General features: G+C 42.1%; 1 protein-coding gene and 1 long non-coding RNA gene across 7 annotated transcripts; one reads left to right on the top strand and one right to left on the bottom strand.

Moving 5' to 3' along the window:
- Positions 1-56051: 56051 nt before the first annotated feature.
- LOC139264408 (uncharacterized) lies at positions 56052-91860 on the top strand. 4 transcript variants are annotated; one of them, XR_011593341.1, is made up of 4 exons: positions 59825-59988; positions 69815-70000; positions 80695-80968; positions 89250-91860. It is a non-coding gene; the product is annotated as an uncharacterized lncRNA (long non-coding RNA). The 4 variants fall into 4 exon arrangements; XR_011593338.1 differs by lacking the exons at positions 59825-59988; positions 80695-80968; positions 89250-91860 and adding exons at positions 56052-56102; positions 57093-57204 and having other exon boundaries at positions 69815-70150; XR_011593340.1 differs by lacking the exons at positions 59825-59988; positions 80695-80968; positions 89250-91860 and adding exons at positions 56510-56578; positions 57093-57204 and having other exon boundaries at positions 69815-70150.
- snx10b (sorting nexin 10b) lies at positions 65892-134313 on the bottom strand. Of its 3 annotated transcripts, XM_070880813.1 has the most exons (8): positions 134173-134313; positions 124195-124327; positions 92636-92713; positions 86488-86574; positions 85215-85315; positions 83285-83383; positions 69763-69972; positions 65892-69381 (listed from the first exon to the last, which is right to left on the bottom strand). In XM_070880813.1, the coding sequence occupies exons 2-7, from the start codon at positions 124213-124215 to the stop codon at positions 69798-69800; spliced, it is 561 nt and encodes a 186-aa protein (XP_070736914.1). In that variant the 5' UTR covers positions 124216-124327; positions 134173-134313; the 3' UTR covers positions 65892-69381; positions 69763-69797. The 3 variants fall into 3 exon arrangements, with proteins under 3 accessions (XP_070736914.1, XP_070736912.1, XP_070736913.1); XM_070880811.1 differs by lacking the exon at positions 124195-124327 and having other exon boundaries at positions 134173-134310; XM_070880812.1 differs by lacking the exons at positions 124195-124327; positions 134173-134313 and adding an exon at positions 104396-104475.
- Positions 134314-144179: the final 9866 nt, after the last annotated feature.

Genomic DNA, 144179 nt, shown 5'->3' with positions numbered 1-144179 from the left:
GAAACTATTCTAACTCACTAGAACTGGAGCAAACTAAATGCCGAGAATTGCAATTTCTAAGATGCCTCCATTCTAAGCTAGTTGCTCCAAAAAATAGGAGCAACTCAGGCCGAAACCTGAGCCCTAAATGTGTAACCTCCTCCAGCAGTATTCCCTTCCCCATTCCTCAGAATATGGCCTCTTGTGCATCCACCTCTTCATGACACCATTGGCAGCCATGTATTCAGCCACTTAGGTCTTACTCTCTGGAATTCCTTCCCTAAACCACTTCACCTCCTTCTTTGCTCCACAAAACCTACCTCTTTGGCCAAGCTTTTGGTTACTGCTCCAAATCTCTCCTTCTTTAGCTCAGCCTAACCTTAACCCCAACACCCAATCTACTTCTGCCTCTGAAGTGCCTTAGGATGTTTTCTGTGTTAAATGCGCTATATAAATGCAAATTGTTGTTTGCTCTTGAATGCTTAAGTTGTGTAGCATGCAGCATTCCACAAAGAATTCACAAATTTTGGATGGCAATATTACATGGCATCCCAATATCAAACAAGGTACTGAAATCATAGTTTGAGCAAATCAGATGTTCATGTATGACAGTACCTGGTTGGACCTGTACTAGGCAGGCATTTGACAGGCCTTAAACCATGAACCATAAACAAGGTTGTCCAAAAGGTCACATTTACAGTTGGTTATCCTATTGAAATAAATCAGGTACGAGAGACTGGATAAGGAGGAAGTCATGTGTTGACTCCAGGAATTTGAAAATGATCACGTGGATCACTATCTGGGTATCACAAGTCATCTTACATGGAGAAACTCACATGATTGGTACACTATCAGATTGCCTGATGGAAATCTCTACATAGATAAAATCAACTGACCTAGCAGGCTGAGAAAACCAACAATTAATAGAATTGTTGCTGTATATTCAACCCTCTGGAGAGTTGAAACATAGAAACATAGAAAATAGGTGCAGGAGTAGGCCATTCGGCCCTTCGAGCCTGCACCGCCATTCAATAAGATCATGGCTGATCATTCCCTCAGTACCCCTTTCCTGGCTTTCTCTCCATACACCTTGATCTCTTTAGCCGTAAGGTCCATATCTAACTCCCTCTTGAATATATCCAATGAACTGGCATCAACAATTCTCTGCAACAAGGAATTCCACAGGTTAACAACTCTCTGAGTGAAGAAGTTTCTCCTCATCTCAGTCCTAAATGGCCTACCCCTTATCCTAAGACTATGTCCCCTGGTTCTGGACTTCCCCAACATCGGGAACATTCTTCCCACATCTAACCTGTCCAGTCCCGTCAGAATCTTATATGTTTCAATGAGATCCCCTCTCATCCTTCTAAACTCCAGTGAATAAAGGCCCAGTTGATCCAGTCTCTCCTCATATGTCAGTCCAGCCATCCCTGGAATCAGTCTGGTGAACCTTCGCTGCACTCCCTCAATAGCAAGAATCTACCAGCTGTCTGGAAAAAGCATCAGTCACTTCCAGGATACTGGTGGACTTGGTACCATGCACCAACATTAAAGCCAAATAGTTAACTTGAACCCTGTGGATAATCCCGTTTGTTTTCCTCCTTCTTTGTATCCTCATCTGTCATTTTTCTTGGTCTACTTCAGGTAACCTCTTGCTGAATTTGGTGTCAATGGCATTCTGCACCTTTTTCACACTATTTTAGTTTGCCAATTTTGTCCAAATCAGGTCCTGCGTTGGTATAACACACAGAGCTGTCAACACTAAGATCCTAAGTGCAAACCAGTTTCATACACAAGGTGTTAATAAGCTTTTATAATTAAAACAAACAGCTTGCTTAATTACAGTTCACATTTTACTAATTGAAAAGAACTGATCAGTTATTAACAAATTAAAAATCACAATGATGGTGGGAGGCCTGAAAGTGGTGTATTGTGTGTCTGCATTTGGAAAACTTCTGTTCACCAGCTTCACAGTGATGTGGCCAAGTAATAAAAATATGGCTCCCACTTGCATTACTCTGACAGTAGAGCCCAGCAATACTTCATGCAGTATCAATTTGGGATTAACAAACTTTTAAGAGGAAGTAGTACTTGTCTTTATATATCACAACCTCAGGACATCCCAAAGAGTTTTACAACCAATGAAGTATTTTTTTTAAATGTAGTCACTACTGTAATGTAGGAAACACAACAGTCAATTGCGCATAGCAAGATCCCACAAACAGCAATGAAATAAATGATCAGATAATCTGTTTTAGGTATTGGTTGAGGGATAATTGTTGGCCAGGCCACCAGTCTTCTTCGAATAGTGACATGGGATCATTTACATCCACCAGAGAGCGGACGAGGCCTCAGTTTCATCTGAAATACGGCATCTCCCGCAGTACTGCGCTAAAGTACAAGCCTAGATTATTTGCTCATGTCCCTGGAGTGGGACTTGAACCCATGACCTTCTGATTTAGAGGCGAGTGCTGATATCTTCTTTCACTCTTGGCTCACCATATCTTTTTATTTTTACAGTATTTTTCTCATCACATTTTTACTTTTTTCTCAAATTTAGTTCCTTTCATTTAATTATTCCCATCTGCAGCCATGTTGCTTGTTGATGAGCAGAGAAAGCAAAAGCATGCTATAGAACCAGACTGTCAGTGACATTTCATCGGTACCAATGACATAGGTAGGAAGAGGGATGAGGTCCTGCAGGCAGAGTTTAGGGAGCTAGGAGAGAGATTAAAAAGCAGGACCTCAAAGGTAGTAATCTCCGGATTACTCCCAGTGCCACAAGCTAATGAGTACAGAAATAGGAGGATAGAGTAGATGAGGGTGTTGAGCCAATATCATTTCTTAATGTTGCAGTGATTCCATCCTTTATCAATAGAGCTACCCCACCTCCTTTTCCTTTCTGTCTGTCCTTCCGGATTGTCAAGTTGAAACAGTTTGAGTGGAGATAAGGATCAATAAGGGGAAAATGTCACTGGTGGGTGTAGTCTATAGGCCCCCAAACAGTAGCAACTCTGTTGGTTGGAGCATAAACCAGGAAATAGTGGGGGCTTATAAAAAGGGATGGGGGATTTTAACCTCCATATTGATTGGACAAATCAAATTGGTCAGGGTAGCTTTGAGGAGTTCATAGAGTGCGTAAGGGACGAGTTCCTTGAGCAGTATGTAACAGAACCAACTCGGGGGCAGATTATCTTAGATCTGGTCCTGTGTAATGAGACAGGATTAATAAACAATCTCCGAATAAAGGATCCCCGCGAATGAGTGATCAGAGCATGATTGAATTTCAAATTCAGCTGGAAGGTGAGAAAGTTGGATCGCTAACCAGTGTACTAAGCTTAAATAAAGGAGACTATGAAGGTATGAGGGCAGAGTTGAGTAAAGCGGACTGGGAAAATAGATTAAAGGGCAGAACGGTTGATGAACAGTGGTGTACATTTAAGGAGATATTTCACAACTTTCAGGAAAAATATATCCCAGTGAGGAGGAAAGGGTGTAATTAAAGAAATAAAGGACGATATCCAATTAAAAACACGGGCATACAAAGTGGCCAAAACTAGTAGGAGGACAGAAGACTGGGAAGCTTTTAAAAGCCAGCAAAGAACGACTAAAAAATGATTAAGAAAGGGAAGATAGACTATGAAAGTAAACTAGCGCAAAATATAAAAACAGATAGCAAGAGTTTCTATAGGTATATAAAAAGGAAAAGGGTGGCTAAAGTAAATGTTGGTCCCTTAGAGGACGAGACCGGGAAATTAGTAATGGGGAGCATGGAGATGGCAGAAACTCTGAACAAATATTTTGTATCAGTCTTTACGGTAGAGGACACTAACAACATTCCAACAGTGGATAGTCAAGGGGCTATAGGGTAGGGGGAAGAAGTAAACACAATCACAATCACTAAGGAGGTGGTACTCAGTAAGATAATGAGACTAAAGGCAAATAAATCCCCTGGACCTGATGGCATGCATCCTAGGGTCTTAAGAGAAGTAGCGGCACCGATTGTGGATGTATTGGTTATAATTTAACAAAATTCCCTGGATTCTGGGGAGGTCCCAGCAGATTGGAAAACTGCAAATGTAACGCCCCTATTTAAAAAAGGAGGCAGACAAAAAGTCGGAAACTATAGACCAGTTAGCCTAACATCTGTGGTTGGGAAAATGCTGGAGTTCATTATTAAAGAAGCAGTAGCAGGACATTTGGAAAAGTAAAATTCAGTCAGGCAGAGTCAGCATGGATTTATGAAGGGGAAGTCATGTTTGACAAATTTGCTGGAGTTTTTTGAGGATGTAATGAACAGGGTGGATAAAGGGGAACCAGTGGATGTGGTGTATTTGGACTTCCAGAAGGCATTTGACAAGGTGCCACATAAAAGGTTACTGCACAAGATAAAAATTCAATGGGTTGGGAGTAATATATTAGCATGGATAAGGATTGGCTAACTAACAGAGAACAGAGAGTTGAGATAAATGGTTCATTCTTTGTTTGGTAACCAGTAACTAGTGGGGTGCCGCATGGATCAGTGCTGGGACCCCAACTATTTACAATCTATATTAACGACTTGGAAGAAGGAACTGAGTGTAATGTAGCCAAGTTTGCTGAAGATACAAAGATGGGAGGAAAAGCAATGAATGAGGAGGACACAAAAAAAATCTGCAAAAGGACATAGAAAGGCTAACTGAGTGGGCAAAAATTTGGCAGATGGAGTATAATGTTGGAAAGTGTGAGGTCATGCACTTTGGCAGAAAAAAATCAAACAGCAAGTTATTATTTAAATGGAGAAAGACTGAAAAGTGCCGCAGTACAGCGGGACCAGGAGGTACTTGTACATGAAACACAAAAGAATAGTGTTGTGTATAGAGAAAGAGTCAGACTGAACACTAGGAGCTCAAAGTAAAGTGTGACCTTAGTCTTTGATTGCAGATCTCCAGAGTACCTCTCCAACCTGTGAAGCGTTCTTAAATACCTGTGCTCGACGGGATTATGGGATCCCTTGGGACTCCGGGGAATGAGCCCTCTGGTGGCTGTACAGAGTAAATGCAAGTCCACATATATAACAGATAGTATGCAAGTACAGCAAGTGATCAGGACGGCCAATGGAATCTTGGCCTTGATTGCAAAGGGGATGGAGTATAAAAGCAGGGAAGTCTTACTACAGCTATATAAGGTATTGGTGAGGCCACACCTAGAATACTGTGTGCAGTTTTGGTTTCCATATTTCCGAAAGGATATACTTGCTTTGGAGGCAGTTCAGAGAAGGTTCACTAGATTGATTCCGAGGATGAGGGGGTTGACTTATGAGGAAAAGTTGAGTAGGTTTGGCCTCTACTCATTGGAATTCAGAAGAATGAGAGGTGATCTTATCGAGATGTATAAGATTATGAGAGGGCTGGACAGGGTGGATGCAGAGAGGACATTTCCATTGATGGGGGAGACTCAAACTAGAGGGCATGATCTTAGAATAAGCGGTCACCCATTTAAAATAGAGATGAGGAGAAATTTCTTCTCGCAGAGGGTTGTGAATCTGTGGAATTCGCTGCCTCAGAGAGCTGTGGAAGCTGGGACATTGAATAAATTTAAGACAGAAATAGACGGTTTCTTAATCGGTAAGGGGATAAGGGGTTATGGGGAGCAGACAGGGAAGTGGAGCTGAGCCCATCATCAGATCAGCCATGATCTTATTGAATGGCGGAGCAGGCTCAAGGGGCCGTATGACCTACTCCTGTTCTTATGTTATGCTCTTATGAAGGCCATCTATTAAAAATATAAGCTAGCCCATGATTGTCTGTCCATTAAAATGAATAGTTGAATTATCACAGGCGGAGAGCACAGAGGCAGAAACTCGGTCATGGGGTCCACTGTTATGGATATTAATAGTCCCACTTCCACAACATTATTTTGCTTTTTCTCACTTTTTGGCAATTGAGTACAGAAAGTGTGAAGCTGGGATTTATCAGCACAGTGGACACATGCAGTGACGCAGAGGGAAGTAGAATGAGGGCAGAAGCAAAAGATAGAAAGATGAAAAGAAAAAGTGGAGGGCAGAGAAACCCAAGGCAAAAATCAAAAAGGGCCACATTACAGCAAAATTCTAAAGGGGCAGTGTTTTAAAAAGACAAGCCTGAAGGCTCTATGCCTCAATGCGAAGAGTATTCGTAATAAGATGAACGAATTAACTGCGCAGGCAGCTATTAACGAATATGATATCATTGGCATTACGGAGACATGGCTCCAGGGTGACCAAGGCTGGGAACTCAACATCCAGGGGTATTCAACATTCAGGAAGGATAGACAGAAAGGAAAAGCAGGTGCGGTAGTGCTGGTTAAAGAGGAAATTAACGCAATAGTAAGGAAGGACATTGGCTTGGATGATGTGGAATCTGCATGGGTAGAGCTGCGGAATACTAAAGGGCAGAAAATGCTAATGGGAGTTGTATACAGACCACCAAACAGTAGTAGTGAGGTTGGGGACAGCATCAAACAAGAAATTAGGGTGCATGCAATAAGGGTGCAGCAGTTATCATGGGTGTCTTTAATCTACATATAGATTGGACTAACCAAACTGGTAGCAATACGGTGGAGGAGGATTTCCTGGAGTGTATTAGGGATGGTTTTCTAGACCAATATGTCGAGGAACCAACTAGAGGGCTGGCCATCCTAGACTGGGTGATGTGTAATGAGAAAGGACTAATTAGCAATCTTGTTGTATGAGGCCCCTTGGGGAAGAGTGACCATAATATGGTAGAATTCTTTATTAAGATGGAGAGTGACACATTTAATTCAGAGACTAGGGTCCTGAACTTAGGAAAAGGTAACTTAGATGGTATGAGACGTGAATTGGCTAGAATAGACTGGCGAATGATATTTAAAGGGTTGACGGTGGATAGACAATGGCAAACACTTAAAAATCACATTGATGAACTTCAACAATTGTACATCCCGGTCTGGAGTAAAAATAAAAAGGGGAAGGTGGCTCAATCGTGGCTATCAAGGGAAATTAAGGATAGTGTTAAATCCAAGGAAGAGGCATATAAATTGGCATATAAAAAGCAGCAAACCTGAGGACTGGGAAAAATTTAGAATTCAGCAGAGGAGGACTAAGGGTTTAATTAGTAGGGGAAAAAGAGAGTATGAGAGGAAGCTTGCTGGGAACATAAAAACTGATTGCAAAAGCTTCTATAGATATGTGAAGAGAAAAAGATTAGTGAAGACAAACGTAGGTCCCTTGCAGTCAGAATCAGGTGAATTTATAATGGAGAACAAAGAAATGGCAGACCAATTGAACAAATACTTTGGTTCTGTCTTCACGAAGAAAGACACAAATAACCTTCCGGAAATACTAGGGAAACGAGGGTCTAATGAGAAGGAGGAACTGAAGGAAATCCTTATTAGTCAGGAAATTGATGGGATTGAAGGCTGATAAATCCCCAGGCCTGATAGTCTGCATCCCTGAGTACTTAAGGAAGTGGCCCTAGAAATAGTGGATGCATTGGTGATCATTTTTCAGCAGTCTATCGACTTTGGATCAGTTCTTATGGACTGGAGGGTAGCTAATGTAACACAACTTTTTAAGAAAGAAGGGAGAGAGAAAACGGGGAATTAGCCTGACATCAGTAGTGGGGAAAATGTTGGAATCAATTATTAAAGATGAAATAGCAGCGCATTTGGAAAGCAGTGACAGGATTGGTCCAATTCAGCATGGATTTATGAAAGAGAAATCATGCTTGACAAATCTTCGAGAATTTTTTGAGGATGTAACTAGTAGAGTGGACAAGGGAGAACCAGTGGATGTGGTGTATTTGGACTTTCAAAAGGCTTTTGACAAGGTCCCACACAAGAGATTGGTGTGCAAAATTAAAGCACATGGTATTGGGGGTAATGTATTGACGTGGATAGAGAACTCGTTGGCAGACAGGAAGCAGAGAGTCGGGATAAACGGGTCCTTTTCAGAATGGCAGGCAGTGACTAGTGGGGTGCCACAGGGCTCAGTGCTGGGACCCCAGCTATTTACAATATACATCAATGATTTAGATGAAGGAATTGAGTGTAATATCTCCAAGTTTGCAGATGACACTAAGCTTGGTGGCAGTGTGAGCTGTGAGGAGGATGCTAAGAGGCTGCAGGGTGACTTGGACAGGTTAAGTGAGTGGGCAAATGCATGGCAGATGCAGTATAATGTGGATAAATGTGAGGTTAACTACTTTGGTGGCAAAAACACGAAGGCAGAATATTATCTGAATGGCGGCAGATTAGGAAAAGGGGAGGTGCAACGAGACCTGGGTGTCATGGTACATCAGTCATTGAAAGTTGGCATGCAGGTACAGTAGGCGGTGAAGGCGGAAATGGCATGTTGGCCTTCATAGCTAGGGTATTTGAGTATTGGAGCAGGGAGGTCTTACTGCAGTTGTACAGGGCCTTGGTGAGGCCTCACCTGGAATATTGTGTTCAGTTTTGGTCTCCTAATCTGAGGAAGGACATTTTTGCTATTGAGGGAGTGCAGCGAAGGTTCACCAGACTGATTCCCGGAATGGCAGGACTGATATATGAGGAGAGACTGGATCGACTGGGCCTGTATTCACTGGAGTTTAGAAGGATGAGAGGGATCTCATAGAAACACATAAAATTCTGATGGGACTGGACAGGTTAGATGCAGGAAGAATGTTCCCGATGTTGGGGAAGTCCAGAACCAGGGGACACAGCCTAAGGATAAGGGGTAAGCCATTTAGGACCGAGATGAGGAGAAACCTCTTCACTCAGAGTTGTTAACCTGTGGAATTCTCTACCGCAGCGAGTTGTTGATGCCAGTTCGTTGGATATATTCAAGAGGGAGTTAGATATGGCCCGTACGGCTAAAGGGATCAAGCAGTATGGAGAGAAAGCAGGAAAGGGATACTGAGGTGATGATCAGCCATGATCTTATTGAATGGTAGTGCTGGCTCCAAGGGCTGAATGGCCTACTCCTGCACCTATTTTCTATGTTTCTGTGAAATTGTCAATCTCAGACAGGAGATTGGGAGATCAGAGTCTTATGTGCAAGGCTCCCACCAAATGCAGATGAATTGGGAGGCTTCCATCCATCATCTCCTGAAACCCTCTCTCCTGCCCCTCCACTCTCACCACCAACAAGTGCAAGGACTTTATCATTAAGATTGAGACCATCCATTCAGCTGCCTCTGATGCTTCCACCCTTCCCAGCAAGCCAAAGCTTCCCCCCCTGCCCTAGAAATGAAGCCATGTCTTTCTCCAGTTTTGTTCCAATCTCCCCTCAAGTTTTTTCCAAACTCACCTTGTCCACGAGACCCACCTCCTGCTCTATTGACTCCATTCTCATTAAACTGCTGAGCACCCAACTTTCCATCCTAAACACTTGCTAGTTGAAAATGTAAATGGCTCCCTCTCCTCAGCTCACGCTCCCTTTCAAAATCTTTGTCATTATGACCCTTCTGTTTTTGCAAACTACCACCCCATCTTCAACCTCCCTTTCCTCTCCAAATTCTTGAACATGTCATTGCCTCCCAAATCCGTGCCGATCTTTCCAGCAATTCCATGTTTAAATCCCTCTAATCAGGTTTCCATCCCGACCATAGCAATGAAATGGCCCTAACCAAAGTCACAAATTACATTCTCAGTGACTGTGACCATGCTACATAATTCCTCCTCATTCTCCTTGACCTCTCTGCAGACTTTGGCATGGTTGATCACACCATCCTCCTGTTGTCCAGGTCAGTGGAATTGCCGTCAGTTGGTTCCACTCTTTTCTATCTGATTGTAGTCAAAGCATCTTCAGCAATGACTTCTCGTCCCGGCACCACACTGCTGCTTCCAACATCTCAGAAAGATTTATCCATGGTTCCCTCCTCTTCCCCATCTACGTGCTGCCCCTTCCATATGTACGCTGACAACACCTAGGTCTACTTCTCCACCACCTCCCCCAATCCTGTTTTGTCAGACTGCTTGGCCGATATTCACTCATAGAGGCACTTTAATTTCCTCCAGCTAAACATTGGAAAGACTGAAGCCATTTTCTTCAGACCCACCACAAATTCCATGCACTCGGCTTCGATTCCAAACCCCTCCCTAGCCATTGTCTCAGGCTGAACCAGACTGTTTGCAATGTTGGCATCTTATTCGACACTGAACTTCCGATCCCAATCACAAAGACCACCTGCTTACACTTCTGTAACATCGCACACCTCAGCTCCTGTCTCAGCCCATCTGCTGCTGAAACACTCATCCATCCTTTGTCACCTCCAATGCCTTGCTGACCGGCCTCCCATCCTCCACCCGATTACTCTTGTGTTCACTGACCTACATTGGCTCCCAATTTCCCAACAACTCTAATTTGAAATTTGTGTCCTTGTGTTTAAAGCCTCTGGGCTCTGCCTTTTCCTATCTCTGTAACCTCCTCCAGGACTACAATTCCACCCCCCAAACTCCCTATTCCTCAGATTGCTTTTTATACATTCCCCCTCCTTTCACTCCACCATTGACATATGCTTTCAGCTGCCCAGTCCCGATGCCTCAACACCTCCCTCTCTTTCTTTAAGACGCCCCTTAAAACCCAATCTAGCTGGCTTAAGTTTGAACTCAGGTTTCAGAAGTAAGAGGACATTCTTTGATCCTCTTTTGGCAGTAATAATTCTGGTACTATTTCAAAAATCTCACCGAGACAAACCTCAAAATAAAACTCTTTGGCCAAGCTTTTGATCACACCACCTAATATTTTCTTCTTTGGTTTGGCATCCAATTTTCTCTGATTACACCTCAGTGAAGCACCTGAGGAAATTTTTCTACGTTGAAGATACTTTGTAAATGCAAGTAATGGTTGTCATTAGGCTGGTAATATCACATCTAAAAGCTCTGAATATGTAGTATTACTTCAGGGAACTGGATCCAACTCTGCACCTCCCCAATTAATGAGATCAGTTGATGTTTTTAGTTCACCAGCTGTAATCATTTACCATTATTAAACCTATATCAAAATGTTTTAATACTGCTCAAAGTACCCTTTACTTCTACACTATCATATTCCACCTGCTGACAAATGATAAATTTATGAATATTGAATATCTTCCTGTATACCCACAAGAGTACTGAGGGATAGGATGCCACAGTATGTTCAAAGAAAAAGTGGGTAACATAAAAGGGAACGCAAAAGTCTTTTATAAACACATAAAAAGTAAAAGGATAGTCAAAGGAAGTGAAATTAGGGATCTTCTTGTGGAAGCAGAGGGCATGGCTGAGGAACTGAAAGAGTATTTTGCATGTCTTCACAAAAGAAGAGGATGCTGCCAATGTTATAGTAAAGGAGGAAGTAGTAGAGCAATTGGACAGGATGAACATAGATAGATAAAGAGGAGATGCTTAAAAGGTTGGCAACAATCAAAGTGAAAAAGTCACCTGGTCCAGATGGGATGCATTCTAATGGCTGAGGGATGTAAGGTGGAAATAATGGAGGCTCTGGCCACAATCTTCCAATCCTCCTTAGATATGGGGATGGTGCAAAAGGACTGGAGGATTGCTAATGTTACACCCCTGTTCAAAAAAAGGGGGAAGAGCGATAAACCTGACAATTACAGACCAACCAGTCTAATGTCAGTGGTGGTTAAACTTTCAGACAAAATAATTCAGGACAAAATTAATTGGAGCGGATAATTCGAATTAGATGGATAATTACCGCCGGGATCCATAGGCCAGGGAATAGAGGGAAATTGAATGCTTATCCGGGAAAAAAATAATCGAGGCAGTGTTGGGGCGGAAGAGGGATGGAGGCAAGTCAGGAGCAGGACGGAAGGCAGACGGTGTCATCAGCACCACTCTAAGCATGTCAGCGTAATGCTTATGACGTCACCGGGATGTGGACGTGCCACGTCACGCTGACGCTTAGCAACGTTCCTCCCATTCTATTAAAAAGGGGAGGGATGCTGTGAGGCCTATTTGGTGGCCACTGGGCCAACAGGAAGGGTTTAGGTCGGTCCAGTGGTCCGGTATCCAAGAGGCCGAACCCGTGACCACCATTGTCGGGTCGACTGCAGAGTCGACCGACAATTAAAATAAAATGGCGGCAGCAGTGCGCCCTCCCTTTTAAGGGCGGACACGCTGCCCAGCCACTGGCAGCTTCCCGCTACGTGAAGCTATCAGTGGCACCGACTGGCAGCGGCTGTGCTTCCGCGGGGGTTACCTCCTGGGGCAGAAAGGGGTCACCGCCGGGCGATAAGGGGTTGGTGCGTGTCCAACAAAGGGTCGGAGTGTCAGGCGGGGCAGAAACACAGGGCGAGCCGGAAGCCTGTTACCACCGCCGCCCCCCCGGCCTGGGGGAAATTCCGCATGGGTCAGACTATCTGCCTTCCTCTTTAAGGCCTGGCACCACCTCAAAGAAGGGGGCAATTTCCCGCCGATTGTCTCTTGGAAAAACATGGCGTAACCAATGAAAGCCAGCATAAATTTGTTAAAAGCAAATTATGTTTGACTAACTTGATTGAGTTCTTTGATGAAGTAATGGAGCGGGTTGATGAGTGTAATGTGGTTGATGTTATGTATATGGACTTTCAAAAGACATTTTCTAAAGTATCACATAATAGACTTGTTAATTGAAGCCCATGGGATTGAAGGGGCAGAGGGAGCATGGATATGAAATTGGCTAAGGGTCAGAAAGCAGAGACTAGCGGTAATGAGTGATTTTTTAGACTGGAGGGAAGTATACAGTAGTGTGTGATATATTCACAGAGCACAAGCACACACAGCTTCCTACATGGCAGGCAGCTCTCTTGGAAGCTTCCGGAAATCTGCCTGGTTCGGTTTAATTATTAACTGTGCAATTGCAGTACACAATATGTCCACATCCACAGTGTGGCGCTACAAACATTATAAGCTTACAGGCATTACACTTCTCCCTCCTTAATGAAGAAGTTATTATAACAAATATCATACATAACTTTCATGTTTATACATAACACAGGATATAATTTTTTTTTTCCCATATTTACAAAATTAACTTTACCACTTGTTTTCTGTTTCGTAGAGAATACCTTCGCTCTCGAACAGAACCTTCCAAACATGGTGTCGAATCTAAACACATTCGAGGCTCATCCTGAGGAACGTTTTCCTCCACGGAATTTCCTTGATTTTCATTTGAACTCACTCTAACTTCAGGCTCTTTGTTTTCCTGACTCGGACTCAGACTTTCATTCTGATTCTCTCCTGGATTTGTTTCCAGTACATTGGATTTAGGATTTGCTACAGGTGTATCAAAGCTATCTGATGAGTCAGAAATAATTGAATCAATCCCACCTTCAACTCCTTCCATGTCTGTAGGTAAAATATCAATATGAACAAATCTAACCTGTCCATTATCAAACATCTTTACCAAATATGTGCAATGACCACATATCTTCACCACTCTTCCTGGTAACCACTTTAACCATTTATGGTGATGGTTCTTCACTCTCACCTTCTGGTTTAATTTTACACTTCTCTCTTTTACTCTACCTCTATCATGATTCTCTTTCTATCTTAATTGTGTCAAATTTGGTTTTAACAACGAGAATCTGGTTCATGGCTGTCATTTAAGAAACAACTCTGCTGGTGTTCTACCAGTAGTTGTATGAGGAATATTCCGATATATAATCAGAAAATTAGCCAATTTGTGATCCAATGACAACTGTCGTTTCCTTGGATTTGGATCTAACATTTGTTTTATGAGGGCACGTTTTACAATTTGTACAGTGCACTCTGCTACACTATTCGAAGCAGGATGGTATGGTGGAACCTTGGTATGTTTCATATCATTTTTGCTCGTGAATTGTGCAAATTCTTCTGAATGAAATTGTGGTCCATTATCCGAAACAATTTCTTCAGGGAGACCAAATGAAGAAAATAATTTTTGCAAAATGTCTAATGTTTTACTTGTTATTTTCCACATTGGAAACACCTCAACCCACTTTGAATGGCTATCAATCACAATGAACAATTATTGTCCTTCTAACTCAGCAAAATCAATATGCAGCCTTTGCCACACCCTGGGAGGCCATTTCCATGGCTGTAATGGTACTGGTGGTGGTTGCTTGCTTACCGATTAACATGTCGTACACTGACTCACGATGTACTCTATATCTTTATCAAGACCTGGCCACCATAAATAACTGCGTGCAACACTCTTGGTCAAACACATTCCCAGGTGCTGGTCATGGAGGTCTCCTAATAATTTGGACCTGAATTTATTTGGTATAACCACTCTTGCACCCCACATGATACAATCTTTATCGACTGATAATTCATTCCTACGAAAGAAGAATGGATGTGTACCTTTGTCTGTTACCTGGTTTGGCCATCCATTTGCAATATAATCATACACCTTTGACATCACTGGGTCATGTTTGGTTGCTCCTACCAATCTCTTCAGCTGTAACTGGCAGTTCATCAACGTATGAAAAATAAAACACTTCTTCCCTATCGGATGTAACTTGTGATGGGGAAGGCAATCTAGACATTGCATCAGCATTACTGTGATCAGCTGATCGTCTGTATTCAATATCATATGTATATGTTGACAAAATCAAAGCCCATCTCTGCATTCGGGCTGCAGCTAATGTTGGAACGGGGGACTTTGGATGGAGGATTGTTGTTAGGGGCTTATGGTCCGTAACGATGGTAAACTTACGACCATACAAGTATTTGTGAAACTTCTTGACCCCAAAAATGAATGCCAAAGCTTCCCTTTCAATTTGCACATAATTACTCTCACTGGCACTGAGAGTGCATGAAGCAAAAGCAATTGGTCTCTCCTCCTCACTATTTAATACATGAGAGATTACTGCCCCAACTCCATACGGAGAGGCATCACATGCTAGCTTAATCTCCTTAGATATGTCAGTGAACTAACATGGTGCTCTCTACCAATTTGCTTTTACACTCCTTGAATGCTGTATCGCATTCTTTTGGCCACTTCCAATGGACCTGTTTTTTCAAAAGTTCATTCAGTGGATGTAATACCGTAGCCAAATTTGGTAGGAACTCCCCATAATAGTTCAAAAGACCCAAGAATGAACCAAGTTCAGTGACATTCCTGGGAGTGAGTACATTTCTGATTGCATCCTATTTTTCCATGGTTGGATGTAAACCATCTTTGTCTACTCTGTACCCTAAGTACTCCACTGAGTTTTTAAATAACTCACACTTACGAGCAGACACTCATACTCTGTGCTTCTCTAGCCGTTTGAGGACTTCATTCAATATGTTATTATCAATTTGCCTATTTGGTGCTGAAATTAGTATGTCATCCAAATAACATACTACCCCTTCAATACCTTGCAAAATCTGGTTCATTACCCCTTGGAATATGGCAGGGGTGGAAGACACTCCAAACGGTAGCCGATTAAATTGATATAGGCCTAGATGAGTATTTATAGTCAAACATGACTTGGACTCCTCATCTCGTTCAAGCTGTAAGTAGGCATTCGTAAGATCCAGTTTTGAGAAGATCTGACCACCTGTCAGTGTTGTGAACAAATCTTCTATATTCGGCAATGTATTGGGGACATTACCCTCTAGAACCTGGTTTACGGTTACTTTATAATCACCACACAATCTTACCTTACTATCGGACTTAGGGACAACAACAATGGATGTAGCCCAATTCCATCGATTTATTTTACAAATAATGTTCTCAGTCTCTAGTCTTTTGAGTTCTTGCTCAACTTTCTCCTTGAGTGCATATGGTACGGAACGTGGCTTGTAGTAAAACGATCTAGCGTCCTTCTGTACCCTGGCACTCGCCTTGAAGCTTTGGATCGGACTGCCCGTTTCACAGAACACCTTCAGATACTTCTTGATAACCTCACCCATTGATGAAAATCTCACGTCCACACAGAAAATCTTACTCCAATCCAGCTTCAGTGAGCTCAACCAATTTCTTCCTCGTAAGGCAGGCTTGTCTCCTTTCACTACTATTAGAGGCAAGTTCTGAAATTGATCTTTATATTTCACCGGTACTGTGATACGACCTACCACAGGAATTTTCTCTTCCGAGTAGCCTCGCAGCTCTATCTTGGATTTCTCCAGTTGAAAATCACGCAATTTGTCGCGGTACAGTGACTCTGGTAGTACACTCATGGATGCACCCGTGTCAATTTCCATTGGTATCTTGAATCCCGCAACATCTATGTGGATTTTGATGCTTTCCGAATCGCTGTCCGTTAACCTCATGCTCCTGATGACGTGTAACTCTAACATCTCCTCGTCCTATTGTTGTTTTTCCATGCTATATAGTCTCTTGGGATTTCGACTCATAGTTTTAAAAGCTGGTTTACCCTTCAGTCGACATGCCTTCGCAAGATGCCCGGTCTTTCTGCAGAAAAAACACTCTGCTTTCACGTATGGACAACTTTGAGCAATGTGTTGTCCCAGGCATCTATAGCACAACTTCGACGCTCTGTTAGAATTTCCAGTTTCTGAGACTTTGGGCCCCCACCATCTTTTACTTTGAAACCGCAGGTGATTTACCTCAGTTGACTGACCTCAGTTGACTGACGACCGTAATCATTATTTAATTCTCGGGAATATTGTTCGGCCATGCCTATCAACCTCGCTGTCTGACAAGCAATCTCAAAAGTCAAGTCATCCGTCGTCAATAACTTCCTTCTGATCACATCATTTTTCACCCACAAACAAAATGATCCCGTAATGCTCGGTTTTGAAAGTTTCCAAAATTACAGTGCATCGACAGCATTTTTAATGCTACGATGTAATCACTGATACTTACATCAGTCTTTTGATTCCGAATCCCAAAATGATAGCTTTCAGCAATTTCTAATGGTTTGGGGTTATAGTGCTGCTCCAGCTTCATTAAAATCTCTTTAAGCGTCGTGTACTTTGGCTCGTCAGGCACAAGCAGATTTACAAGGGTTTTGTACAATGCTGGACCCGCCCCCGATAAGAAGATCGCTTTCTTACGTTCCAACACAATCCGGTTCTGGACTGCATTGTCTGAAACTTCGATTATGTTATTTGCAGTGAAATACATTTCTAGCCGATCCACATACGCTTTAAAATGTTCCCGGTCATTTCTATATTCCCCCAAATGTCCGATTACACCTACCATTTTAATCTCTAGCTGTTCACACTGTGTGCTGTATTTTACCTCGGATTTTTGTAGCTTTTTCGAAAGACAGAAACTTCCAAAGTCTCTCTGTCGGCTGGCTGAATCCTTCCCCAACAAAATTTAAGCTTTAAATCATCCAAAAAATCCCATCTCAATCGCCAAATGTGATATATTCACAGAGCACAGCACACACAGCTTCCTACATGGCAGGCAACTCTCTCGGAAGCCTCCGGAAATCTGCCTGTGCAATTGCAGTACACAATATGTCCACGTCCACAGTGTGGAGCTACAAACATCACAAGCTTACAGACATTACGTGGTATTAGCATCTCTGCTCTTTTTGATATATTTTATTGACCTGGACTTGAGTATACAGGGAAGAATTTCAAAGTTTGCTGATGACATAATAACCTCTACCTCTGAAAACTGAGTTCAAACCTGAGCCAAATAGATTGCTTTGCAGTCTGATTTCTCCGACAGCTGTTAAAAGTCCGAAGGAAAGGTTAGCTTGGGAATCTCATTTTGGTTCCTGGAGCCCCGATTTTAACATAACTTCAACGGGGCGTAAAATCGGACAGGGGTGTAAAAATGGGCATCCGACCCAAATCTGCCTTGTCCCTCTGGGCGCATTAGATTAAAATCAGGGCTCACAAGTCCATAATTGCACAGCACAAACATAGACGAACATAGAAAATAGGTGCAGGAGTAGGCCATTCAGCCCTTCGAGCCTGCACCATCATTCAATAAGATCATGGCTGATCATTCACCTCAGTACCCCTTTCCTGCCTTCTCTCCATATCCCTTGATCCCTTTAGCCGTAAGGGCCACATCTAACTCCTTCTTGAATATATCCAATGAACATGCATCAACAACTCTCTGCAGTAGGGAATTCCACACGTTAACAACTCTGAGTGAAGAAGTGTTTCCTCATCTCAGTCCTAAATGGCTTACCCCTTATCCTTAGACTATGTCCCCTGGTTCTGGACTTCCCCTACATCGGGAACATTCTTCCTGGATCTAACCTGTCCAGTCCCATCAGAATTTTATATGTTTCTATGAGATCCCTTCCCATCCTTCTAAACTCCAGTGACAACCTAACAACAAGCTCAGTAGAGAAAAAACACGAAGAGTTTTGGGACAAATTCTAGTTACCTCACTTCCAAAAAGGACATCAATACTCTTCAATGAGTACAAACAAGAACAAAAATTATAACTGTTGAAGTCAAATTACAGTTTCGAGGGGGAAAAATTGGGGTCATTTGCGCCTCTCGTTAGCACCCCCAGGCGTCGCAAACAACTTTGTGACCGGGCGCGCTGCCACTAATGACTCCCGCTAAATTCGACGGAAGTTTGGCAGCGGCGGCGCTACTGCGTTGCGCCCCAATCTCTTGCACCCGGAGATCGTGACATCATCGCCATGCGCAGCACCCCGGACCCGAAATTGGGTATCACCCCCTGAAGCTGAGCTGGGCGATGTCTGACAACTTCAGGCATTGCGTACCGGGCGGCCAGCCACTTGCGGGCCGAAAGTTAAAGGGGAGGTGGCTGGCTGCTTGTCAAAAAAATGATCGCTTTTATTTTCCACGGGGAACACTGGGCGAGGACCATCACTGAAAACCCTGAATCTGCAGGAAGAGATGACACTAGAATAGGTCAATGTACAGGAGAGCCTATAGGTGAGGCGAGTGGGCATTGACAAGAGAAGGTTGGTCAAGGCTTGGCAAACTTCAGCTTCATCTGCTTTCTCAAAGTATTGCAATGCCCTTATACTACTCACCCATTAGTTCTTTAGTATGTTCAGAGCTAAACAAGTTCTTCTGCCTTTCACATCATCGTGGGTGTCTTGGAGGATGAGGCCAGCCACTTCAACAAGCGCCAGATCCAGAGCTGCTGCCATGCCCCTACTAACTCACACCACACATCGTAGCTGTCCAAGCACTAGCACAGACACCCACTCACAGGGAATTAGACAGTCATATGAGTCGTTACCAGGTAAGACACTGAGCACTAGTGAGAATAAGGATATGGAAATGGAAGAGAGGGGGAGTGTTGTTCCTACACAGAGGAGAGAAATGGCCCCGGCACAGGATGCTAAGTGCCCAGGGCTCTGGGGCCAATGATTCGGAAGCATCAATCTTGTGTGCAGGCAACAGAGATGGCGTAGATCTTAACTTTATGCGATAGTGTAAACCGGTTGATAGCAATGAGCTGGATTTTCGGCTTTGCGTTTTCGCTCATTTCCGGGTGCAATTCGTGGCGGAGCCAAAAATTTAGCACCGGGTTAATATTAACGCCAGAGCCAGGAACTTTCGGCAAATGAAAGTTCACGAGGACATTAGCGTCAACTCCGGCGTTGCACCACACACTGTACGCCGGAGCTGAAAGTTACGTTGCTTTAAAAAAAAAAAATCGGTGTTCTGCGCATGCGGAAATTTTTTTTTCTTCCCCTGCTTCTGGTCTGGTCTCTAGTCGCTAATGCTATTGCAGGGTGTGGCCACACGCATGCGCAGTACAATTGGGGCTGAATCAATCATTTTACATTTGGATTTTGATCATGGAGGACAACAATTCCAGACAGCATGCCAGGCGTTTCAGCCACGAGGGTAATGATGCTGTAATGGGGGCTGTGGAAAGAAGATGGCAGGAGTTGCTTCTCCGGGGTGGATTTAGACCACTGCCATCCATATTTAAAAGGATTTGGAGGGAAAACGTCAAGGAGGTCTCTGCCTCAGACACTGTGGTCAGGACTGGCACACAGTGCAGAAAGAAGTTTAATGATCTGACAAGGGTCATCACAGTGAGTACAATTTTAATTCATGCACTCCTTCATTTCTTCAATTATAAATCTGACACTATTTATTTTCATGCTGTTGGTGCCTCTCAGTTCTCTGTGGGTTGCCTCCTAAAATGCATAATACCTAGGTAGGCTTAGTTCGGCACTCTATTTCCCATGAATGATTATTAAGATTGCTTTCTGAGATCTCACAAGATTGCTCCCCGCTTTGATGTCGTCCTGATGAACCACGTGCAACTTCCAAGGCCATTAAACAGAGGACTGTATTACATTCAGACAGTATGGTATAAGTGCTTTGCTGGCTAACTGTGCCACAAGAGCAGATGGACCCTCTTGTAACCATTCCCATTTTTATCTTTGCAGGCAAAGAAGTCATACAATTGGTGTGAGCAGGAGTGGACAGGCAGCGGTCCACTTCAGATCCTGCCACTCATTGACATTGAGAACAGATTGGCAGGCCTCATCGGCGTCACAGGTCGGGCAGCTGGAGTTGGGACAATGTCAAGCACTGCCTCTGGACTAGGGTTGGGCCAATGTCCTGCACACTCCCTGGGTAGGTTGGGCCAATGTCCTGCAGTGTCTCTGGACTAGATATAATGGGGTAGCGGTGGTCCTTCAAATGAGCCGGTGCTATGCGACCTTCCTCAGGTCACCCTGCCCCCTCCCCTGCTGCTAACCACTTGTCTGTTGCTTTCTACTTCCAGATGACCAGCCACAGTCGCAGCATCCCACAAGGGACCACTTCTCGTCAGCCCATCGTCTGGAGGAGGAGGAAGAGGAGGATACAGATGAACCGACTCCAACACAGCATTAATCGACCCCTATTCCACCACCAGCACTCAGCTCCTCTGAGGACAATGTGACGCTCTCGGAGTTCGACAAAATAGAGGCTCCTGGGACAACCCCGCAGTGCTGGGGTTGAATCCCGCAGGCCATTTCTCCGGAGGTTGAGTCGGCAACGTCGGTCTGCTGACAGACAGACAGACGTGGAACTGGACATAGTGGGAATGTCCAGGGAGAGCATCCACTTCAGCCCCTTGATGTCTTGGGTAGGATTCCCACGAGCATCGACAGTCTCAAAGCGACGATTTTGGAGGGAGGCTCGCAGATTGTCAGTACGAGCCGTGATACTAGCGAGGCCATCAATGCCCACACGAGGCAGTGGAGTCCCGGAGAGTTTGGCGCGAACCCTTGCAGAATATGGCGCATCACAGGCATAAGCTCTGCGTTCCCCACCGTCACACCCAAACCACCTGTGGCTGGCAACGCCGATGAAGAGGCTAGCCAGTCAGAAGCCGGGCCTTCCACGCCACGAGCTGTTCCAGTGCGCCCCCAGTGTCTCCATGGTCTCTCCCCCCAACACAGCAGCGCTCTGGCAGCCATGCTGCACGCCATCTTGGTGCCACTTTGCGTAGGAGCATCAGACAAGGGAGGGTGATAAGGGAAAAGGGGACAAAAGACAGTGGGAAAAAAGTGGGGCAAAATATTATGTTGTTGCATTGTTGTTGATGCTAGATGTTTTGTGTTACAATATTATGTTTCAGACTATGTTAAAGTATCACACTAGATTATGTTGTTTTGTTGATAATGTTGAATTATCACACTGCTGGGTGCAGCTAATTTTATTTTAAGTATCACAAAGGTTACAAAGTTTAGCATGTTACAATGTTTAATACATTTTTTTGTTCATCTTAACCATTCCTGTGTAGTGTCTCATTTGCAGAATAAGAGGGGGAATAGTCAACATGGTGAGATAGAATGGCCAGGCAACGCTCAAACCTGCCGTTCACTCTTCAAGCAAAGCATTCAATTATGAACAGCTGACGTAAGGCTTTTGCAGCGATGAAATCTGTGGTTGTGGTGGTGGCGTGGGTTTCTCGCCAGGCTCCTCTTCCTAGTCTTCCTCCTCCCCACCCCCACCCCCAAACCCCCCCATTTTCTCCTGAGGTGGTTCTGGAATCCCCGTTGGCAATTCCTGTCCCCTCATGATGGCTAAGTTGTGTAGCATGCAGCACAACACAATGAACTCAGAGACCTTCTGAGGGGAGTATTGCAGGCAGCCTCCAGAGTGGTCCAGGCATCGGAAGCGCTGCTTGAGCACTCCAATTGTTTGTTTGACGATGTTGCGTGTAGCTGCATGGCTCTCATTATAGCGATGCTCGGCTTCTGTTTGAGGGTCCTGGAGCGGGGGGGTCATGAGCCAGGTGGTGAGGTCGTAACCTTTGGCCCAGAGCATTCAGCTCTGGCCTTGTGGTTGACGCTGAAACATGCATGAGACACTGCTCTCATACAAGATGAAAGCATCATGGATGCTCCCTGGATATTGGGCATTGACTGCCATAATGTGCTAAGTATGGTTGCAGACGATCTGTACGTTTATGGAGTGGAATCCCTTTCAGTTTCAGAAAATCTCTGCATTCTGTAAAGGTGTTTGCAGGGCGACATGCATACAGTCAAGGGCACCCTGAACCTTGGGGAAGCCAGCAAATCGCCCAAAACCTAGAGCCCTCTCATATTGGGTCTCCCTGGTCATTGGGAAGTTTAAGAAGTACATTCTGCATTAGTCACCTGGCGAATGCAGCAATGTATAGCATGCTGCGAGATGGAGCAGACCTACAACCTACCAGTGGCAACAGGGCTGCACTGCCCCTCGAGGTGATGGTGACTGTGGCACTTACCTGCTAATGCCTGAAAGGAACCAGATCATAGCAGGTAAGTGCCACAGTCACCATCACCTCGAGGGGCAGTGCAGCCCTGTTGCCACTGGTAGGTTGTAGGTCTGCCTGTATGAGCTGGCATATCTCTGTGACCACCTCTTTTGGGAAGCGCAGCCTTCTAATGCAGTGCCTCAGAGAGCTGGAGGTATGAGCAGTGTTTCCTGTAAACTCGTGGGGAGGAGGCTGGGGGTGGAGGTGTGGGCGGGGGAGGCCTCCTCACCATACGTCTGTGACCTCTTCGATTACATTGCAAATGATCAGCAATAAGCCTTCTTCCAGCTTGAAGTCATATGAATATAGCAGCCAGCATTATTGGCTCCCAACCTAGCATGCCCCCCCATCTTTTAAAATGTCGTTAAATGTCCTTTATAAAACAAACTAGAAACTCACAAATTTCACAATCAAAAATATGCAGTAATGCAGCGTTCTTCTCCCAATCCTTTTATTCACTCGCAACTGGTGCACCCTGGGTCCATCAGGATTTTCTGGGTGGGTTCTCAGGTGGACGCTAAATCGGGCAGAATGATCGAAAGTTCTGCCCGGGGCGCTAACGCAGTGATGCACGACAATTTACATCATGTAAATGCTCAAAAGAGCGGTGGGGTGGTGAGTTTTAGCACTGCCACAAAACCATTGGCGAAAGTTCGGCCTGGGCGCAACATCTTGTGCGCCTCATTTCACGTCCAAAAAAATAATTTCTGCGCCACGCCGAGGCACTAAATGGGGCGCAAATCAGCCAAAATGAAAATTTCAACAAAATAATCCCAAATCTGAAAACGCAACTAACCCTTTGTAACTAACTTTAAAGTATTTTTTTTTTCCCCCTAGGATTTCTTACCACTGTGGGAGCCTTATTAACCCAAACGGTTTCTTGGAAATGTAATTATTTCCCCCTCTTTCAGGAGTTTCATACTGATCAGTTTCTTTTGAGATTTGCCATACAGCTCACTATTATAAAACCAGAAGAGTTACCAGGACCTCCTTCCATCATTCAAATTTAAAAAGGAATCATTGGTTATATAAAACTGAACTAATCATACAGCTTGAATTACTCCTCTGAACATCCTGTAACAGATATTTTGGTGGACATTTCCAATGACTGCTGTTATGGCCAGTGGAAAATCCCAGAAGTAGTGCCAAGAGGTGGGAAGCCAGCAAATTAGCTCCCCAGCACAATCAGCTCTTAATTTGAGCAGAGGATAGTCTGTCGAATATCTCGGCTCATCCATAAACTTTAGCATTTTGGGTGAGCTACCAGATGACTGTTTATCCCAACATAAGCCTCCATTAATAGGAAAAAATAAAAGGAAGGTTTAAAAAAAAAAAAGTGAAAATAATAATTTTTCTATGTTTTTAAATCTACTTTTCAGGACTTCAAATTAACGATTATATTAATAGAGGGTTCCATCAGTGTTTCTGAACAATCTCACAGCCAGAGGTCTGCACATTTACCAACAGTGGCTGTCGTCTACAATATACTGACACAAGAAACTGTGAGGCCCATTCATCAAATAAATTGTCATTTTATCAAGTTCTAAATGTTTTATATTTGTTTTATTTTCCTAACAGTCATCCAATTTTAATTTAAATAATCAAATTTAGCATCACGTCTAAAGTACTAAATCCCAAGTAGCAGCAGAAACTATCTCAGAGGGAATTGTAGAAAACCTGTGTGTGGACTATTGGATTTGGATGAGCATAATTAAATTGAACGGACATTATTAAATGGACTTGTTGTATGAAACAATTTTTGTCAAAGCTTGTTAATGCATTAGAGATCAGTGGCACAAATAAGAGAATGCAAGCATTTCAGCATTTTCTATCTGATAATATAATAGCTATTTCTTTATTGTATCTTAAAATGACATGAATAATTACCCCTCATTGAATTTGTAATATTTTTAAATAACTCATCTGTTAAGAAAATAATTCGCTTGAAAATGGCTTTCAATGCAGGTAGCATTAATGGTGTCGTTATACTTGTTTGAGATTTGTGCCAGTTTAAAGCACTCAAGTTATAGCACAGACTAAGTGTCAAACTATGGCCAGGAAAATTGTCAACTGACATTCAGATGTCAGTTAAATTTTACATGGGCCTTTGATACAGCTAACTCTATGGCAGAGGCATTCTGGTGGTGGGGGGAGCAGAAATGGTGCAGGGTGCAGTAAACTCCACCCACCCATCATTATTTATATGCAGTGTGGTGAGGGCAACCAAGCAAGCCTGAGGAAAATGGTTCGGTAATTATTTTGGGGCAGGGATCAGGCTTTAAGTCTGATTTTCCTCCATTGGTCACCCTGGATATATCTAAAAAAAAATGGTCAACAAAATGGAGGAAAATCTAGTTTGTCAAAACAAGTAATTACATTCAAAGTGTAGAGGGAACATAGGCTTCTAGTTCTACCAATATTTTTTTGTATTGGAAAGGGGAAAAAAAACACATAAGTACATGAAAACTTGAAGGCACAATACTTATTTTTAGGTGTGTATAGAACAATTAAACACAAAATTGTCACTTTACTCACCAAGATCAAAGATAGTTTTGTGCGAATTGGAAAAAGACACACATGCTTTCGAGTGTGCTCCTCTGCTATTGGGTTAAGGTGCAGGTTGAGACAAAGTAGAAGGAGCTTTATTCTATATTTGACTGTACTCTATCAGTCCCAGGAGTGCTTGATTTTATGTTTGGAAGGATTGGAAAAGTATTCCATTTGTTTGCTCCGACAACAAGCATAATGAATACAAAATTGCATCCAAAAACAAAGTAAAAAAATAACAAAAATGAAATGGTCTATTTATGTACATTGAAATATCTAAGTGGTCTCAGATGGCTTGGCAGCTAGGAATGAGGGGGGGGGGGGCATGGTTCCTGATCGTTGTTCTGTTTGTGGATATTGGAAGAGAATAGAATCAGAATTTGCTGTGGTGCCTCATATGGTCAGATAGCCAGCCAATATTCAATGTTTCTAATTATTTAGGCTCACGTAATGAATGGCAACTTGACATGATACTGGAGGACTAATGGCACTCATGGAACTAGTCGGATATGATACATTCAAGAGGGGGGGAAAAAATGGCAAAAATAATGGGGGGGATTTTAACACTACTTGCTCAGCAGAAACTGAGCAGGTGAGCACTTAAAATCACCCTGACTCTTTCCTGACCAAAAACCGCCATGATCACAACATCTGCAATTTTAATTTATAATGGGGAAGGGAGAATTTATAATGGGGAACAAGGAAATGGCAGAACAATCAAATAAATATTTTGGTTCTGTCTTCATGGAAGAGGACAAAAATAACGTCCCAGAAATGCTAGGGAACCAAGGGTCCAGCGAGCAAGAGGAATTCACGGAAATGATTATTAGTAAGAAAATAGTGCTGGAGAAACTAATGGGACTGAAAGCAGATAAATCCCCAGGCCCTGATAATCTGCATCCCAGAGTACTAAAAGAGGTAGCCATGGAAATAATGGATCCATTGATTAGAATTTTGGAAGATGACATAGATTATGGAACAGTTCCTGCAGATTGGAGGATGGCAAATGTAACCCCGCTATTTAAAAAAAGGAGAGAGAAAACAGGGAACTGTAGACCAGTTAGCAGTAGTAGGGAAAATGCTAGCGTCTATTATAAAGGATGTGATAACGGAACACTTAGAAATTCTCAATGGGATTAGACAGTCAACATGGATTTATGAAAGGAAAATCATGTTTGACAAACCTATTGGAGTTTTTTTTTTTGAGGATGTAACTGATAGAATAGATAAAGGAGAACCAGTGGATGTAGTGCATTTGGATTTTCAGAAGACTTTTGATAAAGTCCCACATAAGAGGTTAGTGTGCAAAATTAAAGCACATAGGATTTGGGGTAATATACTGGCATGGATTGAAAATCGGTTAATTGGCAGGAAATAGAGAGTAGGTCTTTTTCGGGGTGGCAGGCAGTGACTAGTGGGGTACCACAGGGATGAGTGCTTGGGCACCAGCTATTCACATGAGGGAACCAAATGTAATGTTTCCAAGTTTGCTGACGACACAAAACTAGGTGGGATTGTGAGTTGTGAGGAGGATGCAAAGACGCTGCAAGGCGATTTAGATAGGTTGAGTGAGTGGGCAAACACATGGCAGATGCAGTAGAACGTGGATAAATCTGAAGTTATCCACTTTGGTAGGAAAAACAAAGACAAAGTATTATTTAAATGGTGATAGCTTGGGAAATGTTGATGTACAAAGGGACCTGGGTGTCCTTGTAAAGCAGTCATTGAAAGCAAACATGCAGGTGCAGCAAGCAGTTAGGAAAGCAAATGGTATGTTGGCCTTCATTGCAAGAGAATTTGAGTACAGGAGAAAGGATATAGAGGGAGTGCAACAAAGTTTCACCAGACTAATTCCTGGGATGGCAGGACTGTCATATGAGGAGAGATTGGGTCAACTAGGCCTGTATTCACTAGAGTATAGAAGAATAAGAGGGGATCTCATTGAAACGTATAAAGTTCTGACGGGGTTGGATAGACTGGATGTGGGGAGGATGTTTCCCCTGGCTGGGAAGTCTAGAACAAGGGGTCACAGTCTCAGGATACGGAGTAGGAAATTTAGGACTGAGATGAGGAGAAATTTCTTCACTCAGAGGGTGGTGAACCTGTGGAATTCTCTACCACAGAAGACTGTGGAGGCCAAATCACTGAATATATTTAAGAAGGAGATAGATTTCTAGACACAAAAGGCATCAAGGGGTATGGGTAAAAAGCGGGAATATGGTGTTGAGATAGAGGAGCAGCCATGATAATATTGAATGGCAGTGCAGGCTCAAAGGGCCGATTGGCCTACTACTGCCCCTATTTTCTATGTTTATGTATCTATGTATCTAACCTGCTCTCCTGAGCAGGCAGCAAGGACACACGCCCAGAGAGAACAGGGTTGTTCTTTACAGATGCATGTTGTGGCCCGATGACATCATTGAGACCCGACTGTAATTTTAACTTGGGTCTGAGCGGGGAATTTGTTTCAGTTTATGCTTAGCAAAATTATAAACAGATTTTTTTCTGCAATATTTTACATATAGTTATTAATGGGCTGGATTTTCGGCTTTCTCCGTTTCGGGGCGAAAACGGAGGCGGTGCAGGAAAATTGCCGTTTTTGCTCCATTACCGATTTAAGGCCTAACTTTTGGCATTTGGGGTCTGCGCCAGGTGGCACAGCTCGAAAGGGAGGCATTGCACTATTTTTGTGGAATGCAATCCTCGCCAACTTTAGTGCAAAGCCGGGAGTGCTCGAGAAAGACCTTGGGGGGGGGGGGGGGGGGGGAAAGAGGGGGAGAAAAAAAAATTCAAACAAACATTACCAAGACCCTTACCTAACAAATCACTGCAAAAAGAATAAAAAAATAAAAAAACTTTAATTTACCTTTTTTTCAAGTTTTCCAACTTACTGCTGCACCGCTACGTTTTACCTGGCAGTCTTTGGGGCGCGCCATACAGGTCAGGTGAGTCTCAAATCTCTGACGGCAACGCAATCCGAGTCGTTCCACCCCCGGCGCAGCTCTCCCCGATAGTGCTTCCAAGCACTGCCGCAAAAAAGGAATCGAGGATCGCGACCGAGCTTTCGCCATGGAGGGTCAAAACACGGCGAAAACCCGGTCACAAACCACCTGAAAATCCAGCTGCAAGTCTTTTGTATTGTCACAAAATATTTACTACTACAATTTATATACCTCTTAAGTTATCATCTATGAAAATGTATTTTGAAGTGTTCAAACATCTAATAAATGAAATAGTAGCTGTACATTTGATTAACAAATGGGTTAATTAGTTCTACCAATACAAATCCAGTCACTGCAGCCTAAATAAAGTCAATAATACATTTTCTAACTCATTACATCTACTTTCAGCATATTATTACTGCATAAGAATGTGAGCAGCACAAAGTAAATCACAGAGGATTTGTAAGTAATGAGAAGATTAGCTTTACAAAGTTACTCTGGTGGCCAGTTCAAAAACACCTTATGTCACAGTGAAGAAATACCCAGAACAACAGCAATAAGCCACCTACCTTGCTTTTCTTCCACTCCCTTCTACAGCTATTTAAAAAGCGACAATCTGAGTCTCATTTCCAATGCTAATTAGCACTGGGATTACTTAACTACATTTTCTCTCCAGCAGTTTTTTGTGAACACAGCAACATAAATATATTTTCCATCTACCATTCTGTACCAATCTTTTTGTTGAAAATTACAATGTAAAGTGAAGTTAGTGACGAGATTTTTTCTAATTAACCGTATTTTCAAATTAATTGATAAAAATCAACTCTATTGTATTTTTAAAATGGTGCACCAGGGGAGTCCAAGGTTGCATGCAATATTTATTTTTATGTATCCACAGTGTAGAAACAGAAACAAAACATTAATTACAAATAATAACCATGTTTTACAGCGAGAATTTCCAGTATACTTTAATGATATGTTGAATGCATAATCATAGCACTGCAACCTTTAGATGAAGATATTCTACATAGAAGATGACTTTAAACCAGCACCTCATGAAACAGCAAAGTTTATCCTGTCAGAAGTAATACTGTATTTTATTGACACCTAGACAATGAAATCAGAAGACACAGGATTCTCAGTGGGTGTATATTCTACAGTTTCCTCCTGGGACTTTTGCTGCACTTCCTTACAGGAAAGCTCTTCGCAGGAAGTGGCAGTTGGTCCCTCGGAGGTCTTTTGCCATTTTAACCAAAGGGTGTCAGGCAGACAACTTTACCAACAGTCTTTTCTTTGTAATACTGAAAAGAATTGGTAGAAGTAGTTATAACAGCAAGGTGACAATGTTTCTGTCAACAGCTGTCAAAACTACATGGTAAGCAGTTTAGGAGAGACAAAGAGCAGGACACAGTGAGCAAAAGAGATGGAGAGAAAGAGACAGTGAGAAGGGCAGATAATGGCAGAGGCCGAGGGACAGAATTAATTAAATATACAGACAGAAGAGAACAGTAAAACGGGCAATTCTTAGAGAAAGAGAGAGGCCATAACTTCATTCTCCCGCGTTTGATAATTTTATTAAATATGTTGATGTGCAGAAGCAGCATTATCCATCCAGTAGAACTACTTGTGTTTATTGCTATTCTAGAATTGTCTCCTTTTGGCATACGAAACATGATGAAAAGTGAGCACAAAAGCAGATTAATACATGTTAAGATTTTGCAGAATTATATGATGGGAGAGAACTGAAAAAGTAGTATTTTACTCCAAGTTAGACCTGGAGTTATTGAGCTTAAAAAGGCTAATATTTTGAATCATCATGATAGATGTGAATAGTACCTTTCTACCCCAGAGTTTGGATGGAGGTGCCAATGTCAGGTATCTTGAAATGCAGCAGTAGGAGAAAATGGCAGACTAGAAGCAGAGAGGACAGAGGTGGTGCTCTCATGGAAGGCTACAGACCAAGAGCTGGAAAGTGGGATTAGGCATGAACATGATGGGCCAAAGTGGATTTGTCACAACAGAGTCAGCTACTCAAGCGTGATGGAGGAGCAGTACATAAATAGTCTCAGGCTCAGTAAGGAATCAGTGAAAAAGTCCTGAAAGGACAGCATACCATACATATTATAATACGAGGGGCAGTGGAGATTGTGGCGCTCAACTTTAAAGCCACAGGATCCTTCCAGGCACCCACAGACTTATTGTTTTTTACAACTCCACAAAGGAATTAATCAAAGTTCTAACACTAGCATGCAGCCAGCTACATATATTTCAGAATTATCCAGCACCTGATGAGCCACTGCAGGTCAAGAAAAAGGTAAAAGGAACTTGCTGCCCAGTTCTTCTAATGAGCTCTGCAACTGAACGCGATTACTTTCTATTTGATGTTTTTACAATATGCTGTCGAGAAAGGCACGTTCCGTTCAGCTTACTTTTGACAGAAGGATTTTATATTTGTATAGAGTCCAGAGTATAGAGGATGATGGATGATGTTGAATCTGTATGGGTAGAGCTGCGGAACACCAAAGAGCAGAAAACACAAGTGGGGGTTGGGTACAGACCACCAAACACTGGTAGTGAGGTTGGGGATGGCATCAAACAGGAAATTAGGGATGTGTGCAATAAAGGTACAGCAATTATCATGGGTGACTTTAATGTACATATAGATTGGGCTAACCAAACTGGTAGCAACACGGTGGAGGAGGATTTCCTGGAGTGTATAAGGGATGGTTTTCTAGACCAATATGTTGAGGAACTAACTAGAGAGCAGGCCATCCTAGACTGGGTCTTGTGTAATGACAAAGGACTAATTAGCAATCTTGTTGTGCAAGGCCCCTTTGGGAAGTGTGACCATAATATGGTAGAATTTTCATTAAGATGGAGAGTAACACAGTTAATTCAGAGACTAAGGTCCTGAACTTAAAAATAACTTCGATGGTATGAGATGTGAATTGGCTAGGATAGACTGGCGAATGATACTTAAAGGGTTGATGGTGGATAGGCAATGGCAGACATTTAAAGATCACATGGATGAACTTCAACAATTGTACATCCCTGTCTGACGTAAAAATAAAACCGGGAAGGTGGCTCAACTGTGGCTAACAAGGGAAATTAGGGATAATGTTAAATCCAAGGAAGAGGCATATAAATTGGCCAGAAAAAGCAGCAAACCTGAGGACTGGGAGAAATTTAGAATTTAGCAGAGGAGGACGAAGGGTTTAATCAGGAGGGAGAAAAGAGAGTATGAGAGTAAGCTTGCAGGGAACGTAAAAACTGACTTCACATATCAATAGAAACTTTTGCTGAGAAAACAATTGGCGAAGACAAATGTAGGTCTCTTGCAGTCAGAATCAGGTGAATTTATAATGGGGAACAAAGAAATGGCAGACCAATTGAACAAATACTTTGGTTCTGTCTTCACTAGGGAAGACACAAATAACCTTCCAGAAATATTGGGGATAGAGGGTCTAGCAAGAAGGAGAAAATGAAGGAAATCCTTATCAGTCAGGAAATTTTGTTAGGGAAATTGATGGGATTGAAGGCCAATAAATCCCCAGGACCTGATTGGGATGCATCCCAGAGTACTTAAGGAAGTGGCCCTAGAAATAGTAGATGCATTGGTAGTCATTTTACAACATTCTATAGACTCTGGATCAGTTCCTATGGATTGGAGGGTAGCTCATGTAACCCCACTTTTTAAAAAAGGGAGAAAGAGAAAACAGGAAATTATAGACTGGTTAGCCTGACATCGGTAGTGGAGAAAATGTTGGAATCAATTATTAAAGACGTAATAGCAGCGCATTTGGAAAGCAGTGACAGGATCAGTCCAAGTCAGCATGGATTTATGAAGGGGAAATCATGCTAGACAAATCTATAATTTTTTGAGGATGTAACTATTGTGTTCCTAACACAGATGAGACTGCACAAAGGGAGGTTAAAGTAACAGCGATCTCAGTCTTTATTAAGACACTCCAGAGTGAGGAACAGGCCTTAGGGGCCGGCTTATATACAGTGTTCCCAAGAGATGCTGGGATCCCTTGGGACTTCAGGGGATGCACTCCCTGGTGGCGGAATATGGGAGTGCATGCTTTACAGATACACACCATCACTCCCCCACAAAGTCAAAGTGAAAACTATTTACAAGATGAGGCGGTCGGGAGCCTTTCTTTCCCTGGTCGACCACCTCGGTACAAATGTCTGTTCGTGTGTTGGCTGTGTCCTCGCTGGCCTGGCGTGTTGTTGGCCCTGCAGGGCTGCTGGGTGAGCCTGGGCTTGCTGGGCTGTTGGGCATGATGGGTTCGATGGGTTCGATTTCCTGGTCCGGGGTGGTGTCGTTAATCCTTTGGGTGTGTGTTGTGGGCTCGAAAAAGGTGGTGTCTGCTGTGGGTTGTTCAGGGCAGTCTGTGAACCGCAGCCTCGTTTGGTCCAGGTGCTTTCTGCAAATTTGTCCATTGTCTAGTTTGACTACAAACACCGTACTCCCTTCTTTAGCTGTCACCGTGCCCACGATCCACTTGGGACCATGTCCATAGTTTAGCACAGACACAGGGTCATTCAGATCAATTTCCCGTGACACAGTGGGGCGACCATCGTTTACATTTTGTTGCTGCCGCCTGCTCTCTACCTGATCATGCAGGTTGGGGTGAACCAGCGAGAGTCTGGTTTTAGAAACATAGAAAATAGATGCAGGAGTAGGCCATTCAGCTCTTCTAGCCTGCACCGCCATTCAATGAGTTCATGGCTGAACATGCAACTTCAGTACCCCCTTCCTGCTTTCTCGCCATACCCCTTGATCCCCCGAGTAGTAAGGACTTCATCTAACTCCCTTTTGAATATATTTAGTGAATTGGCCTCAACAACTTTCTGTGGTAGAGAATTCCACAGGTTCACCACTCTCTGGGTGAAGAAGTTTCTCCTCATCTCGGTCCTAAATAGCTTACCCCTTATCCTTAGACTGTGACCCCTGGTTCTGGACTTCCCCAACATTGGGAACATTCTTCCTGCATCTAACCTGTCTGAACCCGTCAGAATTTTAAACGTTTCTATGAGGTCCCCTCTCATTCTTCTGAACTCCAGTGAATACAAGCCCAGTTGATCCAGTCTTTCTTGATAGGTCAGTCCCACCATCCCGGGAATCAGTCTGGTGAATCTTCGCTGCACTCCCTCAATAGCAACAAGTTAGGAGACCAAAACTGTACACAATACTCCAGGTGTGGCCTCACCAAGGCCCTGTACAACTGTAGCAACACCTCCCTGCCCCTGTACTCAAATTCCCTCGCTATGAAGGCCAACATGCCATTTGCTTTCTTAACCGCCTGCTGTACCTGCATGCCAACCTTCAATGACTGATGTACCATGACACCCAGGTCTTGTTGCACCTCCCCTTTTCCTAATCTGTCACCATTCAGATAATATTCTGTCTCTCTGTTTTTACCACCAAAGTGGATAACCTCACATTTATCCACATTATACTTCATCTGCCATGCATTTGCCCACTCACCTAACCTATCCAAGTCACTCTGCAGCCTCATAGCATCCTCCTCGCAGCTCACACTGCCACCCAACTTAGTGTCATCCGCAAATTTGGAGATACTACATTTAATCCCCTCGTCTAAATCATTAATATACAGTGTAAGCAGCTGGGGCCCCAGCACAGAACCTTGCGGTACCCCAGTAGTCACTGCCTGCCATTCTGAAAAGTACCCATTTACTCCTACTCTTTGCTTCCGGTCTGACAACCAGTGCTCAATCCACGTCAGCACACTACCCCCAATCCCATGTGCTTTAACTTTGCACATTAATCTCTTGTGTGGGACCTTGTCGAAAGCCTTCTGAAAGTCCAAATATACCACATCAACTGGTTCTCCCTTGTCCACTTTACTGGAAACATCCTCAAAAAATTCCAGAAGGTTTGTCAAGTATGATTTCCCTTTCACAAATCCATGCTGACTTGGACCTATCATGTCACCTCTTTCCAAATGCGCTGCTATGACATCCTTAATAATTGATTCCATCATTTTACCCACTACTGAGGTCAGACTGACCGGTCTATAATTCCCTGTTTTCTCTCTCTCTCCTTTTTTAAAAAGTGGGGTTACATTGGCTACCCTCCACTCGATAGGAACTGATCCAGAGTCTATGGAATGTTGGAAAATGACTGTCAATGCATCCGCTATTTCCAAGGCCACCTCCTTAAGTACTCTGGGATGCAGTCCATCAGGCCCTGGGGATTTATCGGCCTTCAATCCCATCAATTTCCCCAACACAATTTCCCGACTAAAAGATTTCCCTCAGTTCCTCCTCCTTACTAGACCCTCTGACCCCTTTTATATCCGGAAGGTTGTTGGTGTCCTCCTTAGTGAATACCGAACCAAAGTACTTGTTCAATTAGTCTGCCATTTCTTTGTTCCCCGTTATGACTTCCCGATTCTGACTGCAGGGGACCTACGTTTGTCTTTACTAACCTTTTTCTCTTTACATACCTATAGAAACTTTCGCAATCTGCCTTAATGTTCCCTGCAAGCTTCTTCTCGTACTCCATTTTCCCTGCCCTAATCAAACCCTTTGTCCTCCTCTGCTGAGTTCTAAATTTCTCCCAGTCCCCAGGTTCGCTGCTATTTCTGGTCAATTTGTGTGCCACTTCCTTGGCTTTAATACTATCCCTGATTTCCCTTGATAGCCACGGTTGAGCCACCTTCCCTTTTTTATTTTTACGCCAGACAGGAATGTACAATTGTTGTAATTCATCCATGCGGTCTCTAAATGTCTGCCATTGCCCATCCACACTCAACCCCTTAAGTATCATTCGCCAATCTATCCTAGCCAATTCACGCCTCATACCTTCAAAGTTAGCCTTCTTTAAGTTCTGGACCATGGTCTCTGAATTAACTGTTTCATTCTCCATCCTAATGCAGAATTCCATCATATTATGGTCACTCTTCCCCAAGGGGCCTCGCACAATGAGATTGCTAATTAATCCTCTCTCATTACACAACACCCAGTCTAAGATGGCCTCCACCCTAGTTGGTTCCTCGACATATTGGTCTAGAAAACCATCCCTTATGCACTCCAGGAAATCCTCCTCCACCGTATTGCTTCCAGTTTGGCTTGCCCAATCTATGTGCATATTAAAGTCATCCATTATAACTGCTGCACCTTTATTGCGTGCACCCCTAATTTCCTGTTTGATACCCTCCCCAACATCACTACTACTATTTGGAGGTCTGTACACAACTCCCAATAACGTTTTTTGCCCTTTGGTGTTCTGCAGCTCTACCCATATAGATTCCACATCATCCAAGCGTCCTTTTCATGAGTAGCTCAACCAGGGGCACTCCTGTGAGCGAGTGGGGTCTCGTGCAGTAGCTGAGCAGTACTCGGGACAGGCGGGTTTGGAGTGAGCCTTCTGTGACTCGTTTGAGGCTCTGTTTGATTGTTTGTACTGCCCACTCTGCCTGCCCATTGGAAGCTGGTTTAAACGGGGCCGTGATGACATGTTTGATCCCATTGCGGGTCATGAATTCTTTAAATTCGGCACTGGTGAAACATGGCCCGTTGTCATTGACCAGTATGTCAGGCAGGCCGTGGGTGGCAAACATGGCCCTCAGGCTTTCAATGGTGGCGGTGCCGGTGCTTCCCGACATTATTTCACATTCAATCCATTTTGAACAAGCATCCACCACCACCAGGAACATTTTACCGAGAAACGGGCCCGCATAGTCGACATGGATCCTCGACCATGGTTTGGAGGGCCAGGACCACAAACTTAGTGGTGCCTCTCTGGGTGCATTGCTCAACTGAGAGCACACGCTGCATTGCCGTACACAGGACTCGAAGTCAGAGTCGATACCGGGCCACCACACATGGGATCTGGCTATCGCTTTCATCATTACGATACCCGGGTGTGTGCTGTGGAGATCCAAGATGAACGTCTCCCTGCCCTTTTTGGGTAGCACTACGTGGTTACCCCACAACAGGCAGTCTGCCTGAATGGACAGCTCGTCCTTTCGCCGCTGGAACGGCTTGATTAGCTCTTGCATTTCAATGGGGATACTGGTCCAACTCCCATGCAGTACACAGTTTTTTACTAGGGACAGCAGGGGATCTTGGCTGGTCCAAGTCCTAATCTGGCGGCCCGTGACAGGTGATTTATCATTTTCAAACGCTTCCATGACCATCAACAAGTTTGCAGGCTGCGCCATTTCCACCCCCGTGGTAGGCAATGGTAGCCAACTGAGAGCATCCGCACAGTTCTCGGTGCCTGGCCTGTGGTGGATGGTATAGTTATATGCTGATAGTGCGAGTGCCCACCTTTGTATGCGGGCTGAGGCATTAGTATTTATCCCGTTGTTTTCAGCGAACAGGGATATGAGGGGCCTGTGATTGGTTTCCAGCTCAAATTTGAGGCCAAACAGGTACTGATGCATTTTCTTTACCCCGAACACACACACTAATGCCTCTTTCTCAATCATGCTGTAGGCCCTCTCGGCCTTAGACAAGCTCCTGGAGGCATAGGCGACAGGTTCCAACCTCCCCACAACGTTATCTTGTTGTAATACACACCCGACTCCGTACGACGACGCATCACATGCTAGCACAAGTCTTTTACACGGGTTATACAATACAAACAGCTTGTTGGAGCATAAAATGTTTCTGGCTTTCTCAAAAGCAACTACTTGATTTTTTTCCCCATACCCAGTTCTCACCTTTACGCAATAACACATGTAGGGGGTCTAAGAGGGTGCTTAACCCCGGTAGGAAGTTACCAAAATAGGTGAGGAGTCCCAGGAACGACTGCAGCTCCGTGACGTTCTGTGGCCTGTGCTCGTTTCTGATAGCCTCTGTCTTGGCGTCTGTGGGCCGAATGCCATCCGCCACGATCTTTCTCCCCAAAAACTCCACTTCTGTTGCTATGAAGATGTATTTCGACCTCTTCAACCGCAGCCCTACGCGATGCAGTCGCTGGAGGACTTCCTCCAGGTTTTGTAGGTGCTCGGCGGTGTCCCGACCGGTGACCAATATGTCGTCCTGAAAAACCACCGTGCATGGTACTGACTTGAGTAGGCTCTCCATGTTTCTCTGGAAGATCGCTGCAGCTGACCGAATTCCAAACAGGCATCTGTTGTAGATGAACAGTCCCTTGTGAGTGTCGATGCAGGTGAGGCCCTTCGAAAACTCCTCCAGCTCCTGCGTCATGTCGGCCGAAGTCAGGTCGAGCTTGGTGAACGTCTAGCCTTCTGCCAGTGCCGCAAATAGGTCATCTGCCTTAGGTAGCGTGTATTGTTCCTGTAGCGAGAAACGATTAATAGTTACTTTATAATCGCCGCAAATTCTGATCGTGACATCACTTTTGAGTACTGGAACAATCGGGCTGGCCCACTCTCTGATATCCACTGGGGAGGTGATGCCCTCGCATTGCAGCCTGTCCAGCTCGATTTCCACACTCTCCCTCATCATGTGAGGTACCGCTCACATCTTGTAGTGAATAGGTCGTGCCTCTGGGATGAAGTGGATCTGCACCTTCGCCCCGGGAAACTTTCCAATGCCTGGTTCAAAAAGGGAAGGAAATTTGTTAAGAACCTGGGTACATGAGGCTTCATCGACATGTGATAGCACTCGGATGTCATCCCAGTTATGTGGATTTTGCCCAGCCAGCTCCTTCCAAGCAGTGTGGGGCCATCGCCCGGGACAATCTAGAGTGGCAGTTCATGCACCATGCCCTCGTAGGTGATCTTGACCATGGCACTGCCCAGGACAGTGATAAGCTCTTTGGTGTACGTTCTCAGTTTCATGTGGATGGGGCTTAGGGCTGGTCTGAGTGCCTTGTTGCACCACAGTCTCTCAAACATCCTTTTACTCATGATGGATTGGCTAGCGCCAGTGTCCAGTTCCATGGCTATGGGTAAGCCATTCAATTTTACATTTAGCATTATAGGTTGACATTTCGGCGAAAATGTGTGCACCCCGTGTACTTCAGCATCTGCCTCCTCGCTCAGAGGCTCGAAATTGCTTTGATCCACCATGGACCAATCTTCCTCTGCCACGTGGTGGTTAGCAGGTTTTGCAGAGCTTGCAGCTCATCTGCAAGCTTGTGGAGGTGCCCCATTGTTCCACAGCTCTTGCAAACATACCCTTTGAAGCGGCATGAATAGGCTGAATGGAAGCCTCCACAACGCCAGCAAGGTGTGAATTGCCTTGCATTCATCCTTTGTTGCGGACTCAGTCGTCGGAGTCATCTGAGGCCTGCTGGCAGTTGCAGACTCGTGGTTTCTGCCCTGTACATTTCTGCTCGCACACACAGTTCCAGGTAATTTATGAACATTGCTCACACTTGTGTGCTGAGAGATTTGTTTGGTGTTATCACTGGTGGACATAAATGCCTGTGCTATCGCAATGGCCTTACTGAAGATCGGTGTTTCTACAGTCAAAAATTTTCGTAGGATTGTCTTGTGGCCAATGCCCAGTACAAAAAAGTCTCTGAGCATCTGCTCCAGGTAGCCATCAAACTCAATGTCCTGCAAGTCGCCTTAGCTTGGCAACGTAGCTCGCCACTTACTGACCTTCAGATCGCTGGCACGTGTAGAACCGATACCTCGCCATCAGCACGCTCTCACTCGAGTTAAGATACTCCTGAACCAATGCACACAGCTCCTCATACAACATCTGTGGGTTTCACTGGAGCCAGAAGATTCTTCATGAGGCTGTAGGTCGGTGCCCCGCAGACCGAGGAGGACCGCTCTCCTTTTTGCAGCGCTTCCTTCTCCGTCCAGCTCATTGGCTACAAAGTACTGGTCTAGCCGTTCGACATAGGCTTCCCAGTCCTCACCCTCTGAGAACTTCTCCAGGATGCCCAGTTTGCTGCATCTTTGCGTTGGATTCATATATTTGTCGCCAGTTATTGTGTTCCTAACACAAATGAGACTGCACACAGGGAGGTTAAAGTAACAGTGATCTCAGTTTTTATTAAGACACTCCAGAGTGAGGAACAGGCCTTAGGGGCCGGCTTATATACAGTGCTCCCAAGAGATGCTGGGATCCCTTGCGACTTCAGGGGATGCGCTCCCTGGTGGCGGAATATGAGAGTGCATGCTTTACAGATACACAAAAATAATTAGTAGAGTGGACAAGGGAGAACCAGTGGATGTGGTGTATTTGGACTTTCGAAAGGCTTTTGACAGGGTCCCACACAAGAGATTAGTGAGAAAAATTAAAGCAAAATTGGGGGTAATGTTTGACGTGGATGGAGAACTGGTTGGCAGACAGGAAGCAAAGTGTAGGAATAAACGAGTCTTTTTCAGAATGGCAGGCAGTGACTAGTGGTGTAGAAACATAGAAGATAGGTGCAGGAGTAGACCATTCGACCCTTCGAGCCTGCACCACCATTCGATAAGATCATGGCTCAGCATTCCCTCAGTACCACTTTCCTGCTTTCTCTCCATACTCCTTGATCCCCTTAGCCGTAAGGGCAATATCTAACTTGCTCTTGAAAATATCCAATGAACTGGCATCAACAACTCTCTGCAGCAGGGAATTCCACAGGTTAACAACTCTGAGCGAAGAAGTTTCTCCTCATCTCAGTCCTAAATGGCCTATCCCTTATCCAAAGACTGTGTCCCCTGGTTCTGGACTTTCCCAACATCAGGAACAATCTACCCGCATCTAACCTGTCCCGTCCCATCAGAATCTTTTATGTTTCTATGAATTTCCCTCTCATCCTTCCAAACTTCAACTCTCAGTTGATCCAGTCTCTCCTCATATGTTAGTCCAGCCATCCCTGGAATCAGTCTGGTGAACCTTCGCTGCACTCCCTCAATAGTAAGAACGTCCTTTCTCAGATTAGGAGACCAAAACTGAACACACTATTCCAGGTGAGGCCTCACCAAGGACCTGTGCAACTGCAGTAACACCTCCCTGCTCCTATACTCAAATCCCCTAGCTATGAAGGCCAACATACCATTTGCCTATTTTACTGCCTGCTGTACCTGTATGCCAACTTTCAATGACTGATAAACCATGACACCCAGGACTCGATGCAAGTTCCCTTTTCCTAATCTGCCACTATTCAGATAATATTCTGCCTTCGCGTTTTTGCCCCCAAAGTAGATAACCTCACATTTATCCACATTATACTGCATCTGCCATGCATTTGCCCACTCACCTAGCCTGTACAATTCACGCTGCAGCCTCTCAGCGTCCCCCTCACAGCTCACACCGCCACCCAGTTTAGTGTCATCTGCAAACTTGGAGAGATTACACTCAATTCCTTCATCCAAATCATTGATGTATATTGTAAAGAGCTGGGGTCCCAGCACTGAGCCCTGCGGCACTCCACTAGTCACTGCCTGCCATTCTGAAAAGGACTCATTTATCCCGACTCTCTGCTTCCTGTCTGCCAACCAGTTCTCTATCCACATCAGTATATTACCCCTAATACCATGTGCTTTGATTTTGCACACCAATCTCTTGTGTGGGACCTTGTCAAAAGCCTTTTGAAAGTCCAGGTACACCACATCCACTGGTTCTCCCTTGTCCAATCTACTAGTTACATACTCAAAAGATTCCAGAAGATTTGTCAAACATGATTTCCCCTTTATAAATCCATGTAGACTTGGACCAATCCTGTCATTGCTTTCCAAATGCGCTGCTATTTCATCTTTAATAATTGATTCCAACATTTTCCCCACCACTGATGTCAGGCTAACCGGTCTATAATTAACCGCTTTCTCTCCCTCCCTTTTTAAAAAGTGGTGTTGCATTAGTTACCCACCAGTCCATAGGAACTGATCTCAAGTCGTTAAGACTGTTGGAAAATGATCACCAATGCATCCACTATTTCTAGGGCCACTTCCTTAAGTACTCTGGGATGCAGACTATCAGGCCCCAGGGATTTATCGGCCCTCAATCTCATCAATTTCCCTAAAACAATTTCCCACCTAATAAGGATATCCTTCAGTTCCTCCTGCTCACTAGACCCTCGGTCCCCTAGTACTTACAGAAGGTTATTTGTGTCTTCCTTCATGAAGACAGAACCAAAGTATTTATTCAATTGGTCTGCCATTTCTTTGTTCCCCATTATAAATTCACCTGAATCCAACTGCAATGGACCTACGTTTATCTTCGCTAATCTTTTTCTCTTCACATATCTATAGAAGCTTTTGCAGTCAGTTTTTATGTTCCCGGCAAGCTTCTTCCTGTACTCCATTTTCCCCTCTTAATTAAACCCTTTGTCCTCCTCTGCTGAATTCTAAATTCCTCCCAGTCTTCAGGTTTGCTGCTTTTTCTGGCCAATTTATATGCCTCTTCCTTGGATTTAACACTATCCTTAATTTCCCTTGTTAGCCACCTTCCCCTTTTTATTTTTACTCCAGACAGGGATGTACAATTGCTGAAGTTCATCCATGTGATCTTTAAATGTTTGCCATTGCCTATCCATCGTCAACCCTTTAAGTATCATTTGCCAGTCTATTCTAGCTAATTCACGCCTCATACCATCAAAGTTACCTTTCCTTAAGTTCAGGACCCTAGTTTCTGAATTAACTGTGTCACTCGCCATCCTAATAAAGAATTCTACAGTGTTATGGTCACTCTTCCCCAAGCGTCTCGCACAACAAGATTGCTAATTAGTCCTTTCTCATTACACATCACACAGTCTAGGATGGCCAGCTCCCTGGTTGGTTCGTCAACATATTGGTCTAGAAAACCATCCCTAATACACTCCAGGAAATCCTCCTCCACCGCATTTCTACCAGTTTGGTTTGCCCAAACAATATGTAGATTAAAGTCACCCATGATAACTGCTGTACCTTTATTGCATGCATCCCTAATTTCTTGTTTGATGCTGTCCCCCAACCTTACTGCTACTACTACTGTTTGGTTGTCTGTACACAACTCCCACTAGCGTTTTCTGCCCCTTGGTATTCTGCAGCTCCACCCATACCGATTCCACATCATCCAAGCTAATGTCTTTTATTATTGCATTAATTTCCTCTTTAACCAGCAATGCCACCCCGCCTCCTTTTCCTTCCTGTCTATCTTTCCTGAATGTTGAATGAGGCCTCTCGACTGGCACTCTGCCTCCCGACTCCCCACAAGGTTCGGTGCTGGGCCCCCAGCTATTTGCAATATACATTAATGATTTGGACGAAGAAATTGAATGTAATATCTCCAAGTTTGCAGATGACACTAAGCTGGGTGGCAGTATGAGCTGTGAGGATGCTGCTAAGAGGCTGCAGGGTGACTTGGACAGGTTAGATGAGTGGGCAAATGCAGTATAATGTGGATAAATATGAGGTTATCCACTTCGGTGGCAAAAACAGGGAGGCAGATTATCATCTGAATGGTGACATATTAGGAAAAAGGGAGGTGCAACGAGACTTGGGTGTCATGGTACATCAGTCATTTAAAGTTGGCATGCAGGTACAGCAAGCAGTGAAGGCGGCAAATGGCATGTTGGCCTTCATAGCGAGAGGATTTGAGTATAGAAGCAGGGAGGTCTTGCTGCAATTGTACAGGGCCCTAGTGAGGCCACACCTTGAACATTGTGTACAGTTTTGGTCTCCTAATCTGAGGAAGGACATTCTTGCTGTTGAGGGAGTGCAGCAAACGTTCACCAAACTGATTCCCGGGATGGCAGGACTGACATATGAAGACTGGATTGACTCGGCTTATATTCACTGGAATTTAGAAGAATGAGAGGGGATCTCATGGAAACATATAAAATACTGACGGGATTGGACAGGTTAGATGCAGGAAGAATGTTCCCGATGTTGGGGAAGTCCAGAACCAGGGGTCACAGTCTAAGGATAAGGGGTAAGCCATTTAGGACCGAGATGAGGAGAAACTTCACTCAGAGAATTGTGAACCTGTGGAATTCTCTACCAGAGAAAGTTTTTGAGGCCAGTTTGTTGGATATATTCAAAAGGGAGTTAGATGTGGCCCTTACAGCTAAAGGGATCAAGGAGTATGGAGAGAAAGCAGGAATGGGGTACTGAAGTTGCATGATCAGCCATGATCATATTGAATGATGGTGCAGGCTTGAAGGGCCGAATGGCCTACTTCTGCACCTATTTTCTATGTTTCATATTCTAGAGATATCCCAAAGTGCTTCACAGCCAATGGTCCAGAATTTGCAGTCAGCGGTGCCAGCCATTCATTATACTTACACCTGCCCACAGACTTTCTGTAGGCTTTCCCACTGGAACTTGCTGTAATTAGTAATCCATTTTGGCACAGCGACCTCTCCAAATTGAAGAATTCTTAATGAGGCACATAGTCTGAGCCAGGAAGTGTCAGAATACTTAATTCAATGTCAAATCAGGTACAGAAAACAAAATAGAGGGGAAGAAGAATGAGATTGAGAGTCAAAAAGAAAAAGTTTTTTAAAAAGATTAAATTTTAAAATATTTAAAATTCCAACAATAATTAAAATCTTAAGGTGCAAGACTCAACATCTGTAAAAGCTAATTTTCAGTGCCAGAGGCTATTTGTCAGTAATTAAGACTTATCTCGCCATTAAAAATGTGCTTACACTGAAATGGACAAGCTGTAACTTTTTCTGGCCTGTTTATTGGGTATCCAATAGTTAAGTACCGCAAGTTCACGCCCTTCAAGTCTTTGAATGCCGAGTTTCTCGGAGATACTGTTAGAGCGAAGCTTCTGGAGGAGCAGAGCAATTTGTAGAGCAACTTCCTGATTTCTGCCTTTAACTCCACATGTGCAGTCGCCTGAAGTTGCTGTCCAATCTACTCTTCAATAACAATGAGCTCGGATAGCCTCACCTCGTTCTACAACAAAATCTGGGCCATTGTATCATTGTTGAAGTGCCAGTTTCCACAGATAGGACAACTACCGATTTATTTTCTGTACAATAAAAATAAATTAAACTACAAAGTAAAAGAAAAGTAAATAGCTTTTATTTGATGCCTCAGTGCATATGGTGTATGTTTAGGCTGTTGGATTTTCCTTGTATGCCATGACTTTGTGTTTGCTGTTGATGTGCCAGGCTACAACATGCTCCCCTAGTTTGAAGAATAGGATCCATTATCTATTTTACTCTGCAATTAGGTGCAAATTTTGCCTTTAAAACATAACAGCAAATCCCTTGGATGTAAAAAGAGTGATTTGGTCCATAAAACCTCTTTTTCATACCTTATTTGCAAAATTCTTGAACATTTTGTGTGTAAGTGCTCTTTGCATGTATAGAATCTACTTTCCTTCATCTCCTGTCCTGTGTTACTGCTTCACTGTAAATCAGATTGCTTTGCCTTTGTGTGTGTTTTTATATATAAAAAGTCTTGCAACTTCTATCACAGTACCTGCCAGATTGGTCAACACAAGGGTAAATTTTCATTTTCAGTCCTCCCACTGCACACAAATCCACCCCTCTCCTCACCGCCCAGGTTTTCATTCTATTAAAATTGATGGATGGAAAATCATGCGAGGCAGCTGCCCAAAATTCTCAGTATGTGATTCTGACATACTAAGTTCAGCAGCAAGGAATACGGAAGACAAAAATTACCAAAATTCACCTCGTCCATGACAACCAAAAAATTGTGCTGTTTGATACCGTTGACAAGACATGTAGGGTATTATGGGTAAAACAGGCTTTTCAAATTTGCTGCTCAGCCATTTCACAAACATATTGGATGGCTGAGTTAGAGATGTTCATCATTTATATCAGTTAAAGGGAATGTTAATTGCTTGAAAAGCATTAAGGGATCATCACAAGTATACAAGAACACAAGAGCGTAAGAAATAGGAGCAGGCATAGGTCATTCAGCTCCTCGAGCCTGCTTCGCCATTCAATAAGATCATGGCTGATCTTCTACCTCAACTCCACTTTCCTGCACTGTCCCCATATCCCTTGATTGCCTTAATATCCAAAAATCTATCGATCTCTGTCTTGAATATATTCAAAGACTGAGCCTCCACTGCCCTCTGGGGTAGAGAATTCCAAAGATTCACCACCCACTGAGTGAAGAATTTTCTCATCTCAGTCCTAAATGGTCGACTTCTTATTCTGAGACTGTGACTCCTGGTTCTAGATCCCGAGGTCAAAAGAAACGTCCTCCCGACATCTGCCCTGCCAAGCCCTGTAAGAATTGTGTATGTTTCAATGGGAACACCTCTCATTCTTGATCATGATTCGCTGTATTTTTTTCATTCCCACCAATATGCACATTCAACAAAATCACAATTTAAAACCTCTTGTTTTTGCCATTTTGTTACCTGATAATACGCAATAAAAATGGACAGTTTTTCAATTTTGATAAAAACGGAAATGTGATCCAATGAAACACAGGCTGAAAACAAAATTAACATCTAAAATACATTTATATAGCTCCTTTCACAACCACCAGACCTCTCAAAGCGCTTTACAATCAATGAAGTACTTTTGGAGGAGTGTAGTCATTGTTGTAATGTGGGAAATGCAGCAGTCAACTTGCGCACAGCAAACTCCCACAAACAGAAATGTGATAATGACCAGATAATCTGTTTATATTATGTCGATTGAGGAATAAATGTTAGCCAGGACACTGGAGATAACGCCCCTGCTCTTCTTCGAAATAGTGGTATGGGATCTTTTACAGCCACGAGGGGGCAGATGGGGCCTCAGTTTAATGTCTCATCTGAAAGACGACACATCTGACAGTGCAACACTTACTCAGCACTGCACTGGAATGTCTGCCTAGATTTATGTGCTCAAGTTCTTGGAGAGGGACTTGAACCCACAACCAGATATATGGAGAGAAATCATCAGGGACTGTGATAAAATAGAAAAAGTCACTACTGACAGAAATCAGAACCTGTCTCTTTGGCTCTGAAATTTTATCCAGCATTGGATAGTGTCTGAGGACAAGATCATCTGAATATCTCTATCAATCTGGGAACATGATATTCTCAGCTCAGATTTTATTGGTCCAACCTTCTGTACAATTTCCAAAATAGCCTACTATATTATCAACTGAAACTCATGTCCTACTTCCCCCAACATGAAGTCACACAACATAACCTTTCGCCTTTAACAGTAAATGGTGGTGATGCAAAATATCATAGAATGATACAGCAAAGGAGGCGCCCATTCAGCTCATCGTGCCCATACCGAAAATATTTATGCAAAATAAGGAAAAGTAAACCAAAATTAGAGGACTGAATACCAGGTTAAAGATAAAATGTTAAGAGGGCGTGTGCTACAAAGTACAACACAATCTCTAGCTTTTGATAACTTCATAACTTACATATATTCTCCAAATTATACTCTATTCTTACTTTTAATCCTGAACAATTTTGATATGGTTAATGGTGACAGAGTACACCAGTGTACTAATAAGTTGTGCTATGTTGCTTCATGCCTACATTTATGAGTTGAGTTCCAGATCTTGGCCTGTCATTAGAACAAATGCCAAGTGAAGACTTCATGTCAAAAAGGGGAAAATTACCACAACTTACCTGAGACAACCCTAATGCAATTCCCAGTCAAGAGTGATATTAGTCAAGGCCTGCAAAACAATCGTCCGCGTATCCCTGTCACAGTACTTAAAAGGGGAGCACAGGAAAAAAACATTCAAAACAAAGAAAGGAATTGAATAACCTGCTTCAAATATAAAAATGTGTTCACATCCCCAAATACACATTCGAGAAACATCAGTTGTGTCTTGTGCAGCTATTGCATAATGATTACAAGGTTAGTTTGCATGCAATCATGAATGTGGCGTCTTTGACTGTAAACAAGGCCCCACACGTATAATCCAGCCAAAGCATTTACTCAGCAAGATTTATAGATGAAAGTTTTCACTTCATGGAAGAAAAGTGATTGATGCAAATAATTGTTTGATACAGTTAGTAAAAATACTTAATTATCAAATATCCAGTGTGTAATAAATAGAGGATATGCTGTGGGGCAATAAAATGAATTTTATTTCAGTAAGTGAGTTAAGCTTAATCTTGAGTAGGAATGAAAATCATTTCACTGCTCTTCATCGCATCTTCTATTTATAATATTCATGTAATTAAATATTTTAGTATTCATTTAAGTTTTATTTTGTTTTAATGAAGACCATTACAAATGCAGAGGTCACTCTAATGCTCATTGTGTCACAAGCTGCCTCCAGCCTCTCTCCTCTGACAGTTGTCCACAATCTTCAAAAGCCCCTCACCCAGGATTGTGTATTACATTTGTCGAACTGCCCTGGCCCCAAATTACTTGTTCCACCTGTGAATCGTGAAGCTGGTATGAATTGTATTTCCAATTTATGATGTGTACAGAAGGAACTCCATCCTCCACTCCCATGTAATACTTCAATTCATTTGCTCGGTCTCACAAAAAAGCTGAAATCAAGAAGGATTGTTGCAAACATCTTCAGTTACTGGATAAACTGCTTCCTGAGGAAACAGTCTTGCTTTGTTGACTGATGTGATAACTGAAAAGAAATGGTCATGTTTTGATTGGCAGGCCGCACTCATGCTAGGATCAACTTAAACACACAGCAAATATTGATTACATTTTGCTCTCCCTAGAAGGTTTATCTTCATTAAAAACATCACTGAAGTTGATCTGAGTTTTGTGTACCTACCAACAGGCTATGATGTAACATAAACTAGAGGTTCAGGCAACTGCACAGATTACTTAATTATACACACCTACAAAAATATACAATAGATAAATGAATGACAGTTTAATAGCATTCAACAACTTTATTTTTAAAGTATAGTTGAGGCATAGTGCTAAAGAAACTGAGCAGCCAACCCAGTGAGTGGAACTGGTGGTAAAAGGAGTGAGTTTGTACAGCAGCCTGTGTATGGCATCAAAGTGGTTACCACTCTAGTAGAGCATCCCAAGTGAAGTAATGTGCTGCAAGACTCGTACCAGGTACATTCTCCTGCTCAATTTGAGGAGCACAGTTCACAGGATGAAGCTGTACATCTATCTCCTGACCTACGAATTGACTTTACAGTTCACTACTGAACCATGCTGTCTTGTAGATATCTATCCATCATATATTAAAAGTCTGGCTATGTCACATAATTCCTGTAATATTTCTCTGCAACACTTCTCAGCCACATTTCTAAACGTATCCACATTTTCTTTAACTTTATTGGATTGTATAAAAATTTGTTCCAATGCAATCAAATTTCTTCAACATCATTCAGCCATGAACTCATTGAATGGCGGTGCAGGCTCGAAGGGCTGAATGGCCTACTCCTGCACCTATTTTCTATGTTTCTATGGCTATGCAAGTGTATTCACTTGTTAATTTCTTATATAAAAAGGAGCAAGCTGAGAGGGAGGCTACTTGAGCAAATCCATCAAGTCATTCCTAAAATCTATATGAACCCCACCATCTTGGCATTTTTCCAAGTAATTTCTCATACTCAAAATAAGCATTTTAGTGATTCACCTACTATATATTACATCTTTCTGAATATCACAATTAAACTCACCTGCAAAATTCATTATTTTTTTATAAAGCACGGTCATCTGCTGGAATCCAGATACAGTTTGCCCTTAAATAAGCTCCTAGTATCTTTAGCTTCTAAACTCTACTTTTCCCTTTTCAGTGTATATGGGTGGCTTCCATTTCTGCACATGTGCACATCTCCCCCACACTTCTCCCACCCACCTCCCCCTCACCACCCGAAAGTTGCTCCCACCAACCCCAACCCACCACTTAGTTTGCTTCAAGCTTCAATTGTCCACAAAAGCACAACGATATTTGGTTAAACCCACGATACAACATTTCTTAATATTTGCTTCAGCTGCATATGCGCATGACCCACTGAGCCCATGTGTGCGCAATTCAACCATACAAACAAATGCAACAATACTGAGGGAGGGGGACACCCTGAAGCTCCATTTCTGCTGAAACCAGCCAAAAACCTGATGTAAATCACTGCATTTCCACACTGCAATCACCCCTTTTCTATCTTTTTCATCTGTTTATTTCCTGATCCCATATAGACCTAATTTTCTTAATTTCACTGCTCATTTCCTCTTCAGGCTTAGCTAACCCCATCTCTCCCCTTGGCCTCTTTCCCCTCCTCTCTTTCCCCCCTCCCCCACCCGTTTAGGGTTACCGACTCTGGTTGGATGTAATCCTGGAGGCTTGACTACATGACCTCCTGTTTCCAACAGTCACCTATTCAAACTGCCTTTTTTCCCCCATCTCCAATATTTTTATAACTAATAAACAAGTGTTCAAGAAAATTTTTAAAATACACAATTAAAAAAAAATCCCTATGTATTTTCTCCCGATTTGCTCACAACAGTGTTCGGGAGATTCATTTCTAATTCTTGCTGACTCCAGAGTAATCCTACAGGTTTGGCAACCATACACGTTGCCCACCACCCACCCAACCCCCACCCATCCCCCTCCTCCACCACCATCTTCCCTTCCCCCCTCCACTTCCTCCTTATACAAGTATTAAAATATCTCCATACAGTATTAGAAAATGTTAATCAGCACCTACTGTTAACATTAAAATATTAATGCAGCACAATTTATTCATTTAATCAGTTTACAAACAATGTAAGAATCCCTCTCTCCAATTGCATCCTAACTGCAGTGAAATCTAATGTGTTCAGATTCAGAAACCACAGGGAACAAACCCCAGCTTAATCACTTTTCTCATTCAACAATGTGCAATCGTTCACATTTTAAATTGAAGTAAATATTTGCTTCTTCCAAAAGCTGTCTAAATAAAGTTTAATTTATAATAGTCATTAGTTCATGTTGATGTGCCATCGCTGACAGTAATGTGCTCAGTACTTTTCCCCTTTTTCCCTGTAAAACTGACTTAGGAGTCCGGCCCACAGAAACACCCTATCCACCAGACCTTTAGAATGAAAACATGAAGCAAAGCAAGTACGACATTAATACTGCAATATAATACATGCCTGCAATAAGTCCACACATGAAATAATTTCAGGACAGTAAGTTTTTTTTAAATTAAGTGGTTAAAAAATAATTTTCTTTCAATGTCTTTTTCTTACCCCATCTCTCCTACTGTTGGTGAATCATACTGACATGTGGATCCATAGGTACTAGCAGTTCTCTCTCAAGTGGCCTTTATTCATCCATAAAACATATACAATGACTCTCAATTGGGTATTCAACCGTGCAATGGTTGGGTACTATCATAGACAAGTCAAATCCAGTCCTTATTCTAGTTCCACAGGTACACTTTCCAGCAGGGGCCACTGGATAACAATCACAAGAAGGAACCCTAGCCAACTTTTCTTCTTGCTAGCTTGGGGAAGCAGAAACCAATTGTAGTGTCCCCACCATCACCCTGGCTGAATTCAGCTAAAGCAGAAATGATCAAACCCGGGACATTTCTGATTTGCAGAACCCACTAATTAAGTATATTTTAGTTGAAAAATACACAGGCCTCAAACTGAGTGAATTGCAAATTTGTACTTACTGCATTTGTCTCAAATTGTGCTCTCCTACTTTAGCAGAAGCATTATCCCATTCCAAATGAATCAATTAACACTTCTGCTAAAAGAGAGCAGAAAAATTTCAGACGAGAATTGTTTTATTTCAAAGACAACCTGAAGTATTTGTCTGAAAATAGACAAAAATAAATCATTTGCATTTCTATATTGCCTTTAATGACCTCAGGATATCCCAAAACGCTTCACAGCCAGTGTATTGCTTTTGAAGTATAGTCACTGTTGTAATGTGGAGATGTGCAGCAGCCGATTTGTCACAGCAAGGTCCCACAAATAGCAATGACTAAATAAGCTGTTTTAGTGATGTCAGTTGATGGATAAATGTTGGCCAAGGCACTAGGTAAAACTCCCCTGCTCGTCTCCGAATAATGTATAGGGATATTTTATGCCTACCCAAGAGAACATATGTTTGGCTATGTAGTATTTATATGAACTTAAATTTTGCAAGACCATACATTTTTTTACAAAATCTTTTAATAATGGTGTAACTATATTATCTGTTGGTCTTTTTGTTTGTTATAATATTTTACATTCCTGATATTTCAAATAACATAAAACTTTAGTTTAGAAAGTGCTAGAGGTTTATTTCTCAAAATGACTTCTTGGTTCATTGTCACAAATAAATGGTTTCATACTTTATTTTAAAGTTGGAGAATTACAATTTTTCAACTATTTTGAAGTTAAACAGGTATCATATTCGATCCCAAGATGAGCTTCCAACCACATTTGTGGCATAACTAAGACCACCTATTTCCACCTCCGTAATATTGCCCATCTCCAACCCTGCCTCAGGTCGTCCGCTGCTGAAACCCTTATTCATGCCTTTACCTCTAGGCTTGACTAATCCAATTCACTCCTGGCTGACCTCGCACATTCTATCCTACATAAACTTGAGGTCATCCAAAACTCAGCTGCCCATGTCCTAACTCGCACCAAGTCCCGTTCACCATTACCCGTGCTCGCTGACCTACATTGGCTCCCGGTTAAGCAACGCCTCTATTTCAAAATTCTTATCCTGGTTTTCAAATCTCTCCATGGCCTCGACCTTCCCCATCTCTGTAATCTCCCCCAGCCCCACAACCCCACCCAAGCACCACCGCTGCCCCCCCCCCCTCAGAGATATCTGCACTCCTCAAATTCTGTCCTGAGCAGCCCTGATTATACTCGCTCAACCATCGGTGGCCGAGGCCCTAAGCTCTGGAATTTTCTCCCTAAACCTCTCCCCTCTCTACCATCTTTAAGATGCTCCTTAAAACCTACCTCTTTGACCAAGCTTTTGGTCAAGTGCCCTAATTTCTTATGTGGCTTGGTGTCAAATGTTTGACTTAACACTCCTCCCATGAACCGCCTTGGGACATTTTACTATGTTAAATACAAGTTGTTGCTGCTAAATCTACACATTTTCTTTAACAGGGATGTATTTGTTTTATCAGAATTCTTTTAAAATATTTTCTCATTACGAAATACTTTTCTTATGCTACATTAAAAATGGAGGGAGCCTGATGTATTATTTTACTTGTAAAGTGTCTTCAAATCACTGGGGGAGGGGTGTTGAGTTGGATACTGAGGAAGATTGTATAGCACCTTTTTGGATGAATTGGGAACTGACCTGTACAAAGCAGCTCAAAGGGATAGTAGAATTACCCTGCTCTTCTCTGAATAATGCCATGGGGTTTTTTAAGTCCATTTGAGGGGGCAGATGGGGCCTCAACTTTAAGTCTCATCCAAAAGAAGCTCTACGTATATCTATAATCAGTTTATGAAATTAACCACACATTACAGACTCTAACAGTCATGCCAACCGCCATCTTTAGCCAATTAGCTGTCCAGCAAGCACAAAAACTATTTGACTAGATAATATTTACATGATCTTAGATTTTTCTAGATAATACATTATTTTACAAAATCTTTTAACAGTGCAACTATATCATCCGTTCATTTTTTTTTTACACTTAGTATATTTTATGTCCCTGATATTTCAAATAAAATAAAACTTGTATAAAAATTGTTTTTTTCCCCCCAAACTATGATATGCCTGCTAAACTTTTAGAAAGTCTTGACGGAGTCTGTGGGAAGATTGTTTCCTGTTTAATCCTGAGGACGTAGAGAGAAATCTCTTCCAATCTAAGCCTAATGTCCTCCTGCACACAAAGCCAAAGGTTGACAAGAACATCACAAAACTGAATAAATTTAATCTAGTGATCGGAAAATATTAAAACGTAATTCTGGTTTATACAGAAACATTTTCTTATCAGCACTTGCTGGTACTGGATTAGAAACATAGAAAATAGGTGCAGGAGTAGGCCATTCGGCCCTTCGAGCCTGCACCACCATTCAATAAGATCATGTCTGATCATTCACCTCAGTACCCCTTTCCTGCTTTCTCTCCATACCCCTTGATCCCTTCAGCCATAAGTGCCATATCTAACTCCCTCTTGAATATATCCAATGAACTGGCATCAACAGCTCTCTGCGGTAGGGAATTCCACAGGTTAACAACTCAGAGAAGAAGTTTCTCCTCATCTCAGTCCTAAATGGCTTACCCCTTATCCTTAGGTTATGCCCCCTGGTTCTGGACTTCCTCAACATCGGGAACATTCTTCCTGCATCTAACCTGTCCGGTCCCGTCAGAATGTTATATGTTTCGATGAGATCACCTTTCATCCTTCTAAACTCCAGTGAATGAAGGCCCAGTCGATCCAGTCTCTCATGTGTCAGTCCTGCCATCCCGGGAATCAGTCTGGCGAACCTTCGCTGCACTCCCTCAATAGCAAGAATGTCCTTCCTCAAATTAGGAGACCAAAACGGAACACAATATTCCAGGTGAGGCCTCACTAAGGCCCTGTTCAACTGCAGTAAGACCTCCCTGTTCCTATACTCAAATCCTCTAGCTATGAAGGCCAGCATACATTTGCTTTCTTCACCGCCTGCTGTACCTGCATGTCAACTTTCAATGACTGATGTACCATGACACCCAGGTCTCGTTGCACCTCCCCTTTTCCTAATCTGCCGCCATTCAGATAATATTCTGCCTTCATGTTTTTGCCCCCAAAGTGAATAACGTCACATTTATCCACATTATACTGCATCTGCCAAGCGTTTGCCCACTCACCTAACCTGTCCAAGTCACCCTACAGCCTTTTAGCATCCTCCTCACAGCTCACACTGCCACCCAGCTTAGTGTCATCTGCAAACTTGGAAATATTATACTCAATTCCCTCATCCAAATCATTAATGTATATTGTAAATAGCTGGGGTCGCAGCACTGAGCCCTGCGGCACCCCACTAGTCACTGCCTGCCATTCTGAAAAGGACCCGTTTATCCCGACTCTCTGCTTCCTGTCTGCCAAACAGTTCTCTATCCATGTCAGTACACTACCCCCAGTACCATGTCCTAGGATTGTCACATAACTGCAGTTTGCATAAAGCTAGGAAACGGTATGCAGTTAGTGACTGCTGTACATAATGTACAAGTGACAAAGAAAAAAAAGCAGATACAGTTTTCCTTCTGGAGTACTTCACTTTTGCTCCTGTAACTTCAGACAAGCTTCTGGCGTGTTGTTTAAAATATTGTAAGTATAGCATTAGTTTAGAGTGGATCAAAGTTAAAATTTGGTGTACTTGAGGTTTTCTTGATAGTCGAATAATTCTGGAAAAAATGTTTTATCGGATTTATTTTAAACAACAATATTCCCTCCCTAGTACAATGGTCTGAAGGAACTGTGACCATCATCGTTTTTCTGCATGTCCACTGCAAGCAAAAGAGGCAACATACAACAATTACTACATTTTCAAAACTCATGTACTTCATTATCTTAGAATAATGTAATGTAATCAAAGGTTGCTAACTGGAAATAGGAGGGGTGGGCGGTGGGAGAAACAGAAAACTGGCCTCAGTTTCAGCATTGGTATGCCGTGTCTATTCTTTTCTAATTAGAAAGGCCTGGCGCAAGAGTTGGTATGACCCTTCTGATTGCCTTGAGTAATGTTGTGATTAGCCTGTCAGGACCAGGGTAGAGAGCCAGATCAACACTTCATTACTTACAAATTCTATTCATCTTTACGTTCAAGTTTACAGCATCATAGCTCAAAAAAAAGATGGGAAAAAAGTGGCAGCTGCCCTCTGCTGGTCTGCTTCCCTTTATTTTTAACATCAAGGAATTCTGTTATTATTTTCCGTCTTTTTCATTACCTTTTATTACCCAGCAGTGCTGATGATTACAGGCTAGGCGGCTATACTCTGACACGGGGTCTTTTCCTGCTAAACCTCACTGTCATGTAAAATTCTAGCTGTTACAAAGAATGAGCGTTCCAATCCATTTTTGCCATTCCTAATATGAAAACTGTCAGGACCCAAATTAATGAGTTCCAAATTCCTTACATCACAGTAACTATTTAAGACTGGTCAATTAATTACATAAAACCTTCTCGATTCATTGTGTATTTCCAGCCAAGACCCTACATATTCCATTACTTCATGACACAGTGTTTCAATGAGGCCTTTTGGCTTTTGTTATTGCACAAAAAGCACCACTTAAGGAAAGACCATCTGCTGCAGCAAATGGTAAATGTCAGTAAAGAATGTTGCCTTTTTCTATCATAACATACCTCAGATATTAACCTTTACAGCACTCGAACAAATGAAATAGTGATAATTCTTTAGGTTAGAAAGTGCTAGAGGTTCATTTCTCAAAAGCTATTGATTTAATGACTACACCATTCATCGTCACAAATAAGCTGTTTCATACTTTATTTTAAAACTGCAGAATTTCAATTTGAACTATTTTGAACTTAAATCTACACATATTCTTTCACAAGGATGCATTTGTTTTATCAGAATTTATTTTTACATTTTTCCCATTACTAAATAAGTTTCTTGTTCCAAAATAAAAATGGTGGTAGCCAGATGTATTATTTTATGCTGTGGTTACTTGTAAAGTGTCTTCAATCACTGGGGGAAGGGTGTTGAGGTGCATACTGAGGAGGCTTGTATAACACCTTTTTGGATGAATTAGAAACTGAACTATACAAACCAGCTAAAAGGTATAGAGTCAACTAAAAGTGAGACTAATCCCCGAAATTTAAAATGGATCAGTTTTGCCTGACACATCAAATCGATTCGTTAGTAAGCCTAACTTACCGACCTAGAGGTTAGAATGCAAAGAGAGAGCATTGCTGTCTAATCATGCTTCTGCCTTGGTTCATTATATAGTCAGTCATTTAAGTCTGACGGTGACGATTGTGTTCAGCAGCTGGTATGTGTGGTACAGTATTTGAGTGAATTGATATATTGTTCTTGTGGGGGTTTTGTCCATAGTTGACAATTGCACTTTGGAAAAGAACAAAGGCCAAACTAAACCGAAGTTGTGTGAAGTTACCCTACAGGTTGTTTCAGAATACAATGCAAATTTGTACTGTTCTGCATCACCAGCTGGAGGAGTCTATAGTCATTGGTCAAACTAAAATGACAGTATAATACACCAATTAAAAAGCAAGCTTATACCAGGTGTGCCACCACTGCTGCAATAATCTGCACCCAACTCTCAGGCTAGCAGCTTAATGGATCTGGATCTGCTTGGCATACCAGGTGAAACTGAATAATTTCCTTTGTGTTTCACAGAACCATAGACCCTGTTTAAACAGGCCTCATCTGAGGATATGATACTTAGTGAATTTTATATAAATTAAAATAAACTTAAATTAACCATAAGATGGGTGAAGTGTGCTTACATTTTAAAACATTTTTCTAAATGTGGGAAAATGCTGCCACAGTTCTCAAAGGATCAATAAAGAGAAAAGTGCACCATGAACAGCTGGTTGTTTTCATTACAGTGTTTCATTAGGGAGGTAGTGCCTCAAAGCCAGTTTACATGCCTACATCAATTTCAATAGGCTCATTTTCAACTGATTTAATTGACCAATTTAAATTAGTTTAAACACTCAAAATGCTGTAATTGTAAAGTTAAGGGCACAAATTCACACAGGCAGTTATACATTTTCGTGGTGCGTATCTGTAATGACTACTACTTTTGGCGCTTCCTATTTTCCCTGGCCCAGCTTCAGGTAAATGTGTTTCCTTTGTGCGTTTTAACCTCATGAACTCGATTTGATGAAACAGTGACGTTCAGAAGAGCTAAGAAATAAGACCTCGCATAATGTTATTCTACATGCAAGAGATTAAATTAAATCAGTTCATATCTTTAATCAGTAAAACCGATTTTCCTGTCTTGATTTACACGAACCAAAAAGCTCGCATGCGCAACGTGATCCCCTCAAAGAAATCTTCATCACCTAATATAGGTAGCTCTAATACGGACTGTGATTCATATGATAGGAGCTATAAAAATATTGTAAAATCAATTAAAAACATGTATAAAGTGCTAATGCAATAACAATAATTTAAGAAAATCAATAACTGTTACGGTCATAACTTCGGAAATAGTGCAGAAAAACCTGCGATTGATATATTGCTTGAAAGGGTAAAGAAAATAAAAATTGAAAGTGTATATTTGAAATATCGTATTTTTCCTGGGCAATAGATTACCCGAACATTGTTGTAAACTCTACTTTTTTTCAGCACAAAAGGCACTGTGATCAATGATGTTACTTTACAGAAACTCGTATGTAATACAGCAGTGCTGGAGTATTTCTCTGAACATCGCCCAGCGCCTCCAGCAGGAGAAAGTCAGGTACAGGCAGAAGGTGCTGGGCACTAAAGATTTTTTGTTACTCTGAACTCGCCGTTACTTTCCCAGCAAATTCTGGGCTTACTTCATAAAACAATTTCGCAAACCTACAACATTTGCAACTCATAGAAGCAAATGGCAATATAAGGGCATTACACACCATCTCAATTCGCCCCTAATTAACCCACTATTGCTGCAATCGATTCTGATACACTCATTGTTATAAGCAACTTCAGTGTCACATTCTCTAGAAATCAAAATTTAGCTGCGTTAAAAACTACTATATAGCTCTTTAATGAATGCATTATCCCCTTTTTCTACTGAATACGTATACAATGTAAATCCGCGTTTTAAAAGTGTCACATTCTTCGACCAAACGTGACACCCCAAAAGATGACGTGTTCAGTGAATGAAAGAATAGACTAGAATTTGCACATATCGCCACAAAATAATCATTTAATACAAGAAAATCAAATGGCTGGTCTGTTTATGATAAATAGTGATCAAATGTACAAAAGAATGTAAGCTATACAAAACATGTCAATATTTAGTAGATTTTCAAAGAACATTACACTGTAGTTTTCATAAACGCTGCATTTTATTTAAAAGTACCAAATGTAAAATCTATAAATGTATATATGTCACGTATACATCATTTGAATTACTCAATTAATTGAATGTACCTGATTTTATGTTTTGATATTCTACACGCATAGTAATCTTACATTGCATATATATACACCGAAGCATCTGTTGTTTTACCGACAGATATGAGAAATAAAACTGTTTTTCCTGTCACGTAAATCCTTATCACCAAGGTACGCAATATATAAAATGAAGGCAACCCGTATCTGCAGTCATTCCTTTGAAGTGCATCAAAGCTCAATTCGATTTGGCACAATTGAGATTTCTTTTAAGACGATATTATGCTAAAACAAATTAAGGCCATACATGTTTATTTGTCCAGAGAGATTAACTGAGCAAACAATTGCATTCGTGAGTAGTGCATGTTAGATATTATCCGTGGCTATGGCATGGAAACAGTGATTGCCTTCCACGGCGTTTTGCAAAACCAGATTATGTTTTGGGAATCCGAAGAAATCGGTATCAGTAAACACAAAGCTGTTCACATTATAAAATAAATGCATCTTTTGAAGCCGACAGACACAAATTGCTCATCACTGGAGCACCCTGTAAACGTGAGAGATGGGCACGCAGTGCTGCTTAATACTGACCTTTCCACTTACAGTAGTTGGCACCAACTACACCGTGCACTGGTAACACGTTTACTCTCACAGCCCGGTGCTGAATGGCATGGAGTGGATGCTATTTACTATCAACAACTCGCCTCTGCATAAGCGTCCGGTATTTGCACGTAATGAACCTAAAATCCCATTGTCGTTTTATTTATTTTTTAAATTTTTTTTTACAAGGAAGGAAAATAATAGCATATGTAGCATAAAAGTGTTTCACCATTTTGCAGATGAGTTTGAAACAATATGCAAGTCCATTTTTCAGGGAAAAATCGCATAATAACAAAATACATTTAAAATGGAAGGTGGTGCTTGAAATAGATTAGATGATTTTAAATTACGTTGATTTATTTTAAGCAAATGTCAGATTATTTATTTCAGAGAGTTTTGCTCTTTAACTCTGGCCCAATTATTGGTTATGTCTAGTTGCAGGAACGTTTTAACAAAGAAGGCTGATTTGTGGTTTCAAAGACAATTGCAGAGGCCGTGTGTGTATTCCTCCTTTGAATCCCAAGATCTGCCTAATTATAACAGGAGATGATATAGAATGGCCGTTTTACCAGATAATATAGAAAACGAGGGTGGCTTACTGCTTTATCCTGCAATCAATGGATACTGTTCACAACATATAACAAAGATACAATAAAAGACTAATAGAAAGTGGTTAATCCTGTCTTTATAAAAAATAGCTTAATTATATTAATGCGGAGAACTCGCCCCTTTCATGTATACCCAGTTACTTTACCATCTGCTCAGTGGTTCTGATTATTGAAACAAACAGCCACAATCAAATAACAGAATATTTATTGTAAAGCAGAGTATACTGCAGTAATTTAGAAGAGCTTTTTTGCTCTGTGCAACTCTTCACCAAAGTTTGATTTGTCTAACGGTTAGAGCAAATAGTAAAACATTTTTAAAAAATCATCCAACCTTGTAAATGCATCTTATTTTATTTAAAACCAGACATAGATTATACTTTTATCTATATTAATATACATTATATGCGTTTCCACCCCAGCTAAATTTGCAAATGTTATCTTAATTGTTGTTACTTTGTTGGATGAATTTATAAATACAGCTAGGTTTTGATTTCCCAGACACTTACAAGATTCATTAATGTATAATTAAAACAAATATTCGCACTAATCCCTAGTTTATTTTTAAACCATAAAAGCAAGTCGTTGGAAGTTATTGCAGAGGAGGGGTTGTTGTGTTGTGCCCCCTCCCTGCCCCCACCCCCGCCGAGTGCTTGTTGTGTCTGCTGCAGCAATGCTGGCTGCTGCCTCTGGCTGGCTCTTACAACGGTTGCTATGGGTTACCGGCGCCGGGTTACTGCTACCTGCCAGTAAAAGAAACTGGCACAGAAATACCACCAGCATCGGCAAACAGCATTTAGGAATAAACTGCCAGAGAAAGCATTGCTGCAACAAAAAAAAAATCCATATTTCCGAGAAAATCCAGAACTTTTATCCATTAGTTCCAGGGTCCAGGCCTTGACTGAGGTGAGAATTATCTGGGACATTTATACAGACAGGTACACCGTTCTCGTGCTATATTCCGCTTATGTTTGTATTATGTGTTGCTGTAATCATAATTATAAAATGTTATTTTAATTTAATTCTCGTAAGAGGAAAATATATTTCTGAAATGATGGCTCAATGCTGTTGAAAGAATGTGTTTTTCATACCATTGATTCAGAAAATATCTCAAGTACAAAACACCTATATTATGAGTCATTTACAGTCCTGCAACAATAATGCTGGTCCTGAGAGTTGTTAGGGCCACTACATGGTATGATTTAACTTTTTTTTTTTAAAAAGGTATGTTGAAATTTCATCAGTTTGTTTCCCTCCGGAATATGTGCAACAAACATCTCATTCGAGCCTTACTCCAATTTATGTCCATTAGGTGTTGAGAGTTTCTGGCATTTTACCAAAGTGAAGGGTATGTAATCCAAATGGTTATTGAAAGGCAGAACTGTGCAAGATCGCTTAAAAGATTATGAATGAACATAGAATTGGAGTAGCGTTTCGTCCTAAAATAAGTTTTTCTGAAAGTGATATCAGTTAAATCCTTACCAAGTGTAATAATCAAATTCAGTTGATACTTAATCTCATTTCTAATGTTAGTGTATGCTGTGCCGAATTACTAGTTTTAATCGTCTCCAATTATGAACTTGTTTTATTTACATGTGTGTTGGTATGTTTATAAAGTGTCGCGGTGTATTCAGTAGGTCATTTGGATTTAAAACCGGCAGGTACAAAACATAGGTTAAGAGGTTGTATGGAATTAAAAAGGTCAATGCTTTTAACCATTGTAACTGTTTTACCCATTCAATATTTTACATTTAAACCTGCCGCAATCCTGCAACAAATTTTAAAAATAGTTTCCCTTAGAAAGTTTATTGCAAGACAAATGGTTGCAAAACGATTCATTTTGAGCGTTATTTCCCATTATATCTGTTTCCTTAGCGTGTAAGAACCCAACAGTGAATTATAACCAGAATAAAGTCGAGTTGCAAACATATTACGACTTATCTGGTTCGCTGCAATAGTCCTGTAATCTACCATTAGGGTTAGGGACCACTGCTGGGGGGGGCGTCAACTTCATGGAGATCCTCAAAAAAGGACCAACAAACTCTACATTAACATAACTAACTATACAACATCTAATACAGTAAATCTGCGGTGAACAGGATGACATATACCAGGATAAAAGCTGATGGGTGTGTAAATAGTTGGCCAAATAAAGCGGTTCCTTCTGGGAAAGGGCTACGCCTGCCAAAAAATATTAATCTTTTAACAATTAGAGGCGCTACCCCAAACACAGGAAATTCCGGACTGTACTTCCGACTATCTTACCGTGAAGCATTACCCTGGGGTTATCGTTTATTTAAATGGCACATAGTTTGTGGTGGCAATTTTGGATCCTTACTAATTGACGGAGTTGCGAGGTAAAACTGGAGAACTTCAAACCTGTGGACACAGAAATTCAACACTGGTGGCTTATTGATCTTCCATTCATCTCTTTTGGCGTTTTAATTAATTATTGCAGTATTTTATGAGGTTTCTTGATGTTGAGTCAACTGTTAAATAAAACTGAGAGGTTAAATCTTACAACGTTTTGTATATATTTCTGGATGGGACATACTTGCTGTGAGATTTGAAGTCCGTATCTTTTGAAGATGGGACCCATTGCACTATGCGAATAAGGTGGGGCGACCGGATTGGAGTAACAAAAAAAGGCAGGGAGTTGGTGGAGGAAGATACCAAATATAAAAACTATGCTATTTTATTTTCCATATATTTTAGACGGATTAAAGATTGCATTGACATGTTGAGCCTCAGGCACGGTTTATCAGGTAACTAAAGATCAACTAAGTCACGACTGAGCTTACAGTCGGAAGGGGAGGGGGTGAGTGATTCTGTGCAGAGCGTTATCACAGGGTACTACTTTAAGCTGATTCAATTACTGAAAAAATACCCTGAAAACTACACTCGGTGGGCACTAAAAAAAATTCGCAAGTTAGATACAAGAGATTGCCCTGCAGCAAAATCTAGTAACATGGTTTTCCTTAAAAATTTTAACAAAAAAATGTCAGCTCAGTTGTCATGAATACAAGATTTTACACTCTGTACCAGCTCCTGCCTTTTTTGTTACTCCTCCAATCAGGTCTTCCCTGCCATACCATCTTTTTCACACAGTCCAATGGGTACTATTTTCAAAGGATACAGACTTCAAATCACACAGCAAGCATGCCCCATCCAGAAATCTATACAAAACCTTGTAAAAATAAAACTGGAGATTAAATTAAGTTGACTCAATGGCAAGAAACCTGACAAATGCTGTATCCGAAGCCATTTGCAATGCACACCTTTCCACATCACATTCCCCATATTCTTCCAGCAATCAAATATTTCCCCAATTGACAAATCTATAAAAGGAGCCCAACAAATTATGGTAGTTGAGAGAATGTCCTTCAATAAACTCCTACCTGGTTCTTTGTGGTTATCATTTTCAATCTCATCGAAAGTAATCTATTAACTTCATTAATATTTCACAATTGCAGCATTGTGGCATTCACTTCGACGTTATATGATTGGAGCTGATAAGTGTCATCACTATATTCAGAAAGGTCATCCATGCAGATACCTTTGATCAAATTTGCCCAGACCAGTCAACTCTTGCTGTACCTACTACATTATATAAGCAATGAAATCTAAATGCAGCCTTCCATTTTTTGAGGGTCGAATATATATAGACAGGAGAAATGTACTACAAATTACTTAATTTTCAGAACATGAAACCAAATTCAGCTTTTCCACAGGCTTCCATCATTCTCACCTATGGATATTTTTCATTGTTTAAAAAAAAATAGGACATCTGATTTGGTTAAGAACATTCACCATTGTTCATACTTTAAAAAAAATCAATGTCCCTAGGCATGTCCTGTATGGTGCAGTGTTTAGTGTTCAGATAACCAAGGAACACACTTTTTTGGGGGGGAGGGGGGGGGGGGGGGAAGAGAAGAGAAGAGAAAGATATCTCCCCATATATATGAAAAATAAATATAGAATTATGACAAAGTTGGAATATTAAATATTAGTATATCAGTCCTAGAGCTATGGAAATTTAGCTAGTTACAGATAAATACACCATCAGGTTATTTTAAGAAATAAAAGTTATGTATGGTGCATCTCTTTTGGTTTGTTTCCTGATCGTGCCATGGTAAAAGCTTTTATGCAAACAAGGATATTGCTTTGAAATCTAATAAAAATGTACTCGCAAATTGTGGTCTGTGTAGAAGCATGAAATTATGTTTCAAAGTATTTGATGAAACTAAAGTACTGTAATCCCTAAAAATTAACATAGGAAAAAAACTTGTCCTATATTAATCAGCAACAGTAAGATAACCCAGTTACTGTTTTCTGATCAATTTAAGAATCTGAATTGGTCATATATATATACACACACATTGCCATCTTTTGTTCACTTAGGACATCACAACTTGAATATTCAACATTAAGTATGGATAGTATCTGAATCAGGTAGTGCAATTTCCCAATTATTTCACTTAATTTCCACGATATGGTGACTTAAATTACTCATAATATATGGAGTGTGTGTCATTGCAGAGCCCAGATTACAGCAATCATTTTGCTAGCCATCTGTGAATGTCCACTGCACAATATACATCAATTGGTGTAAGCCTTCCTACCAACTAAAAAGTTAAAGAGTGTATTCTTATTCAGTGAATCTGTTTAAATTTGTAATTTCTTGGCTACCAATAGAAGCAATCTACATAAATGACCCAGATGCTGAAAGCAGCCAATAGATGATCAAACTTTCAGTGGAAGAAATTAGGCAGATCAGTAGAGTCAGAGAATGCAGCAAAATATTTGCAGAAGGATTCAAATTGATTATTGGCATTGGATAAATGGCAGTGGAGATTTAATAAAAGTAGAATAGATTGAAAATAATGTAAGAGATAAGCAAATTGAATTATATTGAATGGGTACAGGGAGACAAAGAAATCTGGTAGAAATGAACAACTCACTTAAATTGTCCAATGCAGTGAAGAAATTTAAAAAAACCTAGGTTATGTAATCAGAACACTGAAATACAAATTACAAAAGTTATGCTATGGCTATAAAATGTAGAAGTCAAACCACATTTTTGTTACTGCACTACAAAAAATGTAGATGCATTAGACTGATCCCAAGTGTAAAGGGAATAAGCCAAGAGTAAAGATTAGGGTGTAAAATTTCCACTTTGGGCACAATCGGCAATCCGGGCACACATTGCGCTAATTTTTGGAAGTGAAGTTACGGTTCAAGTTTCCATTCACTCATTTCCATATTCACAGCATTTTAGAATGCAATTGTTTTTTTTTCTCCTAAATAAATATTGCTTGATGTATTTAAGAGTGATAACCTGGTGCAGTTTTATTAATGCAACTGGAAATGGGTCGATCACAAAAAATAAGCATTTTTAATAAGTGTCTAGTCCACCACCCATGAGTAGCCTGATTTTAAATAACTTACTTGCAAAAAACTATACAGAACCATTAATAGTTTCATTGGTGTACACTAATCAGTTTTAGTAAATTAAATATTTTAAAAGTTTTAAAAAAAGGTGCCCATTAGTTGCTCTTAAATATAAAGCTCAATTTTAAGAGCCTCCTCGAAGGGCCGCAAACAGGCACAGTTCGCAGAAACTCACCATGGTGATTAATTTGATCAGAGGGAGTGGACAGTTTTGTGGGCAGGACCATCGTCCAGCATGATTTTTTTTTCAACCAACAGAAAAGATTTGTGCTGGACGCAACTTGCACTTGTAATTCTCCAATCTTGTGCTGATTTGGCCGATTTCAGGCAAAGTAGCAGAAACTCTATCTATAGTCTAGGAAGAAAGTCCTTTGTGTGGCCTCAAAAGTATAAATATAAAAAATGGTACAGGTAAAGTAAACTCAGGTTATAAGATCAGAGGATAGAAAAAGCAAGCAAAGCAAAAAATGACCTTTGAACTAATATCAATAAATATCTCAGTAATAAATGATCAGAATGATCTACCAAACACAATAAATGCCAAAATTCACTCGTTATTGAAAATACAATTAGATGCCATGACAGAAGAATTAATGTTTTAGAAGGATGAGCTTTGAAAGATCAAATTGTCTTTTTTCATCTGTGCACTTTTATTAAAAATAAAAAATTCTGAATATCTCAATGCCGATATGTGCAAGTATGCAAATCAAACATATCAAAGATAAAATATCAGATTGAATCCTGATGGTTCCTGCAAAAAAAGTGAAAGTCCTAGAAATATTTTCTGTACTATTCTGTACTTCAGTTTTAGTTGATGCATGGAATATTCTACAGACATACTGACCATTTTGGGTGAACCGAGAATCCCTGCGAGGGAAAAAAAAAAGTCAGCTCTGTTAATTCTGCTTCCATGTTATTTCAACAGAAAATCAGTTCTACATAAAAAAAAACATGGTGGCAATTTATAGTCAAGGAACTTAAGTTCATAACAGCATTTAGACTTCGATCTAAAGCCCACTGAGCTGTCAAGCAATGTATGGTGCAGTAGTACCACAGTCCTTTAATTGGTCTAGACAACCCAGAAAGACTTTCATAACTACCCAATACCAGATGGTCAGGGAGAACAGACCTCTTGACAAACTGGGTGCTAATGGCCTACAGCAGTGCTGGGAGAGTAAGACAGAACCTGTATACATAGCTCACATGATGCTGCAGATTCGGTTTTCCTGCCATTAACCATGTACATTTGTGAACAGCCTAAGCTTTTACACATATTTTGCTTCACAAAGTATTCCACCACTTCAGTCTCCGGATAGAAAGAATTCCCGCGGGTTCATTTCATGCATCATGCAGATCATCATCAATACCTATAGGGTTTTGTAAATCAGAATAGTTCACAAATCACAAATTTATTAAAATAAAAAGTACAATAGTGCACAATTCCATAAATAATTGACTTTTGAAGAAAGGTTTCTATAGTGGACACACTATTAGACAAATTAAGTGAAGTAGAGCACACCATGAGGTATCTAGTGAGGTTCCAGCTTTTTTTTCCCCCCACTGACCAAACATTTTTTGACAAAACTGTTTAGTTTGACAGTTTAGTTGCCAGCTCTCTCAGACAGCACCTTCATGGCCAACATGATAAATAACAAATTGCAGCTATAAAAAAAAATGCAGATTCACAGCACCGAGACGACAAATAATGACCCTTTTAGTAAAATGTACACCAGAGCTTAAGCTCCATAAAGTTTTTTGTGCATAATTTAGCAGAATGAAAAATAATTATTTGAGCATTGTTAAAGTGTACTCTTTAGTAACGAGAAAATCCAATTCGGCATTAAACCCAGTTTCACCAGTACCAACTAGAATACTCAAATGATTTATTTCTACACTATACAGAGGAATCAATGTAACCAAAATAATCTGAGTAGTGGCTGTTTCTCTTGAACATGTCAATTTTCTTGATAAGATAAGGATGAGAAAGAAGTCCAAAGTAAATTGTTTTCCGGTACGCAGCTAAATAAACTGGGCTATTCGAGCTTATACTGGTTCAAAGACCAAGAGCTACAGAGCACAAGATATAAATAAGCTATTTTTAAATCCGTAATCAAAACATGAAAATCATTTATTAAAATATTATATATTTGGGTAGAATGTTAAAGTTGCACATTCAGCCACTTTATATTCAAAATAGTAACTTATGAATGCTGGTGGGAATTCTTTTTTTAAAAAAAAGGCTAACTTCCAACACACTCCCAATCAATTTTCTCCCCTCCATAAAGATATTAGCTCCCTGCAAGGTCAAGATTCCACCAGCAGTGGGCACCCTCTTACTTTAACCATAACCATGCTCATGTGAAAGCTTGGGATCAGTTATCAGCTGGCTATTTGTTCAGAAGAGTATCAGAATAGTGCCCAATTCTGTCATGACTCAATACTGCCATGTACTTCTAGCAGCGGTGGCTAGCTAGCAGAATCAGGAAGCCAGGCCAAATTTCCAGCCTAGGAGTGCTTAGGCCAATTGCAGCACCCCCATCTCCACCGCAGCAGAGACCAGCTTATTAAATATAGACCAGGAATCGATCTGGCTATCTTCCTGGTCAGGAGGGAATGGAATTACTATCTGCTACTGGGGTACTTAAACAATTTGATGACTAAGAATAATTGTTGTAAGGAGCAACAGTAAATGTTCTGAACAGAGCCAAATTGACAGTCACCACAACCAATTTTCTTCTATAGTTAAAATAAGTCTTCAGATCACTAAATCAAATGGACAATTGCTCTACATTGAAGATTAAATTTGCATTGTACCCAAGATAAAACTCAGCTGAGTGCGCAGTAAACAGCATGACCAGCATTATGTCATTAACGTTCAAAGATGCAAAGCTGTATGTGTTAAATATTTTGAGCTTGGATTTTTTTTAAAAACAAGATGTTTTGATGGAGCACAGTGCAAGGTTACTCAACATAAGCTATAATCAATAAAGAGATTTACTGCTGTTTAGGATTTTTACACAGTGAATTTCCATGTAACTAGCAGAGTGGACAAGGGAGAACCAGTGGATGTGGTGTATTTGGACTTTCAAAAGGCTTTTGATAAGGTCCTGCACAAGAGATTGGTGTGCAAAATCAAAGCGCATGGTGTTGGGGGTAATGTACTGGCGTGGATAGAGAACTGGTTGGCAGACAGGAAGCAGAGAGTCGGGATAAACGGGTCCTTTTCAGAATGGCAGGCAGTGACCAGTGGAGTGCCGCAGGACTCAGTGCTGGGACCCCAGCGCTTTACAATATACATTAATGATTTAATGAAGGAATTGAGTATAATATCTCCACGTTTGCAGATGACACTAAACTGGGTGGCGGTGTGAGCTGTGAGGAGAACGCTAAGAGGCTGCAGGGTGAATTGGACAGGTTAGGTGAGTGGGCAAATGCATGGCAGATGCAGTATAATGTGGATAAATGTGAGGTTATCCATTTTGGGGGGAAAAACATGAAGGCAGAATATTATCTGAATGGCAGATTAGGAAAAGGGGAGGTGCAACGAGACCTGGGTGTCGTGGTTCATCAGTCACTGAAAGTGGGCACGCATGTACAGCAGACGGTAAAGGCACAAATGGCATGTTGGCCTTCATAGCTAGGGGATTTGAGTATAGGAGCAGGGAGGTCTTAATGCAGTTGTCCAGGGCCTTTGTGAGGCCTCACCTGGAATATTGTGTTCAGTTTTGGTCTCCTAATCTGAGGAAGGATGTTCTTGCTATTGAGGGAGTGCAGCAAAGGTTCACCAGACTGATTCCAGGGATGGCTGGGCTGTCATATGAGGAGAGACTGGATCAACAGGGCCTGTATTCACTGGAGTTTAGAAGGGTGAGAGGGGATCTCATAGAAACGTATAAGATTCTGACGGGACTGGACAAGTTGGATGCAGGAAGAATGTTCCCGATGTTGGGGAAGTCCAGAACCAGGGGACATAGTCTTAGGATAAAGGGTAGGCCATTTAGGACGGAGTTGAGGAGAACCTTCTTCACTCAGAGTTGTTAACCTGTGGAATTTCCTGCCGCAGAGAGTTGTTGATGCCAGTTCGTTGGATATATTCAAGAGGGATATGGCCCTTACGGTTAAGGGGATCAAGGGATATGGAGAAAAGGCGGGAAAGGGGTACTGAAGGAATGATCAGCCATGATCTTATTGAATGGCGGTGCAGGTTCGAAGGGCCTACTCCTGCACCTATTTTCTATGTTTCTATCCTAATCAAGTATAGCTAAATTCACAGCCCAAAAATCAAGTTTCTGTGGCAAACATGTTATTAAATCTTGACAATGAGTGATTAATTAGCATAAAATCTGCACAGGAGTGATTTATGTATGATTCAATGACATTTTCCTTGTGCATCACCAATGTTTTCTTGTAATAGCAGCTCTTGTATAAAGGCCTCAGAAATCCAAGTTTGAGACTAGTTAGGAGTCAAGTTTAGAAAAAATATGCATAAATATATTTTAATATTCCAATTACATTTAGCTTTTGTTTTTAAAAACTCATTTCATAACCATTTATTCTGTTGACCTTTATCCCAGAAGTTCCAATTGAAAATACAGCATTTCAAAAAGTTAACTGAACAGTTTTCACTGTAGCCACAAATAAATGTGATTTTCCTGTCTTGAAAGAAAAACATTGCATCAAACACTGATCTTCCACAAATTTCTTTTGCGAATGAGGTCCATTTGGAGGTCTACATTTGGATAACTAGCAGTCTGGTCTGTAGATTCTGAACACATGTCCAAAGCAGAAAATGAGCCACCACACAGGTTCCCGCAATGTTCATCTTTTACGACTTCACGTTGTTGTCACTGCTGCCATTTCCAAGCCCCGAGGATGAAGTGCTGATGAAAATAAAATAATAAAGAGGAAATTGGTTTCTACAACACAGTTAAAGCCTGAGTAACAGAGGAGAACCTTAATTATCTCCAGTCACAGAGAGACAGGAAATTTGGTCTTTTAATTAGGTGTTTGGAGTAGAGTCTGATATTTTTTGCTAGATAATTTAGAAGGAAATAACCCAAGTCTAACAAAATGAAATTCAGATAATCAGAATGCAGATAATTGAATTTCCACTGCATTCATTAATTCAGTGTGTAGGTGTGGGCAGCTCTTTATGATGAGCTGTCACAGCTCTATAAAAATTCAGTCAATTAACAACGTTTTTAAAAAAAATTATGTCTACGTTGGATTAAAAACACAAAATGAGGCATCATATGAAATACCTTTCTCAGTTTAAAGCTTAACAGATCTTTACTTTCTATGCTTCCTCTACAGGGAACCTTCGGTTGGAAGTGGCATGCCTATGAACTGCATCAGCAACCGTGTAGTCAGTCAGACCAGAGACACACGCCTCAATCTCTGTGGGGTTTAGTTGTGTTTGCAAGAAGAGGTGCAGTCGGCTATCTGAAAGGAGGATGTTGATCTGCAATACTCTGCAACACAAAAAGAAAATCACCTTAAGTACTTTCTTTAAATATAATGAATAGCCTGCAATACACAAGGGGGGTGGGGGTGAAGAGAAATTGCCCTCCGCCCCGCTTCGGGCAGTTAATTCGAATCATTACCACCCGGTGTTTTTTTGGGGGGGGAGGGGAGGGCGGAGAAAAGAAGTGGAAAATTGGGCTTTTTTTTTAAATCAAAAAAAGCCGCCTATGCTTTCGGCCGCTGTTGGAGATGGTAGTAGGGCGGTGTCCATCAGCGCAACGCGGACATGTCGCAACATCCCTTCACTTAAAGGGGAGGAATGCTGTGAGGCCCTCCGTGGCGCCCACTAGGCCACCAGGGAGGATTTCGCCCAGCCCAGCAGTCCCACACCTAAGAGGGGGTGCCTGGCTGGCCAAATCAGTGGCCACCATTGTCGGGCCGACTTTGGAATCGGCAGATAATTAAAACAAAATGGTGGTCACGGTGATATGCCCTCCCCTTTAAGGACGGCCACAGCACCCAGCCACCTGCAGCTTCGCGCCGACCTTGCTCCCAGAGCAAATCCCCCACACGAGGCACAAAAGAGGTTACCACCGGGCGATAAGGGATTGACATGCCGGGAGGGAAAGATGGGGCGCGGCTCCCCTGGCCCGGGGTCAATTGTGGACGGGTCACACCCTGGACGGAAAGGCCTCCGAGAGGCAGTAACGGACATTTTTTTTTTTAAAAAAGGGGGGGGAAATTTCGGCCCAAAAGATTCAGGAAAAACAACAGCAGCTGTTGAAACCTTTAGTTCAACTTCTGCAGGTACTACAGGTAAAGGAAAATTTCCAGTTTTATACTGCTCATTACAAAGAATAGTTTTATAGTGGTGTATTAAAAACATCAGTGCTTCCTCAACAGCTCAGTCCGTTAAAGCAGTATGTAGCTTAACCAGGAAAAGGCCAGAAAGCAGGTTCAATCTCCAGTTTATGCTGGGTTAGCTGAATTCAGGCACGGCAGTAATAGTATCCTTGTGCAGGGGGCACGGAAGAAAAAGCTATGGTCTCCATTCCTGCATGCCATTTAGTAGCCTATGCCGGGAGTGCATCTGCGTGTGGGTAAAAGTGCGCATATGTAAAAGACAGCAAGGTCTGGGTTTGGCAGTGATGTTCTCCTTAGCGTGATATTCTCTGCAGATGCATATCCTGCCAACACTCACTGTCTGGGCTCGTACCTGAGGAATGAGTAATTGAGCGAGATACCAGAGAAAAGTCAAAATGAATGAACTTCACATTCATTGGTTAGTTTAAAAAATTTAAGAATTATGCCAGTTACTCAACCCTGGAAGGGGGCAGGGACTTTTGCTCAGTTTCAAAACAAAAAAAAAGGAAAAAAAAAAATCAAAGCCATTAACTTACTACAGAGCAGAAAAAACATTTCCGTAGGTTGCCTGCTCTCAATCAGGCATGATGCACTGCAAAGGAGAATTACAACACTTTTTTAAAAAATTGGAGATGCAGAAATAAATTACCATTTGCTTTCAAAATATAATGCAATTTTTCCAAAGGTCTTTCTTTGGCAATTTAAACCAAGGTCATATCATTAGAAAGCATGCCATGACTAGATTTTTTAAATTAATATAAATTATTTGTAGTACTCAAGTGGAGGGATATCAGTGCTAGTGAAATGGGAGCAAATACATTCACATCAGATACAAATATATATGTAGAGTAAACATTTCCTCAACACTGTTCTCCCCAACCTCTCTTTCCCCCCCCCTCCAAAAGAGTGCTGTAACTTTAACAGCAAAAGCATACACTACTGAGAACTAGTAAGTTTACCATAACTCAGCCCAAGCCACGAGGACATTATATTAAAAACTATAAGACTGCCTCATTTCCTGCAGAAAGATGCAGGGATCCTTTGATCACAAGTCCAAAACATACATTGTCATGAAAGTTAATCAATCATTGGGTAATAGCAATTCTGGCATATCATTCAGAGGCAATGATTGAATTAGACATTCTGAAAAATCGCAATTCAGTGAAATCTTAGTTCATTTTAATATTGAATAAAGCAACATTTCCCATCACAAATCACAATATTGTTTTAAAAAGTGATTAGTGCATATAAGTACTTCATTTAGCTGCAGGTAGCTGTTGACATTTACAGCAGTCAGGAGCTCCCAGCAACGCCTGATGTACAGGCAAGTTTAGATTCTGAAGATTTTGCCAGAGGTGGCTATATTTAAGAAATGTGAAGCTCTCCAGTAAAGTCAGATTTTGAAGCCGAACAATTCCTTCAGATATTGCTTTAAAAAAATGGTAAACAATGATTATTCATAAATATAATTACCAAATTAGCATTAATTGAGAAATCAAGGCAGATTTGGAGGTATAGTCAGTATCTGGTTTTAGGTAGGGTAACACCACTTGCATAGAAAAGTTTGCAGGTAGCAAATTAATTTTAAACCCGCGCTAATTTTCTAAACTACAATTACTGCATATAAATTAAAAGGAAGAATGAGAGCAGAAAAGGTTTCAAAAGTATGCTTATAAAAATAGTTGATGAATGTAAATATCACAGGAAAGTCAGCTGTGTAAAAGCTTTTAAAAGCTTCAAAAGCTAGACCCCAAAAAGAAGCCAAAAAGTATAATCTATTCCTTAAATGTTGCCACATGGTAAATACTGTTTTTGCACTTAAGTTAGCCATTTGTTCATGTTTGGTTATTTCCGATAAGTATACAACCTTTTGTTCACTACGAATTACATTCAGCTTTAGTATGAACATGTAGCTTACAAAACATTATGTGCATTATTGCGAACATATACTTTTTTTTTGTTCTCAGACATATTAAACTTTTTGAATTATATCTCTAACAACCAAAAAATTAAATTAAACAAAAAGTTTCTACTTTCTTTAGTGTGCCAGAAAGAGATCAATGGATTTTACATTGCCATTTGAGATGTGATGAGATTTTAACAAAAAGCCATGGAGATACTAGAGTCTGGGGATTCTTAGGGTTAAAATTATGTTTGTGCTCATGTAACACGTATTCTGATTCAAGTAGCTGCGAAACTACTACAAATGTGCTCCAGCATTTAGAAATTCCATTAGCAGCATCCCTAGTTGCTGTGTAAAGAGTGAAAAGCTAAGAACAGTGGAAGTCCAAAGAGATTTAGGGGTCGATGTACACAGGTCATTAAAATGTAATGGGCAGGTACAAAAAATATTCAATAAAGCTAATAGAATGTTAGCCTTTGTTTCTAGAGGGATAGAATATAAAGGGAATAAGTTTTGCTGCAGCTATACAAAGCCCTAGTTAGACCATACCTGAAGTACTGTATACAGTTCTGGGCACTGTGCCTTAGAAGGATATCTTGGAAGGAATGCAGCACAGATTCACCAGAATATTATCAGGGCTCCAAGGGTTAGATTATGAAGAGGGATTACAGAAACCAGGCTTGTATTCCCTGGGATGTAGATGGTTCAATTGAGGAGATCTTCAAAGTGCTCCTTCCAGCAGGCTCTGACTGCCTCAGTGTCCTTGATCAGTGTTTCCTAGTTCTTGGCCAGCAGTGGGGTGGGGGCTTGGGCGTTTGGACCGTAGGTAGCCTTGACTGCGATGAAATATAGAAACATAGAAAGTAGATGCAGGAGTAGGCCATTCAGCCCTTCGAGCCTGCCCCACCATTCAATATCATGCCTGATCATGCAACTTCAGTACCCCATTCCTGCTTTCTCTCCATACCCCTTGATCCCTTTAGCCGTAAGGGCCACATCTAACTCCCTTTTGAATATATCTAACAAACTGGCCTCAACAACTTTCTGTGGTAAAGAATTCCACAGGTTCACAATTCTGAGTGAAGAAGTTTCTACTCATCTCGGTCCTAAATGGCTTACCTCTTATCCTTAGACGGTGACCCTGGTTCTGGACTTCCCCAACATCGGGAACATTCTGCCTGCACCTAACCTGTCCAATCCTGTCAGAATTTTTATGTTTCTATGAGATCCCCCCTCATTCTTCTAAATTCCAGTGAATATAAGCCAAGTCGATCCAGTCTTTCTTCATATGTCAGTCCTGCCATCCCAGGAATCAGTCTGGTGAACCTTCGCTGCACTCCCTCAATAGCAGGAATGACCTTCCTCAGATTAGGAGAGCAAAACTCTACACAATATTCAAGGTGTGGCCTCACCAAGGCCCTGTACAACTGCAGTAAGACCTCCCTGCTCCTCGACTCAAGTCCTCTCGCTATGAAGGCCAACATGCCATTTGCCTTCTTCACTGCCTGCTGTACCTGCATGCCAACTTTCAATGACTGATGTACCATGGCACCCAGGTCTCGTTGCACCTCCCCTTTTCCTAGTCTGTCACCATTCAGATAATATTCTACCTTCCTGTTTTTGCCACCAAAGTGGATAACCTCACATTTATCTACATTATACTGCATCTGCCATGCATTTGCCCACTCACCTAACCTGTCCAAGTCACCCTGCAGCCTCCTAGCATCCTCCTTGCAGCTCGCACTGCCACCCAGCTTAGTGTCACCTGCAAACTTGGAGATATTTTACATTCAATTCCTTCGTCTAAATCATTTATGTATATTGTAAATAGTTGGGGTCCCAGCACTGAACCCTGCGGCACCCCACTAGTCACTGCTTGCCATTCTGAAAAGGACCCATTTATTTCCATTCTTTGCTTCCTGTCTGCCAGTTCTCTATTCATGTCAACACATTACCCCCAATACCATGTGCCTTAATTTTGCACACTAATCTCATGTGGGACCTTGTCAATAGCCTTTTGAAAGTCCAAATACACCACATTACTGGTTCTCCCTCATCAATCTACGAGTTACATCCTCAAAAAATTCTAGAAGATTTATCAAGCATGATTTCCCTTTCATAAATCCATATTGACTTGGACCGATCCTGTCACTACTTTCCAAGTGCGCTGCTATTACATCTTTAAGAATTGATTCCAACCTTTTCCCCACTACTAATGTCAGGCTAACCGGTCTATAATTCAGTTTTCTCTCCCTCTTTTTAAAAAAAAGTGCGGTTACATTAGCTACCCTCCAGTCCATAGGAACTGATCCAGAGTCGATAAGACTGTTGGAAAATGATCACTAATGCATCCACTATTTCTAGGGTCACTTCCTTAAGTACTCTGGGATGCAGACTATCAGGTCCTGGGGATTTATCAGCCTGCAGTCCCTTCATTTCCCTAACTATTAAGGATTTCTCTTAGTTCCCCCTCCTCGGTCTCCTAGTAGTTTCGGGAGGTTATTCGTGTCTTCCTTAGTGAAGACAAAACAAAGTATTTGTTCAATTGGTCTGCCATTTCCTTGTTCCCCATTATGTATTCCCCTGATTCTGACTGCAAGGGACCTACATTAGTCTTCACTAATCTTTTTCTCTTCACATATCTATAGAAGCTTTTGCAGTCAATTTTTATGTTCTCCGCAAGCTTACTCTCACTCGATTTTTCCCCTCCTAATTAAACCCTTAGTCCTCCTCTGCTGAATTCAAAATTTCTCCCAGTCCTCAGGTTTGCTGTTTTTTCTGGCCAATTTATATGCCTCTCCCTCGGATTTAACACTTTCCCTAATTTCCCTCGTTAGCCACGGTTGAGCCACCATCCCTTTTTTATTCTTACGCCACACAGGGATGTACATTTGTTGCAAGTTCATCCATGTGATCTTTAAATGTCTGCCATTGCCTATCCACCGTCAACCCTTTAAGTATCAGTCTCTAGTCTATCCTAGCCAATTCACGTCTCATACCATCGAAGTTACCTTTCTTTAAGTTCAGGACCCTAGTCTCTGAATTAACTGTCACTCCCCACCTGAATAAAAAATTCTACCATATTATGGGCACTCTTCTCCAAGGTGCCCCACACGACCAGATTGCTAATGAATCCTCTCTCGTTACACAAGACCCAGTCTAGGATGGCCTGCTCTCTCATTGGGTCCTCGACATATTGGTCTGGAAATCCTCCTCCATAGTATTGCTACCAGTTTGGTTAGCCCAATCAATATGCAGATTAAAGTCACCCATGATAACTGCTGTACCCTTATTGCACGCGTCCCTAATTTCCTGTTTGGTGCCATCCCCAACCTCCCTACTACTGTTTGGTGGTCTGTACACAAATCCCACTAACGTTTTCTTCCCTTTGGTGTTTCGCAGCTCTACGCATATAGATTCCACATCATCCAAGCTAATGTCCTTTCTTACTATTGTGTTAATCTCCTCTTTAACCAGCAACACTACCCCACCTTCTTTTCCTTCCTGTTTGTCCTTGCTGAATATTAAATACCTCTGGATGTCGAGTTTCCAGCCTTGGTCACTCTGGAGCCATGTCTCCGTAATCCCAATTACATCATATCCGTTAACAGCTTTTTGCACAGTCAATTCAGCCACCTTATTACGAATGCTCGTCGCATTGAGACTGAACCCCTTCAGGCTTGTTTTTTTTTTTTAAAAACACTTTGTCCTTCAAGTTTTGTTGTAACGTGGCCCTTTTTTTGTCTGCCCTCCACTCTTGCTTTTCTCCTTCCTACCTTTTGCTTCTGCTCCCTTTTTACTTACCTCTGCCTCCCTGCATAGATTTCCATCCCCCTGCATTTTTGGTTTAAACCCTCCACAAAAGCACGAACAAACACTCCACCTAGGATATCGGTTCCGGTCCTTCCCAGGTGCAGACCGTCCACCTCCCCCAGAACCGCATCCAATGTCCCAGGAATTTGAATCCCTCCCCCTTGCACCATTCCTCAAGCCACGTATTCATCTAAGCTATCCTGCAATTCCCTCTGACTAGCACGTGGCACTGGTAGCAATCCAGAGATTACTACTTTTGAAGTCCTACTTTTTAATTTAACTCCTAGATCCCTAAATTCAGCTTGTAGGACCTCATCCCGTTTTTTTACCTATATCGTTGGTACCTATATGCACCACGACAGCTGGCTGTTCACCCTCCCCCTCCAGAATGCACTGCAGCCGCTCCGAGACATCCTTGACCCTTGCACCAGGGAGGCAACATACCATCCTGGAGTCTCGTTTGCGGCCGCAGAAGCGCCTATCTACTCCCCTTAAAATAGAATCCCCTATCACTATAGCTCTTGCACTCTTATTCCTGCTCTGCTGTGCAGCAAAGCCACCCATGGTGCCATGAACTTGGCTGCTGCTGCCTTCCCCTGATGAGCCATCTCTCCCAGCAGTGTTGTATCTGTTTTGGAGGGAGATGATCGCAGGGGACCCCTGCACTACCTTCCTTCCACTGCTCTGCCTGGTGGTCACCCATTCCCAATCTGACTGTGTAACCTTTACCTGCGGTGTGACCAATTCACTAAATGTGCTATTCACAACACCCTCAGCATCGCGGATGCTCCACAGTGAATCCATCCGCAGCTGCAGTGCCGCAATGCGGTCTGTCAGGAGCTGCAGCTGGATACACTTCCTGCACACAGTAGTCAGGGACACTGGAAGCATCGCTGATTTCCCACATAGCACAGGAGGAGCATGACACGGGTCTGGGCTCTCCTGCCATTAAATTAATCTAATTGATGACAACGCCAAAGGTTTCTTACTGATCAGAAAAGAAAAAGATGAAATACTCATCAATCCACCAACCAATCACTTACCCTCTTGGCTGTGATGTCACACTTCGATTTAGTTTTAATTCCTTTGTTTATCTTCTGCCCCTGCACCAGCTGGCTCCTCCGACTTGGTCACACCTTGAAACCACGTCTCGAATGGATGCTATCCTGTGATGTCGCACGTTAATTTATTTTTACTTCCCTCCCCTCACAGGTCTGTTTGCGCTACTCCCAGTAAGCTCCTTTATCTCCCCTTCGCTCTCGCGCTGAAGAATCCTCGCATATCATGGCTGTCTGCCAGCTGCTGTATCTCTTGTGCTTTCGCCATCCACCACCTGGTCTTTCGGTCCTGGGTTTTTGTTGGAACTCAGCCTTGATCCGTCGGTAATGCTGCTTTGCTGCTCCAGATTTGGGTGGTTGCTTAAGGCTCAGAAATGCTCTGGGCTTGCGAAGACGATCTCAATCGAGACTCTGCCTTTGACTTGAGTGTTCTCGACTCCTTCCCGCAGCATGCTACCAACCACCACCTCAATAAAACCCCAAATGCACGAGATAGAAAAAGCCATAAGACAGCTTAAAGAACAAGGCTATGGGAGCAGATCGAATCCCTGTTGAGGCACTAAAGTATGGTGGAGAGGAATGGTTGGTGCGAACACATGACCTCATCTGGAGGGAGATCTGAGATGCAGTGATCGTAACCATCTGTAAAAAAGGGGACAAGTCCGACTGCGGCAACTACAAAGGCATCTCCCTTCTATCAGCCACTGGGAAAGTTATCGCTCGAGTCCTCCTCAACCGTCTTCTCCCTGTGGCCGAGGAGCTCCTCCCAGGGTCTCGGTGCAGATTTCATCCCCTGCGGGACGCAATGGATATGATTTTTGCAGCGCAATAGCTGCAGGAAAAATGCATGGCCTTCTTCGACCTTACAAAGGACTTTGACAATGTCAACCGCAAGGGTCTATGGAGCGCCTCCTCCTTTTCGGATGCCCCCAAAAGTTCGTCAACATCTTCCGCCTGCTCCAGAATGACATACAGGCTGTGATCCTTACCAACAGATCCATTACAGACCCAATCCACGTCCAGACCGGGGTTAAACAGGGCTGCGTAATCACCCCACCCCTCTTCTCAATCTTCCTCGCTGCCATGCTCCAACTCAGTCAACAAGCTCCCCGCTGGAGTGGAACTAAACTACAGAACCAGTGGGAACCTGTTCAACCTTCGCCATCTCCAGGCCAGGTCCAAGACCACCCCAACCTCTGTCGTCGAGCTACAGTACGCGGATGACGCCTGCGTACATAGAGGCGCTGAACTCCAGGACATAGTCGACATATTTACTGAGGTGTACGAAAGCATGGGCCTCACGCTAAACATCCGTAAGACAAAGGTCCTCCATCAGCCTGCTGTCCTCACCGCACAGAACTGCCAACCAGTCATCAAGATCCATGGCACAGCCCTGGACAACGTGGACCATTTCCCATACCTCGGGAGCCTCTTATCAACAAGAGCAGACATTAATGATAAGATTCAACACCGCCTCCAGTGCAACCTTCAGCCGCCTGAGGAAAAGAGTGTTCGAAGACCAGACCCTCAAATCTACCACCAAGCTCATGGTCTACAGGGCTGTAGTAATAACCGCCTTCCTGTATGGCTCAGAGACATAGACCATGTACAGTAGACACCTCAAGTCGCTGGAGAAATACCACCAACGATGTCTCTGCAAGATCCTACAAATCCCCTAGGAGGACAGACACACCAACATTAGCGTCCTCGACCAGGCCAACATCCCCAGCTTTGAAGCACTGACCACACTTGATCAGCTCCGGTGGACAGGCCACATTTTCCGCATACCAGACACGAGACTCCCAAAGCAAGCGCTCTACTCGGAGCTTCTTCATGGCAAACGAGCCAAAGGTGGGCAGAGGAAACGTTACAAGGACACCCTCAAAGCCTCCCTGATAAAGTGCAACATCCCCACTGACACCTGGGAGTCCCTGGTCAAAGACCGCCCTGAGTGGAGGAAGTGCATCCGGGAGGGCACTGAGCACCTCGCTTCTCATCGTCGAGAGCATGCAGAAATCAAGCGCACAATGCATCGGAAAGAGAGTGCGGCAAATCTGTTCCACCCTCCCTTACCTTCAACGACTATCTGTCCCAGGAAAGGTGGCGCCACCTTAGGACTCGTTTTCAGAGTGGAAGCAAGTCTTCCGCGATTCCAAGGGACTGCCGATGATGATGATGATGATGGAGATGGTTAAAGCTGAGGCTTTTAGGATTTTGAAAAGAATTGATAGGGTAGATAGAAACCTTTTCCACTGGTATGGGAGTCCAGGACAAGGGGACATAACCCTAAAAATCAGAGCCAGGCCATTCAGGAGAGAAGTTAGGCAACACTTCTTCATGCAAAGGGTGGTAGAAGTGTGGAACATTCAAAAAGCAGTAGATGCTAGCTCAATTAATAATTTTAAATCTGAGATCAATTAGATTTTTGCTAGCCAAGGGTATTAAGGGATAGGGAGCCAAATCAGATGGATGGAGCTACGATACAAATCAACCATGATATCATTGAATGGTGGAACAGGCTCGAGGGGCTGAATGGCCTACTCCTGTTACTCCTATGTTCGTAAATGCAAACTGAAGTAATTTTTACCCACCATCCAGACTGCAATTTAATGTTTACATTTTAAGGAAAGACTTTGTAGAGTTAAGGAATATAAAAAAAATTCTCAGTTATTAGATGGTTCCACTTAGAGGCCAAATGGTGGCAGCCAATGCTGCAGGAACATGATTAGGACAATGGTCGAGATCCACTGCAAAAAATATTGTTGGAACTACTACTGCCTTTCCCAAAATGCTAGAGTCTGAACACTAGCCATTATCCAAATTGAATGCTAATTTCAAATATGTTGCATTTTGAGCACACAAATATGTAAAATGTAAAGGTGATTTCACACCATAAGGACTGTGGCTTTAACTTGTAAACTTCACCCTTCTGTAAAATTTCTAGAATGCTTTAGGAACTTTTTAAGCTATGGAATGCACGCATAGATGATATTCTTCTATCACTTATGTGCCCAAAGTTCCTCTTTTTCTATGTACTGATTGATGCAGCACATGATAAATTGGTTGAATATTTGTTTTGTTTTAAATAAAAGCTAAGGTCCCTGCTAATTGGGAGTGGAACTCTTACAAACCTCAAGGAGATCTAATATAGAATTATTATTCAAACGAAGAGGCTGCGATTTGGTTTGAAATGCCAGCCAGGAGACTTTCCAGCTATAATCGATTCAGTGCACCATCTGGAGATGGAGAGATGCTGCAGAATGATCCTCCAGTGAAGTCAAAACCAGACAGTGAATGTGTTTGATGAGGCCTTCTATACTGCCTGACCAACATGGCACTAACAGGAATCACTTGAATAGGTCACAGGTATTTATCCTAAAAAAAACCTGACACTTTCAAAGGACTTGACTGTTCAAAAATGTGAGGACATTTCCCACACCCATTAGGTTTAGATTATACCAACCAGAAACTCTTTTTGGAGTTTATCTGCAAAACAAAACACATTAAACCGTGCTACCCGACCTGGGTGACACACCAGATATTTACAAGAGTCTGGATATTGTCTAGTACATGTATTAAATTCAAAGCCAGCTTCAGCCAATCTAAGCTGGCAGTAATTGAATCATTTGATTTAATTATCCCAGACTATGTTGACTGAATTCAAAATATTTTTTAAAAAGTGTTCATTGAGGGGAGAAAACACAGGTGCCAAAGTGGCAGGCTGGCAGGGTAGAATCCAAATCCTACCTCTGGCTCAGAACCAGTTCACAGTAAGTTCTGTGCTCTGCTGTGAGTTCATACTGGAGGTAGAACTGCTCACACACTATAAAAAAGTATAATTTGCCTACATAGCCAATTGTTTAAGCTCAATCATACAGGACAAATATGTATAAATTTAAGAATTAAGATCAGAGTCGTCATCAACAATGTCAAACAAATTTGTTAACTGACAATTCGCCAAAAATGTCAGTACTGTAGGCTAGATTCTGTCGACTTAAATTGTGCTGTGCATACTAGAAAGCTTCATTTGTTCAAATTTTCTATTAATTTTTTTTTACCAAAGCATTAGCCAATTTGAAAAAAAAAATCCCTTCACTAAAATAGCAGGGGCAATTTCACCACAAACGCATATGACCAAGCATTACATCACACTCATCGTGCAGGCATTTTTGGGCCTGCGCATTTATAATTTACTAGATTAGCCATTCAAAAGAAAATATGTTACAGGGTTGCCTCTGATACAACAGCACCACTGGCAACAATTCTAGAGTAAAATGGTCCCATACTCTTGCCAAGAGTAGTGAGTGAGCAATTTCTGTTTGTGTCTCCAACCAAAAGTGCCAGCAAACCAACTGTTTCCATCAGCAGCAGCCGCCCCTTTGGACTTGGACGTGAGCAGCCTGGCCCCTCAATCTGTCTGGAGAGGCAGCATTGTGTTTTAGTATTGCTGGATTGTACAGGTCTTCTCACACCGGTGAGGGGCCACTATCAGGTTCAAAAAGGAATATAACTTTACACAAGAACAAGATGCACAGCATAAATCTCATGTTTGAATAGTTTACTATTGTTGCCAAATCTGCCAATAGTATAAAATAGGGGTACAGGGACAATTTACTTCATCTTTACAAGAAAATACCTAGCTCAAATAAAAGAATTCTCAGCAACAGGCCAGAACTATAGCTCCAAAATAACTGCAGTACAAACCTTCAACCACAAGATGGCAATGGCCATTAAACAAAAGGCACAGGTTAAGCCAGCACCCAGAAGACAGGAACAAAGCAATTCAGTAAAATTGAGCAAAGTGTAATTTTCTATTGGCAGAGAAGTTTACAGGTTTAAAAAAAAAAAATAGTTCACTATAGCAAGTCCTGGACATACCAAAGGTGAACAAAAAAAAAATCTGATTATTGACCAACATCAAGATAGATATAGGAGGCTTATATATTTGGGTGCATTTCTTTAAAATACTGGTTTTCATTTCTGCCTTCTTTATTCCTGTACAGTATTTCAATGTTCAGTATAAGATGCAATGGGATAATGCACATGTTGGTTTCTTTACCTAGTGGGATTGTCAATCTGGTTTGAGTTTTCAAACAAATACACAACTTCCAATAATCATTTTCATGTAAATTGCATGAGTCATATATTCGGTTGAGAGTGGGGGGGGGGGGGGGGGCAGAAGAGGAGACTGACGTTCCTAGGATAAGGAGTTCATCAACCCACACCTTATGAACACTTTAACCTTCAGGATTGAGTACTTCAGCTAAACCTTGTACGTGGAGCAAGCTCATCAAAATTCAGACAAATTGTACATCATCTTGATTGGCTACACATGACCAGTATGACATCTAAATAGTGAACAGCAAAGATCCCCAGGAATGGGGCAACAATCCTTACAGAAAACAAGTTAACACATCCTGTGCAAGCCAATTCTAACTGCAAGATCCAAAAGTTTGGAGGGGGAAGAGAGAAAGGAAATTGATGAGGTGCAAACACCAGATTTATCATTGTAACTCACCAGATTGCTGAGAGGGTTAAGGATTACACTTGTGTGGGAATATAGGGAAAGTTGGTTGCCATAAAAGGCTAAAATTAATGTATTGTCTTGCAAGAACCATGACTAGGCTCACTTGCCATGACAGATTCTGTAAATAAAAATTTAGCTGGGCAGCGGGTACTTACTGCTCAAGAAATTCTTGGAGTCCTTGGCGGCGCTGCTCTACAAGCTGGGCATTACTGGCACTAAAAAAAGGATTTTTACGAGGAAACTCTGGTAAATTTCTGTAACGAGAATAAGGACAATGAGTTGTCAGTGCACAGATCAACTGGCTATCAATATTTAATCAAACGATGTTAAAACTGTTAATCTTGTGCTATTACTGGAAAAGCATTATGTCAGTGAATCTCAAAAATAAGCAACATTACTGTAAAAGCCAGTATGCAACAGGAAAAGTTTTGTACAAATAACTTGCATGTACTGCGCAACCATGAGAAAACTACAAGAACTGAAAATAAGAGTATATTGCACTGCTTGGTCTTAAATTAACTGACAAGTGACAATAAAAAGTAATATAGCAACCGTCAACAAAGTCTCATGCTTTAATAATTTTTATCCACAATAAGCTCCAATTATCCCCAATAACTCAGTGGATAAATACAAAGTGCAATGCAACACTGAGTAAGACTGATCAGAAACATCCAAGTCTCACATTGGTCAATCTCAGCCAGTGCAACATTGGGAGTCGGCCTCGACATCTCAGGCATGTTTGAAGGAGTGGGGGCGGGGGAATAAGAAAAAATAGAATTGAAATACCAGTCCAAGCATCCACACCTACTTTGTATGTATACACGAGTGCGGCAGACTGTACTATGGAAGACTTTTTAAACAGCAAAAAATGGTGATCGCTTTAGATTGCGATACTGGAAATGCTGTGCATTTTGCATCACTCCCATAAATTTATGGATTTACTTTTCATAATGGAGGCTATACAGGATTCTTTTTAAAGAGTTTTCTTTATTCATTCATGGGATGACAGTGTTCGCTGGCAAGGCCAGCATTTACTGCCCATCCTTAATTGCCCTCGAGAAGGTGGTGGTGATCTGCCTTCTTGAACTGCTGCAGTCCACGTGGTAAAGGTACTCCCATAATGCTGTTGGAAAAAGGGGGGGGGGGGAGGAGTTCCACGATTTTGACCGAGTGATGAAGGAACAGCGATATATTTCCAAGTCAGGATCTTGTGCAACTTGGAGGGGAACTTGCAGATGATCGATGTTCAATGCACTTGCTGCCCTTGTCCTTCTCGGTGGTAGAGGTCGCTGGTTTGGGAGGTGCTGTTGAAGAAGCTTTGACGAGTTGCTGAAATACATTTTGTAGATGGTACACACTGCAAATGTTTAAGGTACTGGATGGGGTGCCAATCAAGTGGGCTGCTGTGTCTTGGATGGTGTCAAGCTTCTTGAATGTTGTTGGAGCTGCACTCATCCAGGCAAAAAGTGAGCATTCCATCACACTTCTGACTTGTGCACTGTAGATGGTGGAAAGATTTTGGGGAGTCAGGAGGTGAGACACTCGTCGCAAAATATCCAGTCTCTGACCTGCTCTTGTAGCCACAGTGTGTGTGTGGCTGGTCCAGTTAAGTTTCTGGTCAATGGTTGAAGCAGTGACTCAAGCTAAGCCCATTGCTGTGATGTACATTCTATGTAATAAGTTCTAGAATGTATGTATTAAAACATCAGGCCCAGTGGACTAACATACTGTGACAACTGCTAATCAGACATTGAGCAATACCAAGCAATGCCTGGGCACTTTAGCACCAGAGCGAGAAAAAAGTACAAGGTATGTTTTAATGTTACACATTGGGACGTCTAATTAAAAGCTACATTGGTTTTTTGACAAGTCATCTTTCTGCTTTTGTAAGAACATAATAGGAGCAGGACTAGGCCATACGGCCCCTCGAGCCTGCTCCGCTATTTAATACGATCATGGCTGATCCCATCATGGACTCGTGTCCACTTCCTTGCCCACTCTCCATAACCCCCTATTCCCTTGTTGTTATGGGGTTGAATACTGCGCAAAACAGCTTTAAAAATGGAAGCCAAAATAAAACCGCACATCAATACAGCATTGTCTTGAAGTCGCTGCCTGAGCCAAGCAAATTCTCTGTACCGTCTTCGGACACAAGAAGTCTTCTTTGTGAAACACATACTATTAGTCTGTAAAAGAAAAGAAATTACGTTGAGAAATAAAATAAGAGATTTCCCCATTCACTGACAATCCAATTTTAAATGTAAAGAGCAGGAAATTGTGGCTGAATATATGAACATTTAGTTATTAAAGTATCAACAGGATCAGCATTTTAATAATTGAAAAAAGGCATTTTTATACCATTTGGTTTACACATGCCCGAGAATAGATTTGTGTTATAAACTATGGGTAGCTCTGGTAATTCAAAGCTTTTAATATGTGGGTCCAGGAACATGGCAACAATGCTTATCTGATGCCAAGAGAAAAATCTACTTTACCTGAAAGAAGAAAAATGTGCTTGTAGGTACAAAATTCAGTTTGATAGTAAAAGTTTTAAAGCCTCGCTTTTCTGAAAAGCTCAAGTCATGTATTGCAATGTATACCTCCCTTTCTCTCCAGTGTATAAGCTCAAACTTTCAAAAACTAAGAAAAGTGGGAGCAATGTTAAAACAAAACACCCCACACTAAAACAAGGGAAGATTCCCCATGATCACTGCATGAGCAACATTGTGGATGATTTCATCCATTTTTAATTCAATCAGAAACTGTTTCTTTATATTTATGTTACTAAGCACACAATAACCAGAGGAAAATTACTGACCAATTTTGGGGCAGACAATTTTAGAAATAACTTGCTTCATACAACAGAAAACTAAAAATGCTGAAATATAAAACATTTTTTTTTTAAGTAGTGATAGTAAGTGTTCACAAAATGAACTCCAGTTATACTACAGCTAATAGCAGTGCGATATTGCATCCCATACGAGCACAGCATCAAAAAGGATCGGTGTGTGATTAAATGCTCAGAGGCCCACTCCCCAAATAGTTAAGTTTTTTTTTAAGTTACAAGAGAATGGACAGGAGCTGCCACTTTCTCAGAATGAAAATATTTAAAAATAAGTTTAGAAAATCCAAGGGGAGCCAGTGGATAATGAGAATTTTAAAAAGTTTTGCACTAGTACAAACTCCAAGCAGTGGCTGTCTCGCATCTCATTTTAACATGCTTGGAAGTCAGACCGTCAGAAAGTGCTACGCGCATCAACATGAATGAGTTGCAATATAACTGCAGTTATACTGAAATTGTTAACTCTGCTACAAGTAATATTGATGCTAATCATAATCATAAAAGTAATGCACTTACATGAACACAAATTTCATAATCTACATAAGAGTGCCATGAATCTTCCTCCTTGACTTTTGGATCTCGCACCCACACACTTATAAATTCCTGATTGAGCATAGTAGAGAAGGATGTTAGAAATGGTCACTTTACACCAGCATGTACAACGGTTTTATTAAATGTAGCACTTTTATACATGGATGTAGAACATGTGACAGCATCCCAGAGGTTTGACGTCTTGCTTCATAATGGAAATTCCTTTAGACATATGTCAGCAGATTCACAAAACCCACAAATAAGTTAGTTATGTTTAGTTCGATCTTCCAGGCAGCAGAAAGTACCAATAATTTACACTTTGTTCACTGCGTGAAGGGCAAGATTCTGCGACCTAATGGTTATGATAGTGGACTCTCAACCTAGAGGGAGAGAGTTCAAATCCCAAGCTGTGAAATTGAATTCTATAAATCTAGTAATTTATAGGTTGGCATCAGTTAAAGTGGGCACAAACATAATAGGATCAGGAGTAGGCCCTACGACCCATTGAGCCTGCTCCACCATTCAATAAGATCATGGCTGATCATTGACCTCAACTCCACTTTCCTGCCTGATCTCTATATCCCTTGATTCCCCTAGACTCCAAAAATCGATCCAGCTCAGCCTTGAATATATTGAGACTGAGCATCCACAGCCCTCTGGGGCAGAGAATTCCAAAGATTTACAACCCTGAATTAAGAAATTCCTCCTCATCTCGGTCTTAAATGGCCTTCCCCCTTATCCGGAGATTATGACCCCTAGTTCGAGACACTCCAACCAGGGAAAACAACCTCTCAGCATCTACCCTGTCAATCCCCTTCAGAATCTTGTATGTTTCAATGAGATCACCTCTCATTCTAAGCTCCAGAGATTATAGGCCCATTCTAAACAAACTCTCATAAGACAGCCCTCTCATCCCAGGAATCAATCTAGTGAACCTCCGCTGTACCGCCTCCAAGGCAAGTAGATCCTTCCTTCGATAAGGAGACCAAAATTGTGCCCAGTACTCCAGGTGTGGTCTCACCAAGGCCCTGTACAATTGTAGCAACTAGTTCACGAATATCCTTTTGGGAAGGGACCCGTCATCCCAGCCTGGTCTATGTGGTTGACTCAATGCCCTCAATGTTACTAGGAATGGACAATAAATACTATCTTGCCAGTATCAGCAAAAAAAAAAAACAGGTGGAATTTGAAAGCAAATTCTGCTGACATCAGTTCACAGTTTAGCTGATTCACTTGATTCAAATGGAAAGTTTAAAGCAATGGCACATAGATATAGAAAAAAAGTTCCATACATAGACCCACAATGTGCAGAGTGAGGTCTTGAGCACATCGTACAGCCCCAGGGAGTTGGTGTTCTCACCTGTATCTTTATGCTAGAATACAGTTCCACAAGCAACAATCCTCTGATACCTTGCTCAAATGACTGATCTTTTAATCAGCCAGTTTATTCATTTATGCAAGCCATCACAGCTGAGCTCAATGCGGTCTTCAAAACAAGGTAAGGATTTCTAGTAGGGGTTTAATGGAAAGCCAACGATCTAGTTAACAAGTTTGTGAAATTACTACTTCCACTTGCTGAATTAAGCCAAGCATTGAGTTGAGTTAACCAAAGGAGAAATTAAAAAAGGCCCTGAAAGTCCCAAAATGAGAATGAGTTCTTTTTCTGTAAATTGAAATAAAAGACTAAGATTAAAATCTTTTTTTTTTTTTTAAAAAGGGTGGGGGGGGGGGGGGGGGAGAAAGAAAGAAAGAGAAGAAAGAGGACAAGGGGCAAACTCTCCATTTATATCTACGCATGCAATATTAATCACAACAGGTCAGCAGCTTATAGGGTGAAAACCAAAATTAGCTGTTTAGTACCTGTTGCTGTCTCTCGGTCAGCCAATTCCTTATCCACCTACAAGTTTTATGTCGGATACCCCAGCCTTACACTTATGGATCAGCTTTATCAAAGGCTTTATCAATGGCCAAGTAAACAATGCAGGACTTTTAGACCGTGGGCCAAGTCTCAGAAAAATGCTTTTCCATAGTCCCCTCTGTGGAAGTACTTCATATTCACATCAATATTAGTTTAGGGACTTCACACAAAGATCAATGTTCCCATCTTCAAAAAGTGAGCATTCAGCAGACATTTTCATTAGAAAATAGGCAGAAATCTCATCAAAACCCCCAAGTAATGACCTAATTGCAAGATACTTAAATGACCAATCACAACTGCTGTAGTTGTCAGTACCGCAAAATCAGCCAATCACTATCTCTGTACTAGATCAGTCAATCAGTGACTGTATGCACTGAAACAATGGCATGCTGCATTCAAGTAGTTGTGGGAGCCAAAGGCAACAATTTATTTTTTGGACTCTAGCTGGATAAAATTTTTCATGAGTGTTAATCAGTGAATATTTACTGGAGCTGGAAAAGCTAAAATTGCAGAAAATGCCATCGAAAGTTATTGCACCAGAAAGACTCGCAATAATCGCACATTCGATTGAATATTAAATCGGCAGTACTACAGGTGTTTCATTGATAATAATCCAAGATCGACAGAGACAAGCAAGAAAGGGAAAATTAGAACCATGAACGCGAGTACATTCATATATTTATTTGTATATCTTTATCACATCAATACTAAGAAATGAAATTAAAACATGACAATTTTCTATCATATTCATTTACCTCTCCCCCACCCCACACCCTCTTTTACTCTTTCGGTTTTCTTAATTTTTTCTTGTCTTTTTATTTCTGTGCAGCTGAAGCAGCCATTGCAGAACCAGGAGTGAAGCCGCCAGCAAGGATCGACTGCTTTGTTCAAAGACGAGAGACCGAAGGTGATATCTGCGAGGGCTTCCCATCATCTTCCAGTGCAGTGCCTTCTCTTCAAGAAGGACAAGAACATTGTGGAGACACACAGCCGAAAGAGACGGAGGGGGGCGCTGGTACAATGCAAAACTAAAATGGCAGGAAAGTTGCTCCTTGCTGCAGAAACCCGCAAAGATGAAGCAATCCTGTTGCATATCCATGGACAAGATCTTGTTTCCCTTGAAGCAAAGCATCTTAGCTGCTAACAGAGATACACCAGATTTCTGACCAGAAAAGGAGCAGGAAGACCTTCCAGAAAGCAACAGAAGTCAGTTGGAGGATCGTAAATCACCAAAATCTTCTTTCCTGACCAGAAAATTCCAAAGCAGTGGACAAAATTTCTGTCTTCCAGTTCCTCTATAAAGGATGGTGCAAGTCTGCAAAGGAGATTATTGATGATGTAACACTTTGTTGGACATGGAAATGAATGTCATGCCATACGTCAGAATGATAGCAAAACAGATCTGAAGGTGGCACTGTTCTCCAATCAGGAAGTAGACAACACACGACTACAGCTTCACAGCACATTTGCTGCCAGTTCCAGTGAGCATATCATAAACAGTCTCGACTCTGATGTCTTTGTACTGTGCGTGGTGTTCTGCAAGGACACGGATTCCAAGCTCTACTTTCACACAGTAAGAGGAAACAAGATGCATACAATAGATGTTCATCGCATCTTTGATCACTTTGGGAAAGGTGCATGTGCTGCTCTCATCGGGTTTCACTGTGTTTCAGGATGTGATTCAGTGAGTACTATGTACGGAATGGAGAAGGTGAAATCAGCGAAAGTCATGATCGCCAGCAAAGAGCACCGTTCGACATTTGAGAAGTAAGGGACCTCGTTTGCTGTTGTACAATCCCTTTGTGAAGAACTAGAGGCATACACTTGCAAACTCTACGGGCAGAGTGGATACAGAGATGTGAACCAGGCCAGATTTCAAATGTTCAAGACTGGAAGTTATGCAGAGAAGTGCTTGCCACCAATTAAAGATTCACTGTAAAAAAAACACACAGCGTGCCAATTACCAGTCTGCAATTCACAAGCGATGTCTTGAGAACATGCCGGAAATCCCATCTCCAAAGGACCATAGGTGGAAACTTGATGTACTTGGCACAGACTGGATGACACTTCCTCCAGCAAAGCAAGTGTAATGGAACTTGCACATTGTTCATACAAAAAGACCCAGTATATATAAGGAAGGCGCTCGTCTTCTCAACAAGCTACCTTGTACCGACATCTGCTCGTGTGTAGGTTGAGAATGTTGCATCTTTGCCCGAGACTTCTAGGGCTGAGGAAACAGAGACCCTGGATTCTGATAATTCATAGATATGCATTCCTTTTCACCCTCTAACTTTTTTCAGCTCTATTTTGTTTTTTCAGTACTTCTATCTTCAAAAAAAAAATCAATACTATTTATTTTATTACTGTAATTATTTGGTTGACAAATGAGTGCGGGTGTCCGTCTGAAATGTCAATAAGTGCGTATGAAATAAATGATTGCTATGGTAGATTTCTTTCTTAGCAACACAGATAAAAAAAAAAACTTAGAGGTGTGTATAACTGCACCATCTGATGCGTCCAGATCCTAGATGTCCTCAGTGATACTTTTTACCAATTTTTACACTATCCATGCTTAAAATTTAGCAGTAGCATGGATATGTCACTGTTGCTAGGGAAAAGAAAGTCCATAGCAACCATTTTTATGTTTTTCTTTGTTTTTGGCCATTTCTCAGTAACACTCAATTTTCAGACTTGGGAACATTTGATTTTTGTTTCAGATACACGTTTAACATATTTAGCACGGTTCCAGGTACTTCCCACACAGAGACTACGGAACTAAAAATCTAGGCAAGAAAACAGACTTCGGCCCACGGTCTTTGTAACATTCACCTGATTTACGACTTTCTCAAAAAAAAGGTCGGAGTTTAGGGAGACAGAATTTTATCCTTCCAAAACTATTTTGGCTTCCACTTAATCATCATAGGCAGTCCACTCTAAAAGTGAGTTCTCAGGTGACTGTACGGTCCAATACAGGAATTACAGTCTTCATCACAGGTGGGACAGACAGTGGTTGAAGGAAAGGTGGGTGGGGAGTCTGGTTTGCCGCACATTCCTTCCGCTGTCTGCGTTTGGTTTCTGCACGCTCTCGGCGACGAGACTCGAGGTGCTCAGTGCCCTCCCAGATGCTCTTCCTCCACCTAGGGCAGTCTTGGACCAGGGATTCCCAGGTGCTGGTGGGGATGTCACACTTTATCAAGGAAGCTTTGAGGGTGTCCTTGAAACGTTTGCTCTGCCCACCTGGGGCTCACTTTCCGTGTAGGAGTTCCAAGTAGAGCGCTTGCTTAGGGAGTCTTGTGTCGGGCATGCGGACGATGTGGCCCGCCCAACGGAGCTGGTAGAATGTGGTCAGTGCTTCGATGCTGGCCTGGGCTGCAATGTCTGTAAGCTTGTAATGTTTGTAACTCCACACTGTGAATGTGGACTTATTGTGTATTGCAACTACAGAGTTAATAATAAACAGAAGCAGGAGGTTCCGGAAACTTCCGCGAGCTGCCTGCCATGTTAGAAAGACCTGTGTGTGTTGTGCACTGTGAATATATCACAAGCGAGGACATGGACGTTGGTGCGCCTATCCGCTCAGTGGATTTGCAGGATCTTGTGGAGGCAGCGCCGGTGGTATTTCTCCAGTGCTTTGAGGTGTCTGCTGTATATAGTCCATAAGCTTGGTGCCAGATTTGAGGTCCTGGTCTTCAAACACTTCAGGCGAGGTGGAGAAATGACCACCAACACAAATTTTCAATTTGCTATGAAATCCATTGATGCAAAGTGCCTTCTGGAACTTGGGACAAGTAGCCATTATACATAAATTCTGTCATTTGAACAAACTTTCTCTCACTTGCTTGCAGACGATAAGGGCAACAACTGGTGTTATGGCCAACAGCCCTAGTGTATGAACTTGGGCAGTGCATCAGTGAGGCTATATTCATGAGATATTTAAAATTCATTTGCACAACTTGACGGAGAAAGATAGAGGATTCCCTGATGTGCCTTAAATGCAAGCTTTCGTCTAGGTACTTGCACCAAGAGTTAAAATAAACCTTGCCTGTAAACTCTCTTCCTGTTGGGCATGACAAAATGACCTACAGAATTGCCATGAATTCCTAACATCATGCACAATACAGTGGATACAATTTGTACTTCAGCAAAATTTCACAAATCTGCCAAGATTTCAAAGTCATCTAAATAGAGAAATTTGGGAGCATTAACATTTCTTACCTTTCTTTTCTCCTTTATCATTTCTTCCATTGTTTCTAGAAGTCGTATAGATGAGAAATCCACACAGTATTTTAATTTCTGGATGTTATATAGAATAAAAAACAAATTAAATGCACATAACATTTCTATACTTAACTAGGGTATACCAAAGCTGCTTTACTATTTTTATTGAAATTGTACTTGCTAAAATCATTTGATTTTACGAGTTAAAAATAAAAATACAAAATCAAACCTATAACGGGTTCGGTCAAAATTGTGCTATTCTACTGGCAACAGTTGACAGAAGTATATGAAGCATTAACAATCTGACAAACTGAGGAACCTTTTATTGGAATTCCAAAAGCAGATGAACAGAAAATACACACACTGGAACACTAGGCTTGGATTAAGTATCTTATTCTCGTATCCAAATCCCTGTATGGCCTTGTCCCTCTAACCTCCTCCAGCCCTATAAAGCCTTTGGGTAGGTGTTACTCCAATTCTGGCTTGTGCAATCCAGATTTATTTTGCCCCTTCATTGGTGGCCATGCTTTCAACTGCCTACGCCCCTCCCCTGCAAGCTCTGGAATTCCCTCCCTATTCCTTTGCATCTCTCCCCTTTCAGATGCTCCTTAAACCTTTGATCATCTTAATACTCAGGGCTCGGTATCAAATTGTGTGTTATCCCAAGCACCCCACGTCCGAGTTATGATACTATGTTAAAAAGTACTATATAAACGCAAGTTGTTTCTGGAATCCACTGCACCTCCAGTTTACAGAAGCTCTTGTGATTTTCATTTCCATGAGCTTCTTAAGTTTCCGGGTCTTAACTGGAATATTCTTGCACAATTCCAGTTAAATTTAGCATTTCACGAAAGTTCTCAAAATTCTAAAAAGATCATTTTAAGAGTTCAAAGTGGGGTTGTCACACATTCAGGATCCACTTGGTTATCAGATGCGTCTACCTCACGAGAACACCCAATTGTTTTTTGTATTTGAAGCACTTTGGGATGTCCTGAGGTCGTGAAAAGCGCTATATAACTGCCGTTCTCAGTTTATTAGGATGTTATTGCTGTTGCTGTATACTAATAGCAAAAATATTTTCCTTCAATATGTTTTTTCTTTTGGTAGCTGCCAGTCTTTCACAGATTAGGGCAGTGGATCTTCATGAATGGGTTTATATTTGCAGATGGTCCCCCACTAAGAAAAGTTTGAAAATAACTTTTTTTTAAACAAATTCTCCATCACTAAGCCAGTTAAAGATAGCTTGCTAAAACACAAAATGGACAGTCCTTTTGTTATTTCTACAGTGATGAGCACTCTTTAATTTATTATTTTTTTATAGCATATTTTATTCTATTGGCTCCACAATCTATGCTGTTAGTAAAGCCAGTATCCCTCAGAGAACGAGACTGAAATGCAAAAGATGGACCATCGAAACAGATATATAGACATCTGACGTTTGAACAGTCCGTTTCCACCAACAGAAAGTCTTGCCCATATCCAAAGTATACAGATCTGCATTGTTTCAAATTTTGATTGCCTAGTCATTAAAGATTGACATAGGCTGGGTGATCTTCTGTGATTTTGCTCAAAAACAGTTTTAAGTTTATGTACATAACAGACAGATTTAATTTGAAGGTGTTCACTTCATTATGCTGGTTATCTGTAATTTATAGCACAATAATTTTCAAATTACGCAAGTCCTGACCATCTGTTTAGCTGACTTTCAGACCATCTCTACATTTACAATGTTGCTGTTTTTTAACAATGCAAGACCCAAGAGCAACTTGGCCTCCTCAGCCAGTTGTGGTTCTGCTCAGTTCTCGAAGAAACAGAGTTCCCAGGAGTTACAGGTAGAAGTTTTACATGCTGATAACATTTTTTTTTAAAAACTTTTTCTAGTTTCTCTTAGCATTGGTCATTTTGTTATAATGAATTGGCTTGAGAAATACACCCTGGTAACATTTTACAGTCCTTAAACCAAGTTGGGGATGAGCTTGACCACCCGCACTAGACTTCCCAATGATGTGGCGGAGTACCATTTGACATTCAATAGTATTTACAGCACAAACAGGCCATTCAGCCTAACAGGTCCATGCTCCACATGAGCCTCCTCCCACCCTTCATCTAACCCAGTCAACAGAAAACAGGGAATCGGGATAAATAGTTCATTCTCTGGTTGGCAATCAGTAACTAATGGGGTGCCAAAGGGATCAGTGCTGGGATCCCAACTATTTACAATCTATATTAACGACTTTGAAGAAGGGACCGAGTGTAACGTAGCCAAGTTTGCTGACGATACAAAGATGGGACGAAACGCAATGTGTGAGGAGGACACAAAAAATCTGCAAAAGAACAGACAGGCTAAGTGAGTGGGCAAAAATTTGGCAGATGGAGTATAATGTTGGAAAGTGTGAGGTCATACATTTTGACAGAAAAAAATCAACGAGCAAGTTATTATTTAAATGGAGAAAGATTGCAAAATGCTGCAGTACAGCGGGACCCAGGGGTACTTGTGCATGAAACACAAAAAGATAGTATGCAGGTACAGCAAGTGATCAGGAAGGCCAATGGAATATTGGCCGTTATTGCAAAGGGGATAGAGTATAAAAGCAGGGAAGTCTTGCGACAGCTATACAGGGTCATCATGATCATCGGCAGTCTCTCGGAATCGAGGAAGACTTGTTTTCACTCCTGAAGTGAGTTCTTTGGTGGCTGAACAGTCCAATACGAGAGCCACAGACTCCGTCACAGGTGGGACAGATAGTCGTTGAGGGAAGGGGTGGGTGGGACTGGTTTGCCGCACGCTCTTTCCGCTGTCTGCGTTGGATTTCTGCATGCTCTCAGCAGAGATTCTAGGTGCTCAGCGCCCTCTCGGATGCACCTCAACTTCGGGCGGTCTTGGGCCAGGGACTCCCAGGTGTCAATGGGGATGTCACACTTTATCAGGGAGGCTTTGAGGGTGTCTTTGTAGCATTTCTGCTGCCCACCTTTGAGCTCCTTCACAGCAAACAAGCCAGAGTAGAGCACTTGCTTTGGGAGTCTCGTGTCTGGCATGCAAACAATGTGGCCTGCCCGGCAGAGCTGATCGAGTGTGGTCAGTGCTTCAATGCTGGGGATGTTAGCCTGGACAAGGACGTTGAGGTTGGTGCGCCTGTCCTCCCAGGGAATTTGTCAGATCTTGGAGACATCGTTGGTGATATTTCTCCAGCAAAAAAGGGAAGGTGGCTCAACCGTGGCTATCAAGGGAAATCAGAGATAGTATTAAAGCCAAGGAAGTGGCATACAAATTGGCCAGAAATAGCAGCGAACCCGGGGACTGGGAGAAATTTAGAACTCAGCAGGAGGACAAAGGGTTTGATTAGGGCAGGGAAAATGGAGTACGAGAAGAAGCTTGCAGGGAACATTAAGGCGGATTGCGAAAGTTTCTATAGATATGTAAAGAGAAAAAGGTTAGTAAAGACAAACGTAGGTCCCCTGCAGTCAGAATCAGGGGAAGTCATAACGGGGAACAAAGAAATGGCGGACCAATTGAACAAGTACTTTGGTTCGGTATTCAGAGGAGGACACAAACAACCTTCCGGATATAAAAGGGGTCGGAGGGTCTAGTAAGGAGGAGGAATTGAGGGAAATCCTTATTAGTCGGGAAATTGTGTTGGGGAAATTGATGGGATTGAAGGCCGATAAATCCCCAGGGCCTGATGGACTGCATCCCAGAGTACTTAAGGAGGTGGCCTTGGAAATAGTGGATGCATTGACAGTCATTTTCCAACATTCCATTGACTCTGGATCAGCTCCTATGGAGTGGAGAGTAGCCAATGTAACCCCACTTTTTAAAAAAGGAGGGAGAGAGAGAGATAACAGGGAATTATAGACCGGTCAGCCTGACATCGGTAGTGGGTAAAATGATGGAATCAATTATTAAGGAGGTCATAGCAGTGCATTTGGAAAGAGGAGATATGATAGGTCCAAGTCAGCATGGATTTGTGAAAGGGAAATCATGCTTGACAAATCTTCTGGAATTTTGAGGATGTTTCCAGTAGAGTGGACAAGGGAGAACCAGTTGATGTGGTATATTTGGACTTTCAGAAGGCTTTCAACAAGGTCCCACACAAGAGATTAATGTGCAAAGTTAAAGCACATGGGATTGGGGGTAGTGTGCTGACATGGATTGAGAACTGGTTGTCAGACAGGAAGCAAAGAGTAGGAGTAAATGGGGACTTTTCAGAATGGCAGGCAGTGACTAGTGGGGTACCGCAAGGTTCTGTGCTGGGGCCCCAGCTGTTTACACTGTATATTAATGATTTAGACGAGGGGATTAAATGTAGTATCTCCAAATTTGCGGATGACACTAAGTTGGGTGACAGTGTGAGCTGCGAGGAGGATGCTATGAGGCTGCAGAGCGACTTGGATAGGTTAGGTGAGTGGGCAAATGCATGGCAGATGAAGTATAATGTGGATAAATGTGAGGTTATCCACTTTGGTGGTAAAAACAGACAGACAGACTATTATCTGAATGGTGACAGATTAGGAAAAGGAGAGGTGCAACAAGACCTGGGTGTCATGGTACATCAGTCATTGAAGGTTGGCATGCAGGTACAGCAGGCGGTTAAGCAAGCAAATGGCATGTTGGCCTTCATAGCGAGGGGATTGGAGTACAGGGGCAGGGAGGTGTTGCTACAGTTGTACAGGGCCTTGGTGAGGCCACACCTGGAGTATTGTGTACAGTTTTGGTCTCCTAACCTGAGGAAAGACATTCTTGCTATTGAGGGAGTGCAGCGAAGGTTCACCAGACTGATTCCTGGGATGGCAAGACTGACCTATCAAGAAAGACTGGATCAACTGGGCTTGTATTCACTGGAGTTCAGAAGAATGAGAGGGGACCTCATAGAAACGTTTAAAATTCTGACGGGGTTAGACAGGTTAGATGCAGGAAGAATGTTCCCAATGTTGGGGAAGTCCAGAACCAGGGGACACAGTCTAAGGATAAGAGGTAAGCCATTTAGGACCGAGATGAGGAGAAACTTCTTCACCCAGATAGTGGTGAACCTGTGGAATTCTCTACCACAGAAAGTTGTTGAGGCCAATTCACTAAATATATTCAAAAAGGAGTTAGATGGAGTCCTTACTACTAGGGGAATCAAGGGGTATGGTGAGAAAGCAGGAAGGGGGTACTGAAGTTGCATGTTCAGCCATGAACTCATTGAATGGCGGTGCAGGCTAGAAGGGCCAAATGGCCTACTCCTGCACCTATTTTCTATGTTTCTATGTCTACTGTATATGGTCCATGTCTGAGCCATACAGGAGGGCAGGTATTACTACAGCCCTGTAGACCATGAGCTTGGTGACAGTTTTGGGGGCCTGGTCTTCAAACACACTTTTCTTCAGGGTGGCCGAAGGCTGCACTGGCACACTGGAGGTGGTGTTGGATCTCGTCGTCGATGCCTGCTCTTGTTGATAGGAGGCTCCCAAGATATACAGGGTATTGGTGAGCCCACACCTGGAATACTGCGTGCAGTTTTGGTTTCCATATTTACGAAAGGATATGCTTGCTTTGGAGGCAATTCAGAGAAGGTTCACTAGGTTGATTCCGGAGATGAAGGGGTTGACTTATGAGGAAAGGTTGAGTAGTTTGGGCCTCTACTCATTGGAATTCAGAAGAATGAGAGGTGATCTTATCAAAACATATAAGATTGAGGGGGCTTTCCAAGGTGGATGCAGAGAGGAGGTTTCCACTGATGGGGGAAGACTTGAACTAGAGGGCATGATCTTAGAATAAAGGGGCTGCCCATTTAAAACAGATGAGGAGAAATTTTTTCTCTGAGGGTTGCGAATATGTGGAATTCGCTGTCTCAGAGAGCTGTGGAAGGAAGCTGGGACATTGACTAAATTTAAGACAGAAATACAGTGTCTTAAATGATAAGGGGATAAGGATTATGGGGAGCGGGCAGGGAAGTGGAACTGAGTCCATGATCGGATTAGCCATGATCTTATTGAATGGTGGAGCAGACTCGAGGGGCCGTATGCTCCTATTTCTTATGTAACATATACCTCTATTCCTTTCTCACTCATGCTTATTTAGCTTCCCCTTAAATGCACCTAGGCTACTTGCCTCAATGACTCCTTGTGGTAGCGAGTTCCCTATTGGATTTATTAGCAATTACTTTTCATTTATGGCCCCTAGTTCTGTTCTCCCCCACAAGTGGAAATATCTTCTCCAAGTCTACCCTATCAAACCCTTTCATAATCTTAGAGACCTTGATCAGGTCACTCTTCAGTCTTTTCTTTTCCGGAGGAAAGAGCCCCAGCCTCTTCAGTCTTTCTCGACAGGTAGAACCCCTCAGTTCTGGTATCATTTTAGTAGATCTTTTTTGCATCTTCTCCAATGCCTCTATATCCTAATGGACTAGAGGTAGCATGCTTAAAGTGTGTGCGTGTAAATGCTACAGCAACTTCAGGCAAGGGCAGATGCGTGGTTAAACGCTGAAATGCAACAGTTGCTATCCCAGTTGCGCTGCTCCATCGTTAGCTTCACGAAAACAGCATCTCACTGTCTGCCTCACCATTGAAATGCATTGAACAGTGGGAAGTTGCTGTACATGCACAGTACATACAAACTAAACTCGCCACAGAAAGTTAAGTCTCGTCATTTCAGTCCAAGTACTTTTAACAACTTGAGTGTTAATTACTGCCAATCAACCTTTGACATTGAAAATTAATTATAGGTCTGGAATCTCATTCCTTCAGGTTTTAATTGTTGGAGATTTAAAAAAGACAATTAAAAACATTTTGTTTCTTTTTCTAAACTTGCCTCTTTTTCCCTTCTATTTTTCTTTCTGTACCTAATTGAATTTATCCACTTGAACTTACACTCTTCAATCCATGCACTGTTAATTTCACAATCCTTCAATCAGATTGGTTAAGACGATACAGATGCTTGCCCTGTTCACCGGTCCAGATGCCCAGTTTCCCTCACTGCAACGTTATCAGCTCACACTTTCACTAACTTGCCACGCAAATAATTTTAAACACCTAAACATGCAAGGGCAAGTCTAACTGATTGATTAGATACCGTCACAGCAAATTATGGCCCAACCTTACAAGATGTTTGTAGGAGTGACAAAACACCAGCTGATAAGCTCTCAAAATCAACTGCAAACTGAACAAAAGTTGAAGCAAGCTATTTCACACCAGCTTCTGAAATAACCGAAATTCTGAACTTACCTGGTACAGAAAATCAAGACAAGCTGAAACCATCAAAAGGTGCTTTTACACAAAGTGCAGCTGACCCCAAACACAGTTCTCCACAATGTAAACATCTCAATGTTGCAATTGGTTTAGGAATCTGCTGTCAGGTTAAGGTACCCAAGTGAGTAATATAAACACGGAGCCACTCCCATGTATTATACAGCAGAGCCCAGCTTGCCAATAGGGACCAGCTTCTGCACAGAGCGTAGAAGTGGCAGAGTTTATAGAGTTCACTCTTCTAAAAAGCATTTGGACAGAATTGTCCTAAAGAAACAGACAAGGCAAGTCTAACTGGGTGAGTAAGGTGTGCTGAATGACCTTGATCCTACCTTCTTGCTGTACAGCAGCAGTGCAATACGGTTTGAAAAATTTAAGCCAATGCCTCCAAGCACAATACATCATAGAATCTTACAGCACAGGAGGCCATTGATCCTACGAGTATAGTATTAGGCAGTCCCTCGTATCGAGGATGACCCGCTTTCACACTAAAAAGGGATGAGTTCACAGGTGTTTTGATGAGGGACCTGACATTCAAGGTCTCGAACTACATATTGAAGGGTGGAAGATGCCTGTGCGTGGATTCTTTTAACTTGTTACACACCAGCCACCACACGGGCTTGACAGAGCTAGGTCTTGATCCAGTGGCAAGGGTTAACTAAGACTGCTGTGTCTGTGCCGGCTCATTGGACGAGCTATCCAATTAGTCGGACTCCACTGTTCTTTCCCCATAGCCGTGCAAATATTTTCTTTTCAAGCATATATCTAATTCCCTTTTGAAAGTTACTATTTGAATTTGCTTCCACCAATGCATTCCAAATCATAACTACACTTCAAAAGAAATGTATTTACAGTGAGTCACTGTTGTAACAGAGCAGCCAATTGCATACAGCAAACTCCCACAAAACAGCAATGTGATAATGACTTGTTATATTGATTGAGGGATAAATATTGGCCAGGATACCAGGGATAACTCCCCTGCTCTTCTTCAAAAATAGTGCCATGGAATCTTTTACCCAACAGAGCAAAGGGGCCTCGGTTTAATGTCACATCCAAACGACAGGACCTCAGACAGTCCAGCACTCCAGCACTCCCTCAGCACTGCACTGAAGCCTAGATTTTGTGCCCAAGTCTCTGGAATGGGACTTGAACACACAACCTACTGACTAGAGGAGTGCACGCTACCCACTGAACCACAGGTGCCACATAAAAATGGAGAGAACCTGAACAGTACCTAAAGCATATGTAAAAAGTTGCACTGAGGTAGCTACTCCTTCTCCTATTTCTTATGTTCTTATGTGCTTAATCTATGACTTCCACAGGCTCATAGAAGGCTGAAATCTTAAATAAAGCAGGCTACAAACCTTTACATGGTGCCAGAACTGGGATAGAAATGGGAGATTTATAGCTCCCAGATCATAGAAGGAAATGTTGTGGAAGCAGAGAAAATGGAAGCAGTGTTTTCAAGTGTACGCATTACAGTCATTATGTGAGCACATTTGAAGAATGGATCACATCTCAAAAGATTAATACAGGTGGCATGTGTGCAAACCAGGTTTCAAGCTCAAGGGGAAAGCATTGATCAATATTTAAGAGATACAATGTGGAAAAAAAGTTAAGTGAGCAGGAGCCTCATTAAAGGCAGAATTTTAGTTGAGATAATAGATGATAAAGTCAGAGCCAGATTACTAAGCAAATAGCAGCATAGATCTACAGAAAGCAGCTGAATATTTGCCAAGCACCAAAACACAGCTGGAGTATCAGATGTCACTTCCTACAATGAAAAAGAAAGCAAGATCTGTTGGACTGCTTTCTTGTTTTTCATTTCTTTAAATGCCAGATTACTCACACACACACAGTTGTAGCAATGCAGGATCAGGGCTTTACTGAAATTCCATACTTCACAAAACCAGTATGAGCACTCTGTCCGACAACACATTTCACGATTCCAGTACGAGCTGCTGAACAATGGTTCACTCACATCTCGTAACAAATGTCACCTTTGATCACTACATTCCATAAATCAGTTCAAAGATACACACAAATGTCAACAGAGTAACACGAACTAAACAAACATGCACTTCCATAAACACACAAGTGAACTGATTGCCCGAATAAACTCTTCCCATCATTTTATTACCATAAACACATGTGACCAGATTGCTGACCTGATGGGCAAGCAGGTCAGTCCTCTGATCTGTGGAGATACATTTACCTTAAAATCCCCTTACACAATTTATAACCCATGCTCAGCAGAAAGCTGTTTTAACTCAATGTGTTGATCCCACAGACTGCCCAGAAAGAACATTTGAGTTACTCAGGCAATGTGAAGCCTCATTCCAACAAGATCTTTAAGCTAGGCAGGGGAATTTATTTTAATGTGCCAGTCAGTTTACAAGGCGGCACGCATACAACTGAACAAGTCTAATGCAAAGTTGGTAATGAACTCTGGCCATATCAAGTAAATAGAAAAATGTGATGAATATAAAATGTGGAATTTAAATTTCTGGAACAAGTTGAGCCAGTTCCTGGAAATCAGTTAAGACTTATCAAAAGAACTGATGCAGTGAGCAACAAGTGCTAAAAAGTGCCAGATGCGGGCTGCTCTATTTAAAGAGTTAAGATGCATAGAAGCAAAGCACAGCATATGATTAAAAGTCAACTGCTCAATTATACATCCACAAGGAAATCATCAGTATCACTTCATGACAAAGTTTATGACGAGCTGAATAAAATGGAGAAACGATGTAATTACAAGATCAAGAACTAAACCAGTGAGTCAGCAGTATGGCAACAGTAGTCAAGCCAAACTGCAAATTAGTGAATATATCTGAACCTTAAAATGGTTTAAATAATACAATAGAAAAAGAGAACCTTATCCAAGCCAGACCATAAAGGAAGTCGTGTCCAGGTTTGCAAATGATTAAATCTAATGTGCACACAGGAGTGCCCTTTGGGATCACCCCAGCTCCAGAAACTTTCCATCACATAGGCCCCTAGACCCAATATTTACTGGGGCGGGGGAGAAAGGAGGAGCTCTGTTCCGAATGTTGGAGTTTTAACTTGTGCCCTTTTTTTTTTTTGCAGGATCCCTGCCAAAAAGCCAGCCAGATTGACAGACTCGACTTCCTGTTGGGCAGGGAACGCTCCAGAAGAAGCCACAGCCAGGAGCAGGTAGGTTTCCTGCTGCTCGTGTTAGTAATTGCAAGGAGGGGGTGACATAGCGTGGATTGGAGGGTCGGGGAATGATCACAGGGGATCGGAGAGAGATCGGGGGCAGAGATGAGGCGGGGGGAGAAGGATCGGGTCAGCAGGTATACTAGGGGGAGGGAAGGAGAGGGGGAAGCACTTCTGCTCCTCCTGGTCCACATGCAGTGCTGGAAAAACACTTGCCTTTTTCACACAGCAGTACTAGTCTCCCTTTAGCTGTTGGGTTTCCCAAACCTTGGGAAATCCAGCCAACCAGCTTTCAGCCTGGAAGACAAAATCTGAGGCACATAGCTTCATTTAAAATATGAGTAACCCGCCTCCTGGGAGCTGGTAGTTTGTCTGCCTGCCATCACACCTCGGTTAAAACCGGAAGTAGATGGGTTGGTTTGGGTTTGAGACGTAATATTTTAACATCCAAACCAACCCAAACCCACCCGTTTTGGGGGTTTAAAATTACCCCCATCAGGTCAGATCCTAGAAGGTATTGAATGAGTGGAAGTTATTATAGATAATATGTTGATTTGGGAACAGAATGAACAAACATAACAAAATGGTTGTCCGATGAGCAAGGCAACATAATGTGAAACATAATATGAACAAGTGCACAAAGTACAAGAAGTCAGTTAGTCAAGACTCAGCAAAAGGACTAAAGGCTGATGAAATCGCTCAAAAAAGTTAAAAGCTATGCAACCAAATTTTTTTTTTTTTAAACCTGCAACAGTATGTTGGCATAGTTAGGCATGTTCGAGCCCAAAAACAAAACTGCAAATGAAAGCCTACTTGAAATAGACGTATGCATGATGGAAGATTTGAAGAGCTGCAATGCCTGGTGACAGAAACCCTCATGCTGAAATACTACGATGTGACCATTCCAAGAAGGATCAGCATTGATGGCATGCAGTTCAGGAATAGGTCCAGAATGATTACAGGAGGAACAGCTCATAACATGTGCCTCACAATCAATCACAGCTTTGCCCAGTAAGAGAAAAATTGAAGCTGCATATTTGGGGGTAAAAAATGCAACCATTATGTGTACACAGGAAATTTTGTGACAAAGAGTAGACAATTTTTCAATGCTTCACGAAACACAACCAAGATTCCAGAGCATGCTATTTAAGTTGCAAAAGTATAAATTGACAGTAGAAAATGAGACAAGATGAAATGAGAAACAGAAAAAGTTGAAATTCCTCTTCTTGCAAGGATTTGACACAAAATCGGATATAATTCAAATGCTGGAGAGATACACACACACACAAATACACAAACATTTTCAGGATGTAGGTGGCACTGGCAAGGTTGCATTTATTGCCCATCCCAAATTACCCCAGGAGGTGGTGGTGAGGCATCTCCTTGAACCATTACAGTCCTCGTGATGTTGCGGATTCCAGAATTCTGACCCAGCAACAAGTCCAAATCAGAATGGTGTGTAATACAAATCGGCGTGATGCTGATGGTGGACTCTATGATGGTGGTACTGTTGAAGGTCAGAGGGAGTTGGTTAGGTTTTCTTCTTAGAGCTGGGTTACTTTCTGTCAATTGTGGTATGAACATTACCTGCCACTTGTCAACCCAAGCCTGGACCTTGTGTAAATCCTGCTGTAAGCTGGCATGACTACTCCATATTCAGAGCAGTTATGAAAGCACTAAACACACTCACTGAACTGGTCCACTCCTGACTGAGGGAATGTCACTGAAACAGCCGAAGATGTCTGGGCCACGACATTGCAGGAGTTCCGCGAGGCAGTGATTGCCCTCTGGCTATCATTACCACTTTATGTGGCGGGTATGAATCCAGCCACTGAAGGGTTTTCCCTACTATCTGTTTCGGTCGAGCTCCTTTGTGTATACTTGGGTGAAATGCTGCCTTAATGTTGTCACCTTTCCTCTGGTATTCAGCTTTTGATCGAGGACTTGAACGCGATCAGGAGCTGCGTTGTTATGGCAGAAACCAAACTGATCATCAGTTATTGGTGACTTGGTGTTACCGGATGGAAGTAATCCACATTGCTATCACTTTGCTAATGGTTGGGAGGAGGCAGTTTTTTCCTGGATTAGGTTTGTCAATAGAGCATATCTGGGCAAGTTTCCTCATCAGCTAGATGCAAGCATCATAACTGCAATGGAATAGTTTGGTAGTGGGGAGTTCTGGTGTATCCATCAGCGACCAGTGTACTCATCTGCTTCTAAAGGTCATGTGGAATGAAGCGAATTGGTTGGCCATTGGCATCTCTAAAGGTATGGACCCCCTGAGGAGGACAAGTAGGATTGTCATCTTGGCTGAAGACACTTACAAACATTGCAACCTTGTCTCTTGCATTCACGTACTCTACTCTGCCATTGTTGAGGATGAGGATGTTCATGGAGCCACCCCCATAGGTTAGTTACAGAAGAAATAGGAACAGGAGTAGGCCATATGGCCCCTCGAGCCTGCCCCACCATTCAATATCATGGCTGATCTGATCATGGACTCAGCCCCACTTCCCCGCCCGCTCCCCATAACCCCTAATCGTTTAAGGAACTGTCTACTTCTGTCTTAAATTTATTCAATGTCCCCGCTTCCACAGCTTTGAGGCAGCGATTGCCACAGATTTACAACCCTAAGAAATTTCTCCTCATCTCTGTTTTAAATGGGTGGCCCCTTATTCTAAGATCATGCCCTCTAATTCTAGTCTCTCCTATCAGTGAAAACATTCTCTCTGCATCCACCTTGTCAAGCCCTCTCAATCTTATATGTTGCGATAAGATCACCCCTCATTCTTCTGAATTCCAATGAGCAGAGGCCCAACCTACTCAACCTTTCCTCATAAGTCAACTCCCTCATCCCCGGAATCAACCTAGTGAACCTTCTCTGAACTGCCTCCAAAGCAAGTATATTCTTTCGTAAATATGGAAACCAAAACTGCACGCAGTATTCCAGGTGTGGCCTCACCATTACCTTGTATAGCTGTCCCTGCTTTTATACTCCATCCCCTTTGCAATAAAGGCCAAGATATCATTGGCCTTCCTGATCACTTGCTGTACCTGCATACTATCTCTTTGTGTTTCATGCACAAGTACCCCCAGCTCCCGCTGTATTGTGGCACTTGGCAATCGTTCTCCATTTACATAACTTGCTCTTTGATTTTTTTTTGCCAAAGTGCATGACCTCACACTTTCCCACATTATATTCCATCTGCCAAATTTTTGCCCATTCACTTAGCCTACAAAATTTGTGTCCTCTCCTCACACATTGCTTTTTCTCCCATCTTTATATAGTCAGCAACCTTGGCTACGTTACACTCAGTCCTTTCTTCCAAGTCATTAATGTAGATTGTAAATAGTTTGGGTCCCAGCACTGATCCCTGCGGCACCCCACTATTTACTGGTTGCCAAACAGAGAATGAACCATTTATCCCGATTCTCTGTTCGTTAGACAATCTTCTCTCCATGCTATTATATTACCCCAACCCTGTGAACTTTTATCTTGTGCAGTAATCTTTTATGTGGCACCTTGTCAAATGCCTTTTGGAAGTCCAAATACACCACATCCATTGGTTCCCCTTTATCCATCCTGTTCGTTACATCCTCAAAAAACTCCAGCAAATTTGTTAAACATTAATTCTCCTTTATAAATCCATGCAGACTCTGCCTGACCGAATATTGCTTTTCAAAATGTCCTGCTACTGCTTCTTTAACAGTGAAAACCAACATTTTCCCAACCACAGATATTTGGTTAACTGGTCTATAGTTTGCTGCTTTTTTGTCTGCCTCCTTTTTTTTTTAAAAATAGGGGCATTACATTTGCAGTTTTCCAATCTGCTGGAACCTCTCCAGAATCCAGGGAATTTTGGCAAATTACAACCAATGCATCCACAATCCCCGCCACTACCTCTCTCAAGACCCTAGGATGCAAACCATCAGGTCCAAGGGATTTATCTGCCTTTAGTCCCAGTATCTTACTGAGTACCACCTCCTTAGTGATTGCGATTGTGTTAAGTTCCTCCCCCCTATTGCCCTTGACTATCCACTGTTGGAATATTGTTAGTGTCCTCTACCGTAAAGACAGATACAAAATATTTGTTTAGAGTTTCTGCCATCTCCAAGCTCCCCATTACTAATTCCCCAGTCTCATCCTCTAAGGGACCAACATTTACTTTAGCCATCCTTTTCATGTACCTATAGAAACTCTTGCTCTCTGTTTTTATATTTTGTGCTAGTTTACTTTCATAGTCTATCTTCCCTTTCTTAAATCAGTTTTTTTTTAAAGTCGTTCTTTGTTGGCTTTTAAAAGCTTTCCAATCTTCTGTCCTCCCACTAGTTTTGGCCACTTTGTATGCCCTTGTTTTTAAAATTGGATACCGTCCTTTATTTCTTTTGTTAGCCACGGATGGCTATCTTTTCTCTTACACCCTTTCCTCCTCACTGGAATATATTTTTCTTGAGTTGTGAAATATCTCCTTAAATGTACACCACTGTTCATCAACCGTCCTGCACTTTGATCTATTTTACCAGTCCACTTTACCCAACTCTGGCTTCATACCTTCATAGTCTCCTTTATTTAAGCTTAGTACGCTGGTTAGGGATCCAACTTTCTCACCCTCCATCTGAATTTGAATGCTATGATCACTCATTCTGAGGGGATCATTTACTAGGAGATTGTTTATTAATCCTGTCTCATTGCACAGGACCAGATCCAAGATAGCCTGTCCCCTGATTTGTTCTGTTACATACTGCTCAAGGAACCCATCCCTTATGCACCCTCTGAACTCCATTATGTTGACTTTTACCAACATGCATGTGTCCGTTCCTATAACCAAACCAAAAAAGTTGTCAAGCGTCCAATACAAATGCAAATCAAATCTGAAGTGGTCCTCTACATTCCTTAATACAATGATTAAAAACTATCGTTTTTAAAAAAAAAACAGCAAAAGTTTATATTTTACAACAGGAAAGTCAGATACAAGTCTATATCCTCAATAATTGTGAAAACTCCAGGAAAACAAACAGTTCTGATTTCCGTATATACAGAAAATTTTGCACTATATGACCATAAATTTAACATTAAAATGTCAGTCCATTTCAAAATCATAATTGCAATATTTAATAACTGATCATTCCTTCCAGATGCACATTTGCCCTCATCTCACATGTGCAATCAAATTATCCTTGTAATCAACAGATAATTTTGCATACTTTAAAGGTTGTCTATAACATGAAAAAGTGGTTTTAAAACAAAAAAAGCTATTGAAAATGCATTCTTACCCAAATGTCTTCATCCCATTTATAAAAATACATTCATGTGCATTACAGACTATGGTGAAGCAGTGGATTAGAAGATTATCTTTTGACCTTTGGAATCCAACCATTCTGATGGGATGAAAATCTTCCACACTTTAAAGCATGAATGGGTGTTTGGTCTCAACCCAATTCCGGTGGCCTGAAAACCAATTTTACACAAACGACAGCATTGATCCCTGGAGCCCAGAAAGTTAGCCGGTGTAGGAAACAGAGGGAAGGGGAAAAAAAAGGGTATTTGACTCAATAGTTACACTATGTACTGAAGATAAGAAAATGCCATCAGACTCATGCTCACAAGCACTAGCCCCATTCCGATGTACCCACCCATCCTTCATCCCTCTTCTTCCCCCATCTCCTGGGAGAAATCAAAAAGCACAAAGATCCGTCGCCAATTCAGGAAACCTCAATGAAAAAATGTCCACTCCAATCGATCAAAAGTGACCAGGGCAAGCCTCAGAAACCGTTAGTTATTATCCCAAATAATGCTCCTCTTCTGCTATGATCCGTTTTTCAGAAACATGTCTAATGCCTTCTTGAAATACTGCTTATGGAAAGTGTGACTGAAAGGAGACTGATAGCAACAAATATTCCACCCTGCAACTGGTCATTTTAAATTATAATCTTTAGCTGAGTTATACAGAGCACCAATGAAAATGGAAACACTGGTGCTCAAAACACTGCCAGAGTGGGTAGATAGTTTGCATCCACAGACCCACAAGTTGAGTTCGATTGCAGGCCTTGTCCTCTGCTTCGACTGTTCTGGGCAAGGTGAAATAGTTTGTCATTGTCTATATTATCTAGCCCCCTTAGAATTTTTAAAAATAATCTCATCACCCGTTAACATGCCAAATTTACATAAATAGCTCCTCATAATCCAATTACTCCATCATTCAGGTTGCCCTCTTCCGTATCCTTTCAATAGCTGCAATATCCTTTTTGTTCTACTGCAACCAAAACTGTACACATTATTCGATGTGTGGCTGCATCAACGATTTATAAAGAGCAAGGATAATAGGCCCTCTGGAATTTCCCTGTCCCCATGTTAAGTACCTTGCATTTCTCTATAATAATCTGCCACCTGCTGTCTAATTCCCAAGTCTCTCGCCGCTCCTCCGCCCCGACCTCGCTGCTCCTCTGCTGCTGTACTTGGGCTGCTCCAATGGTCCTGCGCACGCTCCAAATCGACGACCTAGATTCTGGGGCCCATGAGAGGCTAGAGCCCAGGGGCAGCACGGGTCAGCTCACACGGTGATCTATGGACAGTAAAAGTATGTGCGCGCGCCAGGTCTGTGCAGCAGAGCTTGGTCTCCAGTTGCCTTGGTTAACCCTTGCCACTGGACCAAGACCTAGCTCAGTCAAGCCCGTGTGGTGGCTGGTGTGCCACAGCCACCCCACGCACGTTAAAAGAATCCACACACAGGCATCTTCCACCCTTCAACATATAGTTCAGGACCTGGAATATCAGGTCCCTCATTGGAACATCTGTGAACTCAGTCCTTTTTGGTGTAGAAGCGAGTCATCCTCGTTAAAAGGGACTGCCCAATACTATACTAATTCCCAAGTATATTTAAATCCTCCCTATTTATCCTGTTCAGCTTTGCAGTCTACCATGAACATTTACTCAATCTCTTCCTCCACCTAAAAATGTTCCAATTTTGTACCAATGGAAAGAGACAGGTAATATAATCCAAGCAGAACAATGCAATGCCTGTGAGTTTTTAAAACAAAAGGTGAACCACTGTCAATTCTCATTAGGAAGTCAACCATTTCTTTATCCAGTATCAATACACCACAAAGCGTTTCATTTTAGCAGAACCACACAACTCTCAATGGATATCTAGCCTCATTAAGAGAAACTGAAAACCTCTGTTTTTAAACACATACACAGTAATCAGATTTTAAAAGCTAGATACAATAGTTAAATACATTTGGAACGATAGTCACTTTTCTAAAATTCAGAAAGTTACTTAAATGCGTGCAACAAAACACAGATTAATTATTTTTATACTACAAATTGCAGGTTAATTAATTCTACACCCACATCATGTCCCCAAGCAACAGGACTTCAAAGTTCAAGGCTCTCAGTTTTGAAACAAATGGACATTTAAAAATAAATTATAGCTAAGCTGCAGTCAAAAAAAAAGCTATTTTCTGTTCTCCAAGCCAGTCAAGAAAATGTCAAGAAACTAACATCTAGTCAATTAAAAATAGAGAAACAAACATTTCCATCTGTGACATTGCCCCTTAATACAGCAAGTTTAGGTATGTTACAGAACTTTGCACAAATTTGTCCTATAGAAACAAACACCTACTACTGGGAGAAAAGTAATGATCACAAAATAATTTTCATGTCGTGAGCTACATGCAATAATTAAAAGTATGCTAAAAGTTCATTTAGTTCTTTGAAAATTAATATATTGATCCAACATTTGTCAGAACCATCTTAGAATGAGACACTAGTATCCATGTTATTCTAATATGCATTTCATGTAGCATTACACTAACCATTTCAATTATAACTAAATTGCTGAGAAAAAAAATTCTGCTGCTAGAATGCGCCAAAGGATAAGCATATTGCTATTTTAATTTATTTTTTTAAAAAAAGGAACTTGAAGTTACTCTTATCTAACTGGGGAAATTAGCACACGATGGACAAATGGATCTAATTTTACTTGGTTACTGAACTTGTAATCCAGAAGAAATAGCAGTTGGAATATTTTAATTCAGTTAAACACATTTGGAAATAAAAAGCTGGTATCAATAAAAAAAGTGACCATGAAGCTATTGGATTGTCATCAATCCCAAATGGTTCACTAATGTACATTAAGTCAATGGAAAAGAAAAGCGGGTAAAATGGGCTGCCAATTCACGGTCATCCCTTACAGCTATTGATCGTCATTGACAAAAGTTCAATGGACTTGTCAGTTCACTCTTTCCTGATTTAGACTACAAAGAAGTGGATCATATTCAGTAGAAAGAATTCTCGGTTACACAACTGGACATCAATGGTGTGTGTGTGTGTGTACTGCCGTTTCCACCAGTCAGGCTCTGCTCGCGGCTTACACACGGGCTGGCGCCAGGAGTAGAACAATGGATAAGGGCCGGCGTCTCCCCTTGACTTTATCCTCCACTTTATTTCCGATCTCTAGTTTTTTTTTTGCGTGTATGTATGTAGTTTTTTTTTCCAGGTATTGGTGTTCATTGAGGTAAGCAGGCCGGGCAAGGGAAGGGCAGGGCAGGCGAACTGAGGCGCCGAAGCTGGGCCCAGGGATTTAAAAAAATGGGAGTGATCCTGGACGACTAAATGCTGTGTAGTAGGCTTCTGTGCAGCACATGCGCAGATCGCGTCCGGGTCGTTGTCAGCATCGTTGTCACCAGTTGGCCTCCTGTGGTTTGGAAAATTCTCTTGGTCCAGCACCGGTCAAGTCCCAAGGCTGCTGGACCAGAGAGGTCTAACCTGTATTCTCAACCAACACTTCAACCAATACAGTGAATAATTAAGCTGTACAGACTGAAGGGTTCAAAGTTTGAACGATTGTGTTTGTTTAGTTAAATAGTCGTAACCAGCACAATGATAGGGGTGCAACAACCGAGGGGTGCAACAACTGGACGAAGTTCCAGATAGCTATCCAACCACCTCTGCTTGAAGTTTGCATTTGTTGGCAGGGTGTTGATAGAATCAGGCACAGCTGTACTGTTCCTTGTGATGCAAACATTCACTCAACAAAGTGAACAATAGAAAAAGTAGCAGACAGCACCAATGTAAGAATAACCCAGGTAAGTGTGACCGCCATCAAGATAGGAAGAGAAATCAAGAATCCATTCTAACATTATATGCAGTCATTCTTAATGTGGATTTAAATTTTAGGTTGATGAAACACGATCAGATATGGGGGAAATTTGGGATACAGAAGGTAACAAGGCTATTCATTAGCTGAACAGTACATAGATTTTCAATACACAGACTTCAAGATTTTTTTTTACAAAGAGAAGTCAATGAGTAATGAGGCAATGAGCAATGGAAAAATGAACACTGGCCAATCCTGAACAGTTCCTAATTGCCAAATTAAAAAAGATACTAAAAATCAATACAAAATATTGAAGTACCAATGTGTATGTTATGAACTCGGGTTTGTCTCGGGAATCTTCATGGTTTCATCAGTTTCAATCACTCTCGAATGGTCTGGAAGCCCGCGTTGAAAAAAGTGGAAGTTAACTTCCCCCTTCTCTATGTCTGCTCCCGCAGCAGCAGAGCCTAGTGTAACAATGAAACATCCTTGTGATCTGGACCAGCTCCCGATGTCTCAAGCACATGTATTCTTTTATTCGCTTGGAAAAGTGGACCAACACTAGGCAATTTATTGTTTGATTCATTTTGTAAGCTATTTTTATTCCATGTTCAACAAAACATACTGAACACTGTATAATGAAGGTTACTCAGTACAATTTAACTTCTATTCACGTACTGTCATAAAAAATAAAGATCATGCATATATTGGCTCATTTGGGAGATTCCCACTGCATTTTGGGAGATTCCCAAGTGGGCTAATATATGCAAGATCTTAATGCAGAAAGATAGAGGGTATCTTTAACCTAATCTGCCAGTGAGGAAATTGATGGGATCGAGTGGAACACTAGTTTTACACCCACCCAATAATGCTGTCCATTGACTTCAGTGGAGTGTAAAACATAGAAACAAAGAAACATAGGTGCAGGAGTAGGCCATTCGGCCCTTCGAGCCTGCACCACCATTCAATAAGATCATGGCTGATCATTCCTTCAGTACCCCTTTCCTGCTTTCTCTCCATACCCCTTGATCCCCTTAGCCGTAAGGGCCATATCTAACTCCCTCTTGAATATATCCAATGAACTGGCATCAACAACTCTCTGCGGCAGGGAATTCCACAGGTTAACAACTCTCAGTGAAGAAGTTTCTCCTCATCTCAGTCCTAAATGGCCTACCCCTTATCCTTAGACTATGTCCCCTGGTTCTGGACTTCCCCAACATCGGGAACATTCTTCCCGCATCCAACTTGTCCAGTCCCGTCAGAATCTTATACGTTTCTATAAGATGCCCTCTCATCCTTCTAAACTCCAGTGAATAAAGGCTCAGTTGATCCAGTCTCTCCTCATATGACAGTCCAGCCATCCCTGGAATCAGTTTGGTGAACCTTTGCTGCACTCCCTCAATAGCAAGAATGTCCTTCCTCAGATTAGGAGACCAAAACTGAACACAATATTCCAGGTGAGGCCTCACTAAGGCCCTGTACAACTGCAGAAAGCCCTCCCTGCTCCTATACGCAAATCCCCTAGCTATGAAGGCCAACATACAATTTGCCTTCTTCACCGCCTGCTGTACCTGCATGCCCACTTTCAGTGACTGATGAACCATGACACCCAGGTCTCATTGCACCTCCCCTTTTCCTAATCTGCCGTCATCCAGATAATATTCTGCCTTCGTGTTTTTGCCCCCAACATGGATAACCACACACTTATCCACATTATACTGCATCTGCCATGCATTTGCCCACTCACCTAACCTGTCCAAGTCACCCTGCAGCCTCTTAGCGTCCTCCTTACAGCTCACACTGCCACCCAGTTTAGTGTCATCCGCAAATTTGGAGATATTACACTCAATTCCTTCATCTCTAGCGTTAATGTATATTGTAAAGAGCTGGGGTCCCAGCACTGAGCACTGCAGCACTCCACTAGTCACTGCCTGCCATTCTGAAAAGGACCCATTTATCCCATATCTCTGCTTCCTGTTTGTCAACCAGTTCTCTATCCACGTCAGTACATTACCCCCAATACCATGCGCTTTGATTTTGCACAACAATCTCTTATGTGGGACCTTGTCAAAAGCCTTTTGAAAGACAAAATACACCACATCCACTGGTTCTCCCTTATCACTCTGCTAGTTACATCCTCAAAAAATTCCAGAAGATTCGTCAAGCATGATTTCCCTTTCATAAATCAATGCTGACTTGGACCGATCCTGTCACTGCTTTCCAAATGCGCTGCTATTTCATCCTTAATAATTGATTCCAACATTTTCCCCACTGCTGATATCAGGCTAACCGGTCTATAATTACCCGTTTTCGCTCCCTCCTTTTTTTTTAAAAAGTGGTGTTACATTAGCTGCCCTCTAGTCCATAGGAACTGATCTAGAGTCAATAGACTGTTGGAAAATGACCACCAATGCATCCACTATTTCTAGGGCCACTTCCTTAAGTACTCTGGGATGCAGACTATCAGGCCCCGGGGATTTATTAGCCTTCAATCCCATCAATTTCCCGAACACAATTTCCCGCCTAATAAGGATATCCTTCAGTACCTCCTTCTCACTAGGCCTACTGTTCCCTAGTACAATCGGAAGGTTATCTGTGTCTTCCTTTGTGAAGACAGAACCAAAGTATTTGCTCAATTGGTCTGCCATTTCTTTATTCCCCATTATAAATTCACCTGAATCCAACTGCAAGGGACTTATGTTTGTCTTCACTAATCTTTTTCTCTTCACATATTTATAGAAGCTTTTGCAGTCAGTTTTTATGTTCCCTGCAAGCTTCCTCTCATACTCTATTTTCCCCCTCTTAATTAAACCTTGTCCTCCTCTGTTGAATTTTAAATTTCTCCTAGTCCTCAGGTTTGTTGCTTTTCCTAGCCAAATTATATGCCTCTTCCTTGGCTTTAACACTATCCTTTATTTCCCTTGTTAGCCATGGTTGAGCCACCTTCCCCATTTTATTTTTACTCCAGACAGGGATGTACAATTGCTGAAGTTCATCCATGTGATCTTTAAATGTTTGCCATTGCTTATTCACCGTCAACTCTAAGTATCCTTTGCCAGTCTATTCTAGCCAATTCACGCCTCATACTGTCGAAGTTGTCTTTCCTCAAGTTTAGGACCCGAGTTTCCGAATTAATTTGTCACTCTCCATCTTAATAAAGAATTCCACCATATTATGGTCACTCTTCCCCAAGGGGCCTCGCACAAGATTGCTAATTAGTCCCTTCTCATTACACATCACCCAGTCTAGGGTGGCCAGCTCTCTAGTTGGTTCCTTGGTCGAGAAAACCATCCCTAATACACTCCAGGAAATCCTCCTCCATCGCATTGCTACCAGTTTGGTTCACCCAATTATGATAACTGCTGTACCTTAATTGCACACATCCCTTATTTCTTGTTTGATGCTGTCCCCAACCTCACTTCTACTGTTTGGTGGCCTGTACACAACTCCCACTAGCGTTTTCTGCCCTTTGGAATTCCGCAGCTCCACCCATACCGATTCCACATTATCCAGGGTAATGTCCCTCCTTACTATTGCATTAATTTCCTCTTTAACCAGCAACACCACCCCACACCCTTTTCCTTATTGTCTATCCTTCCTAAATGCTGAATACCCTTGGATGTTGAGTTCCCAGCCTTGGTCACCCTGGAGCCATGTCTCCGTGATGCCAATGACATCATACCCTTTAACGGCTATCTGCAGTTACTTCGTCCACCTTCCAAATACTCCTCGCACTGAGGCACAGAGCCTTCAGGCTTGTCTTTCTAACACACTTTGCCCCTTTAGAATTTTGCTATAATGTGGCCTTTTTTGTTTTTTGCCTTGGGTTTCTCTGCCCTCCACTTTTACTATTCTCCTTTCTATCTTTTGCCTCTGTCTCCCTTTTATTTCCCTCTGCCTCCCTGCATAGGTTCCCATCCCGCTGCCATTAGTTTAACTCCTTCCCAACAGCACTAGCAAACACTCCCCCTCGGACATTGGTTCCGGTCATGCCCAGGTGCAGACTGTCTGGTTTGTACTGGTCCCACCTCCCCCAGGAATTTGAATCCCTCCCTTCTGCACCACTGCTCAAGCCACATATTCATCTGAGCTATCCTGAGATTCCTACTCTGACTAGCACATGGCACTGGTAGCAATCCTGAGATTACTACCTTTGAGATCCTACTTTTTAAATGTAACTCCTAGCTCCTTAAATTCATCTCGTAGGACCTTATCCCGTTTACCTATATCGTTGGTACCTATATGTATCACGACAATTAGCTGTTCACCCTCCCTTTTCAGAATGTCCTGCACCCGTTCAGAAACATCCTTGACCCTTGCACCAGGGAGGCAACATATCATCTCTGTTGTGGCCACAGAAACGTCTATCTATTCCCCTTACAATTGAATCCCCCATCACTATAGTTCTCCCACACTCTTTCCTGCCCTCCTGTGCAGCAGAGCCCGCCACGGTGCCATGGATTTGCTGCTGCTGCTCTTCCCTGATGAGTGATCCCCCTCAATAGTACCCAAAGCGGTGCATCTGTTTTGCAGGGGGATGACCGCAGGGGATCCCTGCACTACCTTCCTTGAACTGCTCTTCCTGTTGGTCTTCCATTCCCTGTCTGGCTGTGTACCCTTTGCTTGCGGTAAGACCAACTCACTAAACGTGGCAATCACGTCATTCTCAGCATCGTGCATGCTCCAGAGTGAATCCACTCACATCTCCAGTTCCGCAATGCGGTTCATCAGGAGCTGGATACACTTCCCGCACACGTAGTCGTCAGGGGCACCGGAAGCGTTCCTGACTTCCCACATAGTACAGGAGAAGCATAACACGTATCAGAGCTCTCCTGCCATGACTTAACCCTTAGGTTAACTTAAATTGGCAACAATGCTAAAGGTTACGGATATAGAAACGAAAAACGAAAAACTACTCAATCACCAGCCAATCACTTACCCCTTTGGCTGTGATGTCACCTTTCGATTCCTTTCCGTTTCTATTTTGCCTTCTCTCCCTGCTGCAGCTGCATAAAGCACGCCTCCACAAACTCCCGAGCCTCAGCAATGCGTTGGGCCTTTTATAGGGCAGGGTTTTAAATCAGCATTCCATCCGATGGGCAGATTAGATGAAAATTGCCCCCATAGCCACTCTGCTATCTGTGCTGCCAACAAGATTATTTCCCCTTGCAGCCTTTCTGCTGCTTTTTTTCTGGTTGTCTGGTTCACTGTTGATTATTAGAAAGCCTCTCCAAGTCTCAGAGATTAAAGAAATTTATCAGCACCAAGATGCTATATGTCTCTATGACCAGACAGCGCCAACAGACACCCCATTGTTTGAGATCTCTTCAAAATGGCCTATCCCACTTTTATAACATCTCTGGCTGCCATTAGATTGACAACTCAGGATGGGACCAGCTGGCACAGCTAACCACTTTTAGGCAAGCTTCTGTTCAAAATGAATTTTAAGACAGCTCATGCCTGGGTCTTATTCCTGAAAAGTGGCCTCACAATCCTAAATCATGATATCCGATTTTTCCTTAAAAAAAGCGCAATATTAAGGTTGCGAGAAGGGGGGGGGGGGGTGGGGGATTAATAAATATTGGTCAATCTTGAGCAAGTCCTAACTGACAAATTAAAGATATTAAAAAGCAGCACAGCTCACTGAAGTACCAACACATGGAACCAGGGACACAAATCAATCCCTCGCCTGCAACGCTATGCAGGGGTGGAAATTAACACCCAAGTGCCTTTGAACTGGTGGTGATGGCAGTGGGATTAAGTAGACAAAAAAAATCATTGCTGTCGTCACTTGCTCCCTGATGGGCAATTGAATGAAACATTAATAGGGGCCACTACCATCACAATTGTAGGATGCCTCAGACCATGGAGATGGAAGAAAAAAAAAGAAGCAATGTTAGAATGGAAAGAGGTCGTCACTCGGAAAATATTTAAAAAGTCATTATTCCACATGATAAAGAAAAATTGCAAAAAAAATGGATGCATTATCCAGACCGTGCATATTTTGAATGTAACTATAAAGAAGAATCGACACCCCTGAAGGCTCGGGTGATAAATACACTGGATGGAGCAGTGAACTTTACACAAGAGGAAGATTATCCCTAGTCTATGCTGAGTTAATGAATATTAACCAAGATAGAAGGGAGGGGGAACAGATCTTCCTCTCAACTGCTATGATAGGGACAGAGGAAAAAAAATATATATATATATATATATATAAAAAAAGGACAGGATCCAACTCAGCAGGGGTAATTAACAAGGAAAAAAGGACAAAGAAGTGGGCACAAAAGTCAGCCTCCACTTCTGTATTATTTGTTTGGAATCTTCTAAACGCAAGATCAACAATGAATGACATTCTCAAGCCTGGAAACCCACTGGAGTCATCTGAATAGCTCAAAATGTTTTAAACACATTTACTTAAAGCGGCAGCTTCTACAGATACGATTGTGTTTTTTTTTTAATTTAAAAAAAACACAAACTCTACCCACCATAGGATATGCATGCAATATCTAAACTCATTCATTCTGCCAGATTGACCCTGCTGTAAACAAACAATAAAAATGCTTTGAAACATCCTTTAGAAACACAACATAGGGAGAGATTGGGTAAAAGTGCATTAATATATTTCAGTCAAGCACTTGGAATCAAAGTCAATCCAAATTAATGGGATAAAGTTTTCCACTTTCTGCTAGCCCTGCTCAGTCTCAACCTAGTTCTTTGTAGGTACAATGCTACAGCACAAATGGCACCAGATTGGCAGCCTTACACATCGCCCAAAGATGGCAGGTGTAGACATTGAAATATTTTACACTGTTGCAATAGATTAAAGACCATAAAGGCACGTAGTTAGGGCACATTAATGAGATCCTCTAGATCGCACCTACGCCACACATGACTTGGAGTAGTTGAGGCCGGACTAACACTGGCAGCAAAACAAAAATTGGAATTCTTGCATTCTCTAGCTCCCAATATATTCTCTCAGCCAGAATCTTACCTACACAAAAGACATACATGAATGTAGTTGGATGTGTCTTTTAAAACCACAAATGTGCAATTATTAGGAAAGGCTGGAGAAAGTTAGGCTTTCAGCCTGAAAAGAAGATACCCGAGAGGTGCTCTTAGACGTATGCAAGATTATTAAGTGTATGGAAATATTTAATCAAGCACATATTACTTTAACTTAAACTGCAGGAATAGAACCAGAGGAGACAGGCTCAAACTAGCAACCATCAAACTAGGTTATCAGGAAAATAGATTTATATAATGATTATTTAGCATATGCAAATTTGGAATAGAATTCCAGCCTTGTTAGAGCATTGTAATCACCAACATGAAATGTACATAGGCCATGAGATAGATTAGTTAGTTGGCATGATTCAATTTGTGCACATCACAAAAGCCCAAGAGATGAAGGTTTAAGATGCTCTATTCCCGTCCAGTTCGAAAGCGGTTGCGAAGCACCCAACTGCAACGTGGCTATTTGAATACTGGTTGCCAGTCTGCAAGGTTGGAGATGACATGGTGATTTGGAGGAGCATTTGCTGTACACTCTTTATGCTAATGAGTTGGTAAGGAAAAGCCCTGTGCTAAAAATCGAGAAAGACAACAGCAGTTTTAAGCTTTTTCTGAATGCCATTTTCCACAAAGGTGATTAAGGCAAGTATTGCGGTCACTGTGAAAACCAGCTTGGTTTGGGCTCAGCGCAGCACTGATTACTGTGGATATATTCGCTGGAGGACCAGTTGCTCAAGCACCTTATAGCAAACATTCAGGAGGGAGATTGAGCAGTATCCCACTACTGTGTGGGTCCCTTGCCTGGCTCAAGTTCGTCAATGATTTTTGCAGAGCGGCAAACTGCTGGGATTTGGCCTTCAAGGACAACATGAGTTAAGAAAAACGATTGCAAATTACAAGTTTCTGGATCAAGTTTCTTAAAACAACCTGAGTTTACGTTGTTGTAGCTGGTTAGGATATCCAGTTTCATATTATGCAGCACAGAGCCGAGTTCTGATGGCGTGAAGGCTGGTGGTGTTGGGTCCTGGTTGAGGGCAATGATGAAAGTGGCACCATTCACCATGTACAGATAGAGTATAAATGGATAAATGTGAAGTTATCCACTTTGGCAGAAAAAAAATAGAAAAGCAGAATATTTATTTTAAAAAGGGAGACACACTAGGTAATGTTGGTAGTCAGAGGGACCCACATATCCTTGTACACAAATCACAGGAAATTAATCTGCAGGTATAGAATGCAATTAGGAAAGCAAGTGATATGTTAGCCTTTATTACAAAAGGATTGGAGTACATGAGTAAAGTCGTTTTATTTCAATGCAGTGCAACTAAAGGTTCACTAGACTGATTCTTGGGATGATGGGATTGTCCTACAAGAAGAGATTGAGTAGATTAGGCCTATATTCCCTGGAGTTTAGGAGAGAGGTGATTTCATTGAAACATGTAAAATTCTTAAGTGGCTTGATAGCGTAGATACTGGGAGGATGTTTCCCCTGGCTCGGGAGTCTAGAACCAGGGGTCACAAGTCTCAGAATAAAGGGTCAGTCATTTAGGATTAAGATAAGGAAAAATGTCTTCACTCAAAGGGTTGTGAATCTTAATTCTCTACCCCAGAGGGCTGTGGATGTCAGTCATTGAGTATATTCAAGACAGAGATCAATAGATTTTTGCAAAGGGAATCAAAAGATATGAGGATAGGGCAGGAAAGTGGAGTTGAGGTAAAAGATCAGCCTTGATCTTATTGAATGGCAGAACAGGCTTGAAGGGCCAATCGGCTTATACCTTCTCTTAATTCTTATGTTCTTATGTCCTCATGTCCTTTCTATTCGACTATCTGGATCACCAGATTCTAAGTACAGTTTCAATAGTGCAGCACAATCTTTATCCATCACAGCGTATACAAGGGGAGAAAGTCACATGGCATTGTGGATTTTGCAGCGTTGCAGAGTGTGCTACAACAACATTTGTAGGCTTCCTTAATTGGTCATTTATGCCACAGGATAGCAACAATGATTCAACCAGAATGGCATAAAATATTTCATGACACTATTCAAAAGGGGAGCAGAGAGCTCTCCCAATGTCCTGACCAATATTCTTCCTTCAACTAATAGCACCAAAAATAACCACTCACTTTAATATCCCTTTTGTGGGACAGTGTCGTGATCAAATTGGTCACCACCTTAGTCAATAGAACTGTGACTTTACTGCAAAAGTAATTCATTAGTTGTGAAATGATTTTAGATGACCAGACAAGACAAGGCGTTATATAAATATATTCTTTTATCTAGTGCCCCTGTTGAAAATGTATAGATGGGCATAAGGTGTAGTCACGGCCAGGCTGAAATTTCCTCCTGCTCTGACCCCCACAAAAATGAAGCCATTTCCAGCGGTTACTGTTAAGGTTCACAAATTGATTGATGGAAACTTCAGCAAGATAAAAAAGCCCTGTCACACGGGGAACATTAACTCATCTGGAGATGACATTTTCATAAAATGAAGTTTTTACTTTATTATACAAAAAAGCAACACAAGCAAACGCAACAAAGGTTAATAGACTGCTGTAAATGCAGATAGTGTAAAGTATTGCCGCAAGGTTTAAAGTCACAAGATCGACTTATGAATAGTGGACAAAGCACATCACATGGTGGAATTTCCCATCGGGCATAATCAGGAAGTTACACATGTGCGTAGGCCCATTTTGCCGATGTCAATTTCCTGCCAATCTCATTAGCATAGGAAACAAAATCAGCGCAATCGTAAATAAACTGAAATGAGCGTAAACAATCAGTGCCTGAGGAACGTGTGGAACTCACTCCATATACTTGGGAGCCTGTAACGGAGCTTGAGGGGGACAATTTCAGCCCCTTACAATATTAAAAAGGTGCAATAGAAATGCAAGTTTTTGCTGAAAAACATTACATTTCACCAGGATAGTGTGATACTATTCATCATCATATCATAGGTCGTCCCTCAGAATAGAGGAAAACTTGCTTCCACTCCTAAAGTAAGTTCTTTGGTGGCTGAACAGTCCAACACGAGAGCCACAGACCCTGTCACAGGTGGGACAGACATTCGTCGGGGGGTGGGACTGATTTGCCATGCGCTCATTCCGCTGCCTGCGTCTGACCTTTGCACGCTCATGGCGTTGAGATTCGAAGAGCTTACCGCCCTCCCGGATGCACTTTCTCCACCTAGGATCTTCCAGGTGTCAGTGGTAATATCACGCTTCACCAGGGAGGCTTTAAGTTGCCCTTGTAAATGTTTCCGCTGCCCACCTTTGACTCGGTTGCCATGAAGGAGCTGCGCATTGAGCAATTGCTTAGGGAGCCTCGTATCTGGCATGCAAACTATGTGGCCTGCCCAGCGAAGCTGATCGAGCGTGGTTAGTGCTTCAATGCTGGGATGTTAGCTTGGGCGAGGACACTGATGTTGGTGTGCCTGTCCTCCCAGGGGATTTGCAGGATCTTGCGGAGACATTGTTGGTGATATATCTCCAGCGACTGGAGGTGTCTTCTGTACATCGTCCATGCCTCTGATCCATACAGGAGGGCGGGTATTACTACAGCCCTGTAGACCATGAGCTTGGTGGTAGGTATGAGGGCCTGGTCTTCGAACACTCTTTTCCTCAGGCAGCTGAAGGCTGCACTGGCGCAATGGAGGCGATGTTGAATCGCCGCATCAATGTCTGCCTTTGTTGACAAGAGGCTCCCGAGGTATGGGAAGTGGTCCACGTTGTCGAGGGCTGTACCGTGAATCTTGATGACTGGGGGGCAGTGCTGTGCGGCAAGGGCAGGCTGATGGAGGACCTTTATCTTACAGATGTTAAGCGAAAGGCCCATGCTTTCATATGCCTCGGTGAATACATTGACTATATCCTGGAGTTCAGCCTCAGAATGTGCGCAGACACAGGCATCGTCCGCGTACTACAGTTCAATGACAGGGGTTTGGGTAATCTTGGACCTGGCCCGGAGGCGGCGTAGGTTAAACAGCTTCCCACTGGTTCTGTAGTTTAGTTCCACTCCAGCGGGGAGCTTGTCAACAGTGAGGTGGAGCATGGCAGCGAGGAAGATTGAAAAGAGGGTTGGAGTGATGACGCAGTCCTGTTTGACCCTGGTCTGGATGTGAAATGGGTCTGTAATGGATCTGCTGGTAAGGATCGCGGCCTGCATGTCGTCGTGGAGCAGGCGAAGGATGTTGACAAACTTTCATGCTCCATAAACCCTCACGGTCGACAATGTCAAAGGCCTTTGAGAGATTGAAAAAGGCCTTGTACAAGGGCCGACGCTGCTCCCTGCATTTTTCCTGCAGTTGTCGTGCTGCAAACATCATGTCCGTTGTTCCCCATAGGGGACGAAATCCGCACTGCGACTACTAGAGGTGGTCTCAAACATCTCCTGGCTGCAGCCAGGATTGAGATCACCATTCTAATTCTTCAGTCATAATGCCGCTCTCATATTGAAATAAAGTCAAAACCACTTTGCATCAATGTGAAAGCGGCAGTATAACATCACTGCACAAAATAGAACAACGTTTGGTAATATTTATAATTAATGTGCTAGTGTTCATTACAGATGCTGAAGAACACATTTATTTCAGGTTTTCGGACTTCAATTATCCACTTCACCATGGGCATATAATCTCTCTACACCTCTCCAGGATGGTTTCCAGAACCTCCGCTTCTTATTTGAACAGGTATTTGGGAACCATCTACCATCACCCTCCTGTCTCACTGAACTTGTTCCTATCCTGAACAATTCTATTTCCTCAAAATAAAATATGCCACAATGAGAATCTGCATGGATGCTAGCCATGTAGAACAAGCTGTTCCAATCCTACTCGCTGACCTCTTCCTCTGTTACAATGGTGATTGTGTTGGTGCCACTAACTGCCTCGCTTTTATTGAGAATTTCATTAATTATGCCTCCAATTTCCAACCTTCACCTTTACATGATCCATCTCTGACTCTTCACTTCTTGAACTGCTCTCACCATGACTTCGGCAATGGGTTTACTACAAGCATTTATTCTAAGTTCATAGACTACATTACCTGGATTATGTTTCTCCCCATCCCACTTCCTATAAAGATTTCACCCAGTTATCTCAATTTCTCTGCTACATCTGCCCTGATGACTCCATTTTCTTCATAACCAATACTGAGGCAAAATGGTCACGATCTGCTCCTGAAAAGGCAACGGTGTAGGGTTATGGGAAAGGTTAGTGAGCAAAGGTTAAAAGATACAACAAAAAATGCTGAGAAGAACATAAGAAATAGGAGTAATAGGCCAATCGGCCCCTCAAGCCTGCACCATCATTCAATAAGATCATGGCTGACCTGATCTTGGCCACAACTCCAGTTTCCTGCCTGTTCCCCATAACACCTCGATTCCTCTATAGTTCAAGAATCTGTCTCTCTCAGCCTTGAATACATTCAATGACTCAGCCCCCACAGCTCTCTGGGGTAGGGAATTCCAAAGATTCACAACTCTCCGAGAGGAGAAATTTCTCCTCATCTCCGTCTTAAATGGGCGACCCCTTATTCTGGATCTATGTCCCCCTCGTTCTAGATTCCCCCACGAGGAGAAACATCCTCTCAGCATCTACCCAGTCAAGCCCCCTCAGAATCTTATATGTTTTAAAAGATCTCTCATTCTTCTAAACGTCAATGAGTATAGACCCAACCTGCTCAACCTTTCCTCAAGACAAACCCTTCATCCCAGGGATCAACCTAGTGAACCTTCTCTGAATTGTGTCCAATGCAAGTATATCCCTCCTCAAATAAGGAGACCAAAACTGTAAGCAGTACTCGAGGTGTGGGCTCACCAACACCCTGTACAGCTGTGGCAAGATTTCCCGACTTTGATACTCCATCCCCCTTGAAATAATAAAGGCCAACATTCCATTTGCGTTCTTAATTAATTGCTGTACCTGTGTGCTAACTTTGTGTTTCATGTATGAGGACACCCAGATCCCTCTGTACCACAGCATTCTGTAGTCTCTCTCCATTTAAATAATTTTTGCATTTCTATTCTTCCTTTCAAAGTGGATAACCTCACATTTCCCCCACATTATACACCAGCTGCCAAATTTTTGCCCACTGACTTAACCTATCTATATCCCTTTGCACATTCTTTGCATCCTCTTCACAACTTGCTTTCCTACCTATCTTTGTATCATCAGCAAATTTGGCTACATTACACTCGGTCCCTTCATCCAAGTCATTAATATAGATTGTAAATAGTTGAGGCCCCAGCACTGATCCCTGTGACACCCTGCTGGTTATAGTTTGCCAACCTGAAAATGACCCATTTATCCCGACTCTCTCTTCTGTTAGGTGAGCCTATCCTCTATCCATGCTAATATATTACCCAACACCATGAGATCTTAAAATGTGACACCTTATCGAATGCCTTTTGGAAATCCAAACACACTACATCTACTGGTTCCCCTTTACCCCACCCTGCTCATTACATCCTCTAATAAATTTGTCTGATTTCCCTTTCAAGAAACCATGATGACACTGCTTGATTGCATTATGATTTTTATTATGTCCTTAATAAATGGATTCCAGCATTTTCCCAATGACAGATGTTAGGCTAACTGGCCTATAGTTTCTGTCTCCCTCCTTTCTTGAATAGGGACATTACATTTGTGATTTTCCAATCTGCTAAGTTCTTTCCAGAATCTAGGGAATTTTAGAAGATTACAACCAATGCATCCACTATCTCTGCAGCCATTTATTTTAAGACCCGAGGATGCAGACCATCAGGTCCAGGCGACTTATCAGCCTTTTGTCCCATTAGTTTGTCTAGTCGATTTTCTCTAGTGGTTTTAATTTCCTCTCCCATTTGCCCCTTGATTTTCTACTATTATTGGGATGCTTTTAGTATCTTCTACCATGAAAACAGATGCAAAATATTTGTTCAAAGTCTCTGCCATTTCCTTGTTTCCCATTAATTCCAGAGTCTCATCCTCTAAGGGAGCAACATATACTTTAGTTACTCTTCCTTTTTATATACTTGTAGAAGCTCTTACTGTCTGTTTTAATATTTGCTAGTTTACTGTCAATCTATTTTCTTCCTCTTTATTAATTTTTTGAGTCATCCTTTGCTGGTTTCTAAGATTTTCCCAAGCTTCTGGCCCACCACTAATCTTCACAACACTATGCCTTTTCTTTCAATTGGATACCATCCTTAACTTCCTTAGTTAGCCACAGATGGTTCATCCTTCTCGTAGTGTCTTTATTTCTCAATGGAATATATCTTTGTTGAGAATTATGAAATATCTCCTTAAATGTCTGCCACTGCTCATCGACCATCTTACCTTTTAATCTATTTTCCCAGTCCACTTTAGCCAACTCAGTCTTCATACCTTTGTAATTACCTTTATTTCGGTTTAAGACACCAGTTTAAGACCCAAGTTTCTCACCCTCAAACGGAATGTGAAATTCTATCATGTCATGATCACTTTATCTAGAGGATCCTTTACTATGAAATCATTAATGAATCCTGTCTCATTACACATTACCAGATCTAAAATAGCCTGTTCCCTGGTTGGTTCCACAATGTATTGTTCCAAAAAACTGTCCCGAATACACTCAATGCCAATTTGCTTTGTCCAATCTAAGAATAATAAAGTCGCCCACGATTATTGCAGTACCCTCTTGCAAGCCCTCATTATTTCTTAATTTATACTCTCTCCTACAGTGTAGCTATTGTTGGGGGGCCTATAGACCACTCCCACCAGTGACTTATTTCCCTTGCTATTTCTTATCTCCACCCAAACTGATTCTATATCCTGATCTTCTGAGCCAATATCATTTCTCACTACTGTACTGATCTCATCCTTTATGGACAGAGCTACCCCACCTCATTTTCCTTTCTGCCGATCCTTCCGAAATGTCAAGTAACCCTGAATATTCAGTTCCCATTCTTGCTCACCTTGCAACTGTGTCTCTGTAATGGCCATCAGATTATACCTATTTATTTCTACTTGTGCCATCAATTCATCCATCTGGGTACGAATGTTACATGCATTCAGATAAAGAGCCCTTAATTTTGTCTTTTTACCATATTTCCCTACTCTGTCTCCATTTGCTGGTGCACTGTATGCTCGGTCCCATTTGGTCACACTCTGGTTATTACCCACATCGCTACCATGCACTATTGCCTTGTCCTTTCTCTAACTTTCTAAATTTCCCCTCACTTGGAACCCCCCACACCCACCATTATTTAATTTAATGCCTTCTCTACAGTGCTAGTTATTTGATTCGCCAGGGCGCTGGTCCCAACATGGTTCAACTGAAGCCCATCTCAACAGAACAGCTCCCTCTTTCCCCAGTACTGGTACCAGTGCCCCATGAATTGAAACCCATTTCTCTCACACCAATCTTTGAGCCACGCTTTCAACTCTATGATCGTATTGACCCTATGCCAATTTGCTCGTGGCACAGGTAGTAATCCAGAGATTACCACCTTTGTGGTTCTGCTTTTCAATTTAGCCCCTAGCTGCTCATACTCCCTCAGCAGAACCTCTTTCTTAGTCCTACCTTTGTCGTTGGTACTTATGTGGACCACGACAACTGGATCTTTCCCCTCCCACTCCAAGTTCCTCTTCAGCCCCGAGGAGATGTCCTTAACACTGGCACCAGGCAGGCAACACAACCTTCGGGACTCATGCTCTAGGCTGCAAAGAACAGTATCTATCCCCCTAAATATAATGTGCCCTACCACTACTACATTCCTTTTTACTTCCCCCAACGTGAATGGCCCCCTGTACCACAGTGCTGTGGTCAGTTTGCTCATCCTTCCGGCAGTCCCTGCTCTCATCCACATAGACTGCAAGAACCTCGTACTTGCTGGACAAATTCAAGGGCTGAGGCTCCTACAATGCTACCTTCTGGATCTCCATACCTGCCTCACTCGAATCACACCCTCCTGCCCCTGACCAAATCTGAAGTACTTAACCCAAGGGGTGCGACTGCCTCCTGGAACAAAGTGTCTAGGTAACTTTCTCCCTCCCTGATGCATTGCAGCTTCTGAAGATTGGATTTTAGTTCATCAACTCTGAGCCAAAGTTCCTCGAGCTGCAGACGTGATTGTTACAGTAGTGGTTGTGTCACACAGGTGTCCACCAGCTCCCACATGCTACTGCTGCAACACATCACCTGCCCTGCCATCTCTATTGTATTTTATTTAACTAATTAGGTTTTCAAGTTTTGAAATATCACTCAATTGGCTTTTTATAGTTTTTAAATCTAGGTAATAACCTTGTTTAATTAATAACATTTAGCTATGTACTTTAGGTCTTTACTGTAACTTAGCCCACAGTCCCAATTTGTTTATCTTTATTTCTTATATATCAAGCAGCATATCTTACTCCCAACCTCACCGAATTCCCACACTTGCCAAATTTCCTTGCCGAGCACCATATATGGAGAAATGGTACAGAAGGGAGGACTTCAGATTCCTGGGGAATTGGGACTAGTCCTAGGACAGAAATGACCTGCTCAAGGTGGATAGGTTGCACCTCAACAGAGCTGGCACCAATGTCCTCGTGGGAAGGTTAACTAATGCTATGGGGGAGGGTTTAAATTAAGTTGGCAGGTGGAACCAGGATGAAACATGAGAGAGGAGAAACAAGGTGCACAGAGGACTGGGAGAGACAAATAGCACTAGAATAGAGTATAGTTCAGAAATAGGAGGGATCAGACATGGGGCAAATGCGAGGCAGTCTAAGATGGGTTTGGAGTACATGTGCGTAAATGCACGTAGCATGGTAAGCAAGATTGGTAAGTTGCAGGCACAAATTGCCACATGGGACAATGTTATAGTGGCAATAACAGAAACCAGGTTCAAAGAAAGGTAGGATTGGGAACTTAACATTCCTGGCTACAAGGTATTCAGGAAAGATAGGCAAGGAGATACAGGAAGGGGGTAACAGTATTGATCAAATAAACTATCTAGCACTGAAAAGGGATGATGTAGTTGAGGAGTCAAAGACAGAATCCATTTGGTTAGAAATAGAGTAGAGAAGTTATTACGCTACTGGGTGTAATCTATAGGCCACCAAATAATGGAAAGAAAAGAGGAGCAAATTTGCAGACTAATTACAGAAAGATGCAAAATCCAGAGTGGTGATAATGGGGGACTTCATTTATCCTAACAGACAGATAGTAAAAGTGTAAAGGGCAAAGAGGGGGAGAAATTCCTGAAATGTGTACAAGAGAACATTCTTGTTCAGGTTGTTTAACTCAATGAGGAAGGAAGCAGTGCTATGAAGCAGGCAATGAAGTTGAGCGAGTTTCAGTGAGAGCATTTGGGGAACAGTGATCATATCATCAGATTTAGAATAGTTATGAATAAGGGCAAGGAACATTCAAGCTTGAGGAGGGCTAACTTCAGTCGGTTTAAAAAGGGATTTGGCGCAGTAGATTGGAATCAAAGATTGGTAGGAGAAACAGTAGAAACATAGAAAATAGGTGCAGAAGTAGGCCATTCAGCCCTTCGAGCCTGCACCACCATTCAATATGATCATGGCTGATCATGAACAATGGAAGGCCTTCAAAGAAGAGATGGTTTGGATATAGAGTAGACACATTCCCATGAGGGAGAAAAAGGAAGGCATCCAGAGCTAGAGCACCTGGATGACTAAAGACATAAAGGTTAAAATGAGACAGAAAAGGGAGGCTTATGACAAATGTAAGGTTCATATTACAGTAGAGAATCAAGCTGAATATAGAAAGTACAGAGGAGATCTAAAAAAGGGAATAAGAAGATCAAAGAGAGAGCATGAAAATAGATTAGCGGCGAATATAAAAAGGGAACCCAAAGTCTTTTATAGACAGTAAAAGCGTAGTCAAAGGAAGGGTGAGGCCGGTTATGGACCAAAAAAGGAGATCTTCTTGTGGAGGGAGAGGGCATGGCTGAGGTATTATCAGTACTTTACATTGGTCTTCACTAGAGAAGAGGATGCTGCCAATGTAGAATTAATGGAGGAGGCAATGGTGATATTGAATAGGATCAAATTAGATAAAGATGAGGTACTTAAAAAGGTTGGCAATCCTCAAAAATGTCTGCGGTCTTTGGAGTGGCAGGGTAAGGTTGGGGGGGGGGAAAGAGAGGGAGGGTGGAGAAAAGAATAATGAAACGAGAAGGAAGTAGTTTAAATGAGGATGTACAAGAATGAGGTTTGGTGGAGAAGCCAAGCAGCTTAAAGTACCTGAACTAGGAGGAAGGAACTGGAAGGCCAGGTTATTCCAACGAGCTGTTTGCTTGTATATACTGATGTATGATTATTTCAGATATTAATTACAATAAGCAAAGAAAGTCAACCGCTGATACTAGAGTCCGAGTTGGATGATTATTTGAGATATCAAGACGATCTCATTCATTTTACTTCCTCCAAATGTGGTACACTATATTCACTGCTCACCACTGTTCTAACCACAAATATGACCCACTATGTACCCGACCACTTTAACTCCTACCTCCATTCCTACATGAATGTATCTTTTTTATATTTTCAGATTTCAGTTCTGAAGCAGATGCACTTTTTTTTTTTAAAGTTACAAAAGCAAAATACTACAAATCTGAAATAAAAACAGAAAATGCAGGAAAATTTCAGCCAGTATCTATGGACAGATGACCTTCCATCAGAAAGGTGAAAGGTCACTGACCTGAAAAGTTACCTCTGTTTCTCTCTCCACAGGTACTGCACCTGACCTGCTGTGGATTTCCAGCATTTTCTACTTTTATTTCCACTTAAACAGTTAAGATGACTTCTTTCTTAAATTTTGTACTCACCAAGATGAAGGATGTTACTGTAGGGAATGCAACTCTTCCCATTTCAGGCACTCCATGTTAACAATTACCATTACCAGGTCAGATACAGCACAGGTAAATGCAGAGTAAAGCTCCTTTTACTCTGTCCCAATGTGCCTTAACCTCATCCCAAGAACATCTTCTACTGCACCAGAGAATGTTTTTCTGTTACCCACAGAAGCCATTCTATGGCCTCTCCAAGTGAGATTGCCAATTTGTGCCAAAATTAGGGTATGTCGGCCATCTGGGCTGCCCAAACTCATTTTGCAGGGGATGCTTACAGCCAGAACAGACTTTCATCTCAACAGTCTGCGGTGGGTTTGAACCCAGGCCACAGCAGCAAATGGCCCAAGTATAATCCAATGTGCCACCTAATTCTGCATTTTCTCTTCTACTGAAACTGATATGTATTCCCAACATTTTCTATTTTTATTTTTAAAAATTGCAAGTGTGCAATTAAAATGTTCCCAGAATATGCTATAAATCACTGTCTGTCCTCTATTATCTTTTTACAAAGTTATATTCTGATTACAGATTGTTTTAGAAGGAGGAATTCCACTAGAGCACCAAAAAATATTTAGAACAGAGTATGGATCTTCTGCAAGTCCAGTCCAAGAGGCAGAGGAAGTTAAATAAGGAAGTGGATGGAAAATTCAGCAGAACAATTAAAGCTGTATTTCCCCCTTTTGAAAGTTCTGAATGTCACTCATTTTGGTTTAAAAATATAACTTATTTGGTACATGCCATTTTTGAAAACAAGATTCCAGTTTTTCCTGAAAGGTCAATGGGCTATAGAAACTATACAGATCTATGGTTCAATCAGCAGTTTTAAATGATCTTGACCATGGCAGTGGTAGGACAGTGATTGTCCTCAGTGCCACTGGACTAAGATGGGAGAAGGGGAAAAGAAGTCAGTAAAAGTTCTTTTTCTATTCTCGGCAAGAACGTGCACACACATGAATGTTAGGTGATGGAAGGATCAGTTTGGCAATGATATACCTTCCTTTTCCTCCAAAATTGTCTTGCCAACATGTTTTCCGGGTTCATCTATGTGATTGGCTGTTTTGTGTCATTGGAACAATGCCCGAGAATCAACCCTTTCAGAAGTAGAAAACAAACAGGCAAGTGATTTTTTATTTTTAAATGGAAAAGCTTCATATATTTAACACTGAGTAGTCATGGATTAGTGTAATGTCACTAACTTTGCTGATGATACAAGGATGGGTGGGAAAGCAAGTTGTGAAGACACAAAAAAAATCTGCAAAGGGATATAAACAGGCTAAGTGAGTAGGCAAAAATTTGGCAGGTGGAGTATAATGTGGGAAAATGTGAGGTTATCCACTTTGGCAGATATAATAGAAGAGCAAATTATAATTTAAAATGGAGAAAAATTGCAAAGTGCTGCAATACAGATGGACCTGTGGATCCTTGTGCATGAAACACAAAAGGTTAGTATGCAGGTACAGCAAGTAATCAGGAAGGCAAATGGAATGTTGGCCTTTATTGCAAGGGGGATAGAGTATAAAAGCAGAGAAGTCCTGCTACAACTGTACAGGGTATTGGTGAGACCACATCTGGAGTAGTGTACAGTTTTGGTCTCCATATTTAAAAGGAAGGATATATTGCATTGGAGGCTGTTCAGAGAAGGTTCACTAAGTTGATTCGGGACTTATGAAGATAGGTTGAGCCAATACTCATTGGAGTTCAGAAGAATGCGAGGTGATCTTATTGAAACTAATAAGATAATGAGGGGGCTCGACAAGGTGGATGCAGAGAGGATATTTCCATTCATAAGGAAAACTAAAACTAGGGGACATAGTCTTAGAATAAGGGGTCATCCATTTAAAACTGAGATGAGAACTTTCTTCTCCGAGGATTGTAAATCTATGGAATTCTCTGTCCCAGAGAGCTGTGGAGGCTGGGTCATTGAATATATGTAAAGCAGTGATAGACAGATTTTTGACTGATAAGGGAGTAAAGGGTTATGGGGAGCAGGCAGGGAAGTGCAGTTGAATCCATGATCAGATCAGCCATGATCTTATTGAATGGCAGACAGGCTCAAGGGGCCAAATGGCCTACTCATATTTCTTATGTTCATCTGTGCCACTCCTATTAAATCACTGGGTTGCTAAGTGTTCTACAAACTCACTATTCTACAAACTGGAAAACATATTACCACATTTATTGCACAAACTAATTTAATTGCCTTTACTCATTACATACCATGTATTACTCATGGCATTAGTCACAGCTTCCTTGCAATGATGGTGTGCCAATATAGTTTCAAAACAATACGAGAAGTGAGCCAAGTGGATTTTGCATCCTGCCACTTACAGAACTTCAACGTCTATTTCAGTTTTGATTTGTTTTGATGCAACAACAAAATAGAATAGAAAAGCAGGAACCTGATTACTAGTTAACAAATAAAGAAAATACTTAAGATTGTTTAGTATGGCATTTGGTATCTTAATTTAAAAATCAGTACTCAGCCTCGGGCACAGCAGACTTAGCAGTCAACAGGCCGATGTATAAAAGACTTGCATTTATATAGCACGTTTCACAACCACCGAGTGTCTCAAAGCGCTTTACAGGCAATTAACTACTTTTGGAACGGTCACTGTTACTATATAGAAAATGTAGCAGCCAATTTGCATACAAACAAGCTCCCACAAACAGCAATGTGATAACGACCACATAATGTTTTTTATTATGTTGATCGAGAAATAAATATTGGCCAGGATTCCCCTGCCCTTTTTCCGAAATAGTGCGTGCCATGGGATCTTTTATGTTCACTTGAGAGAGCAGACGGGACGTCGGTTTAACGTCTCATCCAAAAGACGGTCCCATCCGAAAGTCATTGTAGCACTCCCTCAGCATTGTGCTCAGGTCCCTGGACTGGGACTTGAAACCCCAACCTATACAAAATAAAAGCCAAAAGGCCAAAAGAACCGCAGTAAAAAAAGGAATTTTTAAATGGGAAACACTTGGCTGGGCAGTACGGGGACTGTTTAGGAAAAAATAAACGGTAAGTCAAAAACACTAACAAAGTAACAACTAATAACAGGCGCCGCTTCTCTAAAGGCTGTCCCGTGGGGTTCACATGTTGCAATCTTCACTCCAGTGAGGAATTAATACAGTAACAACATTCGATATAAGATGTCCAGTCATTCGGCTGTCCCCGCTCCCACCACACATCCTCCGCTCACCTGTCTCCAGCAAACACCAAGACGATGTTGCACGGTTTCCACTTCACACATCCGACTCCTTCCTATTTTGTGCCGAGACTGATTACCTCCGTCATGTGACGACGACCAACTTCTGAGCTCAAATCTGCCTGCTGCTTCCGCCCTGCACCGAGCCACACAATTAAAGGGACACGACCACATTGCTCTGGGTAGGACAAAAATTCTGTTCTCAAAAATGGAAATACCCGTCCTTCAACGCCCATCCTGTTTGATAGTGCAATTTATTGCAAAACTGCTCATTTTCTTTCAGAATGAAAATAATATCTTGCAGGCTTGTGATAAAACATATTTCCCGCGTTGATTGCACAACCTTGTTTCATTGTCTTTACGCATTATAAGTATTTTATTTTTTTGATGCAACAGCAGCCTCGGGGTAAATTTTTATTGATTTTTTTCTTTATCGCCCATTTTGTTTAGGAACTGCCCAATCGACCCTAATTTGCATTTTTTCGCCCAAAATGGGGGTTCAATGCCCATATTTTTCGCTCAGCGGATTTTAAAAATTTTCGGCGGGGAAGTTTTCGCCAGCAATAATCTTCCCAATCTTAGCGGTGTTTTGGGCGGTAATCGGGCACTGGCAGGCTGATAGGAAATTCTAGCCCTTTATTTCGTGTAAAAAGAAGGAAAGGCTGCAAATGATGCAAATCTAAAATATGAATAGAAGATGCTGGAAATACATAGCAATGAAGGGTACACATAGAGTTGCCAACTCTGGTTGGCATTCCAGTAATGGCTTCTCTTCCTACCCTCATATTGTCACCTCTGCTGTCCCCCAAGAATCAATGCCTTTTAGTGACATTGTTTGCAGGCAGGGGGTCTGAATACTGACAAAGGCACAGGTCTACTTTGCAGCAAAAAAAAGGATCACGCACGGAACTTTCCATGGCAAACTAAAGGAAGTTAAGGATGGTATCAAATAGGAAACAAAGGCATACAATGTTGCAAAGATTAATGGTAGGCCAGAGGATTGGGAAATTTTTAGAAACCAGCAAAGGACGACAAAAAAAGTAATAAAGGAAGAGAAGATAGATTACGAGAGGAAACTTGCAAGAAATATAAAAACAGAGTAAGAGCTTCTACAGGTATATAAAAAGGAAGAGATATAATATATCTAAAAAGGAAGAGAACATCGAAAGTAAACATTGCTCCCTTCGAGAATGGGGAATTAATAATGGGAAACAAAGAAATGGCAGAGACTTTGAACAAATATTTTGTATTGGCCTTCATGGTAGAAGACAATAAGGACTAGAATTTTGGTTATGCCAAAATTACTGTTTTCGTTTCGCTACCGTTTTTAGGCTCGCTTTTCATCCTTTAATTTGTGCATCAGTAAAAATCAGCGTTGCACAAATCGCAAATTTCAGCAACTTTAGTCTGGGGCCGATAGCGCTGCGAGAGAGGCCTTGGGAGGGGGGAAAAAGATCAACAAAAAATTGCAAAAAAAAAACATTCACAAAACCCTTATCTACTAATTCGCTGAAAAAGAATTTAAAAACAAAAACTTTAACTTACCTTTTTTGCAGGTCTTCATACTTACCACTGCTGGCAGAGCTGCACTGCAGGTTTGATCCTGTCGGTATTCTGGGTGCATAATATGGGTCCAAAGACAGCCAAAAATAGATCGCAAATGCTATTTGCAACGTTGCATGATGGCGCTCCTCTCCCCGGTGGTATGGAAGTGCCGCTGCAAAAAAATACCCCAAAGATCCCGCCGACTGGATTTTCGCAGCGGGGGTCAAATCGCGGTGAAAACCTGGTCGCAAAGTCTGCAGAATTCTAGCCCAATAAGCATCCCAATAATAATAGATAATCAAGGGGCTAAAGGGAGGGGGGAACTCAAAACAATCACTATCACTAGAGAAAAAGTAAGGCAAACTAATGGGACTAAAGGTGAACGTCCTCTGGACCTGATGCCTGCATATCAGGATCTTAAAAGAAGTGGCTGCAGAGATAATGGATGCATTGGTTGTAATCTAACTACATTCCCTGGATTCTGGAGAAGTCCCAGCAGATTGGAAAACTTCAAATGTAACGCCCCTATTTAAGAAAGAAGGGAGACAGAAAGCAGGAAACTATAGACCAGTTAGCCTAACATCTGTCATTGGGAAAATGCTGGAGTCCATTATTAAGAAAGTAGTAGCAGGACATTTAGAAAATCATAATACAGTCAAGCAGAGTCAGCATGGTTTTATGAAAGGGAAATCATGTTTGAAAAATTTGCTAGAATTCTTTGAAGATGTAATGAGCAAGGTAAATAAAGAAGATGTCGTGTATTTGGATTTCCAGAAGGTATTCGATAAGGTGCCACATAAAAGGTTACTGCACAAGATAAGAGCTCATGGGGTTGGGGGTAATATATTAGCATAGATAGAGGATTGGATAACTAACAGAAAACAGAGTGTCGGGATAAATGGATAATTTTCAGATTGGCAGACTAACTCGTGGGGTGCCACAGGGATCAGTGCTGGGGCCACAACTATTTACAATCTATAATAATAACTTGGATGAAGGGACCGAGTGTAATGTAATTAAATTTGCTGATGATACAAAGATAGGTGGGAAAGTAAGTTGTGAAGAGGATGCAAAGAATCTGCAAAGGGATATAGATACATTAAGTCAGTGGGCAAAAATTTGGCAGATGGAGTATAATGTGGGAAAATGTGAGGCTATCCACTTTGGTAGGAAGAAAAAAAAATTATTATTTAAATGGAGAGAGACTACAAAATGCTGCAGTACAGAGGGATCTGGGGGCCCTTGTACATGAAACACACAAAGTTAGCATTCAGGTACAGCAAGTAATTAGCAAGGCAAATGGAATGTTGGCTTTTATTGCAAGGGGGATGGAGTATGAAAGAATGAGAGGTGATCTTATTGTAACATATAAGATTCTGAGGGGGCTTGACAGGGTAGATGCAGAGAGGATGTGTCTCCTTGTGGGGGAATCTAGAACTAGGGGCCATAGTTTCAGAATAAGGGGTCATCCATTTAAAACGGAGTTGAGGAGGAATTTCTTCTCTGAGAAGGTCATGAATCTGGAATTCCCTACCCTGTGGAGGCTGGGTCATTGAATATATTTAAAGTGGAGATAGACAGATTTTTGAAAGATAGAGGAGTCAAGGGCGATGTGGAGTGGACAGGAAAGTGGGTTGAGGCCAAGATCAGATCAGCCATGATCTTATTAATGATGGAGCAGTCTTGAAAGGCCGTATGGCCTATTCCTGCACCTAATTCTTATGTTCTGATGTTGTTATGGACAGTGTGTTTTCAGGCCTTATAAACCAAATTCTAAAACTTTCAGATGTCAAGAGCTATTTCAATGGATTCTTTCTGGAGAGTACAGCAAGTGAAACTTCTGCAGAATAATATATTTTTTTAATTTAAAAAAAGTAACATTTTGAAGGTATGATGTGCTATCTTCTGGTTCAGAACTTAGTTACAACATTAAAACAGTAACTCACTTAACATCAACAACAACAACAACTTATATTGATATAGCATCTTTAACATAATAAAATGTCCCAAGGTGCTTCACAAGAGTACTATAGACAAAAAATTTGATACCGAGCCACATAAGGAGAAATTAGGGCAGATCACCAAAAGCTTAGTCAAGAGATAGGTTTTAAGGAGCATCGTAAAGGAGGAAAGAGAAGTAGCGAGGCGGAGAGATAGAGGCAGGGAATTCCAGAGCTTAAGATCTAGACAACGGAAGGTACGGCCACCAACAGTTGAGCAATTATAATCAGGGATGCTCCTTAGGGCAGAATTAGAGGACCGCAGATATCTTGGAGGGTTGTGGAGCTGAAGGAAATTACAGAGTGTCATGTATGTACATCCTGTTTGTAGCCACCAGATAGTGTCATTGTTGGAGGCCACTGAGCAGCACGCATATGGTGCTGCTCAGGTATAAAAGGCCAGCCATTTTGAGTCAGGTACTTTGGGCCTAAATAAAGCAGAGCCAAGGTTGTACCTTGCTTAGTTAAACAGTACTCAGTTTGAACCTTTATTGCATACATAACATTTGGCGACGAGAATATAAGAACCTTTGTTTGCAAAATGAGCATGATTGGATTTTTAGAGCGATTTGTGGAGGGAGAAGATTTTGCAGACTTTGTGAACCGTTTGAGCCAGTACTTCGTGGCCAACAAAATGAAGGGGGTCGACGATGCAGATCGGTGCCGGGCCATGTTCCTCACAGTGTGCAGTTCAAAGACCTACAGTCTGATAAAGAATCTACTCATGCCTAGTGATCCAACAGAGAAAATGTACGAGGAATTGTGTACATTGGTACGGGAGCACTACAAGCCAGACGACGGCATCATCATCTCGAGATACAGTTTTTATACACATGTTCGATCGGAGGCCAGAGCGCGGCGGAATGCGTTGCTGACCTGAGACATCTAGCGGGACCGTGCAAGTTTGGGACGGTGTTGGCAGACATGCTGTGGGACTTCTTGGTTATCGGTATCAACCACGAGGTGATCCTGCGCAAACTTCTGGTGGTGGAGGAGTTGAATTTAAAAAGGGCCATCCAGATCGTTCAATCATGTATGACGATGGATAAGAGTCTAAAGCAAATAGCGGTGAAGAACCGAACCTCAGCAAATACTGTAAATGCAATTGATTCAGCGTTCGGCAGAGCGGGGGGGCAGGGCCTATCCGGCTGCGTTCGCGAAACCTGTGGCTGCCCAAAGTCCGCCAGCGGGAATGTATCCGACTTCTCCGTATTGGCGTTGTTCAGGAAATCATCAGCACCAGCAGTGCCGATTTAAGCAATATAGTTGAAAAGACTGTTTGAGAGTGGGGCATCTCCAGCGTAAGTGTCCGCAGATGAGCAAGTGAGCTGCGACACACCACGTGGAGGATGAGAGTCAGACTAGCGCAGATCCGGATATGCAATCCGAGATGCCAGAGGAGGAAGTGTATGGACTGTACTCCTTCATAACCAAGAGTAAACCAATTTTGATCAATGTGAAGTTTAACGGGATATCAGTATCGATGGAACTGGACACAGGGGCGAGTCAATCGATCATGAACGAGATGGCATTTTATAAGCAGTGGGATACTAAGACTGTAAGACCTAGGCTGAGTCCTGTTAACGCCAAGCAGCACACGTACATCAAAGAACTAATAAAGGTGATTGGCAGTGCACAAATTAATGTGTCATATGACGGTGCGGTTCACGAGTTAGTGCTGTGGATTGTTCCAGGCAATGGCCCAATGCTGCTCGGCAGGAGCTGGTTGGAGAAAATCAGATGCTACTGGAACGACATAAAGGCGTTGTCATCAGAGGAAGATACATGTGCCCAAGTATTGAGCAAGTTCCCCTCGCTGTTCGAACCGGGTATCGGCAACTTCACGGGAGCCAAGGTGCAGATCCGCGTGGACTCCATCATAAAGCTCGGGCAGTGCCGTATATGATGAGGGAGAAGGTTGAAATTGAACTGGACAGTCTCCAGCGTGAAGGGATCGTATCACCGGTCGAATTTAATGAATGGGCCAGCCCCATTGTTCCTATGCTGAAAAGTGATGGCACAGTAAGAATCTGTGGAGACTACAAGGCTACGATCAACAGGGTTTCGAAACAAGATCAGTACCTGTTACCAAAGGCTGATGACTTGTTTGCGATGCTAGCCGGAGGGAAGTCGTTCACAAAACTAGACTTGACGTTGGCCTATATGACACAGGAGTTGGTCGAGACGTCGAAGAGACTTACGTGCATTAACACGCACAAAGGACTGTTTATTTACCACATGTGCCCTTTCGGAATTCGTTTGACTGCAGCGATATTCCAGAGGAATATGGAAAGTCTACTGACGTCCGTTCCCAGAACCGTCGTGTTCCAAGATGACATCCTGATCATTGGTCGTGACTCCAAGGAACATCTGAACAACCTGGAAGAGGTTCTACTGTGTTTGGATAGAGTGGGACTCAGACTGAAATGCTCGAAGTGTGTCTTCATGGCACCGGAGGTCGAATTCCTTGGGAGGAAAATCACCGCTGATGGCATCAGACCTACTGATGCGAAAACCAAGGCCATCAAGAATGCACCCAAGCCGCAGAATGTGACAGAGCTGTGTTCGTTCCTGTGTCTACTCAACTACTTTGGTAACTTCCTACCTAAATTGAGCACCTTACTTGAACCACTGCACATGCTATTGAGAAAAGGCGACAACTGGGTGTGGGGCGCATCGCAAGACAGAGCTTTCGAGAAAGCCACCAATCTGCTTTGCTCGAACAAGCTGCTGGTACATTATGACCCATGTAAACGTTTAGTCTTGGCCTGTAACGCATCGTCATATGGAATTGGTTGCATGTTACAACAAGCCAATGAGTCGGGGAAACTTCAACCTGTCGCGTATGCATCCAAAAGTTTGTCAAAAGCAAAAAGAGCCTACAGCATGGTAGAAAAAGAAGCTTCAGCGTGTGTGTACGGTGTTAAAAATATGCATCAATACCGGTTCTGTCTGAGGTCCGAATTAGAGACTGATCACAAGCCGCTCATTTCATTGTTTTCCGAGAGCAAAGGTAACAATACCAACGCTTCATCCCGCATCCAAAGGTGGGTGCTGACATTATCTGCCTATGATTATGTCATTCGCCACAGACCTGGCACAGAGAATTGTGCCGATGCATTGAGTCGGTTGCCGTTGCCCACACCGGATGTGGAAACGCCACAACCGGCAAATCTAATGTTCATCATGGATGCTTTTGAGAGTGAAGGTACCCCTGTCACGGCTCAACAAGTTAAGACCTGGACCAGCCAGGACCCGATTTTATCGGTGGTAAAGGGTTGCATCCTCAAAGGGGATTGGTCTGTCATACCTAAGCAAATGTGCGAGGAGGCCAAACCGTACATTCGTCGCAAGGACAAACTGTCTATTCACACAGATTGCATATTGTGGCGCGATTGCGTAATGCCCAAGAAAGGGAGAGAGAACTTTGTGCGTGAGTTACATAGCACACATCCAAGTATAGTGATGATGAAGGCCCCATGGTCCCATGTATGGTGGCCAGGAATTGATTCTGAGCTGGAAGCAATACTGCATGCAGCTCAGCAGAGCACCAGCGGAATCGCCGCTGAGTCTGTGGTCATGACCATCCAAACCTTGGTCCAGGATCCATGTAGATTTTGCAGGTCCCTTCCTGGGCAAGATGTTTTTAGTGGTGGTGGACGAATATTCAAAGTGGATAGAATGTATAATCATGTCATCCAGCACATCCACGGCAACCATAGAGAATCTCAATGTCATGTTCACGACACATGGTCTGCCTGACATATTGATGAGCGACAATGGGTCGTGCTTCACCAGTCAGGAGTTTCAGGAGTTTGTGAAACTTAATGGCATAAAACATGTAAGGTCAGCACCGTTCAAGCCTGCGTCCAACAGGCAAGCTGAACGTGCAGTACAAATTATCAAGCAAAGCATGAGGAGGGTAACCCAAGGGTCACTGCAGACCCGCTTGTCCTGCATACTGCTGAGTTACAGGACAAGACCCCACACACTCCCAGGGGTCTCACCTGCTGAACTCATGATGAAAAGAGGTCTTAAGACCAAGCTATCTCTGGAACACCCGGATTTAAATAATCATGTTGAATACAGAAGACAAAGTCAACAATGGTACCACGATCGCGCAACTGTATCACGCAAGATTTCTGTTAATGATCCTGTATATGTGTTGAACTATGGCCAGGGTCCCAAATGGATCGCTGGTATGGTCATGGCCAAGGAGGGCAACAGAGTATTCGTTATTAGCTCAAGAATGGGCAAACTTGCAAGAAACACATGGATCAGACAAAGCTGAGGCATACAGTCGGACGAAGAAACCATCGATGACCGACCAACCTACCAGCAGCCTTCAGTGGACTCAAGGGTCATCAATGAACCCGGAATTTCCATCACGGACTTGTTCAATAAAAATGGACTTGCAATTCCTGACATGGCCACTGCCACCCCCAACAAGTCAGTCATCCAGCCACCAGCCACAACAGACTCCGCACACTCACCCAAGGCTGGAATCAAACTGAGACGGTCAACCCGGGAGCGCAAAGCACCAGACCGTCTCAACCTGTGAAAAACTGTGATAAGATCTCAGAGGGGGGTATTGTCATGTATGTATATTCTCTTTGTAGCCACCAGATGGTGTCATTGTTGGAGGCCACTGAGCAGCATGCACATGGTGCTGCTCAGGTATAAAAGGCAGCCATTTTGAGAGTCAGGCATTTTGGGCCTAAATAAAGCAGAGCCAAGGTTGTACCTTGCTTCGTTAAACAGTACTCAGTTTGGACCTTTATTGCATACATAATACAGAGTCAGGGAGGGGTGAGGCCATGGAGGGATTTGAAAACAAGGATGAGAATTTTGAAATCAAGGCATTGCTTAACCGGGAGCCAATGTAGGTCAGTGAGCACAGGGGTGATGTGTGAACGGAACTTGGTGTGAGTTAGGATAGGGCAGCCGAGTTTTGGATGACCACAAGTTTACGTAGGGTAGAATGTGGGAGGCCAGCCAGGAATACATTGGAATAGTCAAGTCTAGAGGTAACAAAGGCATGGATGAGGGTTTCAGCAGCGGATGAGCTGAGGCAAGGGTGGAGATGGGCGATGTTACGGAGGTGGAAATAGGTGGTCTTAGTTATGCTGTGGATATGTGGCCGGAGGCTCATCTCAGGGTCAAATATGACACCAATAAGTCAACAAGTTAAAAAGTAGGGGGCAAATTGGTAGTAAAGATTCTGGGGAGGTCCCAGCAGATTAGAAAATTGCAAATGTAATGCCCCTATTTAAAAAAGGAGGCAGACAAAAAGCAGGAAACTATGGACCAGTTAGCCTAACATCTGTGGTTGGGAAAATGTTGGAGTCCATTATTAAAGAAGCAATAGCAGGACATTTGGAAAAGCAAAATTCGGTCAGGCAGAGTCAGCATGGATTTATGAAGGGAAAGTCACATTTGACAAATTTGCTGGAGTTCTTTGAGGAAGTAACGAACAGGGTGGATAAAGGGGAACCAGTGGATGTGGTGTATTTGGACTTCCAGAAGGCATTTGACAAGGTGCCATGTAAAAGGTTACTGCACAAAATAAAAGTTCACGGGGTTGGGGGTAATATATTAGCATGGATAGAGGATTGGCTAACTAACAGAAAACAGAGAGTCGGGGTAAATGGTTCATTCTCTGGTTGGCAATCAGTAACTAGTGGGGTGCCGCAAGGATCAGTGCTGGGATCCCAACTACTTACAATCTATATTAACTGTTATGTCTTTAGATGCTCTGATAATGACGCCACGAGGCAATGTGTTGTACTTGAACTGTAGTGACCTTTGGCCTTTATTGATAACTCCAGAGTGAGGATCACACCTGGTGGCCTGCCTTTTATACTGGGCCTGGCACTCCTGTACAAGTGGTGGCACACCTTGTAATAGTACAAGCAGTAACCATGTAGGATACATGACATCACTCTCCCCCAAGCCTTTAGTGCAATCACCTCTGCATTGACTGTGCTCTGGGTTTATCTCTATCTGGTTGACCCTTGGCGAGTCGTTTCTATCTTGGGTGAGTGGGTAGTGTTTCGTTGGCAGTAGAGTGCTGGTGGTTTCTGTTTGTGTGTCCATGACCACTCCATTCTCTCCCCCCTCCTTACCGCCCCCCCCGCCCCCCCCCCCGACATACAGATGTTCCGTTGGCTCATTACATTCATATACATTCAAGCCCCCCAAAAAATTGCATTTGCAGTATTGCATTCGTGGTACATGCTTGGAATATCCTTGGAGTCAGTGCTGGGGTGAGCGCCGTTGCCTGAGGACAAACTAGTGCCAGGACTGTTGAATGGTGTCCAGGTAGTCTGGTGGCAGCGCGATGCCCAGTGCTGGCAGTGGGTACCCGGTTGGCTCAAGTTGCTTGCTCTCGGGACTTTTGCCATTGCTCCTAGCGTCGGGCAGGTTCACAGATGCGTGTGACCTCCCTGTCCTCTC

Source organism: Pristiophorus japonicus, chromosome 5 (assembly GCF_044704955.1).
Source record: "Pristiophorus japonicus isolate sPriJap1 chromosome 5, sPriJap1.hap1, whole genome shotgun sequence".
In the NCBI taxonomy this organism is placed as follows: Eukaryota; Metazoa; Chordata; class Chondrichthyes; family Pristiophoridae; genus Pristiophorus; species Pristiophorus japonicus.
The sequence above is the reverse complement of the archived record's forward strand: the minus strand, read 5'-3'. Positions and strand labels throughout refer to the sequence as shown.

What these genes read in the sequence shown, in the direction of transcription:
- snx10b (XM_070880811.1), bottom strand. Translation starts at nt 134,223, where the DNA reads ATGTGTGAAGTGGAAACCGTGCAACATCGTCTTGGTGTTTGCTGGAGA. An exon ending in TTGGTGTTTGCTGGAGACAG is followed by an intron (nt 92,714 to 134,172) that starts GTGAGCGGAGGA and finishes TATAACATCCAG; the next exon opens with AAATTAAAATACTGTGTGGA. An exon ending in CAAGACAATGCTGTATTGAT is followed by an intron (nt 83,384 to 85,214) that starts GTGCGGTTTTAT and finishes TTCTCGTTACAG; the next exon opens with AAATTTACCAGAGTTTCCTC.